General features: G+C 34.6%; 16 protein-coding genes and 1 pseudogene across 29 annotated transcripts; 9 read left to right on the forward strand and 8 right to left on the reverse strand.

Moving 5' to 3' along the window:
- Nucleotides 4,333-5,238, reverse strand: LOC109715249 (malonyl-coenzyme:anthocyanin 5-O-glucoside-6'''-O-malonyltransferase). The gene has a single exon (XM_020240174.1). It carries the CDS (start codon nucleotides 5,077-5,079, stop codon nucleotides 4,621-4,623), a length of 459 nt encoding a protein of 152 aa, XP_020095763.1. The 5' UTR covers nucleotides 5,080-5,238; the 3' UTR covers nucleotides 4,333-4,620.
- Nucleotides 5,192-5,937, reverse strand: LOC109714802 (malonyl-coenzyme A:anthocyanin 3-O-glucoside-6''-O-malonyltransferase-like; the record flags this gene model as incomplete). The annotated part of the gene is made up of 1 exon (XM_020239509.1): nucleotides 5,192-5,937. A coding segment is annotated over exon 1 (624 nt), but the record flags the coding sequence as incomplete, so codon positions are not given.
- LOC109715250 (anthocyanidin 3-O-glucoside 6''-O-acyltransferase-like) lies at nucleotides 20,263-21,981 on the forward strand. The gene is made up of 2 exons (XM_020240175.1): nucleotides 20,263-20,779; nucleotides 20,966-21,981. Exons 1-2 carry the CDS (start codon nucleotides 20,273-20,275, stop codon nucleotides 21,845-21,847), a joined length of 1,389 nt encoding a protein of 462 aa, XP_020095764.1. The 5' UTR covers nucleotides 20,263-20,272; the 3' UTR covers nucleotides 21,848-21,981.
- Nucleotides 28,727-30,793, reverse strand: LOC109714804 (1-aminocyclopropane-1-carboxylate oxidase homolog 1-like). The gene is given in 5 exon segments (XM_020239510.1): nucleotides 28,727-28,978; nucleotides 29,439-29,627; nucleotides 29,629-29,703; nucleotides 29,705-29,762; nucleotides 30,723-30,793. Coding segments are annotated over 5 exon segments (645 nt in total).
- On the forward strand, nucleotides 32,114-36,611 carry LOC109715253 (deacetoxyvindoline 4-hydroxylase-like). Its single transcript, XM_020240179.1, has 4 exons — nucleotides 32,114-32,676; nucleotides 35,085-35,406; nucleotides 35,836-36,113; nucleotides 36,397-36,611. The coding sequence occupies exons 1-3, from the start codon at nucleotides 32,177-32,179 to the stop codon at nucleotides 36,085-36,087; spliced, it is 1,074 nt and encodes a 357-aa protein (XP_020095768.1). The 5' UTR covers nucleotides 32,114-32,176; the 3' UTR covers nucleotides 36,088-36,113; nucleotides 36,397-36,611.
- Nucleotides 37,147-41,655, forward strand: LOC109715251 (1-aminocyclopropane-1-carboxylate oxidase homolog 1-like). Of its 3 annotated transcripts, none has more exons than XR_002217557.1 (4): nucleotides 37,147-37,687; nucleotides 39,638-39,959; nucleotides 40,523-40,987; nucleotides 41,080-41,649. XR_002217557.1 is itself a non-coding variant. In XM_020240177.1 (4 exons), the coding sequence occupies exons 1-3, from the start codon at nucleotides 37,185-37,187 to the stop codon at nucleotides 40,772-40,774; spliced, it is 1,077 nt and encodes a 358-aa protein (XP_020095766.1). In that variant the 5' UTR covers nucleotides 37,147-37,184; the 3' UTR covers nucleotides 40,775-40,800; nucleotides 41,080-41,655. The 3 variants fall into 3 exon arrangements, 2 of the variants coding, with proteins under 2 accessions (XP_020095766.1, XP_020095765.1); XM_020240177.1 differs by having other exon boundaries at nucleotides 40,523-40,800; nucleotides 41,080-41,655; XM_020240176.1 differs by having other exon boundaries at nucleotides 40,523-41,649.
- On the forward strand, nucleotides 44,670-48,428 carry LOC109715252 (1-aminocyclopropane-1-carboxylate oxidase homolog 1-like). The gene is made up of 4 exons (XM_020240178.1): nucleotides 44,670-45,398; nucleotides 46,609-46,930; nucleotides 47,529-47,806; nucleotides 48,205-48,428. The coding sequence occupies exons 1-3, from the start codon at nucleotides 44,896-44,898 to the stop codon at nucleotides 47,778-47,780; spliced, it is 1,077 nt and encodes a 358-aa protein (XP_020095767.1). The 5' UTR covers nucleotides 44,670-44,895; the 3' UTR covers nucleotides 47,781-47,806; nucleotides 48,205-48,428.
- On the forward strand, nucleotides 50,413-56,952 carry LOC109715826. The gene is made up of 5 exons (XM_020241019.1): nucleotides 50,413-50,634; nucleotides 53,857-53,971; nucleotides 54,078-54,167; nucleotides 56,362-56,460; nucleotides 56,563-56,952. Exons 1-5 carry the CDS (start codon nucleotides 50,567-50,569, stop codon nucleotides 56,662-56,664), a joined length of 474 nt encoding a protein of 157 aa, XP_020096608.1. The 5' UTR covers nucleotides 50,413-50,566; the 3' UTR covers nucleotides 56,665-56,952.
- On the forward strand, nucleotides 58,925-59,224 carry LOC109714805 (uncharacterized protein At4g14450, chloroplastic-like). The gene has a single exon (XM_020239511.1). The coding sequence runs from the start codon at nucleotides 58,925-58,927 to the stop codon at nucleotides 59,222-59,224; it is 300 nt and encodes a 99-aa protein (XP_020095100.1).
- Nucleotides 60,378-69,217, reverse strand: LOC109715279 (poly [ADP-ribose] polymerase 1). 2 transcript variants are annotated; one of them, XM_020240213.1, is made up of 20 exons: nucleotides 68,990-69,217; nucleotides 67,999-68,048; nucleotides 67,668-67,848; nucleotides 66,764-66,950; nucleotides 66,074-66,389; nucleotides 65,264-65,459; nucleotides 64,872-65,033; nucleotides 64,560-64,620; nucleotides 64,398-64,461; nucleotides 64,041-64,298; nucleotides 63,388-63,622; nucleotides 63,187-63,299; nucleotides 63,030-63,106; nucleotides 62,762-62,925; nucleotides 62,479-62,670; nucleotides 62,254-62,362; nucleotides 61,940-62,022; nucleotides 61,701-61,838; nucleotides 61,298-61,480; nucleotides 60,378-60,677 (listed from the first exon to the last, which is right to left on the reverse strand). In XM_020240213.1, the coding sequence occupies exons 1-20, from the start codon at nucleotides 69,131-69,133 to the stop codon at nucleotides 60,630-60,632; spliced, it is 2,961 nt and encodes a 986-aa protein (XP_020095802.1). In that variant the 5' UTR covers nucleotides 69,134-69,217; the 3' UTR covers nucleotides 60,378-60,629. The 2 variants fall into 2 exon arrangements, with proteins under 2 accessions (XP_020095802.1, XP_020095803.1); XM_020240214.1 differs by lacking the exon at nucleotides 68,990-69,217 and adding an exon at nucleotides 68,308-68,326.
- On the reverse strand, nucleotides 70,096-74,146 carry LOC109714889 (methyltransferase-like protein 6). 3 transcript variants are annotated; one of them, XM_020239618.1, is made up of 7 exons: nucleotides 73,896-74,146; nucleotides 72,711-72,820; nucleotides 71,998-72,209; nucleotides 71,810-71,898; nucleotides 71,210-71,312; nucleotides 70,670-70,812; nucleotides 70,096-70,497 (listed from the first exon to the last, which is right to left on the reverse strand). In XM_020239618.1, exons 1-7 carry the CDS (start codon nucleotides 74,118-74,120, stop codon nucleotides 70,387-70,389), a joined length of 993 nt encoding a protein of 330 aa, XP_020095207.1. In that variant the 5' UTR covers nucleotides 74,121-74,146; the 3' UTR covers nucleotides 70,096-70,386. The 3 variants fall into 3 exon arrangements, with proteins under 3 accessions (XP_020095207.1, XP_020095206.1, XP_020095208.1); XM_020239617.1 differs by having other exon boundaries at nucleotides 71,998-72,218; XM_020239619.1 differs by having other exon boundaries at nucleotides 71,998-72,218; nucleotides 72,711-72,815; nucleotides 73,896-74,090.
- Nucleotides 79,036-79,641, forward strand: LOC109714806 (transcriptional regulator SUPERMAN-like). Its single transcript, XM_020239512.1, has one exon. The coding sequence runs from the start codon at nucleotides 79,036-79,038 to the stop codon at nucleotides 79,639-79,641; it is 606 nt and encodes a 201-aa protein (XP_020095101.1).
- On the reverse strand, nucleotides 86,442-90,513 carry LOC109714807 (annotated as a pseudogene).
- Nucleotides 91,888-96,110, reverse strand: LOC109715915. Of its 4 annotated transcripts, none has more exons than XM_020241153.1 (7): nucleotides 95,904-96,110; nucleotides 94,051-94,270; nucleotides 93,536-93,686; nucleotides 93,218-93,345; nucleotides 92,955-93,017; nucleotides 92,499-92,567; nucleotides 91,888-92,388 (listed from the first exon to the last, which is right to left on the reverse strand). In XM_020241153.1, the coding sequence occupies exons 2-7, from the start codon at nucleotides 94,240-94,242 to the stop codon at nucleotides 92,317-92,319; spliced, it is 675 nt and encodes a 224-aa protein (XP_020096742.1). In that variant the 5' UTR covers nucleotides 94,243-94,270; nucleotides 95,904-96,110; the 3' UTR covers nucleotides 91,888-92,316. The 4 variants fall into 4 exon arrangements, with proteins under 4 accessions (XP_020096742.1, XP_020096740.1, XP_020096741.1 ...); XM_020241151.1 differs by having other exon boundaries at nucleotides 94,051-95,688; XM_020241152.1 differs by lacking the exon at nucleotides 95,904-96,110 and having other exon boundaries at nucleotides 93,227-93,345; nucleotides 94,051-95,801.
- On the reverse strand, nucleotides 101,411-105,818 carry LOC109715499. Its single transcript, XM_020240533.1, has 2 exons — nucleotides 105,690-105,818; nucleotides 101,411-104,798 (listed from the first exon to the last, which is right to left on the reverse strand). Exon 2 carries the CDS (start codon nucleotides 104,737-104,739, stop codon nucleotides 101,827-101,829), a length of 2,913 nt encoding a protein of 970 aa, XP_020096122.1. The 5' UTR covers nucleotides 104,740-104,798; nucleotides 105,690-105,818; the 3' UTR covers nucleotides 101,411-101,826.
- LOC109715572 (putative transporter arsB) lies at nucleotides 125,140-129,264 on the forward strand. Of its 6 annotated transcripts, none has more exons than XM_020240665.1 (5): nucleotides 125,140-125,368; nucleotides 125,509-125,588; nucleotides 125,708-127,242; nucleotides 127,346-127,535; nucleotides 128,814-129,082. In XM_020240665.1, the coding sequence occupies exons 3-5, from the start codon at nucleotides 126,037-126,039 to the stop codon at nucleotides 129,080-129,082; spliced, it is 1,665 nt and encodes a 554-aa protein (XP_020096254.1). In that variant the 5' UTR covers nucleotides 125,140-125,368; nucleotides 125,509-125,588; nucleotides 125,708-126,036. The 6 variants fall into 6 exon arrangements, with proteins under 6 accessions (XP_020096254.1, XP_020096251.1, XP_020096255.1 ...); XM_020240662.1 differs by having other exon boundaries at nucleotides 125,140-125,362; XM_020240666.1 differs by lacking the exon at nucleotides 125,509-125,588.
- LOC109715084 (zinc finger protein ZAT5-like) lies at nucleotides 138,276-139,854 on the forward strand. Its single transcript, XM_020239884.1, has one exon. It carries the CDS (start codon nucleotides 138,553-138,555, stop codon nucleotides 139,471-139,473), a length of 921 nt encoding a protein of 306 aa, XP_020095473.1. The 5' UTR covers nucleotides 138,276-138,552; the 3' UTR covers nucleotides 139,474-139,854.

Consider the following 143,100-nt stretch of genomic DNA (forward strand, 5'->3'; position numbering starts at 1 on the left):
TATAAAAAAAAAGAGAATACAAAGTTTGTCAATACAAAATCGACCTATCGCGACTCTAGGGCAAAACAAAGAATAACAGATTCGACTCGAATCCCTCCGCTACCCACTACAGACATCTATTTCTTTTCACAAAATTTTTTACCAAATTCATCGTACCATAAAACTATTGACAAGTCGAAGTTTCAAAACTGAAATCGATTAGCAATTTCGATGCACATCCAATACAATCTATACAACTCCTCTCCGAAAAGTTGTAAATTTTATTAATCTTTTATAAAAGAAAAAATAGTTAAAAAAATGTAAGACGAATAAAAGGAAAAAAAAAAAAAAAAAAGACTTTTGGATGAGAAGAGTTGTAGAATTACAATCAAGCGTAAATTAGAGACTTATGCATGAGTATGAAGGCCTCCGTACTTGTAAAAGTATAGTAGCACTACTCTATATATGTATATATAGGTTAATCAATATTTCATATAGATTTATTAATATATTAACAGCAGCACATAAATCCTAAGTCTGGAACAACGTATTTGATACTATCAGCCATTAATAATACGAATTTTAAAACCATGTACGAAAAAGTTTGGTACGCAAATTTGATGAAAACGATCTTTATTGTTAGATTGTTCCATATGTAGTCTATCACATAAATAATATAAATCTCAAAGTCGCATGAATATTAGATAAGGCGGTCTTACGTTGAAAACAACTTTTATCTTTCTATTCGAAATAAAAATTTAGTAAAATTTATTCCCAATATAAGACCGTCTCTTTTGGCGTCCATCACCCGGATGGTAAGAACTTCAAAACCGCGTACATAGCAAATGGTTTAGTCTCTCTTTGGCCTTGCCCTGTTTTGGATTCAATTATAAATATTTTTTTTTTTTTTGGAAAGATAAGTAGCACGCTATCCGATTCATTTATTTTATTTAGAAATAAACTTAGCTAGAAATGTGAAGCAACTAGAATTCGAATTTGGGTCTCAGGTACCAACCACCAAACCCTTTGTCACTTGCTACAGTCAGTGATTCAATTATAAAAATTGTTAGTACGAAACTTAGGGTGCATTTGGTTCGCATTATGAAAGATTACTAGGAATAAAAGATATCCGAGAATCTTATTTCTATTAATCCTATTACTAAGAATGTGGAATTCCTGTGTTTGGTTCGCACGGTAATATTAATTAGCCATGTTATTTAATATTACAAAAAATATACAATTAATTAATTAATTAATTAAATTAATTTTAGATAATGTTACCAAAAGTTTCAACATCTTTTTAGAAAAAAGGGAGAGAGAGTATAAGTTAGAGAGAGAGAGCATAATTAAAAAAATAGAATGAAAAATATAGTCGAAATTAGAGGGAGTGAGAGAGTTGAAATTTTAGAAAGAGAGAGAGAGAGAAAGCTTAGTTTAGAGAGAGAAAAAAANATTATTAGTACGAAACTTAAAGCTATTTTATATGGTTCCACGTGACATAAGAGTAGGAACTTTTAAGCCCAAATCTTACTTTTGTGAGCACTTTTTTAAATTTTCAAAAGAAAACTCGTATTGTCATAGATTTGAATGGAATCGAATTTCCTATTTAGAAATATCAGTGGTTTCAGACCTCTACGGCGTGTTACAGAGAAAACACGTGTTTTCTGAGCTCTTTGAATAAGTCAACAGTAGTTAGATTTTAAATTTTAAAAATATATTTATTACTTTTACAAATTTACTGACTATATTTTACATAATTATCATAACTAAAATTTTATTAAAATAAATAATTAGTTTAAAATTTGAAGTTAAATAATACTAATTTTTATGAAAGCAATATTATTGGGAGGAACCATAGGAATTTCACTTTCCCGGAAGTAGATATTATAAGTGTACATTTTGAAGTTAAAACATCAGTAATTTAACAATTATATATATATATATGTTTATATAATATTTTTTTATTAAATTTCTAGCTATTATAATTTTTATTTTCTCTATAAATAAATCATCGTTTACGTATATTATATCACATATTTAATAAAAATTGTTTGCAGCGGTATATAGATGGATAAAATACCATAAAATTGAAGGTGACAATCAATTTGTTTCCTATAAGATTAAACTTATTTTAATTTTATTATCATGTAGCTAAAAAAATTATACTTAATTATTATATATTTAATTATTACTCAGTGTTAAATTTTGTCTTATAGAAAATACAGCATAATTAAATATAATTTTTTAATTTTTTTTTCCGACAAAGTGTAATATGCAAAAGTATTGGGAGGGAGAGTGAGGCTGATTTACTTCTGGAAGTACGGAGTCCTACGTGCCTCCATGTTATTTTCGATGTTGAGACTTTCGAATCCAGAATCGGCTCCGTTAGATTTGATCTAGAGTATTTGAAAAATCTAGAAAATAAATTTTACGGCTTTTCGATATCATTTGCCTAGTGATCGAAGGAGTTCAAAATCAACGACTGAAAATAAAAATCTTACAAAATCTAATAATATGATATTAAAATTTTAGATCATAAATATTGATCTTGTTTTATATAATATAAAGAATTTTCTATCAAAATTTCACGTGATTAGAATATTTTTACACCGTTGAACTTGCAAATGGCTCACCACAGACATTAAAATTATTGATTTTGAGTCCCGTCGATTACTAGATAAATGATATCGAAAAATCACAAAATTTAGTTTCTAGATATTTCAAATACTCTATATCAAGTCTAATAAAGTTGATCGTCGATTCGAAAATTCTAACATAAAAAACGATTTAAAAATACGGATAGTTCCGTACTTTCAGAAACATATTAGTCTCACTCTTGTGAAGAACTATATGGACATAATATTTTTTTTTTTTAAGAGATAGGTAGTCGTTTATTTCATTTAGAAATAAAAATGTGAATCAATTAGGAATCGAACTTAAATCTCGGATACTAATCAGTAATCACCCAGTCTTTTACACTGGCTCTACCGACGGTCAGTTTTATGTGGACATAATATTAATCGTACACTCACATGCGTAGTACGTTTCTCAATTGCCCAAATGCAAGGTCACAACAAAACAATGATAAAAGATAGGAAAAAATATTCCATTTTATGTTTTGCATGCCTCATAGCTGACGTTGTAAGAGATAAAATGGACGCAGTGTTTTTTTTATCTTTGAAGAATTGAGCGATTCTCCAAATTTAATGCCTTTGAATCTCTCTAGCTATTTTCTTTTAAATAAAAGGTTTGATTTTTTCTAATTCAACAAGTTTTTTTTTTTTTTTTTTCGTCTCGACTATCACAGTTTTCTCCAAAGTACTGGTTGTCTCACCCCTATAGCCTAGCTCATTCATCAATGAATGAAACAGATAGCATAATACCTATTCTCAAAAAAAAAAAAAAAGAAAAAGTTTGCGACACGTATTATGATTTTTAGTCCCACTATTAATTGCTAGTTTTATTTGGCTTGTGGAAGGAGCAAATCCAATGGACATGTGATGGAATAATAGATCGATGTCTAACAAATAAAATTGTAATATTTGAAGGGAATAATAATTATCATATTTAGTTAATTATTGTTATTCCTACAAATTTTATTTAAATATCCATACACCAAAATAGAAAAAAACTTCAATGTTGCTAAGTATATAGTCTATGTGACAAAATGTTCCCTGAAAAAGATAGGTAAAGATGTATAAAACATATTTGTACTATTATCCAAATTTATCTGAATACCTAATGTTTCAAAATTTTATTTTTATTATCTAATTTTTTTTAATTTGTTTGATTCGAATTATTTAGTTATTCTTTAAGTTCAAAATTTGAGAGCACCATTCATCCTTACGGTTAGGGACCTTAGGGTATATTTTACAAAATTTGCATAACTATAAATTTATTTAAATAAATAGTCAGCTAAGATTTTATATCTGAAAAATTATCAAATTATTTAAATAAAATAATTTAAAGGAAAAACTTCAAAAACCCCTCTGTGGTTTCGTAATTTCTCACTTTGCCCCCTTGTGGTTTCGTTTTTATCTTTTCGATAGCTTTTTCGTTAATATTTCATTAAATTATATACAAAAAACTTCATATACCCATCTAGATTTATCAAATATTCACTTTAGTATCCTTTAATTTTAACTTTATCACTGATTTAAGAAAAAAATAATAATAAAATTGATAAGAAAAAGAGAAAAAAGAAACCACATGGGGGGCAAAGTGAGAAACTACGAAACCACGTGGAGAGTTTTTGAAGTTGATTGTCGAATTAAAAAAATGTATAGTTCAAATAAATTGATTGGCGTAGAAATTGATGGAAGCTTCGGCTGCAATCGAGAAAAGAAGATGGTGTCAACCAACTGTGAAACATAGTGAATTCACTGCATTACAACTGATACGTATCTCAGAGTAGATTAGTATGATCAGACGATATTTTCTTCGAACCAGACGCAACCTAAATGTTTATTCGGTAGTTCCGGAACAACTCTAACTGCGGCCGCCAAACGAAACCTAAATTTCTATTCAGTAAATTTTTTCATTGCCTGAACAAAGCAGTTTTGGAACAACTACAACTCCGGCCGCCAAACGAAAACTAAATGTTTATTCAGTAACATCTTTCAGTGCCTGAACAAAAGTAGCCTACTCAGTAACATCTTTCAGTGCCTGAACAAAGTAGTCCTGGAACGACTCCAACTCCGGCCGCCGGAGCCCCAAACCAATTTGGATGCCCCCCTCGTCCTCATCCGGGGACTCCGCAAGCGCCACCGCACCGGTGTTCGCCACCGAGACGATCTCCACCCTCCGCGGCCTCCCCCACCCGAAATCCGTCTCGTAAACCCCGAACCTTGGTGACCCGGCCGCCGACAGCGGCTGCTCCGCGGCCACCGCCTTGACCCTCCTCATCCAATTCTCCGCCCCCTCCAATCCGGAGCTCAGCTCCTCGATCCCCCCCGCGATCGCCGCCGCCGCCGCCGCCAATCCCGCCCCGCCGAGGAGCTCCTCCGCGTCGGCCTCCGCGAAGCACGGCCCGATGCAGTTCCCGAAGTACTCCGCCGGGATCGGCGGCTCCACCCGCCGCCGGAAGTCCGCCGGAAACATGAAGTGCAGCCTCCTCCGCCGCGCGCCGCCGCCGGCGCCGGAGCTCCGGCGAGCGCGCGCGTGGCCGGCCCACACGAAGGCGTACGCCGCGACGGTCGTCGAGCAATTGATCGGCCGCGGCGACCTCGCCGCGATCCACTTCTTGATCGCTTGGATGTGAGTCGGCCGCCCACGCGTTCAAGAACCGCGTGGAGGTGGAGCCGTCGCAGGCGGCGTGGTGCACCGCGACGCCGACGGCGGCGCCGCGGCGCGGGAACGCGGTCACCTGGATCGCCAGCAAGGCCTGTGGCCGCTCATCGGTACGTAGCTCGAGCTCCGGCACCAGCATCCGCAGCTTCGCCGCGTCGCGCGGGCGGCCGCCGGAGAGCTCGTCGAAGTCCAACTCGCCGCCGTCGACCGTTTCTGCGAAAGTGAATGCGACGGAGTCTCCGGCGGAGCAGAAGATCTCGTACCTGTCGGCGGCGGCGGGGGAACGGCGGAGGCGGCCGGCGAGGGGGAAGTAGGATTGAAGCGCGAGGGAGAGCGAGGATTTGAGTGCGGGGAGGAAGGACGGAGCGGCGGCGGCGGCGGCGGAGAATTCGTAGAAGAAGAGGCGCTCGACGGGCGGGGAGTAGAGCCAGAAGATGTCGAAGAAGGTGAGCGGGAGAGAGTTTGTTGGTGGTGGTGGTGCTGCTGCTGCTGCTGCTGAAGGGGAGATTTGGGAGGTCTCAAGAATTGTTAGGGACGGAGGAGCCATTGCTGGAGCAGCGTAATTTGGCTGTGCACTCGATCTCTTTTGGCCTTTTTGTCGCCGTGGCCAAATAAATGCTCTTTTGTTATTGGCCGATTGATGTGTGGTGTACTAGGATAGTAAAGTGATCTATTTTTAGTTCTCACATTTTAATTAGAGTTTCAAAATATTATTTAATTGGTTAAATATTAACAAATTATTTATATTAAAATAATATAATAAAATATTTAATAATAATAATAATAATAATAATAATAATATAGGAAATTTTAGTAAATTATAATAAATTTAAATTTAAAAATAAAATATCACACGTCTCAAAGTTTGAGGACTAAAGATATAATTTATACTAAAAAAAGTTATTGAAAAAAAAAAGAAAAAATCGTATTATAGGAAAGATGTGAATCACGTGATATCAAGGGAAAAGAATAAAAAAATTCTATAGCAAGTGGTGCATCCTTTATTACAGCATGATGTGAGATTCGCATTAATTGCTAATTCACCAATAGTTACAAAGAAAGACGCTAACTACACATTTTAGACTGCGTTTAGTTGGAAGGATATTTCAGAACGATAAGAAATATTATCCTTTGTTCAGCCAAACAACAGCACAAATGTAAAAAATGGGTTGTTGCGGACTTAACGGGTTATTCTCGAATAATCCGTTAAGTGTTGTTCCGGCCATTCCGCAGAACGAGAGGGGACAAAAAAAAATTGCACTATTCATTTTCTAATTTACCCATCTGCCTCTCTAAATTAATTTGCACTTTAAATAAATTCAAACAAATGCTAAAATGGAATGCTACTAAGTTAAATTTTCAAAGGTGATTTTTTTTACATAATAAATATTTGAAGTAATCAGCTTTTCTATATTTAAAATTATATAATTATATATAATTTTAATTATTTGTTATATTATATAATTGAAGTTATATTTTTATATCTACATTTATAAGCATATCTTTATATATTAATTTTGTCACTATTCTCAAACATTGAAATATTATTTATACCCAAACTAAATTGTAGAATCTATAAGGAACGAAATAATTTTTTTAAAATATTTAAACAATATATTTATAAAAAATTAAATTAATCTTCAATGAATAAAATATAAAATTTACATCAACTTTCACATGTATAAATAGAAGTGCTCAATTAAAAACGCACCTAGATAAGGGAATTTCTTTTTTAAAAAATATAATAAAAGAGGATGGAGATCCCATCCATGTGGGAGAATTAATGCCCTAACTTTGCCCACCATGTAAACAACAGCGACTTTTTATGTGTCTCTGACCAAGTTGTGTGTGGATTATGGTCAACAAATTGAGATCTTAAATTTGTTTAAATTTATAGACTTTTAAAATTTAAATATGAACTATTAAATGCAACTTTTAATATTTAAATGGTTATCTGTCAAAGTATCATATAATAAAAGGTGAATTGCATATTTTGTCTTCAAACTATGAGGTCGGTGACGTTTTGATCTTTAAATTTTAATTTTTTATTATTTTTTATTTGAACATTTAGAATTGTTACGATCAAGTCCTACAATTCAATTTAGCTGACTAAATATTAATATATCGCTAATTAAATATGATAGAGTAATGTTATAATTGATGATGCGTAATCAAATTATCATACCACTTCTGCATTAATAATATATTAAAATTTAGTCGACTAAATTAAATTATTAAATTTAATTATAATAATTTAAAAATTATAAATTATAAATTAAAATAAATTAAAAATTAAGAATCAAAATGTTAATGAGCAAGGACTAAACATGCAATTCACCATTATTAAAAGGTTAAGGTCAGACGTGACGTTCGTTACTATTGAAAGGTTAAAGTCAGACGTGACGTTCGTTACTATTGAAAGGTTAAGGTCAGACGACGTTTCAAAGTCTCCAGATTTGCGCTTGCAACATCCCAATCTGTGGGCGGCCGGTCCATACAATAAATTCTTCTAAAAAAAACAAAGGTTAATTTCATACAGTTTCCTACAAACATAGTAAAGAACAGATATATTTCTACAAAGTTTAACTTTTATAAGTTATTTCTGCAAATCCTAATATATTCAGATATATCCTTCTTGTTAGAATCTGTTAGAGAACTGTTAATTTTTTAACAGTAGAATTGTAAAATAACTATTTTGCTCTTGTCCTCTTCATCTTCCTCTTCCTCTTCAGGCTGTGGGAGCGGACGGCGGCGGCGGCGACGACGGCCTTGCAGAGCTTTTCGGGGTTGCGGACAACGAGGACAAGGAAGAGGCGGAAGGCGAAGGCGCAGTCGATGCCGTCGGAGGCGCCTGTGACGACAACCCACGCGGGCACCACGACGGCGACAACGGTCGAATCATTGACAACAACAACGAAGAAGAAGGAGGAAGAGAAAAGGAGGAGGAAAATGAGAATACGAAGAAGAAGAAGCAGCATGAGAGGAAGAGGAAGAGGAAGAGGAAGAAGAAGCAGAGGGAGAAGAAGATGAAGGGGAAGAGGAAGAAGGGTAAAAATATCATTTTACCTTATTAACTAATTATGATTAAGTATTTTAACTGTGATTAACTAGATTTCTCTAACAGATATTAACGGCAGGCACATATCTGAATACATTAGGGCTTTTGTTAGGATAATTTATGAAAGTTAAACTTTGCAGCGATATATCTGCTATTCACCATTTTTACAGAGACCTGTATGAAATTAACCCAATAAACAAGTATAACCAAAAAAAAAAAATCATGCTAAATGTGACAGTCTGATAATTTTACATCGGATAGGTATGGCTACATATGGAAATATATAAACTTAATTATGTTAAATATAATAGCTGGAGTTAGGCATTTTGATCCGGTGGTTTTGACCCAACGAGTTATTATTGTTAGCGGGTTGGGTCGTTACATTTGGTATCAGAGTCGATTCACCAGTCAGAAGTGTTTGGTGAGTTTTGGCTTAGTCAGAGTCAAAATGATAGACTAAGTCAGGGTCGAAATGACAAAAGTAGCGAGATAAGTCTCACATCATCTGGTGATTTTGGGCTGTGTGTGTAGAGCTAACGAGAACCATATCGGATAGTTATGGCTAAATGTGAGAATATATAAGCTTGATTACACTAAACATAATAATTGGACTTAAACAATTTGAGTCGCTGGTTTGGGCCCAACGAGTTATTATTGTAAGTGGATTGGATCGTTACATTTGATATCAGAGACGATTCACTAGTTAGAAGTGTGAGATGAATTTTAGCTGAGTCAAAGTCAGAATGATATGCTAAGTCAGGATCAGAATAATAAGACTAGCGAGATATGTCTTACATCGTGTGGTAATCTTGGACTTTGGAGCTGACGAGAGCATCGGATAGTTATGGTTAGATGTAGGAATATATAACATTGATTAGCTTAGACATAATAACTGAATTTAAGCATTTTAGACCGGTGGTTTGGGCCCAATAAATTATTATTTCTGATGGGACGAATTGTTACACTAAAAGAAATAAATTATTTATATACACAAAATTCTATAGTTGTGGTGAGAGATTGAAATATAGGTATCAAATGTAGAGATGGAGTAAGTTGGAAAATATAAATTTTATTTGCTAGGTTATTTTTTGTATTATTATTAGAAAAAATGCAAGGCCATTTGGATCAGTATATTATTGCTTTTGTTTTAAGTGTTGGACATAGATTTAAAATATAGGTTGAAATATAGATTTTATCTGTAGGTTCAATTGCCGTATCTTCTTATAATCGCAATAAATCAAATATAATTTTTTAACTTTCACACAGGTAGTGTGGTTTCAAATGCCAAATGTAAAACAAGTCCTAATATTAAATTGATAAATAATATTAAATCAATATATATAATAAGCTTTTTTCTTAGCAAACCTATATTTAACTACACAGCAAAAGTAGGATAGAATACATGTACACATGAACTACGCTAATAAATGGAGTTGTTTTGGTCAACAACGGTATGATTATAATAATTATAATTAAACGTTGTTCGATCATATTTTAATCTTCAAGCATTTGATGTGACACTTGTTGTTGATGGACTACAAATAAAGTTTGGACAACTATTGCCAAAGGGCCCACGTAGTTATCAAAAAATAAAATATAAACTTCAAATACGGGCCCATATGTTTCATATTTTTTACTTTAATATCTTATAATTTAAGGTGTATTAATTTAATGAGCTCGTAGTTTGAGGACTAAACATGAAATTCGCTACTATTGAAAGGTTAAGGTCAGACGGGATGTTACCGACCGTCTCTAGCGCAAGTGACAGAGAGTTTGATGGTTGATATCCGGATCTCAAATTTGAATCATAATTAAGTCACATTTTTCACTAAATTTATTTTTATAAAAAATAAAACGAAACAAGTGCCATACATACCATCTTTCTTTCTTGAGAAAAAAAATTCATTACTATTAAAATGTTAAGGTTAGACGTGACGTTTGAACGTTTCAAAGTCTCCGGATTTGCGGTTCCAACATCCCAATCTGTGGGCGGGCCGCCTGTCCATACAATAAATTCTTCTAAAATAAACAAGTATAACAAAAAAAAAAAAAAATTTGATCATGCTGAACGTGACACTCGAATAATTTTACACAAAATGGTGGAGTCAATATTTAAAATCTTTAAAAAAGCGCCGCCATCATTTGGTTAATAGCGAGCCACATCTGCTCTGGGGGAGGTTGATTAGATCTTTATACTACACCAGAAGAAGGCCGTTACATAAGGGTAGAGCTTTCAGACCCTACTCCCAGTGGTGGAAGAGTGTGGTGAGGTGTCGTGACGCGTTCAAATGCGGTGTATCTTACGTACTTGGAGACGGAAGAACCATCAGACTGTGGTCTGACATTAGGATTGGAGAAACCCTTCTTAGTACCCTGTTTTCGAAAATCTTCGACAAAATCGAGAACAAGGAGGCCACAATTTTCCAATGCTGGAATGTATGCGGCGGGAGATAGCGTTTCATATCCAGAGGGCTCAGATCTTCCCCCCCCCCCTCTAATAGTCGACGGCAAATGATGATGCTTAAAGAGCTACTGCCACAGTACAATCCAACCCCCACATCGGATATGCTCAAGTGGCGATGGACCAGCAACGAATCTTTCACCGTTAAATCCCTATATAACTTCATTTCCGACGCAGGACAGAGAGACACGACGTATGTGCATTTATGGAGTTTATGAGCACCGGCCAAAATCAAAATCTTTATCTGGATTCTGCTCCGCAAAAGACTACTTACTGCTGATAGACTGCTTCGCCACGGCTGCCCCGTGGACTAGCATTGCGTCTTCTGCGCTATGTGCTCAGAAAGCTGTGACCATCTTTTCTGTAACTGTGTATTTGCCAGATACCTTTTTTTCAGTGAGGGAAGCTCAGACCCAACCGACTTGGGACAAAGTGACGTGCGACGTCTTTGGGCAGACACTTCCACTATCCCTGACGCTACGAGGAGAAAGAAACGTCTAACCATTGGCGGTAATCTGGTGGNTATTTATTTGGATTTAGCGATCATCTGTAAGTTGATTTATTTATTTTCATAATAAAATTTAGTTAGATTTAAATCACAATTAGATTTCTGTGCGGCATTTGTTCCAACAGAAACGTCTAACCATTGGCAGTAATCTAGTGGGTCATTTGGACGGAACGCAACAATTCTATCTTCCGCGACTACCTCCCCAATGCTATCAGGGCTCTCGAGCGTGTCTCTACCTTGTTGAATTACTGGACGTTCTTGCCTTGACGAAGCCGGGAACGATCTGTGATCTCTCTACTTCTCTCTGCTTCTCTCTCGGACCTCCCACTCTTGTACTCTCGCATCCTCCGTGCTACCTCTCTAGCTTTCTCCTATAGCTTTATTTTTCCTTTCTTGTATTTTTCTACCTTTCTCTGCTTTCTTAGGAGGCCTTAGCTGCTTCCATCATATACGCCTAATTCATTTTGCTTGATGAATGAAGCATCTTTCTCAAAAATAAAAAAAAATAAAAATCTTAATTTTACTATTTAAAATTATTTTATCGTCTCTTTTATGAGAAGAGTAATGGTAACTGAGGCACAAAATTTTATACTCTATTTCTTCAAAAATCATTATTTTCACTAATCTGATCATTTTTTTCCATAATGCAATAAATTCAAAAAACATTATAAACCTTCGGGTGAATGAGATGTGATATCTACATCCATATATATATAAATAGATGTATAAGTATTTTTTTTTCTTATGAGAAATCACATGAGTAGTGAACAGGGATGTACAGAGACATGCATTAGTGAAGGCATGCAATAAATTCTCAAAGTGCAAGTCAAATAAATCCAAGAAGTTAAAAATAGAATAAAACTTTTAATTATTTAAACAATTATTTTGAAATAATTCAAATTTGAGCTTAATTAGTTTGATACATTTTACCTAAAAATTCGGTACCCATATCACTCAAAGTTTGGAAAATGTTTCGATCCAAAAAACAAAGTTGGAGAAAAACGAAAAAAATTTCGGCGAGCGGTTTTTTTAATTCCTTTTAAGCAAAAGAATTTGGTGGTTCTCTTTTTTTTTTTTTTTTTTTGAGGATAAGCTAACACACTATCTGCTTTATTTATAGAGAAAGTGATTTATGCTACAAAGGTGAGGCATCCAAGGCCTCGAGGAAAAAAAAAACTACGAATTGTGGTAGAGCTGATTTACCGGGAGAAGATGTTTCCAAAACTTCGTCAGTGACTTCAACTTGTGGGCAGCTAGTAGGGAATTAATCCGTCCAGACATTTCGAAAAATCGTCCTATTTCTGACCTTCCAAATGATTTATCAGCAGGCTACTAGAGCTGATAGCTTTTTGACACTTACTCGAGGAAAAAAAAAAACCTATGAATTGTGGTGGAGCTGATTTACTGGGAAGAAGATGTTCTTAGGTGACTTCAACTTTTGGGCAGCTAATAGGGAATCCATCCGGACATTTCGAAAAATCATCCTATTTTTGACCTTCCAAATGATTTATCAGCAGGCTACTAGAGTTGATAGCTTTCTAACATTGACACAGGAAAAAAAAAAAAGCTACGAATTGTGGTGGAGCTGATTTATTGGGAGAAGATGTTCCCAAAACTTCGTCGGTGACTTCAACTTGTAGGCAACTAGTAGGAAATCCGTTCAGACATTTCGAAAGATCATTCAATTTCTAACCTCTCAAATAATTTACCAGCAGGTTACTAAAGCTGATAGCTTGCTAGCCATCGATTGAGGTCCTTTCTTGCTCGTCCACCTGAAATTATTAATTGCTTATACTGTAGCCCCACAAAAACCAATAGGAGCACAGTGAGATCCGGTGTCAATTCAAAAAGGAAAAACTTCAAAAACCCCCCTGTGGTTTCGTAGTTTTTCACCTTACCCCCCTGTGTTTTAAAATGTATCAAGTTGCCCCTCTGTGGTTTTGTTTTATCTTTTGGGTAGCTTTTTCGTTAATATTTTATTAAATTATATACAAAAAACTTCAGATACCCATCTAGATTTATCAAATATTTACTTTAGTACCCTTTAATTTTAACTTTATCACTGATTTAAGAAAAAAAATAATAAAATTGATAAGAAAAATAGAAAAACAAAACCACAGAGGGGTAAATTGATACATTTTAAACCATAGGGGGGCAAAGTGAGAAACTATAAAATCACAGGGCGGGTTTTTGAAGTTTTCCCATTCGAAAAGGACAAAGTGAAATGCTTTGGGTAATGCAATTATTGATGCATTCCACATGTTATACATTGACTTTTAATTGACTTTGATACCTATCATAAAATATCATATATAAGTATGCAAAAAATTTATATATATATATATATATAAAGCAAGTTTGTGATTGAAAAAGTATAAAATTTACCCTTTTTTTAGAATACACAGTTACTATTTTCCACAAAAATAATATTGCATAAGATTGGTAGCAAGGTGAACATGAGAGAGAAACCACACACACAAAAACAACACACCCGGGGAACAGTGGGGGTAAAGAGGGAAGACTTACGTCCACGGCATCGTAAAAAATATGTGAATTGGTACTTTTAACGCCTCTGCCACATGTGTGTGTCCTGAACAAGCATTTTCCCGGGTCAGCAGTTGGATTCAAACTTCCATTGTGCATAAAATTAAACTAGTATTAAACCCCTGGATCATCAAAAGTGATAATATCAAAACCAAAACAGGCTTCCCCAATAGACCAAGAATGACAAATAAATTTTGTTACTACATCTGGAATCACCTAAAAAGTACAGCTAATCAATTTGGATCAATGACTCTACATATGGCGACCTCATGCAACAAAAGAAATTTATTGAAATAAGCTTGTGAAATCAAACCTGCATAGATGAGGATGACAAAGGTGAAAATATAATGATATGTGATACTTTCGATAGTTAAAAACTCATCATGCATTTGCACAAACCAAAGCTGATTGTTCTGATTATATAGAGGTTAATATGTTTGGAAACCCCCTCTACTACAGAAATCATTTCTGACCTGATTTTCTGATTGACAAGCCTGAACTTTTTGTCTTTTGATTAGAGCTATTTCCATCAGATAAGTTGTCCGGTAACATTGTTCATATTATAATAATATAATACTGTTAATATGTTGGTCTTTACAATATGAAGGCTTATTATTAATTAATTTATACACATAATCTAAAATATTGTATAAAATCATTAATACATAAATAATATATTAAGGTGTAATGTTAACGTGGGAGATATGTTGCATCACTCTTTAATTAATAAAAGATTATATAATTGAGCAGCGTGAGGAGAAAGGACATTTTTTATATTTTTTTTTAGATGTTTTTTTAATTATTTTTTATTTGTAGTGATTTACTCTTCTTGAAGAAGGGTGTTTTGGTTCTTGTGAAAGAAACTAGAGGCTCCTCGGAGACATCCACAGCCCCCATTTTGGACTATTTCTTGCTGTTAAAATTTCTTCATATCATTTTGCATTTGTCTTCTGGTTCACGAGACTAATCAAGTTGCTAATTTATTTAATATTTAATTTAATTATAACATATTATATTATATTATATTTTTATAATTTTTTTACTTTCGATATTGTATTATTATTTTTTTAAGGCATTCCTACACTATATATATACTTCGCAGATTCTGCATTTACTCCTTGTACATGTATTCTATATATATAAGATTTTTAGCTAGATAAATTTAATGATATGAACTATAATGTGTGCATAAACTAATCAGCATGCTTCGCATATGTTTGTCCGCAATCGCTCCAATACGCTTAATTATAGATTTATTAGTCTATTATTGGTGTAATTTATGTTCCCTATAATACAAAAAATTAATTACAAGTTGATTAGTGTTGCTTAAGTGATATCATTAACTATTAACAACTTTGCCTCTTGCTTTGTAGTAGTTCATATTATTCTAATGGCCTATGCATAGATGAAGATGCCTAGGTTTTGCTTCGGACAGTGGCCCACGCGAATAAATTGTTGTGGACTAATCCGTTTGGATAGGGGATAGGGATAGGGACCCCTTATCCCCTTTATATCCAAATGCTAATTTTTTATCTGAGAACAGTAGTTATCGATTACCTATAATAATCGGGTATAACTATTCCCACTAACACCTTCATTTTCTATATAAAACTATCTACTATTTTTCTTATTCCATATTATCTATCCAAACGTTATTTTTCTTATCCCTGGAAACAACTCAATTTTCATCCAAATATTATTTTTCTTATCTCCATACTTGTACCTATTCCTGTAATAGCTAATTCTTGCTTATACCAGAACCAAACGCTATAAATATAACTAGTATGGAATAACATGTGTGACCATTAATTCATAATATTCTATAATATTATTTATTCAGAAAAGTATACATCTTTCACAGTCATATGGGAGACAAGCTAATTAAGTAGAAATAAGATAATTTTAATTTTTTTAACTTCACACATATAAGCCACAATAAATGATATATTATTCAAATTCAAGTCAATTAAAATGTCTTTACGTTTTGGTCTTAATAGTTTATATCAACCTTTGAAGCATTTGAATTTATTAACAATATAACCCCTATAATTATAAACTAATTTATCCGAGCTAATGCGCCTAATCAAACTCGAGCTTAAGTTCTTTGTTACTAATTCTACGTGTAATAAGATAAGATTAGAAATCTTGTAACTCTCTAACAAAAAAATTTTGCTCGGTGTTTCTTTTTTTTGTTTGAGCCGTCAAAATTGACTCAATTTTGATACCATCATATTTCAAAACTAAGGAGTCCACTTCACAAGATTGGTCGTATTAATTTGACTTATTCAAATTTGATTTTTCTAGTGATCACGATGTGACATGTGGATAGTATGATTGTGCAAAGAAAAATTAAGTTTAATTTTCCAATCCACTCTAACATAGACAGATAAATCCAACTTCAAGTTATTAGTTCCGAACACGGCATTAGTTCCGAACTCAATGCCGTGTTGGGCAAAAAAAAAAAACGTTTTGGAGTTTAGAGATTTGAAAGGAAATTATTCTTTTAAATTATTATATAATTTGAGCTAATATTTATATTAATAATTTGTCGATTTCTGTTTGATTTATGGCCCACTTTGGTTTTGTTTTCTAGTTCTTAACTTTTCCGAGAGCAAAAGAATAATTTGGTTCAATTTTTTCATTAAAAGAATCTGAACAATCAAATCATGCTCAATCCTTTGATAATGATATCATTAATTGTAAAAGTCTTTGTTTCCAAACGATTCTAGATGTAGAACTACTTGAGTAGCTTGAACTATAGGAGTGTACATCACTTTCACTCAGATTAAGCGGGTATTTGGTTTGGCGTAAGACGAACCGAAAAATTATTTTCGGTATGAAAAATGTTTTCTCGTTCGATTGGTTAAAAATATTTTTACGAATTAAGAAAAAAATTAAAATTTTCATTTTTCGTTGTTTTTCGAGGAAAAATAAAAATTCAAGCTGCGTAAATCTTTATTTATTTATTTTTTTCACCAAACCAAACAAATAAAAAAATTTTGTCCTTCCAACCAAATAAATGTTGATGAAAACTACTTTATTTCTATAAACCACATACTACAAAATGTAAAAAAAAATTTCCATCAAATTTTTTTTTTTTTAGAATAAGTTACTTTTCACGATTATACATTGAACCAAATGGACCCTAAACAATCGACGATAACGCATTAAATAATAAATTTTTAAATATTATAATTTTTAAAGATAATTGCCTATATACCCCTCAAAACTTCAGAAATATTTTATTTACTGCTCTTTTTTTTTTCTTTTCAATATACCTTTCATATATTGCTTCGTTATTCCAAAATGCTCCTACAGTTACCATCCGTTAAGTTAACTTGGATTAAACATGAATTAAATATCGACTAGAGTTTAAAAAAATCAAAATGTCTCTTTTATCCTTAACTTAAGGAAAATATGAAATATTGGTGATGATAGAATGATATATTTGAAAAGATCAAAAATTAAAATAGTTTTTGTATCTCTAATAAGGGTAAATAAGAAAAGTCGGTGATGGTAGAAGGGTATATTTGAAAGGATAAAATAGTAATTGCATACAGATAACAACTATTGCTAACATATTATTAACAGAGTTTAACTCTAGAGATATATTTGAAATAGGTTGGAACGTAAAAAAATATTTTCATTATTAGCCTTCTAAGAGGGATCAATCAGAAGGTTGAAAATTTCAACCTTCTGATTGATCCCTCTTAGAAGGCTAATAATGTATATACCCCTGAAAAGTTTCCGACTTTTTGATTTACTCTTTTTATAAGGCTAATACCGAAAATATTTCTTTTTACGTTCCAACCTATTTCTAATATACCCCTAAGTTAGAATCTATTAATGAACTCTGTTATCTTTATAAAATTACTATTTTGCCCTTTCAAATATACCCTTTTACCATCACCAACTTTTTTTATTTGCCCTTAAGTTAGGGCTACAAAAAATATTTTATTTTGTTGATCTTTTCAAATATACTCTTCTACTATCACCAACATTTCTTATTTGCCCTTAAGTTAAAAATAAAAATGGTATTTTAATTTTTTGCAACTGTAGTAGATATTTAACTCACGTTTAACCCAAATTAACTTAACGGTGGTAACTGCATGAGTATTTTTGAATAACGGAGGAACATATAAGAGATATATTAGAAAAAAAAAAAAGAAGTAAAGATAAATAAGATATTTTCGAAGTTTTAATAAGTACATAAGTAATTATCCCTTTTTGATATGTAAACCTTATAGAGCAGTGTCTCTATCGAAGGAGCCCATGTTTGTCCATGGTTGTAGTCGTCACGAATGGCTCCAAAGTTTGAGTTGTTCTTCTTTTGCGATAAAAGCTAGGCCAACAATTAATTAATGTCCGGTTCTGCTTGGCTCTATAGCAACAAACATTTGGGACACATTTGGTGACCTCTTACTTAAATCAGAAACATGAAAAAGAAAGATCGAAAAGCACTTCTTTAAGATCTTTCAAATCCTCCGATGCGGTCGATCTGGTCTTAAGATACATGGAGAAGATGAATCGGACCAAGTTTGCTAAGAATAGAGCCAATCAAGCCTGTTTGAAGTGATACAGACAAATGTTTAATAAAACGGCCATAAAGTTGAGCTTGGATGTTCGTTTTGAACGTGTAATTTTAATTCGAAAATACCGACCGTCCCTAGAGCAAGTGGCAAAGGGTTTGGTGGTTGGTATCTGAGGTCCCAAGTTCGAATCCTAGTTGATTCACATTTCTAGCCAAGTTTATTTCTAAATGAAATAAACGACGCGGGTAACATGCTATCTATCTCTTCAAAAAAAAAAAATGTTTAATTCGAAAATAACTTTTAAAGCCAAACGTCTTAGGCCAACTAGTTCTGCTCTTCAATGTTAGTTTCTGGTCCAAATTTTATGCCAACTTTGTACTTAAATTAGAAATATTAAAAAGAAAAATAAAAAAGTGCCTTTTTTTTACATGAGATCTACCAAATCCTTGGACGCTGTCAATCTAGCTTTAAATTACATGGAGAGGATGAAACCGACCAAATTTAATCAAAATAAAGCCAATTGAGACCCGTTTGATGCAATAGAGATAATTATTTAAAAAAAGGGGTCATAAAGTTGAGCTTGAATGTTCGTTTTGAACATGTGACCTTAATTCGAAAATAATTTTTGAAGTCAAATGCCTTTGGCTATTAGTTCCACCATTCATGCAATATTATTTTTTGAGTCCAAATATATATATTGCTGTTTCTGACACCGAATTGCTAGGTTTAGTTGTTTTTTTTAAAATCATTTTAGAAAAGTTTATTATCTATCTGTTTTTTTTTATTTGAATTCGAATTGGAGCTATATAAATATGGTAACATGGTCCAATAGAACCAATCTTTTAGATTAAAAAAAAAAAAAGAACTCTTAAATGAATTTTGATTGTCTTATTACCATGTCACTAAATATATGAGAAAAATAAAATGACAACCATAGAAGAATATATAGTACACTTTGAATTATAGAGTTTAAAAGTTTCATATCTGGTGAGATACTAATATACACACTATCACAGTTTACAAAAAATTTTCATATGATCCTGCTTAGGAGGCTGTTTGGTTCTATATAAAATTGTGAAAAAAAAAAAAATTTCGTGGAAAAAGAATTTTACATTTCTTTAGTGTTTGATTTGTAGTAAAAAAAATTTAGTTTTCTGCCACACTTATTTGGTTGAAACGAAAATATATATATATATATATATATATATATATATATATATATATATAAATTGATACAAAATTTATATATAATAATTATCATGCTATATATATTATTATAACTTATATTTTTAAATTTTATATATCAAAATTATATTGCATGTTAAGACAGTCTAGTTACTATACTTTTATGAGTATGATTGTTTTTTTACTCATAAGTCGTTTTTTATAACAGAACTTTCGAATCGATGATCCATACTATTAAACATTATCCAGAAAATTTAAATTTTTTAAAATTAAATTTTATAATTTTTTAACTACCTTACGATCAAAAGATCTCAAAATTGACAATTTTTAACTGCCAGTATGAAATACTTGCTAGTTTAATAGTGTAAAAGAATCAGAATCGGTTGAATTTTTGATAGAAAATTCTATTCACTATCTAGATAAAGATCAATAACTCCGATCTTAAATTGAATGATCCGATCATTCTTTTTTAGGACGTCGTTTGATTTTGACCGTTCATTTTATACCCGCTTGATAAATTTTATTATAATTTCAAAAAATTATAAAATTTATTTTTAAAAAATTTTAACTACTCTATATCATATTTTCATCATGAAAAATAATTTATGAGTACAAATTATTCTATACTCATAAAATTATAGTAGCTTGTATCTATATATTAATAGGACTCTCTCTCTCTCTCTCTCTCTCTCTCTGCATCCTCTCCACCACCATTAATGGCACCTCCTCCTCCTCCTCCTCCTCCTCCTTCTCCTTTGATGGTGAAGCTACGAACCATCGAGACGTGCGGCGTATCACCGCCGGAGGGCTCCGTCCCTCCGAGCACCGTCCCCCTCACCTTCTTCGACGTCTTCTTCCTCCACGCTCGCCCGATGGAGCGCCTCTTCTTCTACCCCTTCCCCCACCCCACCTCCCACTTCCTCTCCTCCTTCCTCCCCTCCCTCAAATCCTCCCTCTCCCTCTCCCTCCGATCCTTCTTCCCCCTCGCCTCCCTCCTCCGCCCCTCCCCCGACGCCTCCGACCGCTTCGAGCTCTTCTTCTCCGACGCCACCTCCCCCGGCGTCCGCTTCACCGTCGCGGAGTGCTCGGACGCTCAAAACGCCGCCGGCCTCTTCGACCACCTCGCCGATGGCCGCCCGCGCGGACGTCGGCCAGCTCCGGGCGCTTCGTGCCTCGTCGTGCACGCCCGACTCCGCCGATCCCAGCCGTTGCTCGCCGTTCAGGTTGCTCATATATATATATATATATATACACACCTATATTATCTGTTTCACCTGACCTTAGTGTAGAGTACAGAAAAAACGTTATGTATTATGTCCAGAGAAACAAAAAGGAAGTACTACTTGTACTTGCAAAAAGTTGTTCTTTAACAATTTAACTTTTCAGAAATAAATGGTTGTTTCACGCAGGTGACCGTGTTTCCGCACCATGGCGTCGTCGTTGGGACCACCATGCACCATGCGGCCTGCGACGGCAGCAGCTACACACTATTCCGACAAACGTGGGCCGCCGCCGCCCGCCGGTGGTCCGGCGACATCTCCCTCGACGCACACCCCCTCGGCCCCGTCGTCGACCGGTCCCTCGTCCCCGATCCTCACGGACTGTACTCGCTTTTCTACAAAACAGTCGCCGGCAAGTCCCCCATCCCGGCGCCCGCATCCTCCCCTGCCGACGTAGTTCTCGCGTCATTCACTATCAAAAGCAGCCACATCAAAGCCCTAAAAGCGGCTTTCCGGTGCTCGACCGTGGCGGTAACCTTCGCCTTTACGTGGATCAACTACGTCCGGGCGAGAGAACTGGCGAAAAGAAACGACAAGGTATATCTTGCAATTCCTGTGGACTTCCGCAGCCGGATGCGGCCCCCGCTCCCTGCGGAGTACTTTGGAAACTGCATCGGGCCATGCTACGTCGAGGCGGAGGCCGCAGACCTATCCGGCGCGAACGGGCTCACGGCGGCCGCAGAAGCCATAGACAGAGCCATAAAGAGTGTGGCGAGCGCAGGATTCGAAGGCGCAGAGCCGGAGAAGTGGCTTGAGACGATCAGGGGCCTGCCCGCGGAGGCAATTCTGACCGGTGCGGGGTCGCACCGGTTCGGAGTTTACGACACGGATTTCGGGTGGGGGAGGCCGGCGCACGTGGACCTCAACTCCGTCGCGAGGACGGGCGTTGTCGCGGTGGCGGAGAGCGGCGAGGAGGAGGGAGGGGTGGAGATTGGGTTGGCACTTCCCAGAAATCAGATGGATTTGTTCCAGATTTACTTTGCGCAAGGCCTTGGCCGTCTGGATGGTTGAATGCAAATTTAGTTGATTTCTGAAGTCTGGCTTCAGTTTCTGCTTGCAGTTGCCGCAATCTTTAAGTTGGATAACTGTCTTCCCTGTTTGAAACTTCAGCTAATAACCAGCGAAACAAGCTTGATTTGGTTTTACCCAAAATTATAATAGAGAACTTAAAACTAAAAGCTAACTAATTGGATTTATTCTACATCATTAAAATGATATGTAGATAAACAAATTATAAACTTTGAACAGCGCTTTCACTCAGTTTAAACAATCGACAATAATGTTCTAATAATAAATTCTCAGCTATTATTATTTTTGATATATAAACCTTATGGAGGGTGTAGTGTCCCTATCGGAATGGTTTGTAGTGGTCACAAATGTCTCCTAAGTTTGAGCTGCTTGGTATATTAGCAACCACACATTTAGAACACATTTGGTAACTTCTTTACTTATATTGTTAGAAATATAAAATAGAAAAATCGAAAAGCGCTTTTTAAGTTCTTTCAAATCCATATTGCAGTCGATCTGGCCTTAAGAAGATGAATCAGACAAAATTTGATTGAAAAATAACCACTTGAGGTCTGTTTGATGTGATACGGACAAATGTTTAGTAAAACGGCCACACAGCTGAGCTTAGAACTTCGTTTAGCAATAGTATTTACTATTAATTTTTTTTTACCATTGAGTGTCTTAGATTTAGTGATAGGTAGAATAGTAATAATTCAATGTGTAAAAATGGATAGTATATACTATCAACAGTATAATAGCTTAAACACTATATATATATATATAGATTAATATATATATAGAGTAAGACAACTATGTTCCTGTGGTCTTAACTTTCTAACGAGAAAGAGAGAAGAGAAATTGGGAAGAACCTCGATTTCTCTTTTTTTTTGAATTTTTTTTTTTAATTTCTCTTCTTTTTCTCGTCCTAATCATCCATCAAAATTGATGGACGGTTAGAAAGTTAGGATCACAAGGACTGCTGTGATCATAATGGCACAGTAGCCTCTCTCTCTGTATATATATCCCTATATATATATATATAGAGAGAGAGAGAGAGAGTATAATTAATTTTAATTTGGAGAATTAATTTTAGCTAAAAGTTGCGCATCTCACACACAACAACAGCGAAATATTATAGGAAGAAAATGTATTGAAACCTCTTGAACTTTACTCATTTGCATAGATGTGATGTCTGAACTTTCAGTTTTAGAGATGAAATCTATTAAACTTTATCAAAATATAGTTTACTGGACTTTTCTTCTTAATTAAGTGAACTTACTAATTATATAATTATTTTGATCGAATGTCATGCGCACAAAAAATTTTATTTTTATTCCTCTAATTTTGGTAATTAAACATAACAATTGAAGAATATGTTAAAATGAATTTTAATTTTTTTTGCTTTCCTTGTTTGAATATTAAAAATATTTTTTGTGTTTTGAAGCTTTATAAAAACTATATGCAATATATAAGACTATCGTGTAATTAATAGTAATTTTAATTAAATTGTAAGTTCAAATACCGGTTTGAAAATGAGCTAAAATTAAAAAGAGATAATATTTAATATATCTTTCAAAATTTTACAATATCTAATATATTTCTGATTGACCAAAATGTTCTTATTTATTTTCAAATTTTCTTCAATTATTCCTGGTTGACTAAGATGTTCTTATTTATTACAAGTTTGGAGTTGAGAAGGATATATATTTAGATAACTNTTTATATTTTTTTTATTAATAGTCAAAAGTCTCAATTCAGAAAAGTCTCCATATATTTTACCCAAATTGTAATAGAGATCTAAAACTAACTTATTAAATTTATTGTGCATGCATCGATCATTTGACTATTAATAAAAAAAATATAAATTTTGAACACCGCTTTCACTCAGATTAAGGGGCGTTTGGTTCAACATAAAACGAACCGAAAATTTATTTTTCATGATTTTATGTTGAACTAAACGGACCCTAATTAAACAACTGACAATAATGCCTAAAATAAAATAAATTTTCAAATATTATAATTTTTAGGAAAAACTTCAAATACGACTCCTGTGGTTTCGTATTTAATTTCTCACTTTCGTACCCTATGATTTCAAGTGTACCGATTTAGTACTCCATTGTTTCATTTTTCTCTTTTTATTATTCCTTTTACTTTTTTTTTTCGTTAAATCAGTAATAAAGTTAAAACTAAAAGGCATTAAATTAGTGAATATTCGATAAATCTAGATAGGATATCCGAAGTTTTTTGTATATAATTTAGCGACATGTTAACGGAGGAGCTAACGAAAAGAGAAAATAAAATAGAATTAATACTAAATTAATACACTTCAAACTACAGTATATTAAAGTGAGAAAGTGTGAAATCACTGGAACAATATTTGAAGTTTGCCCTAATTTTTAATATGTAAACCATACAGAGGGTGCAGTGCCTTTATCGAAAACGTTTTGGGCCAACTTTGTTTAGTCCACTGAGTCCATGTATGCAGTCGACACAAATGACTCCTAAGTTTGAGTTGTTCTTCTTTTGGGATAAGAGTTAGGCCGACAATTAATTAATGTCTAAATTCTGTCCTAACGAATATCCCGCTTCATTACCTATCCATTTTCAAAGCCCCGTAGTGGGTGCTACGACGCATAGAAGTACTAATTAAGAAGGGCTTTCTTTTGGAAAGGCAGCACCAAAATCTCTAGAGGGGCGTGCCTCGTAAATTGGAAATCCATTTGTAAAAGTAAGAAGGAGGATTATGAATTAAGGAATTGGATTCGATGAACATGGCTTACTAATCAAATGGTGGTGGTGCTTTTTCATTGAACTCAATCTGCCCTGCAATAAGCTAGTTAGATCACTTTATTACTTCAGATGCGGGCCTTTACATGAGGGCAGAGCATTTGGACCCTATTCACAGTGGTGGAGAAGTGTGCTGTAGCGTCGTGATGTGTTCAAATGTGGAGCAACCTACACGCTTGGAAACGGCACGGATATTAGGATGTGGTCCGACATCTGGATAAGCGAAACTCCCCTCCGCACCCTCTTTCCCGATGTCTTCGCCCGCACAAGGAATAAGGAGGCCACTATCGCTCAATGCTGGAACCTTAACGGGTGGCGATGGCAGTACATCTGCCACTGCTCGGTAGGGTCTCTTTCAGCAGAATGCTGAAGACAAAAGCTGCTACTCATAGACTTGCTCCAACTCAGCCATCCTAGTCTCATGCCAGACGTGGTCAACTGGCGTTGGAACGCTAACCAACAGTTCTCCGTCAAATCTCTCTACCACTTTCTCATGGATACAGGCCTGAGAGATATGAGGAGTCAATTTATATGGAAACTAAAAATTCCTGCCAAGATTAAAAGTTTTCCTATGGTTGCTTCTTCGGAAGAGAATCCCCACTGCAGATAGACTACACAAACTTGGGTCGCTTCTGACACAACCCTGTGTCTTCGGTGCCATCCATTCGGAAAGCTGCGACCATCTAATGTGCTCGTGTGTATTTGTCCGCTTCCTTCTTCTCAGCGTTGAAGTGTTGGAGGCCCTCTTCGAGCCCTCGGATGACGTGCGAGACCTCTGGTCAAGATTGATCGAGTTAAACGACACCAAAAAGAGACTTTCCTCCCTGTCTCTTCTTTTAGCCATCTGGTGGGTAGTTTGGATGGAAAGGAACGACATTATCTTTCGCCAAACCCTCCCCAATCCTACCCGATGTTTGGAGCGAGTTTTGCTTCTGTCGGCCATCTAGAACGCACCCCTTTGATTTTATCTGATTTTTTCTTTCTTTCCTTTTTTGGCTCCTGACTCCCCTAAATTTTTTGTCTCTTTTACTCACTTTTTTTCCTCAAAAGCCTCGGCTGCTTCCATTTTGTAAGCTTAGTTCATCTTTCTAATGAATAAAGCTGATAGCTCGCTACCTATTTCTCAAAAAAAATAATAATAATAATAATTAATGTCCGGTTCTGCTTGGCAATAGCAACAAACATTTGGGACACATTTGATGACCTCTTATTTAAATTAGAAACATGAAAAAGAAAGATCAAAAAGCACTTCTTTAAGATCTTTCAAATCCTCCGATGCAGTCGATCTGGTCTTAAGATACATAGAGAAGATGAATCGGACCAAGTTTGCTAGGAATAGAGCCAATCGAGGCCTGTTTGAAGTAGGGGTGGCAATCCAGATCACTGCTTCTGGCGACCAGCTCGTGGTTTCGGCTGAAATCGATGCTCAGCAGATCGGCTGGTCGCTCAGTTAGTGTAAACAAGCCGAACACGAGCTGAATTTTTCAGTCGTTTATAACGAGCAAACACTACTAGTGTCAACTCGCCGTGTTCGGTCGGATACAGCTCGATTATATTTATTTTATATTAATATAATATATATATATATATATATTATATTCATATATATAAATATATAAATATATTTGCTTGTAAGTATATAATATATATTATTATTTTGTAGTTTGTAGCTCAGATTATTATTTTTTAATTTGTAGCCCAATTTAACAATAAAACCCAACTTATCAATAAAGAGGCCCATTTATATTTATAATTTCAACCGTTAGATTAAAATCTAATGGATAATATACAATTAACTTAAACTCATTCTTCTTTTAGGCTGCGTTTGGCTGCAGAATGATGATCCCAAGATTTTTTTTTTTTGTCCCTAGAATATCTCTTTATTCTAGAATGAAGAGAAATAAAAGTAATTTGTTGTTTGGTTTAAAATCAGCTTTTTTTTTTTTTGGAATAAGCAAAATGATGTTTGGTTAATTTTTTAAAATGAGAGAATAATAGTGATAAAAGTAGATTGAAATAATTTGAAATGACAAATTTGCCCTTATGTGTATCTCCATAATTTATAATATATTTAAAATATTTGTATAATTAACAAATAATGAACCTGCATGATTAAGAAAGTATCAGGAATACTATATATAACCGTAGAATTTTATGTAAGTAGTAGGACAATAATTTAATTTATATAACTGAAATATATAGTAGTAAATACTATAAAAACGCATTACGATGAGGTGAATTTATTCAAGATCTGCACAGGGAGGGGCGGATCGGCTGCCAATTGATGAGGATAAGAGGTAGATTTAGTTCATTCCCACACAGTTAATGCTGGTTTTGAGCTTCAGAGCAAAATTAGGTTGAATATTGAGTTAGTATGAAAGAGAAAAAAATCGACGGCATTGAATAGTGATAAGAATTAAGAAAAAGAAGAGGAATTAGGTGAGAGAACGGAGTTAAGAGAGATTTGAGGAGGAAAAAGAAGGCTTGCGGGGAACGTGACAAAGATGGAGAAGAATGGATAGGTGAGTTGGCGGAGAGGAGACTAAAGTTGCTCGGGTTTCGAGAAAACTTAATTTTTATCTCTACACCTACAATTCCCCCAGTTTAATCCCTATTCGAGGGATAAGGGGGGGAATTAAATTAACGGGTTATTCCATAAAAATTAGAAATAATATCTGTTTTGGCCGGGTTAAAACATAGCTTAGTATTTGAATAAATTAGAGGGATAAAATGATCTATTTCTTTTTTATCCCTCAACCAAACGCTGCCTTAAGCTCGACGAAGTTGAGATTCGTCAAGAGTGATGTGATTATAAATTTTTGTTTGACTTTTCCGCAGGTCCAAACTACAATACACAAATACAGCTATTGAAAACCAGATTAAATTATGAGGAAACTTCAAATACCCCTGTGGTTTCACACGTTCTTATTTTAATACACTGTGATTTAAAGTGTATTAAGTTAGTACCCTATGGTTTCGCACTATCTCACTTTAGTACTCTGTGGTTTCAAATGTATCAAGTTAGTATCCCGTGGACCTGTGGTTTCATTTTTGTATCAAGTTAGTACCATGTGGTTTAATATTTCGTTAAATTATATACCCCGAAATGAATAATAAAAGGAGAAAATTAAAACCACAGAGTACTAACTTGATACAAAAATGAAACCACAGGGTACTAAAGTAAGAAAGTGCGAAATTACAGGATACTGACTTGATACACTTGAAACCACAGGTACTAAAGTGAGAAAGTGCAAAACCACATGGGTCTTTGAAGTTTCCCCTTAAATTATTGAATTTGTTTAGTCAAGACCAAAGAACCCCTTGAAGGTGGATTCTGGCGCTTTGCGTGTTTGTGATTTTTGAAGAGATGGTCAAACAGGCTTAAGTAGATTGTGCCAAAAATGGAAAGAGAAATAAGTAGCTAATTGAGTAGTTTGTCAACAAAACCAGTATGTTTATATGAGAGTAGTAAGCGTTGTAACCAACACGCAATCCAATTGATTTGGTAGAGAAAATTTCATTTGCGTGCAAAATTTTATCGAGATGAGAGTACGTCAATTTGTCAACTAATTCTTGCTCATCTTCTTTTTTTATTTTTATTTTATTTATATTTATTTTTAAACGCATACTCCTTTAATAGGATTTGATTAACCTGATAAGAAAATCCAGAATAAGGTGGTTTACAATTAAACTACGCAATTTCACATTAAAAACTCAAATGGTGTAGAGGACCTTTTAACATTAGCATTTTGTGGCTTGTTTGCATCTGGAGGTTGCGGTTCTGATTTTAGAACATGTTGGATCAAATTTGGAATCTAAACTCAAAACCTTTTGATCAGATGTGTAGATCGAAACCCACCCTGAATACGACCAAAAATCGACGGCAGTGCAGATCAAAATCCAATCCAAAACTCAAATTTTACCAGGGCTAACCAATAACAATCTGAGGGCATTAATGTGAAAACACAACATACCGCAAGATCCTACTTTGAAGTTTTACCCCAAACTAGTAAAAAAGGTTCTCCCATTCACAAAAGAACACACCTACTCAACAGTAAGTTAATTATTTTTCATTTGTACAATACGGGTTCCATCTTACAATCTAAAATAGCTTAGAGCGGATCGTCCGTCGAGACCTTTGGAGTCGTAGTGCGAGACGAAATCTGTGAGCAAAATATCTTTGTACACAGGCGGATTTTCATCAGAAAGTAGTTCCTTGATGGGGCCATATAGCAGGGAAGATTGGTGGAGGTGCATGGTGAAGAAACATGCCACTGAAACTCTCGGGTCAATCTTGTTTGCGAGGACTCTATGCTCTACGCTTTTGAACTTGTCATTGGTCATCAACTGCTCACAGCAAAGATTCATGTGTAAGAAGAATTAAGAAAGATATTATGAGGGCAAACCAAGCCTCCAAAAGTTTAATCATCAAAAGTTGCATGATTTGCGGTAGCAACAAAAACAAATCAAAGTCTTTAGAAAGGTTATCATCTAAAAATGGTAGGATTTGGACTAGGCCACCTTGAGATACTTTACAGAGGTTGTTTGATCGCGCCAGAGCATCTGCAGAAGTGCTGTTTAAGTAAAACTGTTCAAAGTCCTAACAACTTTTTAGTTAAATTTATGCACCAGCTGAAAATAGAAGCCTCAAATAACAAATGGATACTAATATTTGAATTGCAAGTGAAGAAGCAATTGCAGGAGCCAATGACAAATGGGTACTAACATTTGAATTGGAAACATCACTAAGGGATTTTACGTAGAGCAGCGAGATAAAATGATCGATAGTTTACGTGGAAAAATTGACCTGTAGAAGATCACCAATGTTGACTAGCAAAGCACCTGCCACAGGGGGGACATCAATCCAGTGTTGCTGATAAAGAACTCGCAAGCCGCCCACCTGATCTTGTACAAGGATGGTAAGGAAATCGGGGTCGGAATGTTTACTTGTTCCGAGAGTGAGATTTGGCTCTGGGCATGGTGGGTAATAGTTCGCGGACAAGAGCATGCCCTTTTGCACACTCCATCTCTTCTAGATAATTGGAGGGAAGACCAAGGGATTCGGATAGCAAGCTCGAACAAAAGCTTACCTAATTGCCCGACATGATTTGAATACTTGAAAGTTACCTCTCTAACATTTCAAAAAAAGAGAATTTTGTTAGATTAGGTGCAGCTTCATTTCATGTGTCTTCAATTAAAAATCGATTTAGGATTAGAAACAGGTTATTACAAGCAAGATAAGCAGTTGCACTCCATCAACACATCAATAGTGGACTTATACATTAACATCGATATTGTGATGCACTCGTACATTGATGCATAAGCAAAAAGGTCCCATATAAAGTGATTTCGAGTTCGTAGGTTGAAGTAATGTTTTAAATCATAATGAACCAAGTTGATCCGTAAGTTAGATGATTACAAAGGGGTGGAACATCAAGCAAAAAATTTAAAGTGTATAGTCTATATACGTATATATATACAGAGAATCATGTTGTGCAAAGTATACATTCCAACTCTAAATATACACTGGTAAACATACTCTGTTGTTCAACAAATGGAACGGATTACATGGCACCAACTAAAAGCATGAGTTCTAGTAGTCATTGAAAAGTCCAAGGATAGATATTAGAATAGTATAACTTCTCTAAGGAAAGTAATTACTAATATGGGGAAATGAACTCAATACAATTCATTTGAAAGAACCACAGTTCAAACCAGCGGAACACCTCTATTTCAAAATGGAACAAGAAATTGCATCGAAAATGGCATTATTCAATCCTGGTGGAGAATCAAATATAACAATAACACACAGCTCATCCAAGAGAAACAAAAAATGTTCTATACAAGGAAAATCTTGTAAAAACAAACATTAAAATGTAGGTAAGAGATTTACTGCTCAGCAAGTACTATTACCTACATTTTAATGTTGAATCTGATTTACAGCAAAAGCTAAAAAAAGACTTGTTTCTACCGAATCGATCTTTTCAGTAACATGGTATATGGGACGAAAGCCAGCTCAATGAATCTCCTCGTTTCCTTCTTTTTATCTCTTCCATTTTACCATTTCCATAAAACACGTGATATAATTCACCTGATCTCCACCACGTAAACCACGACAGAGAGTGTTAATACTATTCCGACATTGTTGTTTCCTACCGACATTGTTGTTTCCTATCAGATCAATCTTTTCAGAGTTGTTTCCGACCGACGACTAGGCCCTCGACGCCGGCTTTGGTCGCGTCGAAGGTGCGAAGCTCCGCGAGCCGGGGCCGGTCGGCCGTCATGGTTCGGGTGCGACCGAGTCCAACGTGGACCCGGGAGCAGCTCAGGCTTGCCAATGAATTTTTTTAATAAATAATCCTATTAATTTTTATAATTATAAAAATAATTTTTTAAAAAAAATAATTATAAAAATAGACCTCTAAATGCGGTGAATGATTTACCGCATTCATAACTTCTCATTAGGAGTAGAAAAAAAATAAAAGCGACGACCTATTCACCGCTTTTACTATCGTAAAAATATAAAAAAAAATGAGAAAAAAAAATAAAGCGGTGAATAATTCATAGCTTTTAAAAGCGGTTAATCATTCACCGTTTTTATAAAATCATATTTATAAATAAAAATTTAACAGATCTATTTTTAAAATAAAATTTTAGAAAAAAGCTATTGCACTAAAAAATCCCTGGCCAATGTTACTAACGCTGGGGATGCAAATGGATGCGGATTTATTTCCCCGATCCGCCTCCAATTAGGCAATGAATGTGATATAAAAATAAGAAGAAAAAAAAAATATTTGTCCAAACTCCATCCTATTGAAAAGATCATTTTTCTTTGTCGTTTTTTCGGATTCGTCAAACACTAATTAAAAACTCGTGCTAGTTCTAACGTGTCCATACTAAATAAGAAAAAAAAGATAAAATAAAATTCAACTCACTAAAAAAATAGTAGATTTGTCCTATTTGCACACCTACCCGACATGGTAATAAAGACAAAAAAATACTTTATTATTTACGATAGAAACATTTCTATTCTTCTAAACAACTTTTATACTAATTTTAAAATTAAAATTTAGTAGTTAGCTTTTGTATTTTGACCTAATAATAAGTTTACAATAATCACAGTATGATTGATACTTAATCAAATAAAGATTTGATGCCACGTGAGTACACGAATTCTAGAGAATGGAGGGTCACACCGACTCACTTGGAAAAAAATATTTTATAAATTTTTTCTCTACAACTTTTTATTAATATTATCATAAAATTTTTATAATAATATATTAAAATTAAAGCGCCGATTTCAAAATAACTAATAATTTTTTAAAAAAAAAATATATATGAATAATGGTCAAAGTGACTAATAGTTGAGAGGACTTTTCCTGCAAAAATTTATCTAAAAAACGCCGGTCCGCCTCGGGCACGCGATGGGCCCCACACACTTCCTATATATATATATATATCAACTGCATGCAGCTAGACCCACGGATATACAAGCGTACTGATAATATATAGATCTCGTTCCACGAGTCCGCATAAACATAAAGCATGGCCGCATACTCCGAGTCCGAGCGCCTCGCCGAGCTCCGCGCCTTCGACGCGACCAAAGCCGGCGTCAAGGGGCTTGTCGACGCCGGGTTCACGACCATCCCCCGCTTCTTCGTCCACCCGGAAGTCGAGCCAACCTCCGGCTCGAATCTCCAAGTCCCCGTCGTCGACCTCGGCGGCGTCGCCTCCGGGGACCCCGCGCGGCGCGCGGCGGCGGCGGCGGCGGCGGGGCGCGCGGCGGAGGGGCTGGGGCTGTTCCACGTGGTGAACCACGGGGTGCCCCAGCAGGTTCTCGACGAAATGCTCGAGAGAGTGAGGGGGTTCCACGAGGAGGGGGTGGACGCGAAGGGGGAGTACTACACCCGGGACCTGAGCAGGAAGGTGGTGTACAATTGCAACTTCGACTTGTTCCGGACGCAGGCGGCGAATTGGCGGGACACGCTCTCCTTCTCGATGGCGCCGGATCCGCCGCGGCCCGAGGAGTTGCCGCTCGCCTGCAGGTAATTAACGCAGTTCGTGCCCCGCCCGAAAGATCGAACTAATAGAAAACGGTGCAGAAATAGTGACGTATTAGGCAGCGTTCGGTTAGGGAATAGAAATAGGAATAGACTCTTATCCCTTCCTTTATATCCAAACGTTAATTTTATATTCGAAAATAGTAGTTCTCGGTTATCTCCACTAACACCTTCATTTCCTATATAAAACTAGCTAAAATTGTTCTTATTCCTGAAAACAACCCAATTTTCATCCAAACATTATTTTTGTTATCCCCATATTTGTACATATCCCTGTAATAACTAACTCTTACTTATACACGAACCAAACGGTACCTAAGTTTTTGAAAACATATCATTATGTTACATATAATATCAAAGCAGGAGAGTAGGTTATTTAGTTAAGGGTGTGTTTGGTTCCACGTGAAACTGTGGAAAAAAGATTTTTGGTGAAAAAAGGATTTTATGTCGTTTAGTATTTGGTTTATAGAAAATAGTTTTTTTATGATTGTTGTTTGGTTAAAATGAAAAAAAAAAAAAAAAACTATTTAATATATTTTTTATTATATATTATATATTATTAATATACAAAAGTTATTATACTATATATATTATTATAGATTTTATAAATAAATAAATATAAAATATATTATACAATAAGTATATAATATTAATACATAATAGTATAGAGTCCGGCTATGTTGCTTCTAAAAACACCAAGCACTTGGTGCTTGTAAATTTTTTAACGTTAGATCTACGCCTTTGATCATTTTTACCCGTTAGATTATATTGTTCAACCAACCACCCACTCAACTCTAGGGGGGCCACATCATCATAATCGCACATTCCTTAATCCAAGAACCGAAAACTTATAAGTACCAATAACTTGATATATACTTTTAAAAGTATAGGAGCTTAATTCGTATAGCATATTATATTTAGTACCATAAAAAAATCACTATATATTTATATATAAAAATAATATATATATATAGAGAGAGAGAGAGAGAGAGAGTGTGTTGAGCTAGAATACTCTCAAAAGCACCAAAAGAATGGTGCTTCTGAGTTTTTAGTCATTGGATGGAGAGATGTAGGGTTGAGATGATAGTGGTAGGTGGTGGTAGGTAGAATAGTGTTTGATCCAAAGGTTATTACTAATCAAGGAGTAGATCCAAGGACTAAAAACTTAGAAGCAAGAGGTTTGTGTTTCTAANTACACACACATAATGAATAATGAATGAGCGAGAAAGTCCATGGGAGGGTCAGGTCCCTCGGTCCACTAGGTGAAGTGGACCGCATGTTAACATTCCTGCCCGGCGATTTTTCACCGTGTAAGGTTTTCGCTTTCCGCTCGATGTGAGCGGAAAACGAAAAGGGTTCTTTTTCTTAGAATCTGTAAAAAAAAATTTCCCAAAACTTTTTTACAGACAATCAAACAGCAGGAAAATAATTTTTCAACTGAAAGATATTTTTTGAAGCTATTTTTCGAGGATCCAAACGTCCCCTAAGCAATATCTTGGACTCATGAAAAAGTCGCAAGCTTAGACTTAGACATGAGCTGGAGTGTTGTCTAGCAAGATAAAATTTTAGATACAAATGCTATTGAAATCTAATTAAAAAATAGTTCTGAAATAGACTTAATAGTTTGAAAGTGGGTAATTTGTAAAGTTTTATTTTTTTAATAGTCAATATAATAAATAAATATAAAATTTTATCACATGAATTAATTCTATTTTTTAATAGTCAAATTCGTATGGTTTTTATCTTTATTTTTTTTAGTCCTTTCTATAATTTATTCTTATATTTTATTGCATCAATAATTATTTATTCTTCGGTTGCTTTTTTTTTATATAATTCATTTACTCTTTTTTTACTTTATTTATTTATTTATTTATTTTTATGAAATCGTTCCGCCGCAACGCGCGGATCCTTCACTAGTATACAAAATGCACAACAATCACATACTTCTCACCTGTTGTACAAAAGTATTTGCTTAAAAAGGGTAAAGATGTTTGAAGGCTCCCTCACTTATGGGAGATTCTGAGGTGGGCTCTCAACTTNTACTTCTCACCTGTTGTACAAAAGTATTTGCTTAAAAAGGGTAAAGATGTTTGAAGGCTCCCTCACTTATGGGAGATTCTGAGGTGGGCTCTCAACTTTAATATATAGTATTGACACCTCTTCTACTTTTGATCTTTTGCCACTTAAGTGAGTTCATCAATTAGATTAGGAATTTTATCAAATTCATAAGTGATTTCATGAAATTTAATGGTTTTGATCACTGCTTTAGCAAAGCTAATAGCTAACTGAGAATTTTTAACTCAAAGTCAAAGAAATTATTTTTACCAAAATATTTTGATTACATGATCAGTTTTGTCGCATGTAATTATGTTAACATGTTGAGATCTATGCAGGGACATAGCCTTCAAATACGCAAGCTACGTGCAGAAGCTGGGAACCGTCCTCTTAGAGCTGCTCTCTGAGTCACTTGGACTGAACCCTGATCACCTCATAAAAATGGAGTGTGCTGATGGACTCCGTTTTTTCATGCACTATTACCCTGCCTGTCCTGAACCTCACCTCACACTCGGCACGAGTAAACATTCCGATTCCGGTTTCATTACCATTCTTCTGCAAGATAGTCTCGGCGGTTTACAAGTCCTCCGTCAGAATCAGTGGCTCGATGTCCCTCCGGTGCCAGGATCGTTCATCGTTAACATGGGCGACCTTTTACAGGTGAATAAATGCATGTGCACGCGCGTCTATATATTTTTACGGGTCTCGATCTTTTATTTAGGGAATTTGTTGGTTAACTTGGCTCAGAATAATGATTCGTCGAGAGTGAAAGATAAAGGCGCATTAGTATATTTACATTCAGTACTCCCCGTCGCATTTTAGCTGCAGAACTTTCAATACGGAGAAGCTTGAGGGTGGCTAGAAGTTTTAGCTCTTTTGCACCTGAATTTTGAATATAATGGATAAAGTAATTATGTGCATGTTATATTCAAATTCCAGTTGTAGGATTACTGTTGTTCAAATCTTGCCCTTTACCAAAATTGAGTTGATGTGATGTAGCTACAATGATTAGATCATTTATTAGTAGGTGAAACATATATAGTTCTTATTTGGTTTCCTCACTAGTATAAATCTTCTTTGAACCTGCAGTTGGTCTCCAATGACAAGCTCAAGAGTGTTGAGCACAGGGTGGTTGCAAAGAGCTCTGGCCCCAGAATTTCTGTGGCAGGCTCCTTCAGCACAAGTCACGCTACATCCTCAAGGCTTTATGGCCCTATCAAGGAGTTAACTTCGCATAATAATCCTCCGCGTTATAAGGAAGTAACTTTGAAGGACTTCATCGCGCACTACAATCACAAAGGCCTGAATGGGAAGCCGGCGTTAGACCACTTCAAATTGTGATTCGGAGTCGAAAGTCCAGTTACAAGGTAACGTGGTCATATATACTTCATGAAAAATGCGAATTCCGTGCATGACACCCGATTAGTGACATTAACATAATAATCTTTTTATCGCTCGTTCGGTTTAAATGAAATTGTGAAACAAATGGTGGAGAAATGTATGGATAAGCTTCTTTTAACGAAAAGGGATCAATATATAAGCAATAACTACTCGATATACATATACAGTAAGATGTACTCTTTTTTTTTCTCTTCGTTTTTGGGGGAGAATTCGCAAGGCTAACATGTATTCTTTTTTTCTTCAATGCAGTGGAAAAGAGTGCTGAGCACAAGGTCTTATTGGAGATTATTACAATTAAAGGGATTATTATATGCATACTGTAATAAAATTGGCATCTATGTTACACATTGTTTACTGTAATAAAGGGATTATATACTTGTTGTACACAAGTATATGCGACTAATTGTTATGTAATAATTTGTTGGACCATATCAATATCTATATATATACTTATACATTATTTCTTCTAAAGTTGCCACATGATAATTATTTCTTCATTGTTGATTGTGGACTCTGTCCCGAACCAGCTCAAGTCCTTCATCTTTCTCTTCCTTCGGTTATTATCTTCGTTCATCAGTAAGATGAATTTTATTTCTTATTATTGTTTTTTCATCGTTGTTTTCTTCTTCTTTTTTTTTCGATGTTTTTCTTTTTTTTTAATTATTTATCTGCCGCATCGGCTGGTTACTACACTAGTGTTGTATAATATGTTAAGCTTTAGGTAAAAACCTAATGAAGATATCTAAACTATGTATTATTTTGATCAACTATTCAAACCTTTAGCTTTTTATTTGCTGTCGAATTTTTTTTATTTGTATTTGATTTTAGAATTTAAGTTAATTATTTATTTTTAAAAATTTTGTATATTTAAAGTCATAAAGTTTTTATCTAAGGCGCACACCACTAGGACACGTGTCAACGTAACAGGCACAGAAACGCCGCTCCGCCTCCGCCGCACGATAGGCACTACACAATTCCTATCAAGTGCGTATACATGCGTATTGATCTCGTTCCACGCGTCCGCATAAACATAAAGCATGGCCGCATACTCGGACTCCGAGCGCCTCGCCGAGCTCCGCGCCTTCGACGCGACCAAAGCCGGCGTCAAGGGGCTCGCCGACGCCGGCTTCACCTCCGTCCCCCGCTTCTTCGTCCACCCCGACCCCGACCTCGAGCGAACCCCCCGCGCGAATCTCCAAGTCCCCGTCGTCGACCTCGGCGGCGTCGCCGCCGACCCCGCACGGCGCGCAGCGGCGGCGGCGGCGGCGGGGGGCGCGGCGGAGGCGCTGGGGCTGTTCCACGTGGTGAACCACGGGGTGCCCCAGCAGGTGCTCGACGAAATGCTCGAGAGAGTGAGGGGGTTCCACGAGGAGGGGGTGGAGGTGAAGGGGGAGTACTACACCCGGGACCTGAGCAGGAAGGTGGTGTACAATTGCAACTTCGACTTGTTCCAGACGCAGGCGGCGAATTGGCGGGACACGCTCTCCTTCTCGATGGCGCCGGAGCCGCCGCGGCCCGAGGAGTTGCCCCTCGCCTGCAGGTAATTAACGCAGTTCGTGCCTCGCCCGAAAGATCGAACTAAAAGAAAACAAGTCAGAAATAGTGACGTACTTTAAAGCTTTTTGAAAACATATAAATTATTATTTTACATATAATATCAAAGCAGGAGAGTAGGTTATTTAGTTAAACCATCTCACGAAAAAGTTGCGAGCTTAGACATGAGCTGGAGTGTTCTCTAGCAAGATAAAATTTTAAACACAAATGCTATTGAAATCTAATTAATTAAAAAATAGTTCTGAAATAGACTTAATAGTTTGAAAGTGGGTAATTTGCAAAGTTTCATTTTTGGCTCTTGAAAAGTTGGACACATGACAAGTTGAACCTTTGAAAGTGTTTTTAATTTAATCTTTTATCTTTATTTACTATTAAAGATTTTTTTTTTTTTTGAGAGAGAGAGAGAGAAAGATAGCAAGCTACATGATTAATTTGTTTTTTAGAAACATAAAATAATTAGGTTTCAAATTTAGAACTTTAGGTACTAATTACCGAGCCCTTTAGCCAACTTTATTAGATACTATTAATTGTGTACATCTGATGCATTCGTGCACCAATAAAGCCATGATCCTATTACTCATTGAGTTGTAATCTTTTCTTGGATGGTTGAATTGCATGTATAAGATGGAAATTGATGGTGGGGTAAAAGAATAATTGGTGTATGGATGCACCAGAACTCAAGAAGCAGCTAGTATATTTTCCTATGAGCATTTCCATAGTTAGGAATAAGGAATATTGTCCTGTCCAACTTAAAAGTTCAAGGTTAGGACCACAGTAAAATGTAGAAAAAGAATTCAGAGACTATTAAGTAAAATTTAAATGAAAGTTCAGAGACTATGGGTGCGATTTAATCTTGTAAGAAGTAAGACTTGGCTGGAAAATGTTCTTCTTCCTTTTTCTTCTTTTTTTTTTTTTTTTTTTTTTTTGAGAATAGTAGTAGTAAGTTATCTGTTTCATTAAATTTTTTTAGAAATAAATTAAACTAGAAATGTGAAGCCACTGGGGTTCAAACTTAGGACTTACGGTACCAACCATTAGGTCATTAGCTAACTATGTTAGATAAGGTCGGTTTGGCAAAAAAATATATATTTAAATGCAGGAGATTCTTTTACGCCACAAATAGATCCTAGCCTCTAGTTTCAGCTCATTCAGTGGCTCTGAACCCAGCCATATATGTAGTGTGACCATATCCTAAGGAGGTGATTGAAAATTGACCGTCGCTAACGCAAATTGTAAAATACTTGATGGTTGATAATTTGGTATTTGAGGATCTAAGTTCGAAAAGTAGTTATTTTAAAAGTTCAATTAACCGACCGTCTCCAGAGCAAGTGTCGAAGGGCTTGGTAGTTGGTACCCGAGATCCAAGTTCGAATCCTAGTTGATTTACATTTCCAGTTAAGTTTATTTTTAAATGAAATAAATGAAGCGGGTAGCGTGCTACCTGTCTTTCAAAAAAAAAAAAAGTTCACCTAAGTTTATTTCTCCAAAATAAACAAAGTGATATCATGCTACCATTCTTTCTCCCTTTTTCCTTTTTAGAAAAGAACGTGACCCAACAATATACAAAATGCACAACAATCACCTACTTCTCACCTGTTGTACAAAAGTATTTGCTTAAAAAGGGTAAAGATGTTTGAAGGCTCCCTCACTTATGGGAGATTCTGAGGTGGGCTCTCAACTTTAATATATAGTATTGACACCTCTTCTACTTTTGATCTTTTGCCACTTAAGTGAGTTCATCAATTAGATTAGGAATTTTATCAAATTCATAAGTGATTTCATGAAATTTAATGGTTTTGATCACTGCTTTAGCAAAGCTAATAGCTAACTGAGAATTTTTAACTCAAAGTCAAAGAAATTATTTTTACCAAAATATTTTGATTACATGATCAGTTTTGTCGCATGTAATTATGTTAACATGTTGAGATCTATGCAGGGACATAGCCTTCAAATACGCAAGCTACGTGCAGAAGCTGGGAACCGTCCTCTTAGAGCTGCTCTCTGAGTCACTTGGACTGAACCCTGATCACCTCATAAAAATGGAGTGTGCTGATGGACTCCGTTTTTTCATGCACTATTACCCTGCCTGTCCTGAACCTCACCTCACACTCGGCACGAGTAAACATTCCGATTCCGGTTTCATTACCATTCTTCTGCAAGATAGTCTCGGCGGTTTACAAGTCCTCCGTCAGAATCAGTGGCTCGACGTCCCTCCGGTGCCAGGATCGTTCATCGTTAACATTGGTGACCTTTTACAGGTGAATAAATGTGCACGCGCGTCTATATATTTTTACGGGCCTCAATCTTTTATTTAGAGAATTTGTTGGTTTACTTGGCGCACAATAACGATTCGTTGAGAGTGAAAGATAAAGGTGCATTAGTATATTTACATTCAGTACTCCCCCTCGTATTTTAGCCGCAGAACTTTCCATGCCGAGAAGCTTGAGGGTGGCTAGAAGTTTTAGCTCTTTTGCATCTGAATTTTGAATATAATGGATAAAGTTTTTTTCTTTTTCCCCTCAAATTCAGAACCTGTTATTTTGATCGACCATAGACCTAAAGCTACTCCATAATAAATAAGTAATTCTGTACATGTTTATATTCAAATTCCAGTCGTAGGATTACAGTTGTTCAAATCTTGCCCTTACCAAAATTGAGTTGATGTGATGTAGCTACAATTATTAGATCATTTATTAGTAGATGAAACGTATCTTTGATTTATCCTTTATTATTTGAATTTCTTTTCATATTGCAATCAGTGTATATATATATATTCTTATTTTGGTTTCCTCACTAGTATGAATCTTCTTTAAACCTGCAGTTGATCTCCAATGACAAGTTCAAAAGTGTTGAGCACAGGGTGCTTGCAAATAGCTCTGGCCCCAGAATTTCTGTGGCATGCTCCTTCAGCACAAATCGCGCCACATCTACAAGGCTCTACGGCCCTCTCAACGAGTTAACTTCGCATAATAATCCACCGCGTTATAAGGAAGTAACTATGACGGACTTCCTCGCACACTTCAATCGCAAAGGCCTGGATGGGCGGTCGGCGTTAGACCACTACAAATTGTGATTTAGGGTCAAAAGTCGAATTACAAGGTAACGTGGTCATACTTCACGAAAAATGCGAATTAATTCCGTGACACCCGATTAGTGACATTAACATAACAATCTTTTTGTCGCTCGTTCGGTTTAAACGAAATTGTGAAACAAATGGCGGAGAAATGAATGGATAAGCTTCTTTTAATGAGAAGGGATATATCAATAAGCAATAACTCCATTTACAGTAAGATGTACTCTTTTTTTTCTTTTCTTTTTTTGGGGGGAGAATTTGCAATTTGCAAGGGTAACATGTATTTTCTTTTCTTCAATGCACAGTTGAAAAGAGTGCTGAGAACAAGGTCTTGAAAGATACAACTCTCTCTCTCTCTTATATAGAACACTCTAGAATGCTCTAGAAACAAGTGTTCTTTCTACTTGCTAATAGAACACTCTAGAGTGCTCTAGAAACAAGTGTTCTTTCTACTTGCTAATAGAACACTCTAGAGTACTTTAGAAATAAGTACTCTTTCTCTTTATAGAACATTCTAGAAATAAGTACTCTCTGCTTGCTAATAGAGCACTTTAAAAAGTTCTAGAAATAAGTGCTCTAGAATATTCTAGAGTACTCATGTAAGTAAATTGGAGGCCTATAAATAGGTGTGAGGCATCCACACCAAGTGTATGTGTGAGAGTGTAGAGTGAGATGAAATAGTGAAGTAAGGTGCGAGGGGTGTGTGAGAGGAAGTAGTGTGAGTTAGTGTGTGAGCCTTGTAGTCCTTTGAGCGTATGTATTAGTGAGTGTGTGTGTTAGAATAATTTGTGTGTGAGTTACTTTGTATGTAATAAAGAAAGTTTTATTATTAATTTGGTACGTCAATACTCAGGGTAACGTTTGGTTCGGTTTTATTATTAGTTGGTACGTCAATACTCAGGGTAGCGTTTGGTTCGAGTATAAGCAAAAACTAGCTATTACAGGGATATGTACAAGTATGGGGATAAGAAAAATAGCGTTTTGATGAAAATTGGGTTGTTCCCGGGCCGGGGATAAGAAAAATAGCGTTTGGGTAGATAATATAAAATAAGAAAAATAGTTGGTAGTTTTATATAAAAAATGAAGGTGTTGGTGGGAATAGTTATATTGGATTATTATAGATAACCGATAACTACTATTCTCGGGCAAAAAATTAGCGTTTGGGTATAAAGGGGATAAAGGGTTATCCCTATCCCTATTCCCTATCCAAATGGTGCCGTAACAGGTCTTATTGGAGATTTTAATTAAGGGATTATATGCATACTGTTAACAAAATTGGCATCTATATTATACACTATGTATTGAAAAATTTGGTCACTTGTTGTACAAAAGTATATGCTACGGTTGTTATGTGATTACTTGTTGTACCATATGTTGTATAATATGTTTAGTTTTACGTAAAAACGTAATGTATTTATCTGAACTATTCAAACTTTTAAATTTTTGATTTGTTGTCCAATTTGTTAATTTGTATTTGATTTTAGAATTTAAGTTAATTATTTATTTTTAAAAAATTTGCATATCTATTTCATCTTCTTCTCTACATTAAAGCAGGGTTTGGGGGACCAAAGGGTGACATGTGTCTTCCCAAACCCCCTTTTACTCCCTCTCCCTCTCTCTCTCTCTCTCTCTCTATATATATATATATATATATTTCTTCTTCTCTCTACATTAAAGGAGGGTTCAGGGGGACCAAATGGTGACACGTGTCTCCCCAAATCCCTCTTTACTCTCTCTCCCTGTGTGTGAGTATATATATATATATATAGTATAGAGAGAGAGAGAGAAGAGAGAGAGAGAGAGAGAGAGCGAGAGAGAGAGAGAGAGAGAGAGAGAGAGGGAGTAGAAGCCAGTTGCGGAGTAGAATAACTATCGATAGCAAGACGGGCTCTGTTGCCATCTATTGTTTCGATGATGGAGCTCTCCAATCGATGATCAGGCCCCTGTTGACATGATCTATACACTCAAAGTGTTTAGAAATCAAATTCAAATCTTTCGAACATTATTTGTTTAATGACAAAGCGGTATTCAAAATTTTATATTTTAATGATCGATATGAGGCGATTTTCTCGTTAACGGCGTAAAGATATTTAAATCAATTGAATTTTTGTTAGAAAATTTTTTAAAGACTATTTTAAACAAGAGTCTATACTCTTGACTTGATTTACAAAATCCTATCATCATTTTTAAGAATATTATTTTTAGCCGTTCATTTTTGTGTCCACTCGATGGCATAAGAGAACAATATTGAAAATGTATGAATTTTGATTTTAAACATTTTAAGTGATATAGATCATATCAACTATGGGCGATCGTACGATTTGTGAGGCTTCCATCCACGAAAACAAATGTGGTGGCAATGGAACCCAAGTTGCTAATTGATGTTATTCTAGCTCAAACTCTATATATATATTTATAGATCATATATATTATGACGAAATTTTATAGATCATATTTATTTTCGATGGTAAGAGATCACATTTAAGTTGATTATACAGATTCATTTATATTTTAGCCGTTCATTTTTGGTCCACTCGATGGATGAAGAGACATATTGAAATGTATGAATTTATTTACTAAAATTTTAAGTGATATAGATCATAATTTCAGACGATGCGCGGATTGGGGCTCCATCACGAAAACAAATGGGTGCAATGGAACCGTTTGCTATTGTAGTATTCTAGCCTCAACTCTAATATATATATATATATAGATCATCATATATTATCATATGAGTCATTTTATATAGATCATATCTATTTTCGATGGATAAGAGATCACATTTTAAGTGTATATAGATCATATTATATTTTAGCCGTCTCATTTTGTGTCACCTCGATCGGATAAAAAAAAGAAACAATATTTGAAAAATGTATGAAATGATTTCTAACCATTTTAAAGTGATATAGATCATTCACGATGCCGAGGCGATTTGGAGCAAGCTCCATCCATCGATAAACAAAATGGGGCAATGGAAACGTTTCACTATGATGATAGTTTTCTAGCATCAACTGCTATAGTATATATATATAGATTCATATATATATTATAGATCATATTTTATAAGATCATCATTATTTCTCGATGGAATAACGAGGTATCTAAATTTAGATGAATAGATGCATATTATTATTTTAGCCCGTTCATTTTGTCGTCCACTCGAATGGATAAGAGAACAATATGAAAATGTATGAAATTTGTCTTTCTAACATTTTAAGTGATATAAGATCAATATATCAAAGATGCCGATCGTCCGAATTTTGGAGGCTCCAGTCATCGAAAACAAATGGTTGGAATGGAACCCGTTGCTATTGTAGTATTCTAGCTCAATCTATATATAGTATATATATATATAATTCTATATCAAAATTTAAAATTTTGATACTTTCAAATTTTAAAATTTAAATTATTTATTTTCAAATTTTAAACTTCAAATTTTAAATCTCTAAACTCTATGAAATTAATTAATTAATTTTATTAATAATATATATAATAAATTGCATAATAAAATCTATCCTGATAGATGTAATTTAAATCACGTAAAATATCGCTGTATAAAAAAAAAATACAATATTTAAATTTTAGGAGTTAATATAGTGTATTTCTGTGTATATATAATTAATATTATTAAATAATTTCTTTTACAACTTTATTTTTTTTCTATTTATTGATTGTTTTTTTTAAATTATTTTGATAGATTTATCTCAAATGATTTTCATATAAATATTTATAAAATAAATTGTTATATAAATTTACTTTACGCATATATCAATTTTAATAACTTGTATTTAAATAAATTTTATCGATTAAATTATTTTTATATAACTTTTAGTTAATTAATAATTAAACTTATAAAACTATATAAAAATATTAAAAAAATAAAATTTATTATAAAAATATTTTTATATCCGCGCGTGTACTTCACTAGTTAAGTCATAAAGTTTTTGTCTAATGCGCACACCATCAGGACACGTGTCAACTAACATCCACAGAAACGCAGCTCCGCCTCCGCCACACGAGAAGCACTACACAGTACACACTTCCTATCAACTACATGCGGACACACGTGTGCGTATACATGCGTATTGATCTCGTTCCACGCGTCCGCATAAACATAAAGCATGGCCGCATACTCCGACTCCGAGCGCCTCGCCGAGCTCCGCGCCTTCGACGCGACCAAAGCCGGCGTCAAGGGCCTTGTCGACGCCGGCTTTACCTCCATCCCCCGCTTCTTCGTCCACCCGGACCTCGACCTCGAGCGAACCCCCGGCGCGAATTTCCGAGTCCCCGTCGTCGACCTCGGCGGCGTCGCCGCCGACCCCGCGCGGCGCGCGGCGGCCGCGGCGGAGGCGGGGCGCGCGGCGGAGGAGCTGGGGCTGTTCCACGTGGTGAACCACGGGGTGCCCCAGCAGGTGCTCGACGAAATGCTCCAGAGAGTGAGGGGGTTCCACGAGGACGGGGTGGAGGTGAAGGGTGAGTACTACACCCGGGACCAGAGCAGGAAGGTGGTGTACAATAGCAATTTCGACTTGTACCAGGCGCCGGCGGCCAATTGGCGGGACACGCTTTTCTGCTCGATGGCGCCGGAACCGCCGCGGCCCGAGGAGTTGCCGCTCGCCTGCAGGTAACGCAGTTCGTGCCCCGCCCGAAAGATCGAACTAATAGAAAACGGTGCAGAAATAGTGCCATACTTGTCCTTCTTTGAAAGAGAAAAGATAACAAGTTACCTGTTTCATCTATTTTTAAGAAATATGAAGCAATTAGATTTCAAACCACGATCCTATTACTCATTGAGTTGCAATCTTTTCTCAATTTGAACTTTGGATGGTTGGATTGCATGTATAAGATGGAAATTGATGGTGGGTTGAAATAATAATTGGTGTTTGGATGCATCAGAACTCAGTTTTCCTGTGAGCATTCCCAAAAGTTAGTTTGTCCAACTTAGAAGTTCAAGATTAGGACCAAAGTAAAATGTAGATAACAAATTCAGAGACTATTAAATAAAATTTAAATAGAAGTTCGGAGACTATGGGTGCGATTTATCCTTCTAAAAAGTAAGACTTGTCAGGAGAGAAAGATAGTAAACTACTTACTTCATTTAATTTTCTAGAAATGAATTGAGCTAGAAATGTGAAGCCATTGGACTTCAAACTTAGGTTCTCAAGTACCAATCTTCAAACCCTTAGCTAACTGTGTTGGGTACGATCGGTTTGGCAGGAAAATATTCAAATGTAAGAGATTCTTCTATGCCACAAACAGATCGTAGCCCTTAGTTTTAGCCCATTCAGTGGCCCTAAAATCCGGCCATATATGCAGTACAACCATATCCGAAGAAGGTGGCCTAACACTGATCGCTTTTAACGTATGTGACAAAATGCTTGATAATTGATAATTTGGTATTTAAGGTTGTAGGTTTAATGACTAGTTACTTCACATTTTCAGCTAAGTTCTCTCTCGCTCTCGAAGAAAAAAAGAACAAAGTGGCCCATCAATATCCAAAAATACATGTACAACAATCACCTACTTCTCACCGGTTGTACAAAAGTAGGGGTAAAGATGTTTGCGATAGTATTGATCTCTTTAATATATAGTATTGACACCTCTTCAACTTTTGATCTTTTGCCGATTAAGTGAGTTTATCAACTAGATTAGGATTTTATCAAATTCATAAGTGATTTCATGAAATTTAATGGTTTTGATCACTTTTTACCAAATTAAATAGCTAACAGAGAACTTTTAACTCAAGTCAAAGAAATTGTTTTTACCAAAATATTTTGATTATGCGAGGTTGGTGACATGTACTTATGTTAATAAATATGTTGGAATCTATGCAGGGACATAACCTTCAAATACACAAGCTACATGCAGAAGTTGGGAACCATCCTGTTAGAGCTGCTCTCTGAGGCACTTGGATTGAACCCTAATCACCTAATAGAAATGGAGTGCGCCAATGGAGTCAGTGTTTTGATGCACTATTACCCTGCTTGTCCTGAACCTCACCTCACACTCGGCACGAGTAAACATTCTGATTCCAGTTTCATTACCATTCTTCTGCAAGATAGTCTCGGCGGTTTACAAGTCCTCCATCAGAATCAGTGGCTCAACATCCCTCCAGTGCCCGGATCGCTTGTCGTTAATGTCGGCGACCTTTTACAGGTAAATAAATGTGCACGCGCGTCTACATATTGGTCTGCATTGATATTTTTACAAGCCTCTATCTTTTATGTGGGGAATTTGTATGTTAATTTAGGTGACGATAACAATTCGTCAAGAGTGAAATATAAAGGTGCATTAGTATATTCACATTTAGTACTCCCCCTCGTATAGTCGTATTTTAGCTGTAGAACTTTAAATGGCTGAAAATATCGAAAGTGGCTAGAAGTTTTAGCTCTTTTGCACTTGAATTTGAATATAATGGAGAAGTTTTTTTTTGTCTTCCTGAAACTCTGAACCTCATATTCTGATATGTTTATATTCAAATTCCAGTAGCAAGATTACAGTTGTACAAATCTTGCCCTCTCCACAATTGAGTTGATGGCATGTAAAAGCTATAATCAGCCTCTATTCTAAACCGATTAGAATATTTAGTCTTTTTCCTAGTACTTAAACATATATTATTAGATCATATATTAGTAGATGAGACATAGCTCTGATTTATCCTTTATTATTTCAATTTCTTATCATATTGCAAATCAGTGTATATATATTCTTATTTTGGTTTCCTCACTAGCACAAATCTTCGTTGAACCTGCAGTTGATCTCCAATGACAAGTTCAAGAGTGTTGAGCACAGGGTGCTTGCAAAGAGCTCTGGCCCCAGAATTTCTGTGGCATGCTTCTTAAGCACATATCGCGCCACATCTACAAGGCTCTACGGCCCTCTCAGGGAGTTAACTTCGCATAATAATCCACTGCGTTATAAGGAAGTTACTATGAAGGACTTCCTCACGCACTACAATCGCAAAGGCCTGGATGGGCGGTCGGCGTTAGACCACTTCAGATTGTGATTCAGGGTTGAAAGTTGAGTTACAAGGTAACGTGGTGATACTTTACGAAAAATGTGAATTCCATGACATTAACATAATTATCTTTTTATCGCTCGTTCGGTTTAAACCAAATTGTGACACAACTAGTGGAGAAAAGCATGGATTAGCCTCTTTTAATGAAAAGAAGGGCTTGGTGGTTGGCACCGAGGTTCTAAGTTCGAATTCTAGTTGATTCACATTTCCAGCTAAGTTTATTTCTAAATGAAATAAACAAAGCGGGTAGCGTGATATCTATTTCTCTCAAAAAAAAAAAAAAAAAAACTTCTTTTAATGAAAAGGGATCAATAAACAGTAACTCCCTTTATTATAGTAAGATGCACTTTTTCTTTTTTTTTTTGTTCCTTTGAGAATTTGCAAGGCTAACTTGTATTTTTCTTTTTTTCAGTGCACAGTTCAAAAGATTGCTGAGCACAAGGTCGTCTTGGATAGTTTTATTAAATGAATTATTAGCATACTGAAACAAAATTGGCATTTATGTTATACACTATTTGTTCGAAAATATGGTCGCTTGTTGTACAAAAATACCCGTGACAGTTATTTTGATCACCTTTTGTACCATATATTGTACAATACGAAGCTTATTTAAACTGTGCGTCATTTTGAATCAAATTATTCAATTTTTTAAAAATTTGATTTGATATTAAATTTTTTAATTTCTTTGTGTTCTAAATTTATAGCCGCAAAAATTGCGCGCCTATAAAAATAAATGACGTATTTAAATTTTAAAGTCAAAATACTGTTCAATTCAAATTAGACAAATTGAAAGGTCGGATAGTAAAATTTTTTTGTTTAAAAAAATTAGATACTCAATTCAAAATAACTAATAGTTCAAATAATTTTGTATGTTTTGATATTTGAGTTATTCTAATTAACTAAAAAGAAAACTTGTTACGCCTAATAATAATTCTATTAAATTTAATAATCCTATCTAAATATTGATAGTTGCCATGAATTTCTTTTTTTCCCTGGCTCAAAAAAGAATTTTTTTTTTTTCACAATTTAAACTTAAAATTTAAATTTAATATTCTTATGGTCATCAGCACAAAAAAAAAAAAAAAAAACCATGAATCAAATGATCCAACGGCTGAAACTAGTCTTCAACTTGTCACGATCATCACTCCACAAAGTCCATAAATTTCAAAAATTTCAAATTAGAAATTAAATAAAAAAAAAAACAAAAAGTACCTTTCAACAAGTTGGTCCCCAAAAGTGAGAATTAACCGCACGCATGAAAAATATATACGGCGAACAGACGTACGTTCCGAGATGCGTTTATGGGGATGACCAACGGTGGACAAAGACGGTCTCATATGAATATTATGCGGAGCTCGTATAGGAGTTGCCCCGCGAGTAGACCTTTCTCATTAGCGTCCACGACCCGTATAGCCCGTAGGCAGAGAGGCGGTGGTGTTTCGGAAATTCCTGCGAAGATCCAGGGCAGTTTCCTTCGTAGACCAGTCGGGGGCGTCCTGTTGCCAAGGAATATTGCCTAGACCCGGTTCACCGTACTAGTTTAGGCAAAAATGTTTTTATAAAAACTAACCTCAACTATCACCTGTTTTTTTATTTCACTATTTAGCCCTTATTAAAAATTTTAATTTTACTATTTAATTTTTAAAAATTTTAAATATGTCGTTTATATTTACGAATTTAGTTAGTGTATTTTATAGAGTTCGGCTACTATACTATCGATAGTATCAAGCTCTTGATACTGTTGAGTTTTTTTATCGTTAGATTTATCATTCAATAAGTTTCACCTATTAGATTATACTATTCAACCAACCACCTACTCAACTCTAGGGGATTGCTATTATCTTAACTGAATATCCTTTCATCCAACGACTGAAAACTCAATAATAGCAAGCGTTTGGTACTATCGATAATATAGTAACATAATTCATATTTTACATTTAATTATAAATTTTATTAAAATAAATAATTAATTTAAATTTTGTATTCAAAGGCATTACTGAGTTATTAAATCAAATAAATTGAAAGAGTAGAAAGCCGAATCGAAATAGTTTATAGTTCAGATATATTTTTTACATTTTTATTTTTATTTTTATCATAGATTTCAAAATCAAATATTATATGTCACATAATAATAATAAAAAGAACTACCACACAAAAAAGAGATGCTTCTTAATGCATTGTATTTTTTATGATCAGATATTATCGCTGATATATGTCAATGAAACATATTTTATAATTATTTTATTCTCTAGTTATTATTATTAAATAGTAATATGTTATTGAGAACTATAATTTTCATTTAACTTTTTTTTTTTTGTAAACTGCGTTCAAATTTGAAAAAGAAATACTTGCAGTCTTCTATTTGATAATTTTCTTTTAATAATAATTTTATTTAAAAATAATAATATTTAATAAAAAAATTATCTTATATAAAAGTACAGCAATAATTTTTTTTCTGTGACATTATTTAACAAAATAGTGTAATTGGTATGGTACAACTTTTCATGAGGTCCGTCCTATACTATTTATTTAGTCCGGTCTACGGTAGACCGGGTGCACGCAACAGTTTTAATTTTCCGCTGTCGCGTGCCTTAAAGGCGAAGGGTCGGGGAGGGGAACGATGCGAAATTCCGAGGCACGAACCCTTCTCTCTCTCTCTCTCTCTCTCTCTCTCTCTCCTCCCCCCAAAACCCTTCTCCGAGATTCGGAACCGTGCGCGGAGCGAGAGAGATCTCGCTCTCTCGATCTCCTCTATCTCTTCGATTCCATTGGAGATGGGGTTCGTGTCCTTCGCGGGGAGAGTCCTCTTCGCGTCCGTGTTCCTCCTCTCCGCCTACCAGGAGTAAGCCCCGCCTTTTCTTCTCCTTCTTCTTCTTGGTGATCTCTGTCGCTTGAATTGTTTCTGTTTCTGGATCTGTTTTTTAAATGGGAGGATTTTGGTTTCGAGAGCTAGGGTTTTGGAAATCCGGGAGTTTTGTTGCGTTGTATGGTGAGATCTAGGGTTTCTTTTGTGATAAAGTTAGGGTTTTTGGCTTCTTTGATGCCTCTCTGTTGTTTGTGCTGTGAAAGGTTGGATTTTTAGTGTGTTTCTGACATTACCTTCTATACGACGTTTGCATGAGTTTGTTTTGTTGTCGGATCTCGGGTATGGTTGGATTGGGTCGTAGTTTTGGTTGGATCTGGTGGCTCCATTCTTTCTTTCGATCTGTTGTTGAAATGCGAGGATGCTACTTGGGAGAGTCATGGAATCGGAAATCCGACAATTTTTACTGTGTTGTGGTCTAAGAATTTTGGGTTTCTATTGTGAGGAAGTTAGGGTTTATGGCTTCTTCGATACTTTTCTCTTATTTGCGCCGTGCAATGTTGGATCTTTTTGTGTGTCTGACCTTACTTATTTTTGCGGAACTATTGACGATTTTGTTCTGTTGTTTGGGGTGCAGTTATGTCATATTGGGTCGTATTTTTGCTTAGATCTGGTAGGTCCGTGCTTTTTAGAATCTTTCCTTGTTTGCTACAGTTGTTTTCTTTATCTTGTTTTGGATTTTAATTATTTTTGTACTACATTGGAGATCCTGAAAATACCTTTTGGCTTCAACATTTTGTTGGGTTTTTCTTTTCTTTCAATTAGTGGACCATAATTTTCTGTACATTTATTGGTCCTTTCAGGACATTAGCTTCTCTATTGTTTTTCTAGGATTTTATTTTGTCATCGTAATATTTTAGATACTAAAATAGTGGAAAATGATATAAAGTTCATTCTGAGAATATGGCAAAAGTAATGAGCTCCCATAGATGGCTACTGAGAAGAATGAAGCCTTTGCTATTAATGAAAGGGAAAAGGAAATGATACCACAGAAGTCAAGGAAGAATGGTGGTGGATAATGCACATATAAAGTGTTATTTTTTCGGCCATCGGTCTTTTCATTTTTCCTTTAATAGTTAACTTTTTCATCTTTGGATGAGAATTAGTATGTATTTTGTTGCAGAATTGGCCTCCTATAATTAATATTTTACTATGGGTTTTGTTGCAATAATTTGCTATCAGCATAACCTTCAGGTACTTCGTGGTGGTTTTCTTTTTTCCTTTTTTTTTTCTCATCCATGAGTGTATCAAAATTTGTTTTGAATTCCTTGCCTTGTTTTGACTACTATAAGTGGAAAATGGCATGTCCTGTAAACATACTTGTAAGGGAAGTGTAGTTTTTACCTTGGAGATGTTTGTGTTTATATCTACAAATTGTAGAGTTTGGTTGGTATAGAGGTTTTATCGGTAGGTGCTCCAGTCTTTTTGCAAGATTTGCAGTGATAAATAATCCAAATGAATGCCAGGCAAAATATAGTGGTCATCCTAAATTGAGGGTTGAAACTTGCGAAAGAATAGTTTTGGAGTAGAAAAGCCTTCTCTAGATAACAAGTCAATCACACAACGGTGTGTCAAGCTCGTTGGATGAGATTCAGGGCAGTTCAGAAATTTAAGCAAAGAAATTGCCAAAGAAAAAGAATTGTTGATTAGTTTTGCTGCTATGTGGCAAAGTACTATTGAACTATGGCCTATCTCACGTGGTGTGGGCGTTACAGAGAAACTTTTCTAGTTTTGGATAAGCACTCTGCTATACTTTCTCCTTGCAAAATAGGTCGGTAGATTAGTATTCGATAAATCAGTTGGTTTGATCAAACAAAGGCTAATTGGGTGGTGCTTGACTAAAAAATGTAGGCATATACATTTACAAATTTTACTATTTGAGTTCCAATGCACGAAATTTTTTTTAGGGTAGGTTACGATATATGGATAAGGAAGATTTTGCTGAGGTATTCTTTGTAGTGCTTGCATCACGTGGAATAGGTCACCAGTCAATTTCACAAAGGCATTTCAAATTGGTCAAGTCAAACATGGGCACTATACTATAGTAAGCTCCGGTATAGGAAGGCGGAAGTATAATATAGTGTTTTTGGGTTTCTTTTGATATGAGAAATGTTTAATAGGATTTTTATCAATGATGTTGCAGAAGCCTTCCATGACTTTCGTTTTGTGGATGTTATGGAGCCTTGTGGATGGAAGAAAAGGTTTTAAAAGTTCATTTTTGTCAGCTCCGAAAATTTGAGAAGGATCGAAAATAGACTCTTTAAGACCTAAAGAATAGTATTTATCCTTGACAATTTGAAGCTATAAAAGATTCAATATAGCCTCACCTCTGTTATGTTAATCATGTTGATGTCAAAGAAGGCAACTCAATCTTAAATTGAAAAGGTTTAAAGTGGATTTCGTACTAAAACTTGAGTTCTAAAGGATCTCTCTGTCGACTAATATTACTGATAGGTAAACTTCTTTTTGGGGACCCAGTGATCAATCTAGAGGATCCCAGACTGAATTGTTACCTTTCTCCTCTATTATATTTGACTCTTGACTAAGAATCATTGTGATGTGTTTCAACATGATTCGGAGACCTTCTCAACATTCAAGATCTAGCTTAGAATATTGTATGTAGGCCTACTTGCTAATTAAAGTTAAGACTAGGGTCCATCAAGTTTGCTTTGAATATGTTTGAACTGAAAGAGAACCAGGGTCGAGTCTAAATTTTGGATCATACTAGGTCCTATTTGATTCGAATTAATTTAACTAAATCAACGTTTTAAACTTTAGTTATATTGAAGCTTTAGCTTTCTATTTCTTAGACATTTTTGATGAATTATGATGTCCTATGAGCTTCTTTATTCCTAATTTCCTATTGCTGTCAACAATCAGTGGTCAATTCGGTGTTATTACTTCTATCCACTTACAATTCATGGACTCTACACACCTTTCACATCGGAAGTTACATACCTGACTCGTAGCTAACGTTTACTAGTGACTATTGTCGAGCTCTCTTAGGTTGTAAGAAGATAGTCCTTGATCCTTGTTTCATCAGATTGGAAAGTATGATCGCATATGCCATTTGGAGATGAATAAGCATTTACCTTTGTGATGTTGGTATATTTATTTCTTATAGCTAGGTATTGGACATTTAATAGTCCCATACTAAAATAACATTGTACATTCTCTCTTTTTCTTTTTCTTCCTCCGCAGGTTCAGCGAATTTGGGGTTGATGGTGGGCCCGCAGCTAAGGCTCTTAGGCCAAAATTCAATCTCTTTGTTAAGCATGTGTCTTCCCATCTTGGGGTAGCAGTGCCCCGCATTGAAGTGAGGACTCTGTTCTTTCTGATTTCATTTTAACCGTCCTGTTGTATCACTGAACTAACCATTGTGCTAGGACAATGACTCGGATTTTTTAATTTTATGTTTTTAGATGAAACATGTTATTGCGACCACAATGGCTCTGAAAGGACTTGGAGGTCTCCTATTTATATTTAGCAGCTCCTTTGGTGCTTATCTCTTGGTTAGTGTTTTCTGTTTGACAAACTAAGTAGCTGTTTGGCATTTATTATTTTTTCTTTTATGTTTTGTTAGTTTATTTGATATCAAATGCACGTTGAGATGCTCATCTTGTTTCTTGTTATTCTTCATTACTTTGTAAATTCTTTATTTTAACCAATAATAAATAGTATTTTAGATCGTATTATCATAAGCAAAAAAACACTAGTAAACATCAGCAGTTATGAGATGAACATAATATAACTATGCTAATCTGAAATGAGAGAGATTTAAATAATTCTACAATCTTGATGAAGTTAAATATTACAATTTTTGAAAATTATATTAGAGGGCTCATGTGATGAAGTTAAAGGTTAGTTGGGGACTAGTGGTATCTGCAATCTCGCATTTGGGCCTATTTGGCAATTGGAACCAGTTATTGGGTGATGGTTTTGGGGGATAACTGGATAAGTGTCTTCATTGAGACAATTATATATTTATGCTAGATGAGTTTGATTTTGTCCATTGCTAGGACCTAATGATTACGATTTATTAAGATAGTGCATTTTATTGCAAGTTGATTAATCACTTCCGTGAAAATAAATTTACTAAGTAGGAAATATCTCATGCATTGCACAAATTTTTAATATTTTTTTTTTTACTTATAAATATGAAGAATAATGCATGTAAAATAAAATTATAAATTGCTGAGATCTAATTTTAATTATAAAATGAGACCATAAAATTAGTTTTGCTAACTTAAGAAGCCAATCTTACAGAATACAAATTAATATAGCTTTACAAAGAAGAAAAATAATACTTTATATAAAAGAATCAAAATACAATTAAGGGAAAAAATGATAACAAACAAAATTTTTGATGGGGCTAATATACAGAAGTTTTAAGTTTGTACTCAACCTGTCTGGCTAATTTACAATAGTATCATGATAAATAAATAAGTCAAAAAAAAACTAGAAGCATAAAATCTTGAATATTTCCTCCTATGCGTTAGGTGGAAAAATAAAAACGAGAAAATACCTTTAGTTTTACCTAAAAAGTATTTTAGATTATAAAGAAACTAAATTGTAAACTCATGACGTACAAAATTTAATTCGTGCAGTGAGAACATTCTAATTATAACAATGAAACTTGGTTTGTTTGTTCTGCCTACTTTATAAATAATTTAGATACAAATAATATCTTGTCAGTAATAATTATGCTAGAATACTTTTAGAAGTAAAGGAAGGAGTTTACTTTCGTGTTGTTTCTGGCGATGGAGAATCCGAATTGATGATGTGCACCGATAAACTTGATGTAGGCTATTTGAACTTTTTATGTTCCGAATTTTGTGATTTTAGAATATCATTTGCCTAGTGATCAAGTGGTCTCAAATTCACTTTTTATTAGCCATTTAAAATTGTTAATTTTGAGACCACTCGAATGCTAGGCAATTGATGTCGTAAAATTGCGAAATTCGAAACTTTAAAAGTTCAAGTAGCCTTGATCAAATTTAATTCAAATTCCCCATCGCCGGAAATGATGCGGGAAGTAAACTCTCTGGTTTACTTTCAAAAGCATTCCTCTACCTCAAAATATGTGAAGATAACAAGAGGAGAAAAATATATTATCTTACTTATACCACACCAAAGTTATCCGGCATATTATGCATTGGAAATTATGGTTGAGAGTTATGTGGATAGTTCTGTCATGAAAGCTAATTAATTAGTAGTTTATACTTATTATTAATAAACTAAGTAAATTATAATTATAAAATAAAATGTACGAAAAGCAACTAAGTATTTGAATTACATACGGTAACCGATCGTAGTAGGAAAAGTTCACTTCCTTTCAATACTCCAAATGTGAATATTTTTAGTAATGTATTACTCATAATAAGAAGATGAAATGTTCAACTCGTTTCAATTATTAATCTAAGACTTCTTAATAGCAATAAATCTAACAGAGTCAATAACTTATTAGGAACTTCAATTGAAACAGCGCCATATACTGAGAAATGTTATTCGGCATATCTCTTCTTGTTTCGTGGCATCCAGTGCCAGCCTCCAGTAAATTACTGATGAAGAATGTTGTAAACATTCAACTAGCTATACGGATTTGTCCTTCTGAAAGCCAAATACCCAATTAGTAATATATGCTGGCAAAAGAAAATAAATAATCTGTGACGGGTAACTAACCTGAAATGCTTTGTGCTCGTACAGGTGCTTTACCTAGCATTTATAACTCCTATTGTGTATGACTTCTACAACTACGACATCGAGAGGCCTGAATTCGTGCAGCTCTTTATCAAGTTCACTCAGGTACAATAACATTTCCCTCTCTTTCTCACTTCTATACATTCAAATCTGCAAACAAGTTCTCGCAACAAGTGAATAATCCACCAACATATATTTTTGCCGCAGAATTTGGCGCTCTTTGGTGCGTTGCTCTTCTTCCTGGGAATGAAGAACTCCATCCCCAAAAGGCAGCCCAAGAAGAAGTCTGCCAAGTCGAAGACAAATTGAAGTCGGAGGTACGGTTGAGCATTGTTTACGAACGGATCCTCTCTTATTTTGAAGGGTGTTTGTAATAGCCCTAATGAGATGTGAATGGCGGATTAGGAATGTGTCACTAGTTTAGTATTTTCATTATATATACTTGCGATCGGGCTCAGAAAACTATAGCATTGTCTCTTTATGTCGAAGCTCGGTGAGTCGGTGATTATGCAATTAAGCCCTCGTATTTATGCATTTAGTGGTACTTGATTTTTCTATTTCTGAGACTTTCATGAATATGCTAGATTATTATTATTATGTGGCCTGTGGTTGGTATGAGTATGATTGGTATTGAGCATAGCAAAAGGAAGCAATACTATCTCAGTATTCAGCATTTTAGCATTTTAAATATTCCTACTGGTATAGCATAGCATAGTTTAACTATGCTACATTTTTAAGGTTGTTCAAACAGGACCTTAGTTTCATTTGGCCATAAATTGTTACATATTTATCAACTAGAAGGGAGAATGGGTGATCCTGGGAGGAGTTCCACTGACAACAAAGAACAAATTTTACATTGAGAGGATAGGAAACAGAGCATGATATATCTACAAAGTCCTCAGAATTATATATGTTTTTTTTCTTTATTTTTACTCAATCATAAAATAGCAACAGTTTGTTTGCTGTAGTTTCTGTCCTTTTCTTTTTGTGTTGTTTTTTGGGTTAAATCAGTCTCAGACAAGATGTTTAATTCTCCGTGGCGACATACTGTTTCATTTTTATGTGTTTTTTGGGTATTTTAACCTGCATTGCAAGTATAAATATGCACGAATTTGAGAATATTGTTTAGTTATCTGTAGTTGCTTCTGTATAATGTAGTTGAACTTCACAGAGAGAGATTCAACTGGTGAATTTTGATTTACATTTAAATCGATGTAGATTCAAAATGAGAAGTTAGAACAATTTTATACCTAAGATGATATCACATAACTCCATATATAACATAACAAAACTTGCAAAATATGTTGTTTAAATTATAAATTAATTTCGTGAAATGTGATCTCTGTAAAATTACAATTTACCCACACGAGCGACACGCGAGTCAGAGAAGAGTTGATGTGTAAATTGAGATTAACGTGTTAAAATTAAAATTTTTTTGGTTATTTTTGTAATTATAATTTTATAGGAGTTATTGGATGCAGGGTCCTAACACTGTGTATGTAACAACAAACAAAATCGAGACATTCTGGAAGCCTCTTGACACTACTACACTGATGTTTCTAACAAGGTTGGCATTTGCTTCCCGCAGTGTAATGTTTTTTGTCTTTTGACACTTACCGGTCAAATGGACGGCTAGGGTGCAACTCATTTGTTCAACAAACCGAGGCCACGTGGTCAAAATATGACGGTCGTGATATAGACTGGTTAAAAAAAAAGATTTTTTTTTCTTTTTTTATGAATATATATACAATTCGATCACGTATCAAATTAGGAGATGTACGAGGATTTGGTGGTGATGATCAAGTGGCGGAACATGGTTTTTCTATCTATCAACACTGCGAGTATATATATATATATATATATATATATATATATATATATATATATATATATATATATATATATATACACCAGTACACACTTATCGAGTAGTAATTACCATTTTCATAAATTAAAGGATAAAACTTTAATTTTCTCCTTCTTTGTGAATTTTGTTAAGAAAATTATATTTAATTATTGTGATATGATAGTTAAATATAATTAATTCGATTACAGAGTAATAATAAAATTAAAATGAGCTGAATCACACAAAAAAAAAAGAAAAAAAAGAGCACAAAACAAAAAAAAACAAAACAAAACAAATTAGAATATTGATACATGGCATGCATCCACAGCCGGGGTAAAAACAAAATAAAAGAGAGCACATGGCATCCACAGCCGGCACGTGCCTCACAAATCCAGCCGAAGCTGCGGATCGAAACAAAAGTGAGTCCTCATAATACGCAAGGTTTCCACCAAGTTCGTGTGTCTCTTTATTCATTTCATTTTTATTTTAATTTTAATTTAATTACCGCCACCCGCCGAAAGAGACCCACATAGGAAATGTACATCAATTTTTTTCAACACACGCATCTCTCTCTCTCTCTCTCTCTCTCTCTAGATGTGTGTGTATATATATATATATATATTAATTATAATTCCTCATCACACTATTTTTATATCTACATCTATCAATCAATATTCTTGGTTTACCCTCCTACGACAATTAACGCTCTGCTTGCTTTTGGGAATGGATGCAACAGAAGAGAGCATGCAGAAAAACAGCAAGCTGCAGCGGCAGAAGAGCCGGCTCCAGATGCAGGCGCCATCCGCCATCCAGGTTGGCCGCGCCGAGCCCGCCGCGGTAGCCGAGTGGAGGGCCGCCATCCCCCTCCTCTCCCCGCTCGACGTCTCGACTGCAGCGGCGGCGGCGGCTGCAGACGAAGTAAAAGCCGCCGACGGCGGCGCGTGGAGGCATCCGGCCGCTCCGTTTTACTACGAGCCCGTGCCCGGAAATGCGCCGGCCTTTGTCTTCTCGTACTGTGCGTAACTCGCTGGGTATTGCTTTGCTCACTCCTGTTTACTTATAAGTAAAAGAATTACCGCCGCGATGTTTCGTATGATTCACATGCAAGTGAAAAGAAATGAGCAAAGCATTTTTCTCATTCCACGAGAATTTTTAGTGCCCTCACAGTTTCCTGTGCTGTAAATATTACTATCAACAAAATAGCAGTGCTTTTAAATGTGTAAGAGCCCTTCAAAAAAGATGCCACTTCCAACTTCAAACTTGTGAGTGCAAATCATGCCATGTCTCAAAATCCAGTTATTAATTACATTTTTTTTTTTTAAACTAATTGTTGAACAAGGAGTGTTGTGTATGAGCTCATTAGAGAGCCCCATATGACAGGCCAGTAGAGCATGGCATATTTTTTTAGATCTCTGGTATCTAAGCAGGGGAATTTTGAGACTTGCATAGGAATACTAAAGTAGCATTTTGAAAATTTCGATTATGTATTGGTTACAAAATTTGTATGGTGCATGCATCTTGTTCCTACATAAAGAATCCAACTGTTTGTCCTCAATTCCACTTACAGAAGGATAGAGAAAAAATTAAAAAGATTTAGGCCTAATTTGATAATATGGTGACCAAAAGTATTGCTTCATACTACAAATACTCAAAAAATTTAAAATAAAATAAGTTTAATATAAAAATAATGTTTCAAGTTATCATATTTCCAAACTAGGCCTTAGTATCTTACAACCTACACAGCCAGAAAAGAAAAAGGAAAAAAAGAAAAAAAGAAAAAAATATTGTGTGCTTGAAACTATGGGAGGCCCTTTTCAACTGTTGCTAAGATGCTCTGTGCTCTTTTATGTACTACTGTCATGTGGCTTTTATTATGACAACACATTAAAAGAAAAGGCATTGTTGATAAGAATAAGACAGGTAAACAGTCAAACTGACTAATATGTGGCCAATATAGGAAGTAGAAGATAAATGAAGGACGAAGAGAACAGTAAGGCTAAAGCTTCTACCCTACGAAGAGAACAGTACGGCTAATGAAATAAACGAAGCGGGTAGCGTGCTACCTATCTCTCAAAAAACTTGGTCCCTATAACTTCACCACTTGTAGTCTATTTGCACAAAAGAGATCAAACTTGCAATTATCACCGGGTTGTTAATTTAGACTCGTGCTGAGAAGTTTCGACCATGAAGCAACATGCTTAAGGATAACATTCTTATTTACAAGAAAAGGTAACAAAAGAGACCAGTTTCACTAAAACTTGTAGATTTACAAGGATAATATGTTAGATCAGCATGCAATATACGAAATTTCAACCATACCATAAGCTGATGCGCATATCAATAGCAAAATGCACCAACTCTTGAGGGGTCAAACTATACCTCTCTCGGTCCAAAATTTATGCTAAAAATGTTACTCTTTATATAGTAGTCACCTCTTGTGATGAAATCTCACCTTCAGCAAGAACTGCATCTTGACCTGGCACAGAAACCAAATTCAAGATCTAAGCATGGTATGCATGCACCAATATTATGCCAGAAAAACAGAAAAATGACGCCAAAATTAAGAATACTAAAACTAGAATCAAGACAATTCAAATCGAAATGTTACAAAGGGGCAAATGCAAGCTGCATTTTAAGGAATTCAAAAGCATTATTAAAGACTAGGATTGAAAAATGAACAAGAATAATCACAAGTATGGCATACGTATACATTCTACATAATTGGAAAGTCCGACTTCCCCCAAGATTCAGTAAATTTGAAAAATGAAAATTGGAAATAGCTCACTTAATGGTAAAAAAAAATGCAATATAAAACGTATACAGGAAACACATCTAATTTTTTGTTTCATTTTCTGAATAAAAAACATTACAATGATACCGAATATCTCCTTTAAGTTCTCAAATTATTTGAATAAAAGATACTTAATTCAAAGATTTTCTCTAATTGGTTGTCAATATTCACATCAAGCAAATAATATAGAGAACTATTCAACTAACAGAAGTCCACAAATTAAACATAATTTTTTCATAAGATGGAAGCATACCATCATATAAATAGCAGCTTATTATAGGAAAGTATGAAGACAGTGTCCCAACCTGAGCAGTATTATAGACAATGTACTCATTGTACAGCAGCTCCGACGCTCGGATGGATGAAGGAACTGGTTTACCACAAGGGACAATGACATCCTCCTTCCACTTCACAAACTCCGATTCCAAAGGTACCGTCTTACCCAAACCTTTAGTAGAATGCTTCCCTTTCGGCGGTTTATCCATATACTACAAGAAAGAGTAACATGCCCACCTTAGTGTGGAGACACAAATAACTGTTCCTTTCCATGAAAGAAAAAGTTAATGATGAAATGAGATGAACTACTACCGTAATACGGCTAAATGAATTTTACCGCAACAAAGTATTTGAGCTAAATGGGAACCACAGTAGAACAGGATGATAAAGAAACAAGTGAATTTTGAAGAGAGGCAATTTCCTGGGACTCACCGTAGCTTTCTTGAGCTCATGCACCTCCCCCAAAGCAACCTCACTAAGAAGCATCAAACCCACTGGATCTTTTTTGTCCACATAACAATATTGCGCGCTCTTACTCACTAGGTCAGCGAAGTAGATGCCTTTGCCAAACTGTCAGCACAGAAGAGTAAAAGTAGTTAGCTAAAGATTATTTCAGACCCACACACTTTTACATGCAGAGAGAGAGAGAGAGAGAGAGAGAGAGAGAGAACCATGTAGCCTGTTGCTGGAGCCTCAGGAGGTGCTATCCTCAAACCTTGACTCAGAATACCAATGAAGTTTGTCAATCTTGAACCTATACATCAAATTGAAATTGGACTCAAACTTCAAGTACTAAGTTTGCAATTAACCCAAAAGAAATAAAAAGAAAAGAAAATGCTGAAGCAGTTGCTTTAACAACATGTATTTCAGGATGAAAGATGCAGGATACTACTGGTATTTGAAATACTCCTAACTTTCACAGCAATAAACGAAATTTAGATTATCTACTTAGAAGAAATTAAGAAATTTGATAATCATAGCATACCATGCCACAGCAGCATCTTGTTCTGGAGTTTATCTCTGTAAGGTGCATACTTATCGAACTCTCCTTCTCTTTCAAGTGTAAAAACTTCCTCCAGTTCAAGAGTCCAATCCTATGAATCAGGCAATCACAAGTGAAATGAATAACAGATCAAAAAAAAAAAGCATGCAAAAAAAAGAAAAGAAAAAGAAACATATTTGAGTTGGCAATGACACAAGTGTACTAAACCTTGTGAGTAGGAGCGTGTGTGTTGAGGAGATACTTCTCAACCAATTTATAATCTTCACTATCATGAGGTAGGGGAGTAAGATCACATCGGAGCTTCTTGTACTTTTCATCAAGAGATTCATCATTTTCACCATCAAAGCCAACAAGTCTAGAAGCAATTTCAATGTCCTGAAGCGCTTCAAGCATTTTTACCTAAAAGCAAAGATGTCTTACCACTCACAGCAGGTAAAGGAGGAATAAGGTTTGAGTATGTAAACACAAAATCTAATCATCAAGCACTTACTTTTGCCTTGAATTCTTCATCATGTCTTATGACATGAGGATGAATCGAAGGAATTAGAGTGAAAAAACGGTTACTTGAATCAATAAGCAAGCTTTCTCTAACTGCTGGATCATGTCCACCCTCACTACTCAACAAATTTTGTATCTCTGTTAAAGCTTCAAACCCTACAATAGACAGAACAAATTATTATCATAAATTATCTGCTTATAACTATATTCTCCAATTATAGAACAATCCAACTTGAACAGTTGATGGATATAATACATACCCTTCTGGATATTCTCTTTGCTCAGTTTTCCCAGTGGCATTTCAGACATATTTATTTCGAACTCCAACATAGCAGCCCTGAAAAAATTGCTCTGCCCTTATATATCTCGTCGCAGTCAACTGAATTGTTGAAAATTAAAGCAGTAGTAAGAAGGAACCTGTAAGTTTCAACATTAAAAAGCATCTTCATTAGTTCAATCAACTGAGGGGGAAGCGAGCTTTTCTCCTTAGCAGGGTCTTTTTTCTTAGGCAATTGCTTGACGCCGTAGTCCTACAAAATAACAATGCAATTTTACAAGCCAAAATTAAACTAAAGCACAGATATATAAAAAAGAAAGTCTTCTGAAATTCATACGTACAATATCTAGTGGATAAAATTTTCCTGGTTGCTTCTGGAATTGCTTTTGCTCCCATGCTTCCCAAGGGTTTCCAGTCTTTTCAAGAAAGAGTCTTCTGAATTCCTGAATTGCATCAGACTTTGACATCTCTTCCAACTTGGTACCACCAATTCTATCATTGCCAACTCGCCCCCACTTTCGAAATACATAACATTGTGACCCTTTATCCTCTTCAATGACTTGAAGAATATAGTAACTTCAACACGGAGAAAACCGTCAAAATAATAGCAGATTAATGGAAAGCAACATTCACATATATTGAACTGGCAAACCAGAAACATCATGGCTCATATTACACACTTCTACAGCAACCAGACAAATAGACAAAATATCATTTAAACATGAAGAATGTTCAATAGGAATTTAATTACATTCAATTCATCTCTGCAATCAAGAATAGGGTAAACTGAATTTTATGGCTTGCTATTCTCAATTTATTGCCCAAATATAAGCCATAGCTCAAACATATTGCTGCAACAAAAAAGTGTGAAAAGACAAGCAAAGATTAAGAAAATGGCAAGTAAATCTAGCGAATTATCAATTTCCAGGTGACAAGTATACAAAGACAGGTGACAAATATGGCCTCATTAACAAGGGTTTAACAGAAGGCACACCTGTTTACACCAGTTGAAAGGTCGGACATATTCAAGGTTGTATTGTATATGCTTTTCCCGACCTCAAGAATATGACCTGCATCTTGCAAACCAGAGGCCTCATGCACTGCACTGCGTCCTTTTACTTTAACAGTAACTGTGCTGCTTCTTGAAGACTCCGACGCCGACTCGACTTTATATAAAGCAGCAGGAAGCATTTTGTTCTTTCTAACACATTCATCAAGGTACTCTTCCCTCACTATGGGTAACTTCATCCTCCTGAAAAATTAGCATATAAGCCTTTAGAATCACACCAAATTAGTGAATTGCCCACAAAAAGACGAACCAAGCTGAGAAAATCTAGAAGTGTAACAAAACCTGGCTTTCTTGATTTCAGCATTATCACTATCCAACTCTCCGCATACGGCCAAACAGTTAGTATCTGTAGATTCAGCAAAAAATTACAATGAGATATGTTAGTCCACCATATTCAATCAATGATAAAAGAAGAAAGGACTGGAATTAATTTTTAAGAAGTACCTTTTTTAATTTTGGCATGAACTTTAGCCCCAGCAGCATCAAGTTTTTGGCTCCATTTTTCCTGAACATTTCAGCAAGAATTAATATGTGCATTTAAAAAAAAGAAGGTTTATGATTCTACAAAAGCATGATGCAGGAAATAAGAAGCATCGGCAATCTACGTAATAGGGAGTAATTAGAAAAATATTTGGGAAGCAAACATGTATGCAAAGTTGCAAAGTTAACTAGACATACCATGGATAGAAGGAAAGCAAACATGAATAGCTTCAAATACAGGGAGCGTACACAACAAAACTAGGGAAATCAACTTACAATTTCTTGCTTGGATTTTCCAACTAAAGCTACTTTCAAGTTTCCTAGCGCTTCACCATTAGATGACTGAGTCTGCATGCCAACTTTACTACTCAAAGTTTTAGCAGGTGATGGCGGGGGAAGAACTCTAGTAAGCTTTTTCACCTTTTGAGTCTTGAACCACTGAAAGGAGAAAAGAGAAAATCTTGAACTGGCAGCAAAAGAAGTGTCTAAGAACGTACAAATCTTACCTTGATATAGCATACTCTGAAAGAGTAGCTAAACCTCAAAATTTCTAAGTTTACGAACCAATTACAGCTATTTTGATTTTACTACCGCTCTGTCAAAACTTGATGGAATTTTTAACTTCATCACGGGATACATTTTAATCTAAAAAGATTTTATTGGCATACCTTGATTAGATATTCGTTACTTGTCTCTCTAGGAATTTTCCACTTCTCCTTAAGACGGACAGGTTCAGTTGTGGAGTATGAACATTTACTCCATGCTGACACATAACCATGGCAACGGTATTCACCTCCAGAGTAGTGAAGGGAACCCGAACATATAGGGCAGCTAGCCAATGCTCCAAAAAGCATTCCATCAGCACTTAAACAAGAAACACAGAATCAAATATTAGTAAGAGGCACAAGGAAAAACAATATTTTCAACATAACACAATAGAGTTGAAGGATAAGCCAAGAAAGGAACGGTAATAAGTAGTTGGTGAGATTTTATTCCTTTCCAATTTGTTATTCATGAGCACTTGACTGGAAAATGAAAGAGTAAAATGGAACTGAGATGGCAGATAATACTTGAGCCAAAATTATGAAAGCCACCACTCCACTTTACCCGTTGTCTTAAAAACCTCCCTGCATTTAAATTAATGCAATATCAACTTTGTGAAACAATATGTTTTACTTTGGCTTCATATCTTTGCGTGAAATTCATGCAGTGTAACTGCTATTCTTTTTTGGCAGTTACAATACCAATCAATATCCCTGTAAGATAGACCTTTTTGTGAAAAATGGCAGATGAACTGAACAACAAATGAAGATAGTAAGTATACAAAGCCAACAATAACTAGTTGAGGTTGAATACTTTATTGTTGATGTTGTTGTTATTGTTGTACTTTCTTATGCTCATGAACAAAAGATGAAACTATAAAAGGAACTCCGTCATCAAAAAGAAAAAAGGAAGATAAAATGGCAAAGAACCAATACCAACGATCACGTAGATCATATTCTGATCCTGCCGAATCCTGATCGTTAGCTTCAAGCACCTCCCTAAGTTCTGCAACAGTTACATGCTTTTTAAGCTCATCTTTTATTTTCCACAGCGCATCACTTTGCTCTTTTAGCTTTCTTTCCAGTTCATTCGAATTAGAACTGGATTGACCAGAGTCAACAGCATTTCCCATTCTTGGAATTCCACCTTCCAAATTACTCTCCTCAAGTCTGGGAACCTTACATGCATGGCTGTTGCCATCACCTTTCTTTCGCTTAGTACCTTTTGAAGTTGCTTGCTGTGAATGCTCGTCTTCAAAACAAATATTAATATGTCAGACATGTGAAGCACAAAGTATCTATTTTCCCAGGCCCCCGAAACAGCTTCTTTAGAAGCAAAAGCTTAACATTTGGCTCAGAAAAGCTAAAGCTTTTGCTTTGTGGGAAGCTAAAATGAGCATTGCCCCCTTAAAATCGAAACTTCGATTTTGAAAGTTCTGCTTCTGCTATAATGGAATGCTGCTGGAAAAGATTTCAATTAAAAAGTTGTTAATTCTTCAAACTACTCTACTCAAACTGCAATTCTATGAAAGCTCCAGCCAGGCCAAACAAGGCCTACAACTGCACAATAAATTTATCCCCAAAAACTAAGGGTACGTCAACATAGATTGCATGTTCTAGTAATACCTGCTTTTTTGCCAGAAACACCCTTCTTGACAAGTGCAAAAACAGTTTCCTTATCTTGAAGTGATAGTGTATCCCAACCATAAATTTTCTCAAGATTCGTGGATGGAGACATCTCCACAAAACAATTGACATGGTGCCATGCTAGACCCTTTGCACCTTGTCCCTCAGGCTTGGTCGAGACACGTACCTAACATAAATACGATTGGTTACTTCAAACTATATCTCTGTGTAAATTCAACAACAACTAAGTAATTCGACAGGCGTATGAAACAAATAAAATATGATCAGTAGTGAACAAAACGAAACTAAAAAACCCTCATAAATATAATGTTTAGGAACCACCGTATGTGTCCACTTATTAAAGCCCAACAAAAAATTCAAATAAGAGACAGCACATCTATGCGCAATTTGTCTCCAATTATAACTGAAAGTAGAATGACATGCGTGTTGGACTGGAGTTTTGAGTCTTGAAATTTTTTTCCCCACCAACAGCTATATTTTAATTTCCATTTTATTGAATTTCTACAGCCTAATAGCAAAAACTAAATGAATTTCCATATTTAGCACCACACTAATGTCAAAATGTCTAAACATCTTGGATAACGAGTTTGTGAAGTCTCTAAAACATTCAAGCATTTTTGGTCTGATTGAAACTCTAAAGCGGCTAGAAATTGAAATGAACTGATAAGCCCAAAGCATATCCAATTTAAGGCTTCCACTTCATTGAAAGCTCTTGAACGGTGATATAAATGGAATAGTTGCCGGCGTTTTTCCAAACAGATGTGTGTGAAGTACTTCCACAGAAGCTCTAGGCTGGCCAAACAGATCTGTGCTACAGCAAGCAGCAACACAAGTAATAAAGGCATAAAATATGAAATAGAAAGAATAATATAGAGTTACAAACCGTTCCTTTCATAATCTTCTGGTTGCACCTCCTACATGCAGCACGGGAAGTCTGAGAGACTTCAATAGCACACTCATTGTTAGCAACAGCAGTTGTACTTGACAATCCGCCTTCCACATACTTTCTTAACTGTTGTTGGTCATCCCACCTTAGCAAGTCATATCCCTCGACATCATCAAGACTGATGATTACGGTTAGAAGACAACGTTAGTTCGAGGAAAGATAGAGAGCGAAGAATAGTAAATTTAACTTGCAATAATGAAATTTCATATAGCATTTTAAATGCCATAATCATCAATAAAATTATAATGATCTCAAAGCATTTACATACGATTTTATTTGGCTGCCCTTCTTGAAGATGCAGCTTGCATGGTTCCACATCTGGACAAAAAGGAAAAACAATAATCGAATGAAGTAGCATGAAACAATTAGACAATAGTTCTTTTTTTTTTTATCACCAGTACAAGAAATCTGCGCGCTAATAACATAAATAGGCATCAAATGCCATGCATTAGCAAATTTGCGAAAATATGAAAGAGTCAGAAAAGTTTCATTGTAGAAAAATTGAGGCTGCATTTTCGAACCACAAGCGCGAGCAAAAGAATAAGTACTCTTCCAAAGCAGGAGCAAATGGGCGAACCTAAAGCAACATTCAATCCTGAGCTTATCAGATGGAAACCCTTAGTAAATGCTCTGGTATCCCACAAATTACATAAGCTAAGAGGATGAAACATCAAAAGGCCTGTTAATTCGATGTTAGGGAAACTGAATCGGACTAACATGACATAATTACGAAACTAAATTTCAAGAAAACCAAAGTCACCAACTTGAAATAGATGAAGTGGTCTCACCGATGTAAATCGAGACCATGACAACATACCACCTAATGTTTCTATGCACACGAAACCCCTTTGCCTACATTGCTAGCCAAGCGCTCAAACAGAACAATTTAGACCAAAAATCACTGCACAGTAACATACATTACCCTCAACGTACCCAAAGGAGAGACCTTTCTAGTACACTAACTATATATAAAGTTGTAAAACCCAACAAAATTTGCACATTTGTGGCAACCAAAGATCGCGGATGAGAAAACCCCTTATAATCGACGTAATCCCTATTATTTCACCATCATCGCACACGAGATCGTCCATTCGATAACAAGCCTCAGAGATTAGGAAGAACGTCAAGGGCTTTGGCAAAACCCTACGAGGCCGCGACTCAGGAGGCCGACAAAGCAATCGAGAGGAAAAGAGTGGATGGGGGGGGGTTGTAATGGCACGAGGAGTAAGAGGGAGAGGGAGGGGGAAGAGAGGTGTTACGGGCATGAATCCGTCGAATTGGGTGGCGGCGACCATCTTGCCGAGGCGGAGCTGGTCCTTGGCGATGGCGTCCTTGCACGCCTTGCACGACGAGCGCCCCGATTTCGCGTACTCCGCTTTCCATGGCTTCGGGGGATTCGCCATTAATGGCGAGAGGAACACACACACGCAGAGAGAGAGAGAGAGGGAGAGAGAGAGAGAGAGAGAGAGGAAGAGGAAGAAGAAGCCGATATACAAAAGCAGTGTCTTTTGGAGGTCCAGCGCATTTTAGCGAAGGGCCCCGCATTGAAAAGTTTGTTTGTTTTATTTTATTTTATTTTTTTTGGGGAGTGTGGGCCACGTGTAAATACCTGATTTGTTTTGGTAAAAGAAGAACCCCTCAAATATAGGCAATTTTAAAAGAAGCCCTTGATGCATAATTATTTTGATAAAAATAAAAATATATAGAACGTATCTTGCAAAATTTTGATTTTATTACCCACTTTTTTAATTTATTTAATTTGAGTCAATTAATAGTAAAAATTTAAACTAATTGCTTATTTTAGTCTATCCATAATTACAAATAAAATATATTAAATAAATTTATAAAAATAAATGACATTGTCAAATTTTAAAGTCAAAGTGTCACCCGAATCAAACAAATTAAAAAGTTAAATAAAAATTAAAATTTTAAAAAGTTGAATAGCTTACTCAAACTAGTTCATAATTCAGATAAATTGTCTACGTTCTTACCTAATTTTTTTGATTGAGATTGATCTTTAGGAATTGAGTGATTACCCCAAATAAATAAAAAATTCAGAAAATTAATTGATAATTTTATTAAATTTAATAGTTTAAACTACTTTCTAGCGAATAAACTAAATTAATTAACAAAAAACATTTAGTTTACTAAAGTGGGCAAGCAATTAATAGTTAGAAAAGTAATCCTTGACAGATTTTGTATAGGGGAGAACCACGCACTAATACAAAATAAATTTTAAAAGCTTAATTTTAATTCTGGAAAGAATATTAAAAATGGTGACATAAATAATGCAACAATTCTGAATCCAAAATAAAATATAAGATGATTGTATCTAGAGAAATTATTACCTGCAATCAAACACCTTTTCCAACAGTTACATGCCATCTCATATTTCAGATGTGTTTGTTTAGCAAATATTTCAAATCTGATAAATTAAACAGAATGTATAACTCAAATTCAAATTACTGCAACAAAATACACATGTAAACACCAGTGTCCCCTCTCCACTAGAAGAAAAAGGGATGCAGAAACAAAACATTGATCACACACTTGTGTGAAATATGAAACTATCATTTGTTCTACAGTGTTAGGTGAATCTCTCTTTTCTCTAAACTAAAATCTTCAATAAGAGAAAATGATATACACAAGGAATGTGTCATGATGGATTTGGCATGGGCTTCTGGAATTTTCCATGCACCCAAACCCTGCGCATCGTCTTCCCGTTCCGACGATTCACCGACCTTATACAGCAATACTCGAGCTCCAACTGCATGTAAAGCAACAAATATATGAAAATCATATAGAAGGTTTCCGCCTTGTTCTGTTACTTTGCCATTTCTTTCAATTTTTGCAAAAGAGGAGGTTTACGAGTCCAGAATCTCAGCATTCATAATATCAAAGAACTTTGGAAAAAGAAAGGCGTCGTTTATGTAGAATACCGTTACGAGTCCAGCTGCACAGAAGAGGTCCCTTGCAACATCTAAGGAGAAGAAATACGAAAGAGTACCGTCCGATCTCATGTACTCCCGAGACCCCACTCTTTGGTCAGGCGAAAACCGAAGCATAGTCATGTCATAGAGGCCTGAGCAGCACAATTAAATTGTTTGATAATGTCGAAGTTTTGAAAAGCGGCAACAATGGTCTCTCTTGAAAAGGAAATACAGCAAGTGGCTCTTTGAAAGAAGAAGATAGAAGCCTACGGACCAGCTTCTCAATTCCAGAAAGCAAGAGTTTTTAGAAAACAGAATTTGAACTAACAAATGATCCAAAGCTTTTGCTACGGGAAGTTAAAATGAGCTTTTGGAACCCAAAAATAGAAGCTCTAATTTCAAGCTTCTCATTTTGCTGTAGAACTTTTTCAAACAGCTCGACTCAAACAATACTTTTACAAAAGCAACGATCGGCTAAAAACGTGCTAAAACCAAGATTATAGTCAATGCACAATACAAACCAAAAAACATGCATAGAATGGTCATTACCATAATCCCTAAATAAAATCAAACCACCAGGTTTCAGAGTAGAAGCACATCTCTCTATGATAAGTGACATCTTGTCAAATGGTACTGCCGAAAGTGTGAAAATCTGAAAATAGCATTAGGAGAATTTTAAGTTGATAAAACAAAGGAAGGAATTAGCCAACTTTAACTTCAAATTAACATGATATTACTCTTGTCATGAGTTTTAACAAATCCAGCGAACAATTTGAGTTTTCCATTTATCAGACAATAGCTTAAAACAGCCGGAAATACTTTCTTACGTAATCATTGGTCAATATCAAAGAACAAGCAATCAGATACAAAGTTGACAACATGTATGGTGAACTAGGAATTTCAGATTTGGCTTCATGGGTGAAAAATAGAGAAAAATTACGATACCATGTCACTGAAAATAAAATAAAGCAATCCAAGAAAAAAAAAATGCACCCCACTTGCGTCACATTATTTGCCTCGTTTAGCTGAATAAGTGGGTTAGCTTGGCATAATCCTCGCTTGTTTCCAGACCAAATAGTTGTCCAAGTTTCTTGTCATTTTTATTACTTTAATTTAAAAATTATAAATAGTGTGTCAATATTCACATACCAAAGTAACAAAATCAACACCCCCAATACAACATTGATCTTCTCCCATGAAGGGCGCATTTGATTTTGATGGTTTTTCCCGATGACCATCTGGAAGAAGCAGTAGCATTAAAATGTACATCAGAGCAAGATATTTCATAAACATATGGCAGAAAAAAAAGAAAATATCAACAACATACAAATAACAACCTAACGAGAAGTCAACACATTTGCCACCTAACGAACATTGACAAGATGAACAGACCAACCATTCCGGAAAGCTATGAATTGAAAAATCCAAAAGAAATGGATGGAATCGATCCTTAATGTGGATCCCCTTAGCCGCAGAAACAATCTCCTTGGCCCTCTCAAGAACATCTTCACTACAATCACAACCATAGACAACAGTATTTCGTCCTGCACTGCATAAACTACAATATCACTTACAAAAAGTTTATGAATTTAACAAGAAAGGAAGCACGAGCTCGCATGCTCATGACGACATAAAAGACAATGAAGAATAACGTATATTTCAGATAATTTATAAGAATAATCCCACATTAATATACTTAGAGATAAGAAGTTATATATAGAAGAGGGGAAAAAAGTATGGTGATCTTATGAAGTACAACAATTATTTTACGAGCACACCAAGCAATGGACCCAGGACATCAGCCTTAAAATAAGATCCTAAATGTGTCTAAATAAAGGGATCCATCTAAACATCACAAGCACATGCTGAATCTCAAAGAACTATTAAGATGCGACTGGATAGAGCCATTAGTTTCTACACAAAAACCCAGCCCACCTCAGGTAGGGCTAAAATTATTCATCGTTTGCACTAAATACTGATTAACAACAATGACACAAGTGACAAGCAATTTATATTGACCAACACAAAACTAGAAAGATTAAAAGATTACCGCAAGATAGGAAGAACAGTGCTCCCATTTCCACATCCCACCTCTAAAACCTTGACAGAATCACAGCAACTAACCAATTCTGGGAATTCCTTCAGCAAATACCTCCTTTCCTACAACCAAAATATTTGTTTGTTATAATTTAACGAGAATTCCGTAACTTATTTCAAACCAAAAATTCTCCTTTCTCCTCAATTTACAGTTTCTGACACAAACTTGGATCAAATCCAATCCTTCCACTTTTAACACAAGATGAACGATGTCATAACTTTTTTGTGCATCTAAATGTTCTTCCACCGGTCAAAGTTTTTTTTTCCCCTTGATCATAAACAATCTACAAGGAAATATAAAATTGAAAATTGCCTACAAATCACCACATAGTGAAATTGCAAATCAACACCTCAAAAGTTTTAGTACTTGAATACGTCCCTCTAAATTTTCATAATTTACAAATTCAACCCTCTTAAAAAAATTTGACTTTCTCCTAAAAAAAGAAAATGCATTTTATCTAGAATAAATACCTTCTTAAATACTATTACCCTCATTTTTCATTTCATCTCTCGCATATCATTCTATCTAAATCCTAAATCTTAAACCCCTAAAACAAGTTAAAAATGTATAGAACTTACTTGAAGTACCGACCATTTTGATTTGGCTACACAACCTATCAAAATTTTGATTTTATTATCTAACCTTTCAATTTATTTGATTTGAGTAAGTCAACAACATTTTGATTCAAATTACTTTAATGAATTTATAGTTGCGAGAATTGCATGAAATATACTAATTAAAGCCGTAGAGATAAAAGAAGCATTCAAATTTTAAAACCAAAGTGCCGTTCAATGACTCAAATCAAACAAATTGGGTAGTAAAATCAAAACTCTGAAAGATTGGATAGCCAAATCAAAATGGTCCATAGTTCAAGTGTAAGTTCTATACATTTTAACCTAAAAAATAAATTAAATTCTAAGGGCAAAACAACCCTACCAGTGAAAAACTAGCAATCTTAGTCAACTAGCAAGAGCAATTCCGCACATTTTCGAACTCAGGAGGGACATATTAAACAAAAAAAAAATAAAAAATAAAACTTTTACAAGGGCAAATCAAAAAATTCCAAACTTTGCACAGAATTAAGTGTTACCGAGTACACTTCATCAGATAAGGGGAGTTAGGGCATATGATTGAGACCTTGAAGAACCTCCCCGTGGAGTGGCGGTGGTGGAAGCTCCTCCATGCGTCGGCATCGATCGAAGAAGAAGTAGAAGAAGAGCCAATCGAAGAGGAGGGGAGAGAAGAGGAGAGGAGGTGGTGGGAGAGAGAGGCGTCGCTCTCGATCTCGTCGCGGAGATCCTCCCATGCGAAGTCACGGGAGTGGTACTCCGCTTCGTCTTCTTCCTCCGCCTCTTCCGCCATTTTTGCTCTGCGAAGCAAACTCTCTCTCCCCCTCTCTCTCTCTTCTTCGACAATTTTACAGGTTTTAACCCCAATCGGGTCGGATCCGAACCCAACAACGCGGCCCATATCTCTGTTGGGTTTATGGGTGAATGCGTTGAGAATGGGATAGGCCTAAATGGGCCTAAATTTAGGCCCATTTAATTTTGCACTGTTTGAGCCCGATCTTGATTAACAAAATTACACTTTTGGTCCTCCTCTAACTATGGGGCTCTGCGACATTTTCGTCCTCAAATTTTAATTTGTTGTAATTTTTAACTCGAACTTCTCAAATTACGGTGATTATGTCCGACGGCCCAATTAAGGCGACTGGATGCTGATGTGTCAGTAGTGTAGTAGTGATCTCGGACCTTTTAGTCATTGCCATTTTAGCGATACATCATTTTTTGATCAACTTATTTGAGATGTGCAACTTAATTATAATAATCTAAAAAATTTCAGCTCAAAATTGCAAAAGATTAATTAAAGTTCGAGGACCAAGTATCAGGTGCCTCAAATTTTCAGAACCAAAAGTTTGACTTGAACATTTTGATTTATGTGATTTTTTTATCAAACTCGAAGAATACTAAGGAAAACTTGCACTCTATATATTAAGATGTACGTCAACATGTCAAGCTGAATAGCTCAGTTGGTAAGTACTTTCCTCGTAGCCAACGTATATGTTTTCGATTAAAAAAAAGGTGGGTGCATAGACCTAGGAGCATTTTAAAGACCAAATGTGTAGTTAATCTCCATGTGGATCAACTATTAAAACTTACCCCCCCTCTCGAGTTTGGTTAAGGTGAAGAACGCACTAACAAATTTTAAAAGTATACGCTCAATATCAGATGGTTACCACTTCGTACGCATTATGTTTCGCCATCTCTTTTACCATACATGTTACTATTTATCACCTTTTTCCATTTCACATTAATGAACAACTAAAATTTGTTAATGCATTCTTTACTTGAGCCAACATATCAATTGGTCTCTCAAGTCAAACTCCCTCTTTGTTGGATCAAATGGGAGCTTATGCAATTAATAATTAGCATGAAAGATCACAAATTCAATTCCCGCATACTGCAAATTTGAGTAGGTGCTCGGAGAAACTATTAATTCCAAAAGCTCGAGTTCTTGAAAAGATACAACTAATTCATTTAAAACATACAGATGTAACATCCACGAACTTCAATTGTGACTCGATCCAATTCGGTTTCCCGCCGTTTCGAACTTGACTCGACTCAACCCAACCTGCTACCAGGATGTTGGCCCTTTTAAGTTTACAAGTTAATTTGCTCTCACACCATGCTAGGATGATTGCTATTTCCTATCTTGAAATGAAACCAATGGTGGTAGGAAAAATTAAGAGCATTGGTTAATATTTGGTTCTACAACACTAATTAAAACAGGAAGATTTAGTCATCTCTATTCCTACTCCATATATTCCACTACTAACATGCATGTGATTACAACTAATTAACCTCAATATATGCAAAGACAAAGTCCCCTGTAAATTAAACTTAAAGCAGATGGGGTCTTTCCACTTGTGTCCAATTCACAATACCAAAAAGCTCTAGTGCCGCCCCAAATCTATACATGTTTAATTTCTCTCTTGAAATATACACATGCATATATACACTACTCAAAAATTCAAACATTTTATTTCATCTAAATTTGATTCATTGTAAATTAAACAACGCGATTCGCGAACGCATGCATCGGTTGCGACTCGATAATTAACTCGTGTTGATGAGTGTGAACATTTATTTATATGTAACGCATGAATTCGTGAATGATCACGACACGCATCTGAATCGAATACTTTCGAATGCAACTTAGATAGCTAATATTTATTTTTTTCTTTTTTGTTTATTTCCCTTTTTCTTAATGTTAGCTTGATATTGTTACTTAATTCCTCTATATATTGCATATGTGCTTAAATAAAATTGTTTTTATGGCAACAATGCAAACAGTTCAAATAATGCATGTAGTAAAGTATGAATTACAACCAGCTATAGCAATGTTTTACTCCAGAAAAGAAACAAACAAAAAAAAAGAAAAGAAAAGAAAGAAAACACAGCTGTACAATTTGACTATAAATGTGTCCTCATATATAGGATTTGGTCAAGGGAAATTTTTTTAAAATAAAACTTATATATATCCCTAATTTTGTTACCACCTTATATAATTATAGAACAAAATTAGCATTTTGCTATCAATAAAGATCTGGAAATGAAGAATTAGTAAATTAGGTACATGACAATCATGTGATTATTAATCCAATATTAATTAAAATAATTAAAAAAAATTAAAGAAATATCAATGCTCTATTTATATAATGTTTTAGTAAGTTATATTTTAGTAAATATTATGAATTGAAAAAAAATGCAATGCTTAATTATTAAATTAAATATTATTGTAAAGTAGTAATAATAAAAAAGGGTTTGAGCATTTGTGACAACTAGAACTAAGCATCAATAACATGATTGGTAATAAATTTATTCCTACTTATTTGGCCAATTCAGGTCACTTTTCACATATATATATTGCATTTAATCCTTGAACATAAAAATTAAGGAAATTTAATTTTTTCTTACATGTAAAATGAGTTGCCTTTTCCCGCTAGTTAATAAAAAAAATGATTTACTTATTTTAGTTCACTTTTAAACAAGTAAAATTGACAAATTCAATTTTCTTTGATGACTAATATTTGACTCTACATGTGAATACCAAGTAGTTTCCACTAAAATCTCTCACATTCTCTCTGCATTGAATTGACTAACTAAATTTTTTAGTTCATTAGGTTCCCACAAAAGCAATAAGTAAATCACACCATAATCCATTTGATGTAGAGGTTGAGCAATTAAGGACCATTTGATTACTTGTACTAATTTTAGGCATATATATGCTAATGTGAAAAGGAGAACACAAAGGTCTATATCCATTAATATATTTAGACTTCTAAAATTAGCAAAAATAAAAATTAAAAATGATATCTAATTAGAAATACAAATAATAGAAAACTAAGAATAAATATATGGTTAATTAACTAATACTAATTCTAGGCTTGTGTAGGAGATAATGTGAAACTGAACACAAGGGTCCTAATGTATAGAGTTCTTAACTTAGAAAAAAAAAAATGTTAAAAAGGCTAGAAATATATGCAATAGAAACTAAGAATAAGTACATGGTTTACCATACATGTGGTTATTTTGACANGTAAAAAGTAAATAAAATTAGGGAAATACTATACAAATTAAGACCCCTTGAACTTTAATGTTGTTGCAAATAAACTCTAGAACTTTTAATTTTGACATAGGTCCTTCTTTTTTATCGAAGTTACTAATTACGCAACCATTCTGGTCTCATGTCCTATGTGTCATTTTATAAAGTTTTAAAACACACACACACACACACAAAAATCAAATATAAACACCGACCATCCCTAATGCAAGTGATAAAGAACTTGACTGTTCATACTTGAGGTCCTAAGTTTGAAACTTGTTGTTTTACATTTTCAGCTAAATTTATTTTATTTTTAAAAAAAATATAAACAAAACAGCAGCATGCTACTATTTTCTCAAAAAAAAAATCAAATAAAATCTCATCCTATTATCAGGATCAACTAGAAGAGAAAAAAAAAAATTTATGTTTTGAAGTTTTACAAAATCATATATAACACGTGCAACCAAAACAGCTGCATAATTAGTAGCAACCCGGCTTCTATCTTCACCGTAAGGACTAATTGTCAAAAATTAAAATTATATATAGGAGTGTACTTATAATTGTGCAAAAGTTCAGGGGGTCTTTGTACATTTTTTCGGTATAAAAATATAGTTAGAAATATATAATAGCTAGAATTAAGAATAAGTAAATTAATGGTTTTACACTGCATTTTGAGCCCTAACCGCGTCAACACTATCTGGATGAAAGCAACTAGAGCTGATAATTATTCTGTTAAGTGTTTACTACATTAAACTAATTAAGCCTCCAACTGGATTAATGAAGAAACTTAGGTTGTGAGTTAATTTTCTAATTATATATGTGGCCGGCCAAATAGAATAGTAATTAACACCCCCAAAGAAATCGTCGCATGAGCCCGGTGCACGCGCGCTTGTATATCTCTGCACTTGCAGTCCTTCTATCGGCTGCCTGTTTTGTTAACCATCTGATTTTCAAATACAACAAAAAGACTGCAACTTAGTGGATGGTACAGAACAGGATGCGATGTCCATTATCATCGGATGATACAGATCAACATACGATAAGGAAAAGACTGATAGCTAGCTCAGTGGAGATGGTACGGACTGGTGTAAGTGATAACATACATCCAACTCCCAAAATAAGAGCAAATGTGAAAGTTGCGATGATATATATATCAGATGAGCATTCAATTCTCAAATATAAAAATGTTGTAACTCAATGGACGATAAACAGATGAATATATGACAAAGGAATATATATATATATTGCAAGTCAGTGGACTGTATATGCTACATACTGATACAAATAAGAAAAAGAGTACTACGACTCAACGAAAGGTACAGACTGATGAATGAGATAATTATACGATTCGCGATAAGATAAAGACTGCAACTGACTGGACGGTACAGAATAAGGTGTGAAAGATAGAATAGAGTAGTGGACTAGATGCATGCATGGACCAGGTGCAAGCAATAACTTGTCCTAAACTAGACGTCAAAGCCGTGTCCCCCTCAGCTTCTCCTGACTCCACACTCGCTGACAATAGCAATGCCTTAGTTTGTTCCCTCTATATAATAAAATACACATACATACTTACTCTACACAATTCTACCAAAACCCTAACTCATTACACCTCACCATCTCCCCTTCATCCCCTCTCTCTCTCTCTNCCTCTCTCTCTCTCTCCATAGAGATGGAAGGATCAAAAGCCCTAACCCTAAGTGACGACGAGGCGAGCTCGCCAGTGGATCCAACGATGACCAATGAATCTGCGACCGCCGCCGCCCCGCGATCGTCCTACTACGAGTGCGTGTTCTGCAAGCGGGGGTTCTCAAACGCGCAGGCGCTCGGCGGGCACATGAACATCCACCGCAAGGACCGCGCCAAGACGTCATCGTCGTCGTTGTCGCGCCCGAGCAATAGCAAGGACTACTACTCCGAGAGCTACAGCTACTACAACGCGTACGCCGCGCCGCACCACCACCGCCTCCTGCCGGAGCTCTACCCTCCTCTGCCGGCCGCACCGGAGCCGTCGAGCAACTTCGCGGTGTATTTCCCGATGGCATCGGGACCAAGGGATCATCATCATCATCATCATCATCATCACGATGTGAGTGGTAGTAGTTGCACTAGTACTAGTGGTGCACATAGGCCACAAGAGCTTAGTCTCTTTGGCGAGGAGTTGCACTTGAGCTTGAGCATGCATGGCAGGGATGGGCTAATGGAGAAGAGGGAGGTTGAAGAGAGGGAGCTGGATTTGGAGCTAAGGCTTGGTCATGATCATACACAATATAAATAAATATATGATATATATATATATCTATATACATATATACATGACAATATTTATATAGCTTGGGTTTTATTTATTAATGTACAGTGTGTGTGTGTTAGTGACTATAATTTTGTGGCACCAGTTATTACATGCATAGCAAATATGCGGGATTTATTAGTTGGTATTGAATGTAAACATTTGTTCTATGGGTGTTTAATTTCTTAGGCTCATGACTTAAAGAAACTGGTAATGATTATATTATGATTTTGATAGTGACCATATGTATATAAGTGTGATCACAAGGGTTCTATTTCTTCTTAATTTTCTGATGATTAATTTAGTGATTAGTGGGAAGTGATTAATTAGCATGCAAATGACTTAGCTAGTTGAAGAGATTCACTTGCATTTGATATTACTTGATATGATCATCTCCTCATACAGTGTAGATACACGGTTGGGATTAATGTTTAGTTCTTATTAATCCCCCAAAGAATTAAGATTTATTTTGTTTACTTTCTTCTTTGCTAATCATAATTACTTGGTGACTAATTGGAGTGCACTACAATGCTAACTTATATAATGCACTGAATTTGATTCCTTACCAACAATTGAAGAACTTTATTTGTACATCTGTTTCAAATTACCTTTATCTAGTTTCCCTAATTAATTTAACTTTAAATCAAGCTATATGCATAAAGGGGGGGGAAAAAAAAAGGAAATTATATATGTTGATGCACTATGGAAAGTTGATCATTTTCAAATTAATGAAGCTTAATTAGTTTTTTTTTAATTTCTTTTTTTTTAAGATAAGTACTCATCATACTACTTCATCTTAAAACCAAATATAAGATAACGATCGAGATCAAAATCCCCATGCAGATACTCTTAATTTGAATCGATTTTTAATCTTGATATTTCATTAATTGCAAATTGAGAAATCCTGAGTATATATGTACAAACATATACTCATGTAGCATCATTTAGGTATTTGGATAGAGTTTTTTTTAACGCTCTTAAGTGTTGATTTGTTTGCAAACTCTCCTTTTCGATAGAAAATAAAGTTTAAAAACTCTTTATCTATGCTGTGTACAGTGGACTACATATCTTTTGTGCTCGAGTTATCAGTAAAACATGCTATGATTTGTAGTGAAGTGTATACAATCATTTACAACTAATATATACCCATTGCTTTGTATTTTTCTATTTATACTACAACTAGCAGTTTTTCTTTTACTTTTGCTCTATACCATGTCAACTTTAATCCCTAGTTAATTAAGAATTTTTTTGAGAGATCTAGTTAATTAAGAATTAATGCTACTTTTACATAAGAATAGTGTGTTGGAAACTATTAGAAAACTAAGCAAATCACATGATTTGGCCTTCTGACACTCCTATTAATTGTAACTTTAATGAGACAATTATTAGAATAAGATAATTAATTAATTGAATAAAGATAAATATTTTACATTAACTGCTTGATGAGGAGAATAATCTTTCACTTTTCAAGGAAGAGAAGTACTGTATGTATGTAGAATAAAATGTCTAGTTACAAAAGTATGCACATATCAATGAAAAATTTCTTGCACTAATGATGTATATACAAGCATGTTTGTACCATATATAATTTGGATGAAATGTTTCTAACTAAGGAATAAATTTAGTAGCTCATAAGGTTACAAATCAAATGATCATTATATGTAATCCAATGAATAAGTTCAATAGTGAGATTGTGTTTGTTTACTAGTTACAGGTAATTAGATGCAGCTCCTCTTAGATATATATATGATCATGATATTACATTATGCAATTTCCGCCGATTGATCGGTAACTTATTTATCTTTTTTATATTTCAAACTTTTCTTTCTAAAAAAGTTAGTTAATTTGGTGATTGGATTGAAAATAATAGGTGGAATATATGATTAATTAATGATCATCTTAAAGAAGCTCCTCATAGAAAAGCTGTCCCTTTATGTGCTAATCAATGCTTTGTATCAATGATTTCAAAACAAAAAGAAAAAAAAAAAAAACATGCAAATACCCTATTAATTAGTTGTATAGTCGAGCAAAGAATATACAGTGTTCATCTAATATCAACTAATTATCGATCGATTGTATTATGGTGTTAACTATGGTCACTAGCTACTACACTAATTAGAATCATATAAATTGAGAATGAAAAATTTAGAAGGTAAAATGGAGATCCCTATTACAATTGTGAACTTAATTTTGTTCAGAAAAGTTAATTAGTAGCTAAAGATGTGGTAGAAAGTGAAGAGTATATATATTTGGAAATGAAATTTAGTCTAGAGAACATCATAAATGCTATCTTTTTATATTATAATCATTATCTATCTTAAAATGCAAATATATATGTTCAATGTCCATCAATCTAATAGCGCGAAAATAAGAAAAGTTTTGAGTTTAAGTTTGACCTGTGCTCAAATTCAACTTAGAAATATCAAAATTTAAGAACCAATATTATATAATCTTTCAAGCATAATACCCTGATAGTTTACGTTACAGTTTTCACGAAAACTAGAGTTATGTCACGTATTGGATTAGGACTCGCAGCTGAGTATTGTCTCCACCAACCCCAAGATAAGAGCCGGTCTATAGAACCAACTGTGCTAGCAGTGATTAGTACGTATTTATTCTTTTCTATAGAGAACATTCTAAAAGCTATCCATTTTATATTATAATTATTATCTATCTTAAAGTACGAATATATATGTTCAACGTTTGTCAATATAATAGCCCCAACATAAGAAAAATTTTGAGTTTAAGTTCGACCTGTGCTCAAATTCAACTTAGAAATATCAAAATGTAAGAACCAATATTATGTAATCTTTCAAGCATAATACCCTGGTAGTTTACGCTGCAGTTTTCACGAAAACTAGACTTATATATGTCACGTATTGGATTAGGACTCGTAGCTGAGTGTCGTCTCCAACTCCAAGATAAGAGCCGGTCTGTAGCAACCAACTGTGCTAGCAGTGATTAGTATTTACCCTTTTCTTATTTGAAAGTTTTTTTTTCTAAGAAAAAGGAGAGTGGTGTACTTTAAATTCCCTTTTGATTTTGGGCTAAAATAATAGCATGATTGTGCTTCTCTAGTAAATGTAGTGCACTAATGACATGTAAGACGTGAAAAGCTCTGCGTGGATCCACATAGGACGAGCGCAAAAATACAATGGCAAAAGAAGCTCAATCTCTCATCAGTGTGTTTTAATTAGGTGAAAAGTAACCCCAAAGTAAATTAAACCACATTAAAAACATTTGATTAATTAAGTGGACCATGACTGGGTCAATGTACATTAATATACATGCATGTAAATATATTTGCGAAAGAGAGAGAGCTAAGGGGATTGGGTCAACTTATGGTCCACTAATAATAAGCCGGCTTGGAGTCCGAACCGGTCCAAGCCAACACCTTTTTGGGGCACTCAATTTTAGATACTAACTTTTTCAAAAAAAAAAAAAAAAAATTGGGGCCCTCAAAAATTCTCGCTCATCAAAAGTAGTAAAATTATGCATTGAAATGGTGCTTTAGAAATGGTGACGGAGAAGACCCGATTAATTTTTAGGGGCAATTGTCTATATATTTCTGAAAAATTTTTAATTTTTTAATTTACTCCTCTTAGAAGGCTAATATTAAAAATAACCTTTCTACGTTCCAACCTATTTCTAATATACTCTAGAGTTAAAATCTGTTAATTAACTCTATTATCTCTGTAAAATTACTATTTTATCCTTTCAAATATACCTTTCCATCATCACTGACTTTCTTATTTTTTCTTAAAGTCAGGGGCACAAAAAGTATTTTGACTTTTGGTCTTTTTCAATATATTCCTCTACCGTCACCAATATTTCTTATTTGCCCTTAAGTTTAGGGTAAAATTGATATTTTAATTTTTTTTAACTGTCGTAGATATTTAACTCATATTTAACCCAAGTTAACTTAACAGGAGATAACTGTCGGGGTATTTTGCAATAACGGTCGAACATATAAGGGGTATTTTAGAAAGAAAAAAAAAAGAAGGATAAATCGGATATTTTCAAACGTGTAATGGGTATATAGGCAATTATCCTTAATTTTTATCATATCAGAGATAATATAATAATTATATATTAAAATAATATTTTAAAAATCTTATTTTTATTTTTTTGGATGCAATGCGGGGACATTTGGTTAGATATTACAAATACATGTGTTATAATAATAGTTACAAAAGGACATTCTCCATCACATCTGTTTTGAGACTAGTATGCTGTTGCTTGGAGATTCGTGATTAGCCACGTGTAAGGTAGATATCTTAGTCTCAAGCTGTTCTAGTTTGAGGGTCTGTCGCATGTAATTTTTTGTTTACTTATTCATCTTGAACAAAAAATTTATGGTCAATTAATCCACTAGGTTTCCTCTTAATGATCTTAGAGTGGGTTCCCTTTGAGCTTAAACTCTCTCTCCTAAACTATTTTATAAGAAAGAATTTTAAATTTTGAATATATTTAGATGCCTGAATATTTTGTGCAGAATATTTCTTCGTATATTAATAGAAAAAAAATATATAAGATAAATTATTTCAGAGATAAAATTTATCCTTATAAAAAATCATGACTATCAAAATCTCACTTACATGATCTAAAAGCAAACTAGTAGGCTGCAAAAAATATAAAAAGTTTCCTTTTCTTTTTAAAATACCATATACTTTTGATTTTTTCCGGTTTCACCATTCTACTTAACTTATCTTTTTTTTTTCTTTTTTCTTTTTTTTGAGAGATAGGTAGCACGCTATTCGCTTCGTTTATTTCATTTAGAAATAAACTTAGCTGGAAATGTGAATCAACTAGAATTCGAACTTGGATCTCGGATACGAACCACCAAACTTTTTGCCACTTGCTCTAGGAATAATCGGTCATCCTGCTTAACTTATCATTGCAACTTTTTTTTGTTTTTTTTTTTTTTAACACTGTTAATAAAATGTTGGCCATACTTTACCATAAAGTGCATGTCTTTGTTGATAAAGATGGATTAGCAACACTTCCTAAAAAGTAGCAGTGGGGAGGAGAATGACTTACCCACAAATCTGTGTCCACAAAACATTCCATACAAATGAGTAGCTTATGCATGAAGTACTTTTCCTACTTTTTGAAAGGAAGAAAAAAAGAAATTCAAAGAAATTAATAATTTATGAAGAAAATTTATAATTTGTGCTAAAAAAGCACTCAGGTCTAATGAAGTAGGGACAAAAGAAGGATAAGCATTAATTTGGTGTATTACGGTGGATATATATATAGGGGTGGGAATCCAGCTCGTTGTTCGCAAGTTGGCTCGTATTCAGCTTGAAATGAGTTTAAAATCGAATCGTTCGTTTAGTAAACAAGCCGATCAAATACGAGCTGAATTTTTCAGCTCGTTTAATAAATGAGCCAAACATGAGTTGAAATCAGCTTGCTCATGTTCGGCTCGATAACAGCTCGAATACCTATATTTTATATTTATATATATATATATTACTTGATTTTTAACCCGACTTAAATATAAAGCCAAACTCATTTATAAAATTTCAACCATTAAATCAAAATGTAATAAGTAAAGATTTCATAAATTCATTTTGTATACATATTTTTTCTAATTTGTTTAATTTGTTGTGCGTCAGTTTGTGTCCGGCTCGTTAATAAATCAACCGAATACGAGCTGAATTTTTTGGCTTGATAGTTGAACGAGCCAGCTTGCGTTCGGTTTGTTTATAAAGCGAGCTGAACACAAGCTGGCCTAGCTCACGCACCTTCGGCTCTTTGACACCATATATATATATAGAGAGAGAGAGAGAGAAAGAGGTCGGTATACTATTAATAATACGGAGGCCTCCGTGCTATTAAGTTGTTTTCAATGATGCGGCTTCTAAATTAATGATCAGCTCCGTTAAATTTGATCTACACTATTAAAAGTATTTGAAAACTAAATTTTATAATTTTTTTGACATTATTTGACTAGTGATAAAAAAGTCTTAAAATTGACAATTTTAATAACCGATATGATGCGTTTATGAATTTAACAGTGTAAAATAATTTAAGTCCGATAAAATTTTTATAAAAATTTTTTTTTAACTATTTTCACTATTGAAAGTATTTTTAATCTTAAATTTAAGTCTTATATCATTATTTTTTATAAAATTTTTATTTTTGCCGTTTATTTTTAGACCAATTGTTTATTTTTAGATCAATCATTTGATATATAAATGATGTCGAAAAATTATGAAATTTAATTTTCAAATACTTTCAATAGTATATTATAGTCTAAAAGAACCGATGGTTGATTTGAAAGCTACATCATTAAAAACAACTTGATTGCACAAAAATCTCCGTGCTACCGATTGTATACCAGTCGGTCTCTCTCTCTCTCTCTCCCTCTCTCTCTCTCTCTCTCTCTCTCTCTCTCTATATATATATATATATATATTCTCTCATTACTTGTTCAATTTATATAACCAGTTCGCCAAAGTTTTTAAAGAAAAAAAGATGCATGCATGCATATAAATACTTAAAGGTTGAGAAGAAATTTGAATTTGTATTTACAAAATTTTGCATCCTATGAATATGAAATCCACTTTAAAGTTGAAATCCAATGGCATTACTTGAAAAACACTCAAATAATTAGCATCATTATCCTTATGTAATAACAAGCAAAACACTGCCTAATTACCACTAGAACACAAGCCTTTTCTTATAACACCCAACAATTATCACTAAGGACAATTTATCAATGTTAAATGCTACTTACACTTCCACTGGAACAACTGATAAAATACAAAACAAAAGTACAATTAATACAGGATCGATCATATACAATAATTCTTATAACAAATCTTTAAAAGGATTTACAAATAGCAAACTACTAACATCCATGATGGTGAATTCTGCGCGAGAAGTAAATTACTTACAAACACATCCTCAATTTTTTTTTTTGTCCTTGATCTAAATTGCTTCTATCGAATGATTTGGAGATTTTGTTAAATAGAACGGCGCTCTCGCTACTAAAATTAACAGCTCTGGCAACCTTTGAGTTGATGAAACTGCTGGTTTTTTTCAATAATCAATTCATGTCATTCGATGAAACTAAGATTAGAAATGAATACAAAAAGAGAGATATTGTGACACCCCAACAGTTCTGCATCGGATATGAAAGGGGTTATAATTGAAAATATAAGGATCGAAGATTCTAATGCTAATAACTAGGCTTAAGCATGGCCTGGGTTGTTGTTACAGAAACATTTTCACCTTTCTTGAAGTATCTTGGCTATCCACCCCTTCTTGTCGTCGAGACCCGCAAGGTGCACCAGGAAGTCCCCATCAGAATAGGCTCCTAAAAATTATAAATTTATCATTTGTAATTTCAAATGTGAAAACTTAAATATATATAGTTAAAAGCTCGAAAACAGAAATTTGAACAGGTGCATACACATAATAGTTTGAAATTTCTGTCAGCAATATCAATTTCTCAACTATTTGTCAAAAAAAAAAACATTTAGAATGACAGTAATTTGAGTTTGAATCCTTTATTAATTCTGTTTTAAGGAGAGCCAAGATAGAGCAGGGGAGGATAACATGAAGAACCTTTCCAGGTAGTCCAAGGGTAGAAGATGAGACGGTACACGGATTTCCACGAAGGGAACCAAGGGTAGGAATTGAAGAGACATTGCATTGGTGATACGCGGACGTGGGCTCGCGCTTCCTCCGGCGGGAGGGAGTCGATCAGGTGTTTCATCGCCGCATTGTCCCCGCTCTTGGTGGAACCGAAGCGTATGAACGACGTCTGATTCCACCATGCATCAAGAAACCATTCGCTCCACTCTGATCGCCGCACGAAGAAGACACCTGCGAATTAAAGGTGGCGGAAGATCAAAAGAAGTTGCCTTCTAAGCAAAAATGCTCAACTCAGAATGTTCAGTTTCTCGACTCATATGAAAAACTGACGGAACAAAGCGTTAAATTCTTCATTGAAACAGGAAATTTGCATAAATTGTTTATTTTCTTGTCTTTCTTTTTTAAAGTTTTCAAGGGTGTCTAATAAACAGGTTCTGAGTTGATTTAGACAGAACAACAATCACATTAAACTTAACCATCGAAATGTTTTCTAAAATACAAGTCATATTTTCGTGATATTCATGCCATAGCACTAGTTCATGAATTTTTAACATGTACCGATTTCGCTTCTGAACCATTTTTGGTTGGTACGCGATATTAGAGTTGTCACATCAATGGTACAGAAAACTATCCACTTCGTTCATTTTTTTAGAAATGAACAAATTTCAAAATGTGAAGCAATTAAGCTTCGAACTTAGGACCTGAGATACCGACCATCAAATCTTTAGCTAACTGCGCTAAATACAGTCGGTGATGCTACAGAAATGTCTACACAAACATAACAATAGTTAACATACTTTCCAACAATAATCCTCGGGACAAATCAAGTCAAACCAACTACACATTAAATGAATAAGAATGTTACCAGCACTCCTAACAAAATTCTTCCTCATTCATATAGGATTCAAACATGAAGAAAACAAGCAAACTAGAAACATAACTAAACAAGGAATTGACTAAAAATTTAGAGACTAACATGCTTAGTCATAAGCTGAAATATTAGGAACACACTGTAATTTGCTCAAGATCAACATACAAATTTTGGGAACTTTTTTTTTTCATACACCGACATGTTCACTTTCTCATTACTTCTTTTTGGCTACTATACTTATCATTCTAGTTATGAATAAAACAAAACCTAGCTACGTTCTTGTGAATAATGCTACTGAATAGGTAAAATGATGTAAAAATTATAATGCGACCGACGTCACCTGAATTAACGCCGTTAAAATCCTCCGTCACGACCAGGTCCGGTGATGCGCAGTAATCATCGTGCCCGATGACGGCGTAAAGAATATTCTCCTGCAAAAAAGAGAATATTCCGTTAAATACCAGCGTGCTATGGCATATATTGAAAAAAATGATTGGAAAATTAAAAGCAATATAATTAATGTTCAAAACACAAATTAAAGGGCAAGGCCTTACCAAGGATATATCCGGATTCGTCACCACTGTGTCCTAAAATGCCATAAAAATTTGAAAAAATAAATAAAATAAATAGTAATTGTTACAATTGAAGTATTATAAAGATAAAATGCATGGAGACCCCTTAACTACATGACATTTTGAAAATGGCCCCCCTCAACTATATATATACATATATATATTTTTTCATTCAAAACCTTCCTAACTTTGATCATTAATTAGGTAAACATGTATTGAACATACCTGATGAACTATGGACCATTTTTAACCTACTACTTTATCTTTCAAAAATTTTGATTTTACAATCCAACTTTTTATTTTATTTGACTTGAGTCAGTCAACGGCACTTTAACTTCAAAAATTTAAACTAATTTTTTTAATTTTATAAATTTATGATCGCGAGAATTATATGAAGTATACTAACTAAATATGTAAAGATATAGTACGCAGTCAAACTTTAAAGTCAAGGCGCCATTGGCCGACTCAAATAAAAAAAGATTTAAAAGATTGGATGATAAAATTAAAATTTTAAAAGATTGGATACTCGATTTAAAATATTAGGAATAATGTCTAGTATGTTCTTCAAAAATTTAATAGGAATAATGTCTAGTATTAGATAAGTCCACTATACCTAATAATAGGAATAATGTCTAGTATGTTCTTCAAAAATTTAAAACTCTTGATTGACCAAAATGCCACTGTTGATTATAAAAAATTTCTTCAAATATACTTTTGATTCCTAGAGTTTGCTAATAAAATTTGGGGTTTAGAAGGACATTTTAAAAAATAAAGAGTAAATTTAAAAGTTTGAATAATAATAAAGGATATATAATGGAAGGTAAGATATACACTTATTTTAAGTGTATGTACAACATTGCTCTTATAATTATTATTAGGCTAAGTTACAAAAAATCTACATTTTGCCTATAAATATCTATTTTTTCATTTTTTTTTCTTTTTGACTCTCAAAAATCTACATTTACATCCTTAAACTTTTAAAAACATATTCAGAAGGGTACAGTGTTAACGGAGGCGACAAAAATAACCAAATAAATCTTACTTCTGCTATATTAAAAAAATAATTTTTAATATATATGTATTTTTGGTACAAATTATAAAAAATGGACGAAATAGTGATGGAATAAGGGGAGCTAAATATAACAACTTGAAATGTTGAGATGTTGAGGTGATGAAATATAAATTTTTAAAATTTAAAGAGTAAAAATGTGAAAAATAATTATTTATAAAGGAATTTTCTGTAATTTAGGCTTATTATATTATTATATTATTAGATTAGAAATTTTATTTGGAGAGAGAGTGTGGGGGTGGGGGGGGGGGGGGGGGGGGGAATGAATCTCACGGCGTCGTTCCAGAAGATCCAGTGGTAGAAGGGGAGCGGGATCGGACGGCGGGGATCTTGCTCCAGTTGGGGGACGGCTGGGATCGACGGCGGCGGCGCCGGCGTCGGCGAAGTCGTAAGCCCATCCGCGCCGCGTAGGCCCGCTTGTTCGCCCCCACCGCCTCCATGACGCCGCGAAACGCCCTCCTCCTCCTCTTACTCCCTCCGCCGCCGGAACCCTCGTCGGAGAAGCTCACGATCGCGATCGTCGGCCGCCGCGGCGGCGGAGGAGAAGGAGGAGGAGTGAGGGGAGGAGGAGGCGGAGGCGGCGGGGGCGGAGGAGGCGGTGCCGCGCGCTCCGGAGCGGTGGGCGCGGAGGAGCCATTGTTGTCGTCGGCGGAGGAGGCGCGAGAGGGAGTGGAGCCGCTCCTGCTGCTGCTTTTCAACGAGGGAGTGGAGTGGAGTGGAGTGAGTGAGTAGAAGAGTAATTAGTAGAAGGCATAATTATCTATATACCCCTCAATTTTGAAAATGTATAATTTATTTTTTTTTTATTTGTTTTTTGGGAAAACTTCAAATACTCCCCTTCTAGTTTCACTTTTTCTTATTTTAGTACCCTGTTGTTTAAAATGTATCAAATTAGTACCCCGTAGTTTCGCACCTTCTCACTTTAGTACCCTGTGGTTTAAAATGTATCAAGTTAGTATCCTGTGGTTTCGCACTTCCTCATTTTAGTACCATGTGGTTTCGCACTTTCTCATTTTAGTATACTGTAGTTTCACACTTTCTCACTTTAGTATCCTGTAGTTTAAAAATCACAGGGTACTAACTTGATACAAAAATAAAACCACAGAGTACTAACTTGATGCACTTTAAACCACAGGGTACTAAAGTGAGAAAGTGCAAAACCATAGGGTACTAACTTGATACACTTTAAACCACAAGATATTAAAATGAAAAAGTACGAAACCATGGGGGTTTTTGAAGTTTTCCTTTGTTTTTAATATATTTTTCGTATGTTAATCTGTTATTCAAAATTACCCCCGCAGTTACCGTTCGTCAAGTTATCTCGGGTTAAACGTGAGTTAAATGTCTATCAGAGTTTAAAAAAAAATCAAAATACTTTTTTTGGTCACTAACTTAATGACAAATGAGAAAAGTTGATAACGGTAGAAGAGTATATTGGAAAGACCAAAATAATAATTTTATAGAAATAAGAATTATTACTAGTAGTTCACTAACAGAATTTAACTCTAATAATTTTATAGAAATAAGAGTTTATTTATAATAACTTGGAACGTAAAACGGATATTTTTAATATTAACTATTTAAAAATAATAAATCAGCAAGTCGAAAATTTTTTAGTATTATATAAGCAATTGCCCATCAAATAAACTTCAATTTATCCCTAAAAAGTGATTTAATGCATTTTTACTTTATTTATACTGCAGTTGAAAAAAATACTTAACTATTTTATAGTTTAATTTATTTATAAATTTTAACTATAAATAAATTAAAACCTTTGTTTATTTTCACAAATTTAGATAATATATTTTCAGCAACTCTAGCAACTGTAAATTTATTAAAACAAATATTTTGTTTAAATTTTAGAGTCAAAAGTATCATAAATTAACTCAAATCTTACAAATCAAAATATTAAATAGTAAATTTTAAAAGATCAAATAGTTAATTCAAAATAATTTATAGTGTAGATAATTTTCAGTAAAATTAAAATAAAAGCATAGTTAAATTCAAAATTTTGAACTACAGGATAACAAAATAAAAATACACTAAATCACAAAGGGCAAATTAAAATTTACCCTTAAAAAACAAATATATTCTTAACTCTTTAATAAACTTGATTTAGTTTTCTTTTAGTATCCAATATATAAAACATCATTTTACAACCAAACTTTAATATATTCAAAAGTTTAGCAACTAAAACATTTAAGTTAAAACTGCACGGATTGTATCCCACACATTATACTCTATTATCCATGGTTTCCTTATGTTTTAGGTAGGTAGAAAAATTTATGAGTAGTCCCTGTATTATCCCGGTATTAGAGATCGACTCCTCTCACTTTTAACAAATTGCAAGGATATTCAGTGGTTAGTAACATGGGGATCTTGCATTACAAGAGTTGTAACAAAGACTACACTTGAGCTTCTGTCCTAACACAAGAAAGAAAACCACACATCAGTTTCCATAAATTAGTTTCAAGGATTCACCAACTTCGTTCGTCGTCGTTGTCGTCGTCGTCGTTTGGTATAGATACGCGTTCTTCGCTTCCCTACGAGTAGAGCGTTTTCAATCTTTTCGCTGTTCGAATAAACCCGACGATAACCTGCACCTCATCCAATTGCTGTAACAAACAAAGAGAAAGCATGTACATCTTAGTTTTCGTATCAAAAAAATGCAGGGATTGTGATTATGTTTGTGACTATGATCAGAGCAGGCACTAAAACAATGAACCTGAGAGAGGAAATGATGTTGCACTCCATGGATCAACTGCTCCTTTGTTGGGTTCGGATTAATGCTCACCTGAATCAGTTCCATAATCTCTAGACATCAGAATCAGAAAACAAAACCAGACATTACAGATGCTACAACACACAATAAGCCTGCAAAACTATTTACAGATACATCTTCATAAAATCGGAATCGGTATCTGCTTTTCAAAATCATTGTTCCCCACAAATATGGATCCTTGTACTTACAGAACTGCAGCTATTATAGAAACTTTCTTTCCACGACAAATTGGATGACCACCAGTGTAAGGGTATTTTTATAGGGTATATATGAAAAATCAGATTTTAGAATGGTGGTGTACAAGTGAATAGATGTGATAATTGAGGAATATAATTGTGAAAGCCCATAGGTAGGTAATACTCATACAGATCAGAAGTTTAGGGATTAGGAGAAATTTACGAGGTCGAAATGTCTCCAATATCTCCACAACGTGGCCGTCCCAAGTTTCGCCAGATTTACTCGCTGCAAATAAATAGTTCAAACGAGTGTAAAGCACCTTTTCCTATAGCAAGCCAATGAGCTATGCAAGTAATATTTTTAAACATGCCCCATGAATATATATACCCCCTCGCCAGAGTTTCGGCCTCACAGTTCATCGGTTAAAGTGATATTGGGGTAAATTATAGGCTCCGCAATTTAATAGAGGCAGCGTAGTTTATTACCGTTTGTACCTTGAAGGCATGGGAGTGGATGTCTCTATGGCCGACTCGGTAATTCGACTTCGTGTAGGATGTCCATGGCCTGGTCTGACGAACTCTTGGCTTTGTTGGTTTCTGGTATTCTATGCTTGCTGTTGTCAAAAGAAATTACATTTTTACGATAAGTGAATTGCGTAACATGATATTTTAAGCTGGGAAAATATTTACACTCTCTAGAATTAAATAACATGTCTTACAATAATCAATATCGTGAATCGCGTAACATGATATTTTAAGCTGGGAAAATATTTACACTCTCTAGAATTAAATAACATGTCTTACAATAATCAATATCTTTTTCTCCCATGTCGGAGCTGCTGCAGACAGAGTTATCACACTCGACATCGTCGTCGTCGACTTCATTGCCCGTTGGAGCTTCTAAAACGCTCAATGCGTTCCTCTGCAACTTGACCTCAACTCCATTTTTAAGAACCTGCTACCCAAAAGGTTGACGCTAGTCACTTTCAGAGATTAGAGAAATAACTGCATTGTACCATACGGTACAAGGTGAGCTTAACCTAACAACAGGGTTGTTGCTTAAATTTACCGAACTTTGTGTTTTGTTGCCAAATAAAAACCTGAGGTGTATAAATTGCAAACAATATCCTATAGCCGACCCATTCAATTGCATAGAATTTGAGCTTAGAAAATAATAGGAATATAAGAAAAGGAAGTGTTATTAAACAAGGCCTAAGTTTTTTTTACATTCTCGTGTAGCTTACAACTAAGAAATTAATATCCAAACATGTTTAATGCATAAAAGAAGGAAACTGCTGATTAAGGGAAAAGTTATATACCAGCCAATGCCAGCCACCAAGACCGACGGCCTTTTTCACGACACCTTGTAGCCCAACCAAAACAGACTTCGTTCTGTTATTACCGGTGACAATAACTTTAGTGTGCCTCGGAAGTACCGAAAGCTCCTCATCCCCACTTTCTTCTCGAGAAGGAGATAAAACACGGGACGAACACAATTCGGCCTCAATCATTGGCGCAAAAAAAAGAATTGAGCAGCACCTGACTCCGCCAGTGAAGAAAACATTAAACCTCATCGATATAACCAAAACAACAATTCATTGTTCAAGCCGTTCATCACAACTTGAACTCAATGATTTTTGAACACCGACGCACATTATATCCGATTGATTACGGGTCTAAGTTTCACATAGACTGATTTCAACACCAAAACCTTGAAATCTATGCCCCAAAGAAGTGTAGGTACGCAATCAGCCTAATTGCAGCCTTCGCAGAACTGCTGGTTCACGCACAGAGCTGTTTGAAGAAGCATTAATACTCGAATTGGAACTCCTGCTTTTTGGGTCCAAAAGCTCTTTCTTCCACAAATTTTGAGTAATGAAGAAGCAATTATCAAAGAAAGCCCAAACAGCAAGTCCTTCATGACGCGACCTAATAGCGAAATGTAGCTCAAACCTTTCGATTGCGACCGAGTGGTAGTTATCAACATACAACAGCTAGGTCAAACAAGAAAAACAGTAACATTTACAGGACCCACCATCACTCGAAATTATTGAACCGAATTCATTATTTGGTGCCCCAACCAAATGACCATTGATGAGTCCGTAGCAATTGTCATGTTACTTTCAATCAATGTTGATGGGTTTAACTTAAAACTCCTGCTTATTTCCAACTTAATCTGCAGGTATAATTTAAAATTGAATTCCGAAAAGAAAAATAAAACAACTTTTCCCTAATTGGTAATTTTCCTATAAATGATTGTTCCAAAACCACTGCATGCAACTAAAAATAGGACCTTGATAGCAAAGATTAAATTTGCAGTAATTGATGGGTTTAACTCAAAAATCCTCCTTGTTTCCAACTTAATTTACAGGCATAATTCAAAATTAAATTCCAAAGGAGAAAAATACAACATTTTTTTCCGAAATTAGTAATTTTCCTATAAATGTCTCTTCTAAATCCATTGCATGCAAACTAAAAATAGCACCTAGATTGTAAATTTCCTGCCTAAATTTGCATTAAAGCAGGAAAAGCCCAATCTTTGAACTCTTAACTCTAATTAAAAGCTCATTGCATTAAGTAAGAAATCAAATAATAGTAAAGCTCTCACTTTTCACTCCTCTCTCATTCAACTCAGATTACAAAAAAGAACAAGACAAAATTCAAATTTATAAAGAAAAAAAGGAGCTTTGAATCAAATGCCATTTTATTATCCCTAAAGGGAGAAAACCCTAACCAGAATCACTTTCTCCAAATATATATATATATTTTTTAACTTAGAAAAGCCCAATTCATCACTTTAAACGAAACAAATGTACCTAGAAAGAATTAAAAAAAGAAAGGATCTTTATATCAAATGCCATTTTATTAGACCTAAACTAAAAACCCTAACCAAAACCCTTCCTCCAAAAATCCTTCGTATGAAACCCAATTCATCAATTTAAGCGAATCCAATGCACCTAAAAAGGAAACAAAAAAAGAGGATCTTCAAATCAAATGCGGATTATTAGACACCCCCCCAAAACGAAAACCCTAACCAAAACCCTTCCTCCAAACCTCTCCAACTATGAAAAAGAATAAAAAGAAAAAAAAAAAAAGACACCCAATTCTCCAATTCAAACAAAACCAATGCAAACAAGAGCCAATCCCAAATCCAAATTTCGCAATCCCTCACCTCAGTCCCCTAATCCGCGCGCGCAAAGCACCAAATCGCACCTAAATGCAGTGGTTCCACGCCACGAAAACGCCGAATCGGACGTTTCGGGGCACGGGCGATCGAAATCCGGGGTCGAATTGGGCGGAAAAGGAGTTGGATTAGAGGGGGAAAAGGAACAGAGCAGAGAGTGTAAGTAGAAACAGGGGAGGAGAGAGAGAGAGAGAGAGAGAGAGAGAGAGAGAGCGCGTACTAAATGCTTTCCAACTGCCAAAATAGTATGCGGGGGACCAGCTTTAACGTACGGCCTCTTTTCCCTCCCATCGTAGCCTTTTTGGTTTCGGTATGGCGTAACAAGTCGGCCTCGGCTTCACGCTCGGCGCCGACTTCAAATTACGGCATTCCATCGTTCTGGGAAATGGGTCAGGGGCTCGTGAACCTCCCACTACCAGGATTTTAAAAAAAAGGCCAAAAAAAAACCTTTTGCATATTTATCTCGATTGTTATTATTCAAAAGTTTTAAATAATAATTTTTAAAATTTTGAATAAATTTTTAAAAATTAATTAAAATATTTTGACCAATCAAAAATATATAAAATATTTTTTACATTTTCAACAGTATATTAGGTATTATCCAAATATATATACACACACTCCGAAACTATACAAATAATTTATAATTAAAATTGGCCAAATTATACATTTAAATCCTCCAATCTTGAGATGCGTGACACTTTGATTCGCAAATTTTACTTTATTATAATTTTTGACTATATCTCGTTGTCTGATTTAATTAATTAAATAATAATATATTGACATATCATTTATTATAACACGACTACATCGCTGCAATATTAGTGATGCGTCATCATTTAATTAATTAAATTCTACTATAAAATTACTTGCAACAAGTTAAAAAGTTTTAAGTAGAATTTGCATTTGAAGAGTGAGGATTGATTGTCCTGTCCTTCATAGTTTGAGAAACAAAAGCGTAATTTAGCTTTAAAATTCAAACTATAAAAATTTGTCATGTGTTTGATGTTACAATGTAGTTTTTTGAGAGCTTAAACTATTAAAGTATTCAATTGTTTAGCGCTATTTCATATTAGATTGCTAAATATTTAAAAATTTTAATTATGTAGCCAAATTTATAAATTGAAATAAACCTTCACAAAGTTCATATAGTGTTGATTTTTTTTTTTTTTTTGCTCCCACAAGAAAGGTAACATGCAAGCTTTGTTTATCTCTTTTACTGCTTAAAATTTTTTTTTTTTTTTTCTATCCAGCATTAATTATATATTTTATTAATACCTTTCGAATTCAAAAATAGCAGCATTTCGATATAATTCAAAAGACAGAAGTCGGAACGAGAGCAAAGTCTTGGTGATTGCTTTTGTCTACCCAACTTTTTTATGTTTTATTTTATTTTTTTAATAAATTTTTATGGTTATGAGCTTATTTCATGTACTCGTTAATATTTAAATTTGGAGATCGATTATATATCTTTATTTGTTTTCTTATTATATTGTAAGATCGTCAACCCTATATTCATTTTTTTTTAATATGAAAATACAATAATTTTATTTGTTAAAATTAATATAATAATACGGCGAGGCTTTGTTTTTTAATTTCTCATTTGAATTAAAAAAAAAAAAAAACAAAAATCCCCAAGGCGTCACGTGCTCACAAGCCTCTGGAATAGCAAAAGCCGACCGAGCCGATCCGAGCCGAGCCGAGCCGAACTAAAGCCGAGCTCAATGAAACCCTTTCCTGAGAGGAGTGGGGCCCAGCGACAAAGAACGTGCCCTCCCCATCCAGCTGTCACGTCCCCAAATATCCGCACCCGGAAACGTGACCCCCAAAACCGACCACGTCACGATACCACAACCGGGCCCCACGTGTGAGTTACCGGGTGTAGAAGTGGGTGCGAAATAATCCGGTGCGTGTTATTTTCCCACGGTGGTTTTATACAATGCGGTTAAAGTCCGGCATTCGCCTCGTTTCAAGTCCGGGGTGGCAGCTGAGGAGCAATGATTATCTTATCGGATCGGGTTAAATCTGCTATATAGCCCCGTACTATTTCTCAATATTTATACTTTAGTACTTCAACTTTTTTACTTTAACATTTTAGGCCGCAACTTTCTATATTTTCTTTGAAATAATTATTTTATCTCCTCCACATTAGAAATAATCAATTTTCTATTTTTTTTCACTATCAAATAAATTTGACCTACGTAAGCAAATCCACCGCATAAAGCTGATTCCAATCAATGACCTGGATGCGATTGATCCACTATCAATTAGCTTCTAGTAAGACTAAGTCATATTCAAATCAATTATAAATAGACTTTAATACATACATATAATATATAATTATATTATATATATATATTATATAATATATTATATTATATAATATATATATATATATCCGGATTATGCTATCGGTAGCACGGACGCACCTGTACTACCAAGTTGTTTTCGATGATGCGGGCTTTCAAATCGACGATCGGTCCGCTTAAACTTAATCTACACTATTGAAAGTATTTGGAAACTAAATTCAGATTTTTTCGATATCCTTTGACTAAGTGATCAAAAGATATCAAAATGACAATTTATGGCCGATGTGTGTGTTTGTGAGTTTAACGGTGTAAAATATCAAATGCGCATGAAAATTTTATAGAAAATTTTTTTCACTATTTAGAGTAAGATCAATATATTTGATCTTGAATTAAATCTTTTATCATTATTTTTTATGAGATTTTTATTTTCAGCCGTTCAATTTTAGGACTACTTGTTTGATAGGTAGATGATATCGAAAAATTATGAAATTTAGTTTCTAAATACTTTCAATAGTGTAGATCAAGTCTAACGGAGCCGATCGTCGATTTGGAAGCCGCATCATCGAAAACAACTTGGTAGCACGGAGCCTCCGTGCTACCGATAGTATAGTAGCCTAGTTCTATATATATTATTATAATATATATATATATATAGAGTCCGGCTGGAATACTATCGATAAACACCAAGGACTTGGTGCTATGAGTTTTCACCATTAGTTTAACTCTATTTGATTATTTTTACCGTTAGATTATACTATTCAACCAACCACCACTCAACCTTAGGGGCGCCCACATCATCCTAACCGGTCCATTTTCAACTCAAGGGCTAACAATCAATAGTACCGAATACTTGGTGTTATTGATAGTATAGTAGCCTAGTTATATATATATATATATCACTTGATTGATTGCTGGGGACGAAAATAATTCGCGGCAAGTTTGTGGACTAAATTGCAATATTTGAACAGTACAGGAACTTATCCATGCATCTCACTTTACCCTTGTGAGTGGTAATCGATCATCATCAAATCCAACAGTTGGTTTTTCAGCCTTTAAATATTCAAATATTTACACCCAAAAATTAAAAAGAAAAAGTAAAAAATAAAAAAGAGTGGGGACAATTGTACTGCAATTATATTCCACCCTTTTAATTATTGCCCCCGTACGTGATAGAGAAATTAGATCGTACTAAAAAAAGCAATACGAAATTCAAATAATTTTTTTCTCTAGATTATTATTATTTTTCGAGAAAATTTCAAAAATTCCGTGTAGCTTTACATTTTTTCATTTTAGTATTCTATGATTTAAAATGTATCAAGTTAGTACTATGTAGTTTCTTACTTTATCACTTTAGTATCCTGTGGTTTAAAGTGTATTAAATTAGTACACTGTGGTTTTATTTTTGTATCGAGTTAGTACCCTGTGGTTTTATTTTTGTATCAAGTTAGTATCCTGTGATTTTTAAACCACAAGGTACTAAAGTGATAAAGTGTGAAACCATAGGGTACTAACTTGATACACTTTAAATCACAGGGTACTAAAATAAAAAAGTGCAAAACCACATAGTACTAACTTGATACACTTTAAACTATAGAATACTAAAGTGAGAAAAAGTGAAACCACAGGGAAGGTATTTGAAGTTCTCTTATTTTTATAAATTAATAGAATATTTTTGTTGGCTTAAATGGGCCAGTATTCTGTTCTGTTGCGGAAGCCTATGTTGGACCGAGTCATATTCGGCCAGTATTTTGTCCTGTTGCGGGAGGTTATGTTGGACCGAGTCATATTCGAAATGGTGTGAGGCTAGGTGGGCCAAGTTATATTCGAAGTGACGTGAGGCTGGATAAGTCAAGTTACAATCGAGACCCGTGGGCGTTGTATCTATACGCTTTAAGTGAATTGATTGCGCATTTCTAACCGCTCGAGTTTTTAAAATTAATGATTAGCGCCAACAATCCAACAATTTTTAGAGAACGTCATAAAGTATTATTTAATCTATGAAATCAGCTACGTTGTAGTGTGAGCTGCAGTCCGTGTGGTCGTGAGTTTGATTCTCGCATGTAATTTTACTAAAAATTTTTAAATAAAAAATTAGCATATTTGATATTTAAAACTATAAGAGGAGTGATATATTGTTCCTCAAATTTTAATTTTATTATGATTTTTTACTCGAACTTTTTAAATTATTATAATCAAATTTTATAATCTAATTTAATTAACTAAATATTAATGCAACGTTAATATAAAAGTAATGTAGCATTTGAACGGTTGGCATATCATCAATCACAACACTGCTAACATTATTTTTATATTAGCAATTTATCTATATTTCACCAAATAAATTAGATGTTGGATATAATTGTAATAATTTTAAAAAATTAAGCTAAAAATTATAATAAATTAAAATTTACGAACCAAAATATCACCCGTCTGATAGTTTGAGGACCAAGCATTAATTATTACTCAAAAAATTGATTTGATAGAAAACTTTTTATTAACTACAGAAATATATTTAACACCCCCACACATCTGAGAGTGTTAGCCCCACGATTTTATACAACGAATGAATTTTATGATTATCTTTGATACAATGTTGTTCAAAAAAATCGAAGTTATAAGATACATTTCACATTAATGAAATAGTAAGTTCCTAAAATCTGCAAAATAGTGAGCAATATACGAGTTGAGCTAGAATACTCTCAAAAGCACCATGAAAGTGATGCTTTTGAATTTTTAGCCATTGGACGGAGAGGTGTGAGGTCGAGATGATGGTGGTAGGTGATGGTAGATGAAATAGTGTTTGATCCAAAAGCTATTAGTAATCAATGAGTAGATCTAAGGGTTAGAAACTTAGAAGCAACAGAGGATTAGTGCTTCTAAAAGTATTCTAGCTTAATTCAGCAATATACTATTTCTCTCACATTTGCAATTCACTGAAACCAAAAACACTACAAAAGAGTAGCAGTGAACTGCAGTTTGGTTGCTCTCAACATGTTTAACTGAATCTGACACAGTAAATTATCTGTCAAATGGTTTACAAACTAAACTGTTCTTACATGTATGAATATTCATACATGTATAAGGTTATGTTAAAAAGAAAAAAAAAGAAGGGTAAAAGATCATAATAATGCAGCAACAAGATCAACTCATAAAATGGTTCCACTTATGAAGTACTACACAACCAAATCGAGATTAAAGCACATTGGATGGACAATAAGTTTCTGAGTTCAGTATCAAATCGCGAACAAAATATCCACGAACGTTAGGTATACGCGTGGTTGCACGATACAATTCTCCGATGCGTTGTGCGGCTCAGATTTACGTTAGTAGAGCCATTACAAAGTAGAATAAAATGCAATATAGGAGGTTAATAAACCATTTTGGAAACATCATTCACAGATGAAGTTGCTAAAACTAACTACCATCAACATCATCATAATCTAAGCTTTTTTTTTTCTGGTTCTATGGATTGAGAAATATATATATGATTGAGACAAATTTCATTGATATTTGAAGATGAGTGATTTTTCTGTGATTCTTACGCGGAAATACAATAAAGAATATATAGTGATGCAATGAAGAAACAAACCGGAGAAAATCAACTATATCTGGAAATTTGTGAGAAGCCTCGTAAGTTTCCTTAGTGTTTCTCGAGCAGATACCGTGTCGGGATGATGCTCACCGCAGATTGAAGCCCTGATAAATATAGCCTTTCTGATGATGTCGTCACCTTTATCATATTCCCCGCCTCTGAGCATTAGCTTCGCTCTCGTCTCCAAAACAGCCGCTTTCAAAAGCGCCAGCTCCTGCCAAAGATACGTGTGACGAGCACGCTTTTGAACCGGTCTAGAGCAGCAAAATGACTTGTCTAGAAGCCGCTTTTCGGTGCGAGATAGTAGAGATTCTGCAGCAAGTTCCAATGCATCGGTGGCAACCCGTAAAAGCTCTAGTGATGCGTTACAGCGAGAGAAGGTGGCGAACGTGTGAACTGCGAGAGGCAGGACAACACGCTTTATGAACAAAAGCAGCTCGGTTGGTCTTAATTCCGTTAAAGAAGATTCCGTCCCAAATCCGAACACTAAGAAACAAGCCGCCCATTGATGCTCCGAGTGTTGAGACAGAGAACCTCTAAGGTAAATCGATTGAACCACAGCAACAGCTGCGCGGGCCGCTCCTCTTTTGCGAGCATATAGCCTAATAAGTTCGTGAAGATGGATACAATCAGGCTTCGCACTAGCCTTTGCCACCCCAAATCGCATCAACATGGACGCAGCCTCTGCTTCAGATCTCCTTACACGCGAAACTGAAAAGCTGCTTCTTAAAGCGCGAAAGTACTTCTTCCATGCGGACGCACTTTGATGCTTCTCTGAAGCCTTGCCCGCAGCTAAGGCCAATAGATGGATAGGGATCGATGAGGGACCAAACCAACAACCTACTTGGACCATTCTCGACGCCAAACTCCTCGGTCCGTCGGCATGATCGAATATAGAAAGGCACACGTCTAAAAGCTGGACAAGCACTAAGTGCTTTTTCAAGGCGAGTGCTTCTCCATCAGCCAATGCAAAGTCCCTCAAAGGCATCCTCTTAATGGCGTCGAGAAGCCTACGTGGAGTTATTGGAAGCTTGGAAAGTATAGCTCCTACTATACTGAGGCCTAGCGTAAGCCTCCCGAGTTTCTCCTCGATAGTTCTAAGAGCATCAATTTCCATTAATGGGTGGTGTTTTACATCCCCTTTCATCAAAGCCATCGCCTCGGCACCGGATAAATAAGAAAGCTTCATTGGCTCGAAACGCATTATGTGAGTTAGGCGCGTAGTTACTATGACGTGGGTTGCTCTGCCAAAGCACGGAATGAGATCCATTATATCTTTTCTATCCCACCAATCTTTCTCGTTCTCTAAATTGTCGATAATAACTAAGAAGGGGATATCTCTCATTAGTTCTTTCCTTATTCTAGCAACGGCTTCTTCTTCTTGCTCTTCGAAACATCTTACCCTTTCCTTCTCTTGACAATGGTTTCCGACACTTAGATCGACTTCTAGAAGAGAACGTAGGGCCAAATAGCTTTGTCGAATATATCTACTTTCCCCTTGAAGCCACAAAATCATTTTGTACCTTTGAGAATATCTATACGCATATTCCAGAACCAACTCGGTCTTGCCGATTCCTGCGTCCCCAGAAACACACGCGATACCCTTCCCATAGAGGATATTTGTTGATCTTTTCTTCTTTCTACACCTCCCTCCAAAATTAGCTCGCAAAGTGCGACATTGCCTTTGCATTTCAATTTCTTTCTCGGATTCTTTCCACAAAACCGGTTCTTTTCCTCTCACGCTGTTTTCTCTTTGTTGCTCCTTTATATCGATATCTCTACGACCATTTTGCGCATGCCTTGGTTTGAGCTTAAAGTATTCTTTCTCTCCATCTCCACGGACATCGCCGAACAGAATTAGCTCCAAATTTGATAATTCTTTAGCCCGACCGACGAAAGCTTCATTTCGAGGGAAAGGAAATTCCTCCCTTTCCGCCTTTTCTCTCCATTGATTTATTCTATCAACCACACTCCTCCTCCCTAATTTTGTGCCCAAAAGAGCCACGGCTTGTGATATGCAGTCCCTTAAGTTACCACCGTTCGCCTCTAACTGCGAATCTACCATCCGAAGAAGCCCGTCGACCGCTTCTCTCCACTCCCTCTCCAATCCATTATACATCATCCACAACTCACCGCCATGTTTTTCCCAAATTTCTCCCCTTCTCTCGATTATATCTCTCGCTAGACAATCACAAGCACCCAATTCGAAGTAAATGGGGGCAAGATTCTTCTTACCCGAAAAGCATTTGAGCTCCTCTATGGTGTAAGGATTTCCAAATGACTTCTTCGAGAGGATGATCACTCCATAGGAAGAAGAATTCATTATTCTTTCCGCCGCATCATGGCCGCGAGCATTCCTAATCCGAGCCTGATCAGATGCAAAGCAACTGATCCCTTGTATCTCCAATTCGGCACGGAGCCAATTAACGAATCGCAACAAAGAAGGCTTATGCCCATGAAATCCTATATACACATCGCAGCTCCTAACCCGATATGCAGTGGAAGAAACAGAAGCAGAAGCAGAAGCAGAAGCAGGAGCGCGAGAAAATGAAAAGCTTTTCCCGCTTTCTCGGCTTCTTCTCGATCTCTTCTGCTTCTCTCTACAAACCAACTTACCACTATTGGTTCCTTCATTAGTATGCGGCGAATCGCCATTGCAATCGCCAACGAAGGAGGAAACTGCACTAGGATTGTTGTAAACGGTGACTGGCGTTCCGTAAGTAGTCGGAGTGCATAAACTTAGAACGATGCCGCCGTTTGGAGCACTGTGATAGGATGTCGCGAGATCGGGTGCGGATTGAAAGCACGGGGAGAAGAAAGGGGACTCATTTGCTGAGACAAATGCCGAGGAGGAAGATGAGGGATTCCTCGAGATCGCAACAGATGGTGCTCCGCGATCAACGCTCTCCTGTCGAAGCTCCATACATCCATCTTCATGTATTATCCAGCTCTTGGAATGTTTAGACTTCAATTCATCCTACACTGCAAAAACCAATTTAAGAAAAGATGATTTCAATTCCAAAAATCTTGTAATGAATCATCGGTATGAATCTCATGCAAGTTAAATTGGCAACATTAAAAATTTAAGTACTTCTGTAGCTAAAAAAATTATAGTTTTGAACTGGTCATAAAATCACTGCACTGTAAAAAGGGAAAAGCAATAAGAACACAAACATACACAAACATACACAAACATACAAAACTTAGCAATCATCATGAATTTATATCACTAAAAATGAAATTAATATCTCCTGTGTCCAAACATTGTTCTCATGAATTGGAAATGAAACAGTTTAATCTCAGCAAGATACTTAAGAAGTGGAATTTTTAAAGGTACCCACACAAAAAGGAAATAAAAATAATAATAATAAGGAATTATATGATTCAGAGAATGGATGATGTAAAGCATGGATTAATTCAAATCAGCAGGAAAAAATAAAAAGGAAATAAAAACTACATCAAAAGAGAAATTTGTACTCCGCGTACAAAGTTTAATGATATTTCCCAAACACAAATCTTTTATTGTGGGTTATTCTAGATCTGCAATTTGTGTCCAAAGATCTCAAACTCCAAACTTGCACCCCCAAAAAAAAAAAAAGAAAAGAAAAAAGAAAAAAATCGACCTTTTTGAAGTGAGAGTAAACAAGTTCACAAATTGCTCATGTAATACACACACAAAAAAAAAACATATTTGTAGATGTCTCATAGCAAATGGAAGCCAAATATCATTCTCCAAAACCAAAAATTGAAACTTTAGGTTCTGCTTAAATAGAAGCAATCAAACAGAAAAAAAAAAATTATGACTTAAACAGTGAAAGATGCGATTTTTATACATGGAAAAAGATTAGAAAGATGGAACCCAAAAGAGCTTACACTGTTCCTCTCTAGATTTCTCTGTATCTCCCAATGCCCAATCCAATAAAAGGGTCACACCCAAGCTCTAGTGTATTCTTAAACCATGTTATGTATACAAGGGGGCACAAGGTGAGAGAGGTTTTAATAATAAAATAAAATATACACAAGGGCTTTGAAATGTATGGGTGGTCCATATACAGTGTACTCTCTCAATTTTGCACCTTGGTCCTTGTAATAATTTACTTTTATATTTTAGTCTCTGTTTTATGTGGTACACTCAACATATAAACGTATAAGTATCGGTTCTAATTTGAAGTTTCCGCTTTAATTCTGCAACAAAGAAGAGTTGCGAGATAGTAATTTAATAAAAATGCGCAGATTCTAATAACACTCTATCAAATAAATGTTATACATATACCAAAGCGAAACATGCCTACTTAATTTGAGAATACTCTTTTGCTTGTAAAATATGGTATTTTCGTATTTTTTTTATTCACATTTTTAGCTAAGTTTATTTTTAAATGAATCTATCTCTCAAAAAAAAATCTGGTTATATTTTTTCTGTTTTTTTGGAGTGTATGAAGAATAGTAGCTTCTCCACTTCACACTGAACATACATACACCTGTCCACTTAAAACTGATCATCAATGTATTCTAGATCACATCTTATGATACCTTACATTGTATGGAATCTTTGGACCACTAGAGTTGACATTAAATGAATACATATATAGGTTCCCTTTGCTCCTCCATATTTAGGGATGCAAATGGATTTGAGTTGGTAGAGCTACGGTCCCGATTCGCTCCAAATAAGGCGATAAGTGGGAATAAAAAATATATAATCCGCCCTAAGTCCACTTCGATCAGTCAAGTAAATGGAGCGGGAGGCGGGATACTCCTTTCTTCCTTCGATCCGTGTCGACCCACCAAAAATCCACAAAAGCCCTCTCCCGTCCTGATCTGTTTTGAATAAAACAGTAAATGAGGGTAAAAAATAGAATTAAAATTTACCTGTCCCGAATCCACCTCGATCCAAAAAAAAATAGAGCAAGAGGTGAGAGAACTCTTTCGCCTCCAGATCCATCCCGTTTGCATTCCTATCCACACTCGTGCTCAAAAGGGGGCCATGTTTTGTAGAGGTGAGACATCTTGGTTTTGTCCCATAAAGCCCATTCCTCTTGTGAATGAGGTACTTGTATAAAATGAGGGATATATAAGCTTTTTTAAAAAAAAAAAAATTATGCCTTTTCCTTTGTGGTTTTTTGGGGAAATTTAAGAGGGTTATGTAGGTAAAAATGATGGAGACACAACCAACCTAGGCCATTTTGAAATGGCCTGCTTAATTTTATTTTAGTTTGGTTGGCACTTTCTTAATTTTTGATTTTTTACATAAAAATTGAGTGATTTCACTTAAATAAGCTAGATTTTTTTTTAATCAAATTTAATGATCTAATAATTACTTATTGACAAAGAAAAATAAACAAACTAATGACACATAGTTAATAAAACTATTAAAGAAGTGTTAATTACAAACTTAATCCTTTAGATCAGTTCCCACAAAAGTTTTAAAAAAAGGAAAAAAAAAAAAAGGCATACTTTCAAGTGGCACAATGAATACTAAATCATAACATCCACATGGACCATGTAATAGATGCATGGAGCTTCAAAAACATTTACCTTAGTTTTCAGGTTAATTTGATATAGAAATGTCACCCCTAAGAAATATATTACCAATTACTATCTCTTGAGAGCGAATTTTTTGTAATCCCTTGCATGGTAAATTATTGTGCTCAGCTAATTTTCGCAATATTTTTGCCCTTTATCTAAAGTTTGTTGATTCAAACTTTTCTGCTCGCCTTTTAGGTCGACAACTAGATCACTACTACTCATGAAGATAAACCTGTACTGCAGATGAATCGCCTGAAATGGTAGAGAGAATTTTATATTTGACGTATCTCTAGCTCTACTGGCTTTATAGTTATTTTCTCTTTTTAATTATCTTCGACTGCACATTACACAAAGTTATATATTCATGTTAAACGAAAAAAGAAAAAATCTTCTTTTAATAAAGTTCTATATTCATGTTAAACGAAAAAAGAAAAAATCTTCCTTTGATTATTAATTTGGGATTTGTGATTGATTAAGAGAGAGAGAGAGAGAGAGAGAGAGAGGAAAAAAAAAAAANAAAAAAAAGAACTTCAAGAAGTGGGCACCATAATTTACTAGTTAATATGAGCAGGGAAGCCTCATTAGCTGGAGTTATAGGAAATCTATGTAACTTAGCAAAAATGGGAGGCAACTAAACTTGCCAGGTGTGGTATATATATGTTTTCCTTAAAATAATTTCATCAATTTTTTTTTTTTTTTTGGCCCTAGTTTTGGCTATCAATGACAAGTAGCAAAATTTAACCAAAAGGAATAACCCTACAAAATGTTAAATTATTACAGTGTAGAGCTATTATGCTATCAAAAGTATAAAGAATTTGATGTTTCTGATTTTTTACCATTGGATCAAGAATTGTACGGTTTAGATGATTGCTATCCCCCTTAGGGTTGAGTAGTATCCCCTAGAGTTTAGTGGTTCCCACAGGATAATAGTATTAATTCAAAGGTTAGAAATGATTAAAAGGACTGATCTAAGGGCCAAAAAGTCGGAAGCACTAGATCCTCCATGATTCAAATAGTATAGTAGCTCTACTCATTATTACATGGCAGGAAATTAATCAGACTAGAAACTTTCTGTTCTGACATTATGTTAAAATAATATAAAACGACCATACTTTTCTAAGAGCTTAATTTACCAGAGAATGATATTTTTACTTTTTTATTGAACACAAAATTTGACCAACAAATCAAACAAACTTAAATGTACCATTGGAGTACTTGAGAATACTCTTTACATTATTAGTCCAATAAATAATTTCACTCATTAAAATATGTGAAAAAAGAAAAGAAATGATAAAAAAGAGTAAACATGATGGGTTGCATGTTGTAATCACCTGTTAAAAGCAGTTTCCAATTGTGACAGTGTCAAGCAACATTGAGCTTCAGTTAATTGCTTATAATTAATTAGACCCATCATTAATAAAAAAAATTTCCAAGGATCTTCTTAAGTATATATCCAATCTCTTCTTATAACACTTAATAAACTCCATATATTTATTTAAATTTTAAGCTAAGATAATTAGATATAGGTGGTTTGATTAAATTATTTTTTTCTTCGTAAATAATATCCCAGTTGGCATGATTAATTAATAAAAACTAAGCTGTTAGTGATTTAGTAAGTATAATAAAATCAAGTCCATTAAAAAATTTAAGTTCCTTGAACAAACACATGATCCTAATATCTCAAAATTCCCATAACAAATTTTTTTTTGGTAAAAATGTATGGAGAAACCCTCAAACTATAGGCTCTTCTGAACTAACTCCCCTAACTTGTTTTTTGTTTTTTTGGATTAAGACACACCTCAACTCCTGACTTTTTTATTTTAGTTCTCATNCACCTCAACTCCTGACTTTTTTTATTTTAGTTCTTATACTTAATTTAATTAGATTTAATGACTCTATTAGTTATTAACTTGTTAATTGATTGAATTTTATTTGCTATTATAAAGTGACTAAATTTGGTGAAATCACCAATAAGTTTGATAAAATTCTCTAATTTTTTATTAAAATCACTTAATTCCAAAATGTGAGAAATTTGATGAGGACATAATTCAAAAATTATTGGGTCCCAATTCATTTGGAAATGGGTCATATTCGGGCATGTCGCACTATGGGCCGGGCCGTATTTTCTCAGGTTCAGGCTCCGGCCCGGAATTTTTTAGTTCGGATCGCGTGAATAGTGATGGCCCTCCTAAAAATGTTTTGTGGACCACACTACATATTATACCTACACGCAAAGTTTTACTTATGATTCTTAAACTATGAGACATGTAATATTTTAATCTCAAATTTTAATTTGTTATAATTTCTAGCTTGAATTTTATAATTTGTTTTAATCAAGTCCTCTAGTATAATTCAGCTGACTCAGTGATACCATGTCGCTGATATTGCAGTGTTGTGATTGGTCACACAGCAATGACTAAGATGTTATATCACTACTATACCAGCCACATATCAACATCCAATCAAGTAAATTAAACTGTAGAACTTGATTTTTTTTTTTTTTTTTTTTTGAGAAAGAGGTAGTAAGCTACCTGCTTCATTCATTAAGTGAAATGAACTTAGCTTACAAGATGAAAGCAGCTAGGGCCTCCTAAACGAACCGGGAAGCAAAGAAGAAAAAAGACAAAAAGCCAAAACATCGGCGCTACATCTAGAGAGAGTAAAACTTACACTGGAACATACAGAGGGCGAGAAACAGAAGGAATGAAAAACGAGAATGAAAGAATGCTCACGGGTGGAGAACTTCGGTCCAATCTTCTATCAAAGAAGCAACACGTTCCAATGCTCAGGTAGCATCGGGGACCGGCTCTCTGAAGATGCTGTTATTGCGTTCCGTCCATACGACCCACCAGATTGCCGCCAAACGTGTGAGTTTTTTCGTTCTCGTCCTGGCAATGGGGGAGTATGCTGTCTCTGTCCATACGTGCCTAACATCCCCAGAGTCTACATCGATTGTATCCGATTCTCCCGCGCAAATTAGCAGGTATCTGACGAAAACACAATCCCTGAAGAGGTGATCGCAGTTCTCTGGTGAGATTGCGCAAAAGATGCAACAATACGGATCCACCATGCACCCTCGACGTATCAATCTATCGGCGGTAAGTAATCTCTTGCGGAGTAATATCCAGATGAAGATTTTGATTTTGGTCGGAAGTTTTAAACACCAAAGGTGGTGGTACATTAGGTCTCTCTGACTTGCGTCGGTGACAAAATCATAGAGGGATTTAACCGTGAATATTTGGTTGGAGTTCCAACGCCACTCTATTATATCCGGTGTGTCCATTGGACAATACTGGGCAACCTGATCTGTTGGCGACTATATTCGTCAGTATTTGTTGCGAGGCCTCTGACAATGAAATGCCATCTCCATCCTTTTTCATTCCAGCATTGTGAACTTGATTGTTACAACATGAAAAGTTGGTGTTAGAAATAATTACAACAATTAATTAAAGTTTAAGGACCAAAGTGCCACGTACGCATGTCGTGATTTGAGAACTACAACTATAAGGTTTTTTTTTTTTTTCTTTTTTTTTTGAGAGATGGGTAGCACGCTACCAACTACAACTATAAGTTAATTTGGTCATTTATAGTTGGGAGTTTTCGCAACTATTTATAGATGTTCTAATTGGTTTGTACCACAAATATTGTTGTCCCGTTATTCTAGGGTACAAACACTAAAATACATTATTTTGAATTCAAGTTCAATCAATGGAAGGAAAAGCTTACTGGATTAAAAACAAAAAAGGGGGCATCATGTTCTCTTTTTGGTACATTTCGTTTGGTATATAAAACATAGATCATATATAGATAATAGTAAAGTTAAGGGTCCACCACCACCCTTTAGTGTGTGTATATATATATATATATATATAGTGGTAAATGAAAAAATAGTGTATCTGTTATGCACAGTAGTTTACGTAGAAGAAATTAATATCTCCCTCAATTATGTTAGGTTGATGTCCCCTACATGTCTAATAAATTTCCTTTTTGGATCCACATTTAATTATTCTAGGGTTTTTTCTAAGATGCTTATAAGCTAGAGTATTTTAAATGAAAAAATTTTCTCGAAGCATAAACTTAACTCGAGTCGGATGTGAAAATGTTGAGCTGAACATAGTAACCAAAGTATCAAAATCTGGTTTATATAAACTTTTAGATAAATTGCATATTTGGATAAACTTTAATTTGTTGTAATTTTTTACTCGAAATTTTAGAATTGTTGCAATCAAATCCCATAAACTAACGTACAGATGATATAATAGTGTTGTGATTGATGATGCGCTAATAATTAAAAACTCACATCATTTTTAAATCAATCAACTAAACTAAATTATGTGACTTGATTATAATAATTTTACGAGTTCGAGTCAAAACATGTAATAAATTAAGATTTGAGAACTACTAAAATATTGTCACGTGCCTGTGACAGGTTGAGAACCAAATGAAATTCTAACCGGATCAGGTTGAGCGGGTCGGGTCTGCTCGGGTCGGCTCGGGCCTACTTAAACCTCACAGTTTTCCTGTAATGGAGCGGGTCGGGTCAGATTTTCTCGGGCCTACTTAAACATGACATTTTGTCATGTGATGCATTGGATCCGCATCATTAAACCTGTTTTTTATAGTCACTGACACACTGTGAATGCTTTGGATCCATGCATGGGTGGCATGCGTAAGATGACAAAGTTGATAGGAAAGGATATAAAAATTTAATATTTAACTTATGGCTTAATTATATTATATTATATTGTATTTTACAGATTTTACACTTTACTTACTGTATAATTAATTTTTTTTCAAAAGCACCCGTCTACTATTCTTTTTTTTTTTTTTCAATCTTTATACCATAAACATTAGTAATAAATTAATAATTTTATATGAATGCTGTTGAAAATATTAATTAAAAGTGATAGATCAAAGGCCTGCAAATCTGTATTTTCAGAATAAACCTAAATACGTGTTAGGGAGTTTTGAACTGAGCCCAGAACCACATGAGCCAACGAATATGACATGTTGAACGGAACTCATTTGACCTAAAAGTTTAAGTCTATTAGGTTTGAGTTCACTGGTATATATCAATTCTTTACTCTCTTGTTAATTATCTGATATGGACGTCAAATGAAACACATTCAATCTAAAAGTTTAAGTCTATTAAATTTGAGTTCACTAGTATATATCAATTTTTTACTTTTTTATTTATTATTCTATATGGTATTATTCACATGTGATCTCGTACCGGTGCGAAATGTCATACCCCCTAGAAATAAAAATAACACATGAGAAATTTTGTAGCAAGGTCTCCGGACTCTAAAAAAGTACCAATCAAATGTAAAGTTTGTTAGGCGGAATGACAAACGAAGAATCATTTTGCCCGAAATATTTCTCTGGCTAAAATGAATTAAAGAAAAGATTCCATATTTGTCGAATTAACGTTATCTCACAACATAAATTTTTGAAGAACGTTGACCGTTTCATATTCGTTAACATAATATTATATATAACAAAAAATTAACCTTGAATTTGAAATACTATTATTCGCTGCTAGCTTAAATTTTTAAAGAACGATAATTATTTGATATTATTTAACAATATGGTAGACTATCTATCTCTTCACCATCTTATATTGCCAGTATAAAAAAACAAAAGGATGGCTGTTGCGCGTGAGAGAGAGAGTTCAAAACATCATTGATTGACAGTTTTAAGCAAGAACTAGCTATTATAGGGATAGGTACAAGTATGGAGATAAGAAAAATCGTGTTTGGATGAAAATTAGGTTGTTTCCGGAGATAAGAACAATTTTAGATAGTTTTATATAGAAAATGGAGGTGTTGGTGGAGATAACCGAGAACTACTATTCTCGGATAAAAAATTAGCGTTTTAGAGAGAGAGAGAGAGAGAGAGTTTTAAACATCATTTGTCGACCGTTTTAAACTTTTAAAAAATAATGATTGTTTTATATTATTTAACAGTATTGTAGGCGTACTCTTTAGAAAGCAACACAAACACAATCTTATAATGCCCCAACATAGGATTGTTGTTGTTGTGTGTGTGTGTGTGTGTGTGTGTGTGTGTGTGTGTGTGTGTGAGAGAGAGAGAGAGAGAGAGAGAGAGAGAGATGGTCCATCCATATATGAATGGTGGAATTAATGGAATAACTCGAAACCGAGGAAACAAAACTTTTCAGTTGTGGTCACCCCCTCCCACACCAACCAATTATTATTGTTCAGGGATGGGGATGAAAATAATAATTTCATGAGGGGCCAGATATAATGAATTCTGTCCAAGTAAACCTCCATATTTTTTACTGCTCATTCATTTTTCATCATTGAGCAAGACATATTCTGCCATTTTGTCCTTTTGTTAATAAGTATATATCCTTGGACTATAATTGTATGTATAGGAAAGGGCTCTTCAACATTATTATATACATGTGGTATCTAAATTTATATTACCACCAACCACATCTTTTTCTTGATCTAGGTTTTTTAACCACATCTTCTTCTTCTTCTTCTTCTTTATTTCTTATATTTTGTGGGTACGTAAAAGAAATATGAAATAAATGCATGGAGATCGACCCTCTCAAGTCGTTCTAAAATGGAGCCTCTAACTTTTTATTTTTATTTTATAGGTTGGAGCCCTTCTTAAATAATTTTTAATTTTCCTTTTTTAATCTGAGTTATTTCTTTTATCTCAAATGAATTAAAAGTTTATTAAACTTAATGGATCTATTAACTACCGGTCATTACAGAAATATTAGTATAATATATATATATATATATATATATATATATATATATATATATGTCACTACAAAAAAGTTAACATTTAAAGACGTTTTTTTTTATATTTAATAATACTTAAAAACATTCCAATATATTCTAATATTACATTTGAAAGCGTTAGTTAAAGCGTTTGGAAATAAAGAAACGTTTCGCATATACCGATTGACGCTTATGCCAAATATCCTAACACTTTAAAATGTCAGGATTTTAAAACATCCCGACGTTTTAAAGCGTCGAAAAATTAAAAATAATAGTAAAGTTTATCGTTTAATAAATTGACTTGATACAATAAAGAGTTCATATGATGATACTTTTTTAAGCGTCGGTACTGGATATATTGTAGGAACACTTCTTCCAAGCTTCGTACGTCTAAAAAACGTTCTTATATATGTTGAGATTTTTTTGTAGTTATGTATGTTATTTATATGATTTAGATGTATTGAATGGATATAAAAGTGAGAAAGAAAAAATATATAAAATTACTAGAAGGAGAAATGCCAATACAATTTTTATAGTTACATATGAATTAAGTTGATATAATAAGTAAAAAAAATAATAATCCTAAAATAAAGAAGGTGTAAGATGTACATTAATCATTTTGGAGTCTACTAATAATATTGCTTTTAATTATATACCTCAATTAATTGTACTATTCATTTTAAGAATATATACTGTTCTACTTTTGTCCACAGTAGCCATCCAAATTATTTTAAATTACTGTTCATATTAATTATTTTTTTAAGGACAATAATGCAACTGTGTTCCATAGTCACACCACAAAGTATGGTATGCGCCAAATTTCGTGTATATATATATATATATATATATATATATATATATATATATATATNACTTCAAATACGCAAGATCAATTCTAACGGAGCCGATCGTCGATTCGAAAACTCCATCATCGAAAACGCCTCAGGAGGACGGAGGCCTCCGTGCTCCTGAGAGAAGAGCAGCCTTGCTCTCTCTCTCTCTATATATGTAGTCCGGCTGCTATGCTATCGATAGCACCAAGCATTTGGTTCTATCAAGTTTCCTGCCGTTAGATTAATCCTTTTGATTATTTTTAGCCGTTAGATTATACTATTCAACTATCATCCTAACCGCACATTTCTCAATCCAAGAGCTAAAAAACTAATAGCACCAACAACTTGGTGCTATTGATAGTATTCCAGCCTAGTTCTATATATATATATATATATATATATGGGCTAATGCTACTATCCTATTAATAGGATAGGAGTACTTGTCCTATCAAGTTGTTCTTGATGATCGAGATTCCGAATCGATGATCGGAGCCGTGGTTTACATGGTGATCAAAGTGTCGTAAAATCGACAAATTTTTTTATTTTTTTTGAGAGATAGGTAGCACTCCCGCTACCCGCTTCGTTTATTTCAGTTAGAAATAAACTTAGCTGAAAATGTGAATCAACTAGGATTGGAACTTGGATCTCGGGTACCAACCACCAAGCCCTTTGCCACTTGCTCTAGGGACGGTCGGTAAAATCGACAATTTTTGACGGCCTATATGAGCCGTTTGCTTGTTTAACGGTGTAGAGCAATTCAAATTACTTGAATTTTTGATAGAAAATTTTTTATACTATTTAGATAATATTTGATAACTCTGATTACGAACTGAGAAAGTCTAACCTCTATTTTAAGAAGGATATTCATTTATGACCGTTCATTTTTCAACTCTTAAGATGAACTTGATAATAATTTTTAAATAATACAAAATTTGGTTTCTAAACATTTCTAATTGTGTAGATCAATTTCAACGGTGCCGATTATTAATTTGAAGTTCCGATCATTCAAATCGACTTGATAGGACAAGGGTCCCAATCCTATTAATAGGATAGTAGCCGACCCTACATATATATATATATATAGAGAGAGAGGGAGAGAGCTACTATATATATAGAGAGAGAGAGCTACTATGCTATGCTTATAAAGGATCTAGCGCTTTTAATTTTTTGGCCCTTAAATCAACTCTTTTGATCATTTCTAATCTTTGGATTAATACTATTACCTTGTGGCCGGGAACCACTCAACCTAGGTGTACTACTCAACCCTAGGGAGGAACCGCAATCATTCCAACCGTACAATTCTTGATCCAAGAGTCAAAAAGTCAGAATCATTAAATCCTCTATGCTTCCGATAGCACAGTAGTAGCTGTACACTACACAATCCTAAGGGGGAGTGCAATCATTCCAGCCATACAATTTTTAATCCAAAGGTCAAAAAGTCGGAAGCATTAAATACTCTGTACTTCTGATAGCATAGTAGCTTTACACTATATATATATATATATATATATATATATATATATATATATATATATATATATATATATATATATATATATATATATATATATATATATATATATATATAGAGAGAGAGAGCTACTATGCTATGCTTATAAAGGATCTAGCGCTTTTAATTTTTTGGCCCTTAAATCAACTCTTTTGATCATTTCTAATCTTTGGATTAATACTATTACCTTGTGGCCGGGAACCACTCAACCTAGGTGTACTACTCAACCCTAGGGAGGAACCGCAATCATTCCAACCGTACAATTCTTGATCCAAGAGTCAAAAAGTCAGAATCATTAAATCCTCTATGCTTCCGATAGCACAGTAGTAGCTGTACACTACACAATCCTAAGGGGGAGTGCAATCATTCCAGCCATACAATTTTTAATCCAAAGGTCAAAAAGTCGGAAGCATTAAATACTCTGTACTTCTGATAGCATAGTAGCTTTACACTATATGTATGAAAAGTATATCTATTATTCATTGAGATAATATGTATTTTCTTAATTATTGGGAGTGAGAGAAAAGTAAGGCCATACAATTTTTAATCCAAAGGTCAAAAAGTCGGAAGCATTAAATACTCTGTACTTCTGATAGCATAGTAGCTCTACACTATATGTATGAAAAGTATATCTATTATTCATTGAGATAATATGTATTTTCTTAATTATTGGGAGTGAGAGAAAAGTAAGGAGCTACCTATTTCGTTTATTTTTTAGAAATAAAATCAGCCAGTGTTAAATATGTCTCAAAATTTAATTGTCGAGTTTGATTTTCTGCCCCTAATTCACCAACAGTTTCTCAGTAGAATAAATTTAAGAAAAAAATAAATTGTGAAGGAAGAGGGGGATGTTTTCGGTGGAAGCGGAAGGTCAGGTTGGTACGGATCGGTGCGAAGGAAAAAGCGGATGTTTTTGGTGGAAGCAAAAGGGTCAGGTTGGTACGGATCGGATGAGATTTTGAATAAATCCATTAAGGAACAAATGGGTCGTTTCTTTCTTTTTGCACTAAAGGCGTGATTGCCATTTCTTTCCTTTTGCCCTAAAAGCGTGATTCGTGTTATATTCTCCACAATATTGTACTATCTTTTTCGTATATGTAGTGAACTTCTCTGCTACTTTGTTCTTGATTTTTTTTTCTCTAAAGAATTTTTTACGTAAATCTTTATTTTCATTCTTCTTTTACAGCTTTATGGTTTGTTTACTTTACGATCGTCGTTTTCATTTTTGTTTATATTCCTATTATAATAATTAAAAATATAAAGCAATTAAGAGTTAATTTAAACTTGAAATTTCAGGTACAAACTATCAAGCCTTAAGCTAACCGTGTTAGCTATGAGAGAGAGAGAGAGAGAGAGAGAGAGAGGATATGCATGTGTGTGTGTTTGTCTAAGTTGCTAGCTCTTCTTCGTAATTAGTTTTCTATTATTGTTTAGCTTCCGATTAAGGATAACCCTTATGTTAGGTCTTATTATTTCTCAAACTTTTATATCCTTCAATGAGTTACTAATTACTTCAAAATTCCGTCAATTAATTTCTTAACTAGTCTAAGTTTAGAACTAAGCTGGTATACTATTGGTAGCACGGAGGCCTTCGTGCTATCTAGTTGTTTTCGATTATGCGGCTTCCAAATTAACGATCGGTTCTGTTAAACTTGATCTACATTATTGAAAGTATTTAAAACTAAATTTTATATTTTTTCGACATTATTTGACTAGTGATCAAAAGATCTCAAAATTGATAATTTTAATGCCCGATGTGATGCACTTGTTAATTTAATATATAAAATAATCTAAATCTGATGAAATTTTTATAGAATTTTTTTTTCATCATTTAAAGTAAGATCAGTACATCAGATTTTAAATTCAAATTTTTTATCATTATTTTTATAAAATTTTTATTTTCAGCCGTTTATTTTTAGACTACTCATTTGATAAGTAAATAATGTCGAAAAATTATGAAATTCAGTTTCCAAATAATTTTAATATTATAGATCAAATCTAGTGGAGCCGACCGCCGATTAGGAAGCTGCATCATTGAGATCTCCGTACTATCGATAGTATACCAGCTGTACTCCTAAGTTTATAATTAAACTCTCAATCTTATATGATTGTTCATGAAGAATTATTCTACAACAAACAAATTAAATTAAAGTTTCGTGTAGAGAATTAAAGAGGATTATTCTCAATCTCAAACAAGGAATCGGATGCGCTTCGCCCTCTCGAAGTAGCGGTGGCATCGAATCAACGAAATCCTGATGCTGAGACTCCAAAGAACAATTCAAACATGGGATTATTAATTAGCATAATAATAACACTATATATTTTCTAAATATTGTATAATAATATATGATAATAATTACAACAATTATAATTGTGGCGAGGATCGACGATAGTGGTAACGATGACGACGATGATGAAAACAATGTTCTTGCAGGTATATATAAGAATTAACCTCAGTGAAATTAAGTTTGAATCACATAATAAAATACAATTTGAACTGATTTTTCAACCATTTGATTTTATTTGCATGATGGAGACTCTTTTTTGGCTTCACTTATGAGTAGATAAGCTCAACTGCAAGTGTGTGTATATATATATATATATATATGTATATATATATATATATATAGAGAGAATTAGAGAGAGAGAGAGAGAGAGAGAGAGAGGGGCTCCTATGATAACTATTGTATCGGGGTTCTGATATTATAGTCTTGTTTTTGATTCTATGGTATTCAAATCAACGATCCACATTGTTAAAATTAATATAGAGTATTTAAAAATTTTAAAATAAAATATTATATTTGTTCTACATAATTTACTCTATGGTTAAATTATTTCAAAATTATTAATTTTCAATGGCTACTATGGTGAGTTTGTAACTTAACGGTGTAAAAGAATCTAAACTTTTTCAAATTTTGATAGAAAATACTTTAAACTATCTAGATCAAGGTTATTATTTTTGATCTTCCATTCAAAAGTCATATCCTCAAATTATAAAGATTGTTTAATTTCTACAGTTCATTTTGATACGATTTACTTACTAAGTAAACTATGTCGGAAAAAATTAAAATTTTATTTCTAAGAACTTCATTTATCCTAAATCATATTTAATAATGTGGATCGTTGATTTGAACACTCTAATATCGAAAACAAAACTATAGTATCAGAACTCTAATACTATAGATAGCACAGTAACCTCATTCTATATATATATATTGATCACCATTGTTGTTTTTGACCATTAATTATGTATGTGGTTAAGAACGAATTATGTAAATAAATTATCTATTGTGTAGGCCACACTAATGATAGTACGTGAGACACCTGTGCACTTAAGAGTTGAGATCAAAGCAAAAAATATGACAATAACTCAACTAAATTCCAAGATTATTGTAATACAAAGATATAAAAAATCAGTTTAGTGATTCTCCACGCAACTACTTAATTTGGAGTGATTTACCTATATTAAGTGATCCTTTTTTGATCTTATTTGGTGATCTTCTCGAATATATAATATATGTATTGTTGTAATATTTGACTTCTAATTGTAATGACATTTTCTTGTTTTGTTGTTTTCACAGTTTTTTTTTGTGAATGAGACTCCTCAATAATTTCATAATTAATTAGCTAGTAAGCCACAGCATTACAACTCTTTTTTTTATAATATTAATTAAAAGCCGAGGGTATAAATTCCTTTCTTTTTAGGCTAAATTATATAAAATCTTTCTGTTAATACCAGCTTTTTTACTTTTTTCCTCTGTCATTTAAAAACCTACACTTTACCCCTTTACAAAATAAATTCACAGGGGTTACGGTGTTAACTCTAATGACAAAATGATCAATTTGCCCCTCAACAGGCGGCAATATTGAGGAGGAGACTGAGGGTATTTTTGGTATAAAAAATATATAATAATATTTTATAAACGGAACACTAACAGCAGGGAGTGAAGTGAACATTTTTTATTTTACAAATGGACAAAGTGTAGGTTTTTAAATGACAGGGGGAAAATAAAAAAGCGGGTATTGATAGAAGGGTTTTCTGTAATTTAGCCTTCTTTTTAAATACACATGCAGTACTAGTAGAGAGTTCGATTCTCTGACCTTAAAGATAGTCTCGCAGATGTTACAACATAATAACTATGGCCACATAAAATGTACCTATTAGGTAAATGCCCTTTCCCAAAATAACATGTTGATTAATTTACTTATTATCTCATTATATCTTGTCTTGGGTTTTTTTCCCATGGGCCACATAAAATGTATTAGGTAAATGCCTTTTGACATTTTCATTAATTTACTTTACTTAATTTATTCTACTCAATTACATATTGTTTTCTTTTTTCCATGTGGTGACATAGTAATTTAGAAGCGTTAATTCGATGATCGGTATCTTTGGACAGCACATAATATCATGATCTTTCTAAACTCCAATTTGATATCTTGGGATATATAGAAAGAAATAAGACAGCGTAGTTGTATCGATCGACTAAGTACTGAATCAGAATATCGTGACTTTGCTTACACCGCTGTCGAGTGAGTAATAATGATCGCGAAATTTATTACTTGCATACTTTGTCACTACCTGCTATTTATATATGCATGGTTGTGACAATCCTGTAACAAATTTTCTCATTGCTAATATTATTCTGCAATATTGCTAGAACAAAAAATAAGTAGAGTTTTAACGCTCGTAGTAACAAATTTTTTTATAAGCGATTAATCCATTTCATTTGAATATAAGGTCGCAAATTCGAAGTGACTAGTTTAATGATCTATTACATTCTCACTTTTTTTCTCGAAACTTTTCCTTTTTTTTTATCCTTTTGAAAATGAAAATATATGATATGCATTATATATTTTGTTTTTTTGTTTTTTGCTTTTCATAATTAAGTGCTTCAAAAAAAGAAAAGGATATATAGGTAGGAAAATTTAAACTCTTTACGGATGTTGCAAACAAATAATTAGTAATTGCTCATGAGAGATGGATTTTTGTTTTAGAGTTGCAAACTAAGGCCTCATTTAGCATCATTGTCTTTTTTTTTAACACTAATTTTATATAATTTGATGTATTGAAAAAAAAAATTATTATTATTATAATTGATTAGTTTATAATATATTCTACGAATATATGATAATTTATTTTTAAAAAAATTGAGTACCAAAAAAAAATTATTTTGAAATTTTTATTTTTCATTGTCAAGTAAAAATTTTGAATGAAAAGATTACTATATCGCAATTTACTGTCAACTCCTGCGTCTTTTAATATGCAGAATCTTATTCAAAAAGTAAAAAATAAATATTGTACCAAAGAAGGCCTAAGGAGTTTTTTTTAAAAAATAATTACTTATATACCTCTCAAAACTTCAGAAATATTTCATTTACTTTTTTTTTTTTCTTTTCAATATATTCCTTATATGTCCCTCCATTATTTCAAAATACTCCTACAGTTACCGCTCGTTAAGTTAACTTTGGTTAAACGTGAGTTAAATATCTACTAGAGTTAAAAAAAAATTAAAATGCTTCTTTTGCCATTAACTTAAGGACAAATAAAATATATTGGTGATGACAGAAAGGTATATTTAAAAAAACTAAAAATCAAAATACTTTTTAGTATCCTTAATTTAGGGGCAAACAAAAAAAAGCTGGTGATGATGAAACGATATATTTAAAAAAATAAAATAATAATTTCATACAGATAACAGTTATTACCAACCGTTCAGTAACGAAATTTGGAACCTAAAAAAGATATTTTCAATATTAAATTTTTATGGATGGTAAATCAGAAAGTTGGAAACTTTTTAAACATATATAAACAATTGTTCATTTTTTTAATATATATAGTTTTATTTTATGCTATATTCAAATTCCACTAAATGAACAATTAAAGCGGGGCATAACGGCTTTTATGTACTTCACCAACGAATTACGGCCTCCGTATGTACGCACAGAATTGTGAGAAACACCCAAAAAAAAAAAAGAAAAAAAAGGAAAAAAAGAAAAAGCAATTAATTGGTTTACTGTTCAGAGGTGTTGTTTGATTGGATCTGATTGTACACTTGTACCACACTACTGTTATAATAACTGTATACTACGATGTTTAATTATTTTATACATCTATTACTATATATTGCTATATACTAAAATAGAATTTTTTATGAACCCTATATGAGAAGCTGACACGTAGCCTTTTATATGATTGCCACGTGTAAATCTCAAATCTAGATTTTCTACTTTAGAAAAAATAAAATTAGATTTTTTTAGGAAATAATATGCTTTCTATATGTTTTCTATAGTAAATAAATTTTTTTAGGAAATAATAATTAGGGTATCAATACTAATAACTTTTAGGGTTAAATGCATACAGGTCCCTGCAAACATAGTCAATTGCGAAAATATCCCTGCAAAATGGAAACTCCATAAGTTATCCCTGCAAAAGTCTAAAGTTATGCAGATATGTCCCTGCCGTTAAGGACTGTTAGAAAACTTTCGTTAACCACGGTTAAAGTACTTAACCATGGTTAATTATAAGATAAATTTACGATCCTACCCTTCTTCTTCTTCCTCATCTTCTTCTTCCTCATCTTCTTCTTCCCTCTTCTTCGTCGCCGGCGAGGGCGGCGGCGGCAGCGACGGCGGCGACGACGGCGGCGACGGCGAACCCTCTTTCTTTCTTTTCCTCATTCTTCCTCTCCCTCTTCCCTTTTCTCCCTTCTTCCTCTCCCTCTTCCTCTTCCCTTTTTTTCATCGCCAGCGAGGGAGAAGATGCGACGGCGGCGGCGAACCCTCTCCCTTTCCCTCTTCTTCTTCCTCTCCCTCTTTCTTTTCCTCTTCCTCTTCCTCTTCCCTCTTCTTCGTCGCCGGCGAAGGAAGAGATGCGGCGGCGGCGCGCGGCGACGAACCCTTTCCCCCTTCATCTTTCTCTTCCCTCTTCCTCTCCCTCTTCCTCTCCTTCTTCCTCTTCCCTTTTTTTCTTCCTCTCATTCTTTCTCTTCCCTCTTCTTTGTCGCCGGCGAGCTCGACCCGCGCCGTTGCCGCCATCCGCTCCGGCGGCCCGAAGAGGAAGAGGAAGAGAAAGAGAGGGGGAAGATGCTTTTGGAGGGATATATTTGTGAGGGCAAAATGGTCATTTCACATGAAAACTGTTAAAAAATAAACAGTTCTCTAACAGATGTTAATCAGAGGGACATATCTGCATAACTTTAGACTTTTGCAGGGATAACTTATGGAGTTTCCGTTTTGCAGGGATATTTCCGCAATTGACTATGTTTGCAGGGACCTGTATGCATTTAACCCTAACTTTTATTACTCTATATTTTTATTAATTAGGAAATAAAATTAATATATTATTATTAATTTTTATTATATCAATTAAATATAATTAATATAATTAAATCAAATTAAATAAACACTAATAAATATAATTAAATAAAATAAAATAAAATTAGTGCAAAGTATTTCAAATTAAGTCAAATTATATTGTTTTACGAAATAATAATTAGGAAATAATATGCTTTCTATATGCTTTCTATAGTAAATAGATTTTTTTAGGAAATAATAATTTGATTCAAATTAAATAAACGCTAATAAATATAATTAAATAAAATAAAATAAAATTAATGCAAATTATTTCAAATTAAGTCAAATTAGATTTTTTTTTACGAAATAATAATTAGGAAATAATATGTTTTCTATAAGCTTTCTATTATTATATTTGCTGTGCATCGCACGGGTCAAATAACTATCGATTTTTTAACTATCGACTTGTAGCGTATCAATACTATAACTAAGATTGATAGTATATTTCTTTATTTGTTAAAAAATATAATATTAATTAGAATATTTTTATCTTATCATTACATAATAAATTTTGTTATTTTATATTATTATATTAGCCGTGCATCGCACGGGTCAAAAACTAGTTTTAATCTAAAGTATTAGATATTATTTATTTACACGTAGTTACAACTATAGTAAAATTTTAATTATATGCAGAATTAAATATAGAATTTAGTTTGAGAGTTGTGCTGATTATTAATAACAATACTATCAATACACCAAACTCAGACAATTTCTATTCATACCCGTAGGTACCCACAGATTATCTATAAATTTATAGATATAAGTATTGAGTCCGGCCGAGATACTATCGATTGCATTAAGGATTTGGTGCTATAGAGTTTTCCACCGTTAGATTTAACGCTTTGATTATTTTTACTCGTTATATTATACTATTCAACCAACCACTCAGTCCCCTAGGGGCCCACATCATCCTAACCACATATTTCTCAATTCAAAAGTTAAAAAACTAATAGCACAAATATTTTGATACTATCGATAGTATTTCAGTCTAATTCTATAAATATCATCTTTGTTTATAAAAAAAAATTATAGAAAAAATTATAGATAAACATATGAATGAATAATCATTAAATTACCGGGCACGCGATTAATCACGCCGCTGGATTTTAACAGAAATATTACACCCCATGCACAGAGAAATATTGCGCCCCATGCACAGGAAATCTTTTTACGCATTTGTATGTACTTGATTGATCACCATTTTTTTCTGGAGCTTAATAAAAGTAAAAAAGTAAAAATAAATAAATAAATAAAAATAAATGTGGAAAATCAAAATGAAACTTGATCCCCAAGTTGTCATATCGTATGTACTATTAACATAACCTCTTAAATTTTTTTTATTTTTTTTTTCACGTGCAGAATAAACAAGCGTCTCTAGCGCGGCCGCGCCCCAACTCCCCGTCTCCTCTGACGCACCCCTGCATTTTTTTGTTTGTCGAGTAATTGTTTCGATCCATAGCTTTCGCAGTAATATCCCACTTCAAATTTTGGCAATTAGATTCATGGGTTCTCCCTTTCACCTCCTCTGAAGCTTTTTGTTGACTCCTCCCACCCATTTCGACGGTACAGGTTCTTTTTTTTTTTTTTTTTTGCTTTTTTTCTTGGTTTTTTATTTGGATTTTGTGTTGGGTTTGCTTTATCTGTGTGTGGTGTGGCCAAAGTTGCAATCTTTACGGTGAAAAGATAAGATTTTTACTACGATTTTGCAGGGAAATGGGGCTCGTTTCAATCCCTTTGTTGTTTGATTTGTGTTTGAAGATGTTTTGCCCACCAAATTTTGCTAGAGTTGGTAATAAATTAAACTGTCGACATTAGAACTTTTTTGGTTTTGATTTTCGTTTGTGGGAGGCCAAAGTTGCAATTTTTTTTTTATTTTTATGGATGGTTCGTTTTATTCCAATTTTGCAGGGAGATGGGGCTCGTTTCAAGGCCTTTCCTGTTTCATTTGTGTTCGGAGCGAATAATTTGGTGTAAAATTTTGAGAGCTTGGTTTTGATTGTGTGTATTTTAGAGGGGATATTGGATTGGGTCTCTAAAAGTTGTAATATTTTTCTTTCGTTTTCAGTTGCTGTGATTTGTCTCCGCACATTCCATGCCCAGAAACTGTTTGTTGATAAGACCATTCTTTTTTATCACCATTTAACCAACCAATTTTGCTGCAATTTTAGTCCTACATCAACCTTAGTAGTGTGATTCAGGAACTTTTATTTTTAGGATATTGAATTAGCTTCGCCGAGATGGCCATGGCACCACCTGTGAAAGTAGTGTTAGGTTCCCTTGCCTTTGGGATTTTCTGGGTTTTAGCCGTGTTTCCCGCGGTCCCCTTCATGCCCATTGGGCGCACCGCGGGCTCTCTCCTCGGCGCCATGCTCATGGTCATCTTCCGAGTCATATCGCCCGACGAGGCTTACGCCGCAATCGACCTCCCTATTCTCGGCCTCCTTTTCGGAACCATGGTTGTGTCCGTCTTCCTCGAGAGAGCTGACATGTTCAAGCATCTTGGCAAATTGCTCTCTTGGAAGAGTAGAGGAGCCAAAGATTTGCTTTTTCGCATCTGTCTCATCTCTGCTATCTCGAGCGCGTTTTTCACCAACGACACTTGTTGTGTCGTTCTCACGGAATTCGTCCTAAAAATAGCAAGGCAGAATAATTTGCCGCCGCAGCCTTTCCTTCTAGCCCTCGCTTCTAGTGCGAACATCGGGTCGGCCTCAACTCCTATAGGGAACCCGCAAAACCTAGTTATAGCCGTTCAAAGTGGGGTTCCGTTCGAGAAATTCTTAGCCGGTATCTTACCAGCGATGCTCGTCGGTGTACTCGTGAATGCGGCTATCCTTTTAGGGTACTTTTGGAAGATCTTGTCGGTCGAAAAGGACGAAGAGATCGTGTCAATTGCGAGTGAAGTGGTCGCGGATGATGAAGTGAATTCTCACCGGTTTTCGCCGGCGACAATGTCTCACCTTTCTTCTGCCATGTCCCAAGAGATTGATTTACCGATAGATGCCAATTCATTGCACAGCGGGGATCTCGGGTGTGGCGGTGGCGATCATATCAGAAGCCAGCATAATACTTGTGAGAACGAGATACAGAGCGGCTCGAGCGGCAGAACTGAGTTGACCAAGGCCTCAAGTTTATCGAAGGAAATGGTGGAGGGAGCGGCGATTTCTCCTAGAAGAGACGAACACGTTCCCTCGAGGAGGATTGTGAGAGGAACTAGCAACTTGAGAAATACTGTAAGAGAAGAGTCCTCTTCACATTCTTCGGATGACAAAGAAGATCCTGTTACAAGGTGGAAGCGAATCATGTGGAAGACATCCGTCTATCTCGTAACTCTTGGAATGTTAGTTGCTCTTTTGATGGGACTTAATATGTCGTGGACCGCGCTTACTGCTGCTCTTGCTCTAGTGGTGCTCGATTTCAAGGATGCACGCCCTTGCCTCGAGAAGGTAATGCCCATGTACTCTTTTATTTATTTTTACAGTTCTCTAAAATAATGACAAATTTAATCACATTAGCCTGGAAAACTGACTCAAACAAATGATATAGCAGGTTTCATACTCATTGCTGATATTCTTTTGCGGAATGTTTATAACGGTCGATGGGTTTAATAAGACGGGGATACCAACTGCTTTGTGGGATTTTGTGGAACCGTATTCGCGGATTGATAATGCTAGTGGAGTTGCACTTCTCGGCCTGGTGATTATCGTCCTCTCGAATGTCGCCTCTAATGTTCCCACTGGTAAGTTTTGTACAGCTGCTTTATTAGATAGCGAAGTTGTTTGTACTCTTCTAATCAGCAAAACAGTTTGAATTCAATTATAAATTGGGTCTTGAATTTCTCCAGTAGTGTTGAAACATGCTAGATAATTGGCTCACAGAAGCATCTGAAAATCATTTTTGTAAAGAACATTTGTTCCAGCCTTTTCTCTTCTTCTTTTTTAAGTTTTTTGGGTCGACATGATTCATTCGATCGATAGCTTCAATTGTTAAATTTTTCTGAGATCAGCTTTATATGTTGTTAACTACTAATCATTTCAACCTTGTACTTCTTACACTCATCTCTCCTTTTAGTGCCGAGCAGCTGGGTCCTCTGGTCCTTGTTCCGCAGAAAGAATTTCCATCTCCTGTCCTCGCTACATCCTTTGTATGCTCTGAGTTGTTAAATTATGTAAAACAACTATTTCTCTAAAAGCTTAAGCTACTAGATAACAGTGTTTTAATATTTATAGCTAACACTTCACCTCACATCTAGGCTCGAAACATTTTGGTGGGGGCCAAGACGGACTTGAATTGAATGGAAGAAAATTAAACGAAACAAGGAACTTAGTAGTGCTCGAACTCATGACATCCTGTTAATTGTGTAAAACAACATGACATCCTGTTAATTGTGTAAAACAACCATTCGTATCTAAATGCTTAAGCTACAAGAGAATGATATTTTAATATTTTATATTCAACACGAGTGTTCATTTATTAGAAAATTGAGCATAATATTCACCGAGTCTTGTTCAAATTATTATGCACGCCAGATTGATATGCAAAGCATGACTTCTCTCAATCTACAGTTTCTCTTGACCCATTTCTCATGTTCTCTTTTACTGTAACACTGAAGCTTCTTGCAACTGTGGCCTCAAGAAGCTGTTTAAATAATGATTCTGGAGATAACAAGGAATACATTGTAGACTTTGTAATGCCATATAATGCTAATAGTAGGAGAGCTGGGCCTCAAGAAACTGTTTGAATAATGATACTGGAGATTTTTTCTCAAAAAAAAAAAGATACTGGAGATGACTTTGCAATGCCATATAAAATACTAATAGTAGTAGAACCTCTCAATGGCAAAAATTTGTCACATCCATTAATATATGTTGTTGTATAATTCCCCTTTACATGCAGATTTGTTTCTGAGGAATTTCGCTGTACATGCCGACCAAGTTGAAAATACTGATGCATCACCGACGATACATTGTTTGTAATAACTTAGTCGACATAATCGATCACTTATGCTGTGTTTCAGTTCTCTTGCTCGGAGCTAGGGTGGCGGCTTCAGCAGCGCTTATTTCTCCTGCCGAAGAAATGAGGGCTTGGCTTATACTCGCGTGGGTCAGTACGGTGGCTGGGAACCTCTCTTTGCTGGGCTCTGCAGCAAACTTGATAGTGTGCGAACAAGCGCGACGTGCCCAATTCTTCGGCTACAACCTCTCTTTCTTTGGCCATCTCCGGTTCGGGGTCCCCTCGACCCTCATCGTCACTGCGATCGGCTTGCCCCTCATCACCAGCCACTGATGAGCCTTTTGCGAATGCGATTCGATGTTTTGTAAACTCAAATGTTTTTGTATTCTTGGGATTTGCATTAGGGAAATAATGTATTTGTAATATGCTTACTAATTTTAATTGATGCACAATTGTTGTACTGCCGAATAACGAAAAAGGCGGCTTTCATTAGTTGGTTAATTACTCTTTTAGCATCTGGGTTTAATTTTGCAGAGGGTTTATTGGATATAATTCTTTGAAGTTTAACCTGGATTTCAATTACGATTTCGATTATGTCCTCGATAGATATACATATTTCTGTGGGGTTGTTTGATTTTACGTAAAATTGTGAAACGTAATTTCAGTGAAAAATAATTTTACGATCTTTGATATTTGGTTTGTAATAAAAGAAAATAAATTTTCCATGACTCTTGTTTGGATGATGAAAAACGAAAATGAAAAGGAAATAGAAAATTATTCTATATTTTTCTTCTTCTATTATTTATTATTTATTAAGTTTTATATTATATATTAATTACATATAATATTTATCACATTACATTTACATATAATATTGTTATATATATATATATATATATATAGAGTTGAGCTAGAATACTCTCGAGAGTAAACAGGCTCGTTTACTCTCGAGTTGTTTTCGATGATAGAGCTTCCAAATTGACGATCGGCTCCGTTAAGCATGATTTATACCACTTGAAGTGTTTAGAAATCAAATTTCAAATCTTTTCGACATCATTTGCCTAATGATCAAAGGGTTTCAAAATTTGTAATTTTAATGGTGGATAAGAGACGTTTTCTCGTTTAACGGTGTAAAGATATCCAAATCAATTGAATTTTTGTTAGAAAATTCTTTAAACTATTTAAAACAAGATCTATACTCTTGATCTTGATTACAAGACTCCTATCATCATTTTTTAAAGAATATTCATTTTCAGCCATTCATTTTTTGTTCACTAGATGGATAAAAGAACAATATCGAAAGTGCGTGAAATTTGATTTCTAGATAGTTTAAATGGTTTAGATCATATTTAACGGAGCTGATCGTCAATTTGGAAGCTCTATTATCGAAAACAACTCGAGAGTAAACGGACTCGTTTACTCTCGAGAGTATTCTAGCTCAACTCTATATATATATATATATATATATATATATTAGGAGCGGCCGGATTTTATTGTCAAAAACCAAGCAGCGTGCCTCACGCGGTCCACGAGGTCCACGAGTGAGCTCATAGACCGCGTGCGGCACTTCGTGCGCCGCATTTTTTCCTTTCTCAAGTTTTCATTTTCACGAAAATGCAACTTTTTTTCAAAATCTGTGAAATAATTTTATGTGAAAATTTTTTCACACCTAACCAAACAATAAAAAATTCATTTTGGGAAGGGTAAATACCACTCCTATGGTTTCAAAGAAAAAGAGTATATATAAACCTTAAAATACAGGAGAATTTTGTAAGAGCAATTCTAGTTCAAATTTTGTTAAAATTTAATATTTTATCTTTATTAAATTTTACACCGAAGAGAGATACATACGTAATTGCATGTAATTATACAAGTGAGAGAAAGGGGTATTTTAGTAATTTGGCTTTGTCATGTTGTTAGGAACCAACAAAAAAAAAAAAAAAAAAAAAANAATTTTTTTTTTAAAAAAAAAACTAATTTAAACCAAACCAAAATATCCATTTAACATGGGACTCACATTTCAATAATCAATTTGATGCATACACTCCTCACACATGAGTAGAGCTTAATTTATGGGTTGGAGCAGTTCCAGTGTCAATGTCTTTGAGGGCAAAAAGTTTAATTTAATTTAATTTGGGTCCAAAACTTTCTTTTTATTTTGTTGCTCCACCACCAACCCCAACAATTAGGCATCTGTTCCAACTCCCAATCCTACTCTTTAACTAAAACTACAACCACATCCATAATTAACCTGCCTCTCACTCTACCTTCTTTTGCTACTCCCACTCACTAGTAGCAGCTCACACTCCTAGTTCTAGCTCATGTTTATATTAGCTGGAGCGCAAAGCGAATTGGTATAACCAATAGTGTCTGTTTGGCTTAACTTCTATTGTTGCAGAAAGCAGGAATAAGATTTTGAGATCCCAAAACTTTTATTAGTTTTGCTGCAGAGAGTTGTTGGAGGATGTTATTTAGTTAATATTTTAATGAATAGCGCTGTGCCCTACAACAGAAGTAAAGAGGCCCTTATTTTAGACGTCATTATTTTGCCTTATTGAATTTAGAGCTAAGTTTGGCCGATTAAAATTTAAGTGCTCCATTTGAAGTAATAAAAGAAATGTATATATATACTAGTCGAGTATTAATGAATGAAGCATGGGGAGGAGATAAAAAACATGAGAATTATACGTAGAATTCCTAGTTTGAAAAATCTCAAATTCACATGTCATACTGTTGGGATCAAAAAATTTTGAANTTTATATTTGGTCTCTTAATCGAGGGTTCCTTAACACCGAAAGTGTGGGGTAATTAACAATAGATTCTTGAGTCTGTTGGAAGCCATGAACCTATAATCCTGATTTCAAAATAAAACATAAATAAATTTTATCTCTACCATGAATGACCACTCGCCCTAGAAACAACCTACGGCAGGGCCGGTTCGTTCGCGGCAGACACATACCTAGTGCAGTTGGCTGAGAGCTTGGCGGTTGATACGAGAAAAACAGAGTTCATCGTGGGTATGAAAAAGAGTTTTATGCTAAAATTTGAGAGTTTTCCAGAGCTGGGAAGGAAAGTTTAATTATTAGAAGAATTGTAGAAAGAGACCTCTACTATATATTTTGGTGAGATGAGGCATGGAGTTGACATATAAAGAGGAATTAATTGCCTCCCAAAACCAAGAGGAGTTAGTGATAGCCCACTATATCAGAGTCACAAGGCCATTTTAATAATTAGATGACTAGAGTTGGCATTAATTGATCACTCTCTCCCTACTCCCATCTACTCAACCAAAAGATAAAAAACCCAAAAGAAGAAACAAAGGGAAATGGAATTGGTTGAAGTTGTTGTGGGGGGAGTATCTGGTTACAAAAGAAATTTAATTAGCTGGATTTTAGGTGCTAATTATCTTGTGCTATATATGTAGTTATTTCTTGATTTCATTAATTAGCTAAGACAACATTGCAATAGAAAAGTGATAAATAAGTTATATGATTCAGAACAACATTTGCAATAGAAAAGTGAGATATGTGATTCAGATTGAGTCCGTCAAATGTAAAAAATATAAAAATACTATTCTCTGTAAATTTAAGTTTTTGAAGAATAATGATTATTTTTATATAATTTAACATGGTATTAGAGCAAGAGGTAGTTTCCTGAGTTCGAATCACGCCAAGCTCCTAACATAATTAATTTTTTTCTCATTTAATTTAAGTCCACATGATGGAGCTATTAAAATATTTCGAATCTAGACGTGAAGAAGCGTTTTAAATACAAAAATATAAATATACTATTTTCTACAAACTTAAGAGTTCGAATCATATCAGGCTCCTAATATAATTAATTGTCCCCCATTTAATTCAAATTCATATCATGGATCTATTGAAATATCTTGAGCCCAGATGTGAGAAAGAGCGTAAATATAAAAAATATAAATATATCATTCTCTACAAACTTAAACTTCTCATGAAAAATAGAAGTTATTAGTGCCAAATCTTTGCAGGAGGAAATTAATCCGCCGCAAATTAAAAGAATGGAATAATTTGCTTTAAGAACCAACCAAATCTGTTTTTTAAATTTATATTCGGCTTTACGCCAAGGATTTTAAGAAATTAAGTCTACAACTAAATGGTAAATCTTCAGTGCATCAAAATTAATATTTCTACTATTGCTAAATAGGTTGAGACTAAATCACAATTACGTGAATCCAAACACCTCCTAATTAATTAACTCTCACATTATTAATTAATACCCATTCACCTTCTCTCTTTCTATACTTTTCTTTTATTATTTTTTTAATAGTTTCACACACAAAAAAAATTGTACTCCCACCTCTTTAATTTATTTGTGAGTTTCCTCATTTTGGGCAGTGCAGCTTCCCTTAACAGTCTTTCACCACTCCATATTATAAAGTTTGTGTAACGTTCAATTATATATATATATATTATTATTATATATATATATATATATATATATATATAATATATATATAGAGTTGAGTTAGAATACTCTCGAGAGTAAACGGCTCGTTTACTCTCGAGTTGTTTTCGAGTAGTAGAGTCTTCCAATTGACGATCGGCTCGTTGACATGATTTACACTTGAATGTTTAGAAATCAAATTTCAAATCTTTTCGACATCATTTGCCTAATGTCAAAAGGTTTTCAAATTTGTATATCTTAATGGTGGATAAGAGACGTTTTCTCGTTTACAGTGTAAAAATATCCAAATCAATTGAATTTTTTTAGAAAATTCTTTAAACTATTTAAACAAGATCTGATACTCTTTATTCTTGATTACAAGAACTCTATCATCATTTTTAAAGAATATTCATTTTCAGCCATTTATTTTGTCTGTTCACTAGATGGATATAAAATGAATATCGAAAGATGCGTGAATTTGATTTTAGATAAGTTAAATGGTTTAGATCATATTTAACGGACAGCTGCATTGTCAATTGGAAGCTACTATCATACGCAAAACAACTCGAAGTAAACGGGCTCGTTTACTCTGCGAGAGTATTCTAGGCTCAATCTATATATATACCTAATTTATATATATTATATATTATATATATATAATTATATATATATTATATATATAGAGTGAGGCTACTATCTATCGGAAGCACGGAGCCTCTCGTGCTTCCAACTCGTTTCGAATGTTGTGACTTCGAATCGTCGATCGGCTCCAGTTAAATTTGATCCTAGAGTATTGAGGGGTACTTAGGAAATAAATTTTATGATTTTACGATTCATCATTTGCCTTGAGGAACGAAGGGCTCAAAATGCAACGCTGAAAATTCAAAACTCTTACAAAAATGTATAATACGAATTAAAAATTTAATATCAAAGATATGATCTTGTATTTATATAGTATAAAGAGAATTTTCCTATCAAAAAGTTACATGATTTGGATATTTCACAACCGTTAAACTTGCAAACGGGCCACTACGGCTTTTAATCCATTGTTGATTTTGATCCCATTACGAATCGACTAGGCAAATCGATATCGAAAATAATAAAATTTATTTTCTAGGTACTCCAAATACTCTCGATCAAGTTAAGAAGCGATCGACGATTTAGAAAGTCGCAAATCCAAACGATGGCGGAAGCACGAAAGCTCCGTGCTTCCTATAGCATAGTTACCTCACTCTATATGTAATATATGAGAGGGCCTGACTGTGTCTCAGGAAGCACGGAGGCTCTGTGCTCCTGAGCCGTTTTCGATGTGATGAGTTTTCGAATCTGCATTCGCATCCGTTAGACTTAGATCTACAGCTATTTAAAGTTCTAGAAAATAAATTTTTGCGATTTTTTCGATATCATTTACTAGCAATCGTTAAAGGATTCAAAATCAAAATTTTAAAGGCTGAAATAGAACAATACTATAAAAAGTGGTGATATAGCACTAAATTTCGATCAGAAATATAGAATCTTGTTGTAATAGTATAAAGAATTTTCTATGACAAATTTCTCTGATTTGAATTACTCTACACCGTTGTAAACGTGAAACGCGGGCAAATTATCAACATGTAAAATATTATGGATTTGTAATCCTTTCGGACACTGGTAAATGATTCTACGAAAATCGTAAAAATTATTTCGTAGAAACTTCAAATGCGCTAGATCAGTCTCACGGAGCGATCGTCGTTCGAAAATTCCATCATCGAAAAACGGCTCAGGAGCACCGGAGGCCTCCCCGTGCTCCTGAGAGCCAGAGTCGCAGTCCTGCTTATGATATTTATATTATATATAGAGAGAAGGAGAGAAGAGAGGAGAGAGGCTAACGTTTTCGATAAGCAACGGAGATTTTATACTTACAAATGGAGGTCAATGCATACCGGATACCACAATTTTATCCGACCCGAACTTTAATGGAGCGAATTTATCTATGCTGAATTGAATATGCGGTTCGGGGATATGAAATTCAAAAATAAAAACCGAACAGACTACAAAAAAATCTTGCACTTAAGTACACTTTAAACAAATTAATTAGCGACGATGTCAATGGATACGGATACCCGAAATTGTATCCGAACCCGAACTTTTAATGCGAGGCATTGTACTATGCTGAATGAATAGGTTTCGGATATGAATATCAAACATAAAAACGCAAGACTATTAAAAAATCTTGCCTTGAAGACACTTTAAACAAGAATATACGACGCTTTAAAGCGTCGGCAAAATATTCCGACGTTGAAAAGCGTGAGCAAAGAGTCGTTAATAAAAATATCGGGATAAATAGTTTACCGATGTTTTAATATAGCGTCGGAAAATTTTTAAAAATATTTATAAAAATTGTTTATTAGCTGACGCTTATTATAGTGTCGCGCAATACCGAATATTAAAGACGGCTAGAATAAAGCGTCGTTTAAAAGCTGTCGTCTACACAAATTATATATATTATATTATATATAATATATATAAAATATATATAATATATATATATATGATTATACTATATTAGAGCAGGGCTGCTGTGCTCTGCAGGAGCGGAGCTCCGTGCTTCTGAGCCGATTTTCGATGATCGGAGTTTCCGAATCGGACGATACGGGCTCGTTAAACTTGATGTAGCGTACTTTAAAGTTCTAGAAAATAATGTTTGCGATTTTTCGATATCATATCCTAGCAATCGAAGGGATAAAAATCAATAATTTTTAACGGGGCTGAAATAAAATCCTATAAAAAGTGGTTGATGATAGCATTAAATTATCGATCAGTAAATATTAGATCTTGTTGTAGCTAGTTAAAGAATTTTCTATCAAAATTTACATTTGATTGAAATACGTCTACAGTTAAACTTGAAAACGGCAGATATCAACCATTAAAAATTATAGATTTTGAATCCTTTCGATCACTAGGTAAATTGATAATCGAAAAATCGCAAAAATTATTTTCTAGAACTTTAAATACGCTAGCATCAAGTTTAACCGAGCCGATCGGTCGATTCGAAAACTCATCATCGAAAACGGCCAGATGAGCACGGACGTGCTCCTACCGTCTCCTGAGAGCACAAGCAGCCCTGCTCGAATATTATATATACTAGAGGGTATATATATTATATAATATATATATATTATATATATATATATATATTATATAATGGATATCATATATGAATTTTGACATGTACCCGATCACAACCCGACCAAACCCAATCGAACCCAAATTTTTTTAATTATACATAATATGTATATAAAATTTGATATTATATTTGAATTTATATTTTAAAATTTTAAATTTAATATAATATATTTTGAAATATTGAAAAGAGAAATAATTGTTTCGGGTTCGGATTTTCGGGTTCGGGTTTGGGTTTCGGGTTTTTGGTCGGGTTCGGGTTTTGGATATGAATTTTTAAAATCCGTCAGATTTGGGTTCAGGTTCGAGTTCGGGTTCGAGTTCTGGTTTCGGGTTTGGAGTCGGGTTCGGATATTTTAAAATCCGTCCCGAATTCGACCTGTTGACATTCCTATTTATAAATTATTTTCGATAATAAGACATCTGATTCGACGATTGGCTCCATTAGACATGATCGACGCTATTAGAATTATTTAAAAATCTATTTTCATAATTTTTTGATTTTATTTGCCTAGTGAACGAGTAGTCTCAAAATGAACTGTTAAAAATAAAAATCTTATAAAAAATAATAATAAAATATTTAAATTTCAAGTCAAAAGTATTGTTTTTACTTTTGATGTTAAGTAAATTTTTTTATTAAAGTTTTATATAATTTGAATTCTTCTACACCGTTGAACTTGCAAACCTACCACATCGGTCGTTAAAATAGTCATTTTTTAGACTTTTTGATCACTTGTTAAATGATATCGAAAAGTTATGAAATTTGGTTTCTTAATAATTATAAACGTAAATCATACTTAACGGAGCCGATCGTCAAATCGGATATCCCATAATCGAAAACAACCTAGCTACAAGTATGGCGACATTCGTGCTTTCGAAAGCGCAGAAGACGTACTCGATATATATATATATATATATAGAGCAGGACTGCAGTGCTCTTAGGAGCACGGAGCCCTCCGTGCTCTTGAGCCGTTTTCGATGATGGGACTCTCAAATCGACGATCGGCTCCGTTAGACTTGATCTAGTGTATTTGAAGTTTCTAGAAAATAATTTTTGCAATTTTTCGATATCATTTACCTAGCAATCGAAAGGATTCAAAATCAATAATTTTTAACGGCTGAAAATAAAAATCCTATAAAAAGTAGTGATATAGCACTAAAATTTTCGATCATAAATATTGATCTTGTTGTAGACAATATAAAGAATTTTGTATCAAAATTTTATCTAATTTGAATGCTTCTACACCGTTAAACTTGAAAACGGCAGATATCAACCATTAAAAATTATTGATTTTGAATCCTTTCGATCACTAGGTAAATGATATCGAAAAATCGCAAAAATTATTTTCTAGAGACTTCAAATACCCTAGATCAAGTCTAACGGAGCCGATCGTCGATTTGGATGTCCCATCATCGAAAACGGCTCAGGAGCACGAAGGGCTCCATGCTCCTGAGAGCACAGCAGCCATGCTATATATATATATATATATATATATATATATATATATATATCGTGTATTGGTGTCATTAGATTTTCAGTCCTTGATGAAGAAATGTGTAGTTAGGACGATAGTGATTCTTTAGAGTTGAGTAGATGGTTGGTTGAATAGTACGATCTAATGGATGAAAATGATTAAAATAATTAATCTAATGGTGAAAAAATTGATAGCACTAAGTGCTTTGTGCTATTAGAAGCAATCCGCCCAAACTATATCTGCACAAACGTACGTGCACCATCAACTCAAATTTTTTAATAAAAAATATCTCGTAAAATTATAAAATAAGATAGTTTAATAATGTAAAAAAAATACAGATTAAAATGAAGAAAATCTAATCCCTCCTTCTATGTCTCTTCTATTAGTTAATCTGCACCTAATTTCCCCTTATCCCTTCCTTAGTTAAAAGTCTATTTATATATATATGCTTTGAGCATATAGAGAGAGAGAGTGCTTGTAAACGTAGGCATTGGTGGACTAATTCACGGCTTACTCTTCACAAGAGGAAAAAGCCATCCTTTGACCTCTCTCTCTCTCCCCCCTCTCTTTCTATTTATCTCCATAAAATTATATAATAAATTAAGATTCTTCCACATATACACATATATATAACAAATATTATTGTTTCCATTCCTTCCACTCCATCCACTCTCTCCTCTCATCACTCTCTCTCTCTCTCTCTCTCTCCTCTCAATATTCTCCTCTAGTGTTGTTCTCTTCTTGTTCTTCATGGGCACCCAAGAAGAAGAAGAAGAAGCCATGGATTGTAGCACTACCAACAAAGACGCGAACGGCGCGTTCGACTACGAATTCGCTGCGGTCGCGGTGGCGGTTACGAAGGGCAAGCGAACCAAACGCTGGAGGATTCATCCCCCGCCGTTCGACTACGAATTCGCTGCGGTCGCGGTGGCGGTTACGAAGGGCAAGCGAACCAAACGCTGGAGGATTCATCCCCCGCCCCCTCAGGTGCCAACTGCTGCAGTTGAGCCTGACTCCTCCTCCTCGTCAGACTCGTCGGCTGCTGCTGCTGCAGCTGACGAGGAGGATGAGGATGAGCTAGACATGGCCAACTGCCTCATCCTCCTCGCGCAAGGCCACCGTGCCGAGCGCTCTGAGCCCGACCCGGGCCCGACTCCGTGCGACACCTACAAGTGCAGGACCTGCGACAAGCGCTTTCCCTCGTTCCAGGCCCTCGGCGGCCACCGCGCCAGTCACAAGAAGCCGAAGCCTTCCCCGCCGCCCGCAGCCAACGAAGATGTCCAGCGGACGAGTGTAGATTCTTCTTCCTCTAAACTGGCGACCGCCGCCGCAGCAAACAACAACAACAACAACAACAACAACAATTCGAGGGTGCACGAGTGCGCGATATGCGGGTCGGAGTTCAACTCGGGGCAGGCGCTCGGCGGGCACATGAGGAAGCACCGGCCACTGGGGGTCGTTCCTGCCGCGGCAGGGCCGGCGGTGCCGCCGGCGGAAGAAGCAAAGAATAAGGAGAGAATTCTTCTATCTTTGGATCTCAACCTCCCCGCGCCTGCCGACGACGACAGCGCCGGCGGCAGCAAAGAGCTCCAGAGGGCGCCGCCTTTCGGACTGTCGAACAACCCGCCGCCGATGATCTTCTCGGCCTCCTTGGTCGGTTGCCACTACTGAATGAATTCATTGTTTCGACTTTTTGTTCATTTTAGGTTTAAAGATATCGTGTACAACTTACCTTGAACAAAATTTGGTTTTACTACACAAATTTTCAATTGTTTGATTTGAATCAATCAGTAGTATTTTGACTTCAAAATTTGAAAATATTATTATCTTTACAAATTTAGTTAGCATGCTTCATATAATTCTCGCAACTATGAATTTATTAAAATAAAAATTTTGAAATTAAAGTATTATTGACTAAAGCAAAATCAAATAAATTGAACAAATTTGCTCAAATTTGCTCAAATTTGCTCTTGTGTGTGTGTGTGTGTGTGTGTATGTGTGTAAAGGGTTGGGAACTAAATGGAGAGAAGTGTATGTGAATTAGTTTTGATATACTTGTGTAACTTTAATTTGCAATTAGCATTAGATTCTTTGTATTCATTCCATGGTATATGTTAACACTTTATGGATCCTTAGTAGTTTAGTTTGGGATGTTCAATTACTTCTTTGGTGAAAAGGAGAGGAACCTCCACGCGCGTTCACGTAAAGGGAGTGATCTCTCTCTCTCTCTCTCTCTCTATATATAGAGAGAGAGAGAGAGAGAGAGAGAGAGAGAGAGAGAGAGAGAGAGGGGTAGATAAGTTTGGTTACTCTACCACCAAGAAAAGGGCAAGGGATTAGGTTCCTCCTCTCCCATGAGTTTGTTTCGTTTTTAAGACAACTATACTAATAGTTGCCAAGTGATATTCGACAACTAGCCAAAGTTGGTAACTGCTACTTTTAGACCCCATAAAGGATCTATAGAGAAATTGATGGTAGGAATATTTCAAAATTATAGATAATGAATCAATTTTTTGATATCAATTCTGATAAATTAAACCACATACAAAATGTTAGATTAATTCTATTTTAGAAGAGAGAGATCCTGCTAGATCATACATAATAAAGCTTTCAAGTGCAATCCTTATAATACTATTCAAATTGTCAATGATATATTAAACCGTATGTAAATGTGAACCAATTTAGTTATACATACCATATATATAATTGTCAATACATCAGCGATTTTTCGCAACTGTACTACACTTCGCACTTTGTTCTATTTAATATGAATACGGATACATCCCAATCTTTCTCTCTTGGTTGATCTCATGTTCAACCAATATCTAGGGCCAAAGAGTTCTAGTAGTGTAAGATTTGGCCACTTCATTGCATTATTCTCCAAAATACTTTTTTTTTTTCTCTCTCTCTGTTGTATATACACTGCTTTAATTTATATACATATACCCCCAAGGAAGCTATAGATGAACTGTATCCATTAATTAATAAATCATTACACATAGACATATCTTTAGACCTTGCCAAAAAAAAAAAAATCATTAATTGTCATGACCAAAACAAAGACTCCATTAATTAATAAATCATTAATAATATATTTATTAATTAAGTTGTGGATATTCACATATATATAGCTGTTCCAATTAGTTTAAGCCAGTATTAGATATTATGTCATTTGTTTAATGTATAACCAAGTTGGTGGGTTAAGCTTGTACGCTTATTAATTAATTAATGTTAGCTTAATTTGTGAGTGTAATTAGATGCACGTTGTGGGAGTGAGATTATAGTGTGTTTGACATTGCCACATGGGAGTTGGGATCCTCATTATTATTATTATTTTTTTATTATTATGTATCAACTCCCATTACTCTCATCATTGAGAGTATGTTTCGTGTCTATGTACTAGATATATATATATACTTCAGTATAGGGTAAATTAATTGTGCCATTACTCCATGAAACTTAATGTTCACCATTATTTTGTTCCTCAAACTTTTAAATTACACTGTCATTTTAAAAGTATATTTTTAGTTGATTTAGTCTTATTTTCGATTTTTGTTACATGAATTAAAATTATTATTTGCACATACTGCGTGACACCCTAAGGCTTGAAATAGTTTCATATCGAATAGTTATAGACTTATGACTAGGTGTAAGGACATATAAGCCTGAATAGATTAGACTCAATAATTGAGCTATTGAGCTATAACATTTTAGACTATTGGATTGGGCCCAACAAGTTACCGAATCTATAATATCCAGTTAATCGAATCGCAGGCTGAGTGATGAATGATTCCTTGGAAAGTAGTTTGTGACAATTTAGCATCAAAGTAATCACTAAATTGGAAGTGTGAGATGCTTCTCAACTGAGTGAAAATTATACAAATACAACTCTCCCAGAACTAATTACTAACCGAAGATGAACCGACCGTCCCTAAAGCAAGTGGCAAAGGGCTTGGTGGTTGGTTTCCGAGACCTAAGTTTGAATCATAGTTGATTCACATTTCCAGCTAAATTTATTTCTAAATGAAATAAAACGAAGCGGATAGCGTGCTACCTACCTCTCAAAAAAAAAAAAAAAAAAACCAAAAGAAGATGTGAGATGAGTCTCCAGTGAGTTAGAATCATATAGCTCTCTCCACAATGAGTCTTGACTAAATCACAATTATATAACTCTCTCCACGACGGTCAGCTGAAAATGCGAGATAAATTTCGACTAAGTTAGAATCATAGTGCAAGACGAATCACATATAGCTTAGTAATTATGAGTTTTCTAGTCTGACTATAAAATTTTATGTGGTGATTAAGTCCATAAAGGCCCTTTGAAACCGGGGTGTCAAATACTGCGTACACCATGCACTAGTTCCACGGTTCTTGATCGCATATCATATTGCTCTCTCCGAGCTAATCACTAACTGAAGGTGTGAGATAAGTCTCGACTGAATCAGAATCATATAGTTTTTTAGTAAGTGTTAATTTCTACTAAAGAACTTTTGAGTTGCACCTCTCTTTTCCATCTCGAAATTGAGTGGTTTGGAACGTGAAACGGTGAAAGTACAAAACAACGGGGAGTACAATAGATGCAGAAAAAATTACTTTTCCTAGTGCAAGATTTCTGCAAAACATAAAATATAAAAAATATTGTTTTATGATAATTTAAATTTTAGATAACTAGTTACTTAAATTACGCATATTATTTGAATAGCATATCTCGGATTCAATTTTCATTTTCTTTAAATTTAAATTCACGTGTTGGTCCAGTCGTTTATTATAAATTTCATTTGCATTATTGTTTGAATTTCTAATAATTAATTACTTACCTCAATATGTGTGTAGAATAGTTAAGCTTATTAAGCTTGTTTAGCACTCTTAGGAAATTAAAGAGAGCTTCACTTGCACTATCATTAAAGTCAAGATCTTATTAAATTAAATTAAATTAAATTAAATTATGTACAAAAGTCGTTTGCGTTACAACTATAAAAAGACCCCTTCAAAGTTCAAATTCCCTCTTTTTTTTTTATTTTGACTCTTTACTTAGAATTAAAGGTAAAAATGTATGGAGACACCCCTCAAGTATAGCACTTTTTGAGACGAACCCTCAATTTTACTCCCCTTTAACTTTATATTCTCTGAAATTCAACGACTTTAGCTAAAAAAATTACAAATTTAATCAAATTCATCATTGACTCTATCAATAAAATAGATCAATTAAAAATTTAACTTAATTAATACGAACAATTCAAATCAAAAGAGTTAGAAGTTAAAAAAAAAAAAGAAAAAATGTTAAGCTATCGATTTCAA

Source organism: Ananas comosus, linkage group 9 (genome assembly GCF_001540865.1).
Source record: "Ananas comosus cultivar F153 linkage group 9, ASM154086v1, whole genome shotgun sequence".
Classification (NCBI taxonomy): Eukaryota; Viridiplantae; Streptophyta; class Magnoliopsida; order Poales; family Bromeliaceae; genus Ananas; species Ananas comosus.

Excerpts from the sequence above, each read along its gene's own strand:
- LOC109715249 (XM_020240174.1), bottom strand. The coding sequence starts at position 5,079 with ATGTTTCCGGCGGACTTCCGGCGGCGGGTGGAGCCGCCGATCCCGGCG.
- LOC109715250 (XM_020240175.1), top strand. The coding sequence starts at position 20,273 with ATGGCACCTCCTCCTCCTCCTCCTCCTCCTCCTTCTCCTTTGATGGTG. Across the intron at positions 20,780-20,965 it reads AGCCGTTGCTCGCCGTTCAG|GTGACCGTGTTTCCGCACCA; the intron begins GTTGCTCATATA and ends TGTTTCACGCAG.
- LOC109715253 (XM_020240179.1), top strand. The coding sequence starts at position 32,177 with ATGGCCGCATACTCCGAGTCCGAGCGCCTCGCCGAGCTCCGCGCCTTC. Across the intron at positions 32,677-35,084 it reads GAGTTGCCGCTCGCCTGCAG|GGACATAGCCTTCAAATACG; the intron begins GTAATTAACGCA and ends AGATCTATGCAG. Across the intron at positions 35,407-35,835 it reads ACATGGGCGACCTTTTACAG|TTGGTCTCCAATGACAAGCT; the intron begins GTGAATAAATGC and ends TTGAACCTGCAG.
- LOC109715251 (XM_020240177.1), top strand. The coding sequence starts at position 37,185 with ATGGCCGCATACTCGGACTCCGAGCGCCTCGCCGAGCTCCGCGCCTTC. Across the intron at positions 37,688-39,637 it reads GAGTTGCCCCTCGCCTGCAG|GGACATAGCCTTCAAATACG; the intron begins GTAATTAACGCA and ends AGATCTATGCAG. Across the intron at positions 39,960-40,522 it reads ACATTGGTGACCTTTTACAG|TTGATCTCCAATGACAAGTT; the intron begins GTGAATAAATGT and ends TTAAACCTGCAG.
- LOC109715252 (XM_020240178.1), top strand. The coding sequence starts at position 44,896 with ATGGCCGCATACTCCGACTCCGAGCGCCTCGCCGAGCTCCGCGCCTTC. Across the intron at positions 45,399-46,608 it reads GAGTTGCCGCTCGCCTGCAG|GGACATAACCTTCAAATACA; the intron begins GTAACGCAGTTC and ends GAATCTATGCAG. Across the intron at positions 46,931-47,528 it reads ATGTCGGCGACCTTTTACAG|TTGATCTCCAATGACAAGTT; the intron begins GTAAATAAATGT and ends TTGAACCTGCAG.
- LOC109715826 (XM_020241019.1), top strand. The coding sequence starts at position 50,567 with ATGGGGTTCGTGTCCTTCGCGGGGAGAGTCCTCTTCGCGTCCGTGTTC. Across the intron at positions 50,635-53,856 it reads CTCCTCTCCGCCTACCAGGA|GTTCAGCGAATTTGGGGTTG; the intron begins GTAAGCCCCGCC and ends CTTCCTCCGCAG. Across the intron at positions 53,972-54,077 it reads TAGCAGTGCCCCGCATTGAA|ATGAAACATGTTATTGCGAC; the intron begins GTGAGGACTCTG and ends TTATGTTTTTAG.
- LOC109714805 (XM_020239511.1), top strand. The coding sequence starts at position 58,925 with ATGGATGCAACAGAAGAGAGCATGCAGAAAAACAGCAAGCTGCAGCGG.
- LOC109715279 (XM_020240213.1), bottom strand. The coding sequence starts at position 69,133 with ATGGCGAATCCCCCGAAGCCATGGAAAGCGGAGTACGCGAAATCGGGG. Across the intron at positions 62,926-63,029 it reads CAAAGAGAATATCCAGAAGG|GGTTTGAAGCTTTAACAGAG; the intron begins GTATGTATTATA and ends TGTCTATTGTAG. Across the intron at positions 62,671-62,761 it reads ATGAAGAATTCAAGGCAAAA|GTAAAAATGCTTGAAGCGCT; the intron begins GTAAGTGCTTGA and ends CTTTGCTTTTAG.
- LOC109714889 (XM_020239617.1), bottom strand. The coding sequence starts at position 74,120 with ATGGCGGAAGAGGCGGAGGAAGAAGACGAAGCGGAGTACCACTCCCGT. Across the intron at positions 72,219-72,710 it reads ACTGTTCTTCCTATCTTGCG|TTTATGCAGTGCAGGACGAA; the intron begins GTAATCTTTTAA and ends GTGATATTGTAG. Across the intron at positions 71,899-71,997 it reads ATGTGTTGACTTCTCGTTAG|ATGGTCATCGGGAAAAACCA; the intron begins GTTGTTATTTGT and ends TGCTTCTTCCAG.
- LOC109714806 (XM_020239512.1), top strand. The coding sequence starts at position 79,036 with ATGGAAGGATCAAAAGCCCTAACCCTAAGTGACGACGAGGCGAGCTCG.
- LOC109715915 (XM_020241151.1), bottom strand. The coding sequence starts at position 94,305 with ATGAGGTTTAATGTTTTCTTCACTGGCGGAGTCAGGTGCTGCTCAATT. Across the intron at positions 93,018-93,217 it reads ATGCCTTCAAGGTACAAACG|CGAGTAAATCTGGCGAAACT; the intron begins GTAATAAACTAC and ends ATTTATTTGCAG. Across the intron at positions 92,568-92,954 it reads ATTGGAGACATTTCGACCTC|GTGAGCATTAATCCGAACCC; the intron begins GTAAATTTCTCC and ends GAACTGATTCAG.
- LOC109715499 (XM_020240533.1), bottom strand. The coding sequence starts at position 104,739 with ATGGAGCTTCGACAGGAGAGCGTTGATCGCGGAGCACCATCTGTTGCG.
- LOC109715572 (XM_020240665.1), top strand. The coding sequence starts at position 126,037 with ATGGCCATGGCACCACCTGTGAAAGTAGTGTTAGGTTCCCTTGCCTTT. Across the intron at positions 127,243-127,345 it reads CACGCCCTTGCCTCGAGAAG|GTTTCATACTCATTGCTGAT; the intron begins GTAATGCCCATG and ends ATGATATAGCAG. Across the intron at positions 127,536-128,813 it reads CGCCTCTAATGTTCCCACTG|TTCTCTTGCTCGGAGCTAGG; the intron begins GTAAGTTTTGTA and ends GCTGTGTTTCAG.
- LOC109715084 (XM_020239884.1), top strand. The coding sequence starts at position 138,553 with ATGGGCACCCAAGAAGAAGAAGAAGAAGCCATGGATTGTAGCACTACC.